Source organism: Brienomyrus brachyistius, chromosome 15, assembly GCF_023856365.1.
Source record: "Brienomyrus brachyistius isolate T26 chromosome 15, BBRACH_0.4, whole genome shotgun sequence".
NCBI classification, from domain to species: domain Eukaryota; kingdom Metazoa; phylum Chordata; class Actinopteri; order Osteoglossiformes; family Mormyridae; genus Brienomyrus; species Brienomyrus brachyistius.
The window spans coordinates 1,437,269-1,564,826 of record NC_064547.1 but is presented as its reverse complement, the minus strand read 5'-3'; the positions used below and the strand labels follow the sequence as shown (position 1 = coordinate 1,564,826).

General features: G+C 44.4%; 7 protein-coding genes and 2 long non-coding RNA genes across 14 annotated transcripts; 3 read left to right on the top strand and 6 right to left on the bottom strand.

Annotated features, from left to right (window-relative positions):
• Positions 1–8,288: 8,288 nt before the first annotated feature.
• LOC125709186 (uncharacterized) lies at positions 8,289–9,666 on the bottom strand. Its single transcript, XR_007382646.1, has 2 exons — positions 8,424–9,666; positions 8,289–8,373 (listed from the first exon to the last, which is right to left on the bottom strand). It is a non-coding gene; the product is annotated as an uncharacterized LOC125709186 (long non-coding RNA).
• A 1,213-nt stretch (positions 9,667–10,879) lies between these two features.
• ano8b (anoctamin 8b) lies at positions 10,880–49,682 on the bottom strand. Its single transcript, XM_048977309.1, is given in 18 exon segments — positions 10,880–14,333; positions 14,335–14,997; positions 15,566–15,676; positions 16,123–16,254; positions 16,691–16,882; positions 17,100–17,843; positions 19,169–19,243; positions 19,373–19,428; positions 19,978–20,104; positions 21,435–21,587; positions 21,813–21,974; positions 22,063–22,190; positions 22,552–22,668; positions 24,397–24,493; positions 25,568–25,706; positions 34,015–34,147; positions 34,672–34,782; positions 49,289–49,682. Coding segments are annotated over 18 exon segments (3,348 nt in total). The 5' UTR covers positions 49,443–49,682; the 3' UTR covers positions 10,880–14,279.
• A 2,745-nt stretch (positions 49,683–52,427) lies between these two features.
• On the top strand, positions 52,428–60,218 carry gtpbp3 (GTP binding protein 3, mitochondrial). Of its 3 annotated transcripts, none has more exons than XM_048977381.1 (10): positions 52,428–52,654; positions 52,819–52,973; positions 53,172–53,258; positions 53,794–53,996; positions 54,172–54,258; positions 56,701–56,773; positions 58,033–58,176; positions 58,791–58,956; positions 59,517–59,828; positions 59,912–60,218. In XM_048977381.1, the coding sequence occupies exons 1-10, from the start codon at positions 52,596–52,598 to the stop codon at positions 60,141–60,143; spliced, it is 1,518 nt and encodes a 505-aa protein (XP_048833338.1). In that variant the 5' UTR covers positions 52,428–52,595; the 3' UTR covers positions 60,144–60,218. The 3 variants fall into 3 exon arrangements, with proteins under 3 accessions (XP_048833338.1, XP_048833336.1, XP_048833337.1); XM_048977379.1 differs by having other exon boundaries at positions 52,819–53,066; XM_048977380.1 differs by lacking the exon at positions 54,172–54,258 and having other exon boundaries at positions 52,819–53,066.
• A 4,397-nt stretch (positions 60,219–64,615) lies between these two features.
• Positions 64,616–69,339, bottom strand: plvapb (plasmalemma vesicle associated protein b). The gene is made up of 3 exons (XM_048977513.1): positions 68,292–69,339; positions 68,026–68,104; positions 64,616–67,871 (listed from the first exon to the last, which is right to left on the bottom strand). The coding sequence occupies exons 1-3, from the start codon at positions 68,592–68,594 to the stop codon at positions 67,225–67,227; spliced, it is 1,029 nt and encodes a 342-aa protein (XP_048833470.1). The 5' UTR covers positions 68,595–69,339; the 3' UTR covers positions 64,616–67,224.
• A 3,002-nt stretch (positions 69,340–72,341) lies between these two features.
• On the bottom strand, positions 72,342–77,656 carry babam1 (BRISC and BRCA1 A complex member 1). Its single transcript, XM_048976446.1, has 8 exons — positions 76,842–77,656; positions 76,411–76,469; positions 76,179–76,299; positions 74,489–74,567; positions 74,330–74,354; positions 74,064–74,193; positions 73,390–73,476; positions 72,342–72,944 (listed from the first exon to the last, which is right to left on the bottom strand). Exons 1-8 carry the CDS (start codon positions 77,205–77,207, stop codon positions 72,744–72,746), a joined length of 1,068 nt encoding a protein of 355 aa, XP_048832403.1. The 5' UTR covers positions 77,208–77,656; the 3' UTR covers positions 72,342–72,743.
• A 430-nt stretch (positions 77,657–78,086) lies between these two features.
• On the top strand, positions 78,087–88,340 carry ushbp1 (Usher syndrome 1C binding protein 1). Its single transcript, XM_048976443.1, has 14 exons — positions 78,087–78,336; positions 79,043–79,218; positions 79,517–79,641; positions 79,895–80,052; positions 80,130–80,339; positions 80,784–81,022; positions 81,108–81,248; positions 81,401–81,489; positions 82,580–82,682; positions 85,125–85,353; positions 85,476–85,634; positions 85,775–85,863; positions 86,206–86,328; positions 87,758–88,340. The coding sequence occupies exons 1-14, from the start codon at positions 78,193–78,195 to the stop codon at positions 87,921–87,923; spliced, it is 2,151 nt and encodes a 716-aa protein (XP_048832400.1). The 5' UTR covers positions 78,087–78,192; the 3' UTR covers positions 87,924–88,340.
• On the bottom strand, positions 80,085–83,271 carry LOC125708702 (uncharacterized). The gene is made up of 3 exons (XR_007382526.1): positions 83,049–83,271; positions 82,522–82,697; positions 80,085–80,132 (listed from the first exon to the last, which is right to left on the bottom strand). It is a non-coding gene; the product is annotated as an uncharacterized LOC125708702 (long non-coding RNA).
• A 4,109-nt stretch (positions 88,341–92,449) lies between the features above and the next one.
• Positions 92,450–100,671, top strand: LOC125708699 (nuclear receptor subfamily 2 group F member 6-like). Of its 2 annotated transcripts, none has more exons than XM_048976445.1 (4): positions 92,450–94,419; positions 95,178–95,272; positions 97,715–98,290; positions 98,803–100,671. In XM_048976445.1, exons 1-4 carry the CDS (start codon positions 94,151–94,153, stop codon positions 99,075–99,077), a joined length of 1,215 nt encoding a protein of 404 aa, XP_048832402.1. In that variant the 5' UTR covers positions 92,450–94,150; the 3' UTR covers positions 99,078–100,671. The 2 variants fall into 2 exon arrangements, with proteins under 2 accessions (XP_048832402.1, XP_048832401.1); XM_048976444.1 differs by having other exon boundaries at positions 92,603–94,419; positions 97,712–98,290.
• Positions 100,672–104,189: 3,518 nt separating this feature from the next.
• Positions 104,190–120,868, bottom strand: si:ch73-61d6.3 (occludin). 3 transcript variants are annotated; one of them, XM_048977321.1, is made up of 9 exons: positions 120,725–120,867; positions 120,596–120,649; positions 117,448–118,204; positions 117,128–117,289; positions 113,042–113,196; positions 106,423–106,629; positions 105,564–105,735; positions 105,066–105,107; positions 104,190–104,860 (listed from the first exon to the last, which is right to left on the bottom strand). In XM_048977321.1, the coding sequence occupies exons 3-9, from the start codon at positions 118,189–118,191 to the stop codon at positions 104,759–104,761; spliced, it is 1,584 nt and encodes a 527-aa protein (XP_048833278.1). In that variant the 5' UTR covers positions 118,192–118,204; positions 120,596–120,649; positions 120,725–120,867; the 3' UTR covers positions 104,190–104,758. The 3 variants fall into 3 exon arrangements, with proteins under 3 accessions (XP_048833278.1, XP_048833277.1, XP_048833279.1); XM_048977320.1 differs by having other exon boundaries at positions 120,596–120,868; XM_048977322.1 differs by lacking the exon at positions 120,596–120,649 and having other exon boundaries at positions 120,725–120,861.
• Between the last annotated feature and the right edge of the window lie 6,690 nt (positions 120,869–127,558).

The window sequence follows — 127,558 nt, the reverse complement described above, 5'->3', positions numbered from 1 at the left end:
AATGGTAATATAACTTGACCATAGTTTTTAGTTACACAAATGTTTTAAAATGTGACATGAAAGTTTTTCAAAGTAAGATGTACAAGTATTTTAAAATGTAACACGAAAGTTTTTCAAAGTAAGATGTAGAAATGTTTTAAAATGTAACATTAAAGTTTTTCAAAGTAAGATGTAGAAATGTTTTAAAATGTAACATTAAAGTTTTTCAAAGTAAGATGTACAACTGTTTTAAGACATTACATAAAAGTTTTTCAAAGTAAGATGTACAGATGTTTTAAGATGTAAGATGTTTGGGTGTTTTACAAAAACATTTTGTTATGTGTTTGCAGCCCAAACGTATTTTTAAAATGTACAAAGTTTTATGCATTCATTTTGTGAATTAGTTTTGAAATCTAATATGAACATGGCTTTTATTTTACAAAAGCAAAGTTGTAAAAATTTTGTAGGGTTTTTATCAAAGGAGATTTTGTTAATGTAACATAAAGTTTTTTTATTTTCAAAGTTGCACAAGTGTTTCAAAATGTATCATGTATACGTGTGTTGTATTTTTCAAGCTTGTACAAAAATGTTTATGCACATTTATCAAATGAGTTTTTAAAATGTACCATGACCGGGTGTTTTATTATTCAAAATAAAAGTTGTACATATGTTTTGTTATATGTATGCACCACGGTTGTGTTTTTAAAATGTACTAATTTTGTGAGGTGGTGGGAATAAAGCATATTTAAAGGGGTACCTCTCATGGAATCTACCAATCTTTACCAGCTGATGAACCCTGAGCCACACGGGGACTGGGGGTTTTAACCGTGAGACTCGACACCTAGGCATTAGATCCTTATGTCAACAATGGTCCCCATGCATGTACCCAGTGTAGGGTCAGGTCCAGAGAAAGCTGTAACTACGAGTGCACCTGGTTAACAGCATTTAATTTATAACAGTACGAGCTAGAAAAATGCATTTAGCAGTCGCATTAAAACACGTTAAAGACTTTAAAGAATAAAGCCTTAGTTATTTTTTAATAAAGATGGCTTTTCAGTAAATGTTGACTTTCCTACAAGGTGACCCCCGAGGCCTATGCTTATAGCATCCGGGTGCCTGATTTGAGATGCTTACTGAGGATGCCATGTTAACACCGGTAACTGAGCTGCACCATGTGTCACACTTAATGAAACTTAGTCCTAATTCAACAGAACCAGTCGTCATCCACTTTGCAGTGAGATTTCTGAGCGAAAAGTGAGCAAAGTTTCATTTTCTTACTTTACCACCTATCGGTTAGTAAGGGAAATGGAGACGGTAATATGTCGGACACGTCAATGGCACTGAGCACGAGGGAGTGTGCGGTGTGGCGCGAGCTGCTAGCTGATGTAACGCTGCGAACAGTGGGGCTCTTACGTTTTTAAGATGCGGCTAACTATCCCCGAGACACTTTAGCCAGGTTCGTGTATATTTGCTCTTAATGCTGCTGTCAATGCCAGGAGGGAGCTGGCTAGCAATAACATCTTTAGCTGGTCTTAAAGCTTGCTGTATTTTTCATTCAGTACATACACGGTTTAGAAGAAAACCTAATCGACATTTAAATAAATAAAAAATAAACGTACAAAACTATTGAAATCCACCAGAAGCATGTGCATATTTTTCTGGTTTGCATGTTATGTGTGGTTGTCTAAGCACCGTCGGGCCTAGTGTTTGATAGGTGATGGAGAAGCATACGGTCGTAAACTGCATGCGCTTATGCCAACAGGTGTTTAACATACAAACATAGACGCTTTCTTTAACGTGAAACATTTAAAGGCTCATTCTGTTTTGTCGACATTCTTAATTTTATTCAAGTAGCCTCTAATCACCTTACACTTGTTCTATTTTACTGTAGAGTATTTTAAAACAATGTCACTGTAATGTCACCACATGTCAAAGCTAACAAGGTAACATGATTGTATCAGCGGAACAAAAAGCCGTCGCCTGGATATGTATAGACAGATCATGTATTGCTCAGCAAATCGACCGCATTATGAAATCTATTTGTATTTAGACAAATATATTGGGAATGAAGTGTCGCGTTTTAAGAGGCAGACATTGAGGCCGAATTTAAGTTGGTCACAAATGTATTTTTCTTCTGCAGCTAGAAGCGTCGTCTGAGCCTGATTTTAACTGGCATGTCGGTGTGGGATTCTTATAGTAGAAGTTATGTGAATTGCGGTACTCTGAAATTAAGTGATATGTGTATTAGAATCGTGAAGTGTCATCTTCCTTTTGTTTTAGCTTCCCCCTAGGCATTTTTATGAACTGTATTGCAATATCAGACAGTGTGTCATGAATTTCTGAAGGCATGTTATATATGACCGTTCCTTGGATACGTCTCTTGTACAGTAGTTACAGTTTGTCAGGACAAGACTGTTTGCCTAATGTGACATGGTGAACAAGTCCTGTGATTAAAGCATGTCTGCTGCTTAAAACATTGTGTTGTATGATGAAGGTTTCTTGCCGGTACATGTTGAATTACATTAGAATATTCAAGTATTATTTTTTAAATCATTTAATGAAATAGGTATTTATCTCATTATTGATGATGCCTGTGGTCCACCTGTATGACAAGTAACCTGTCCCGGACAGAGGTTTCTTCAAGGCCTGTTGTAGGAACCCCATGGTGTAGCATTATGAGAAAGTATACAGGGAGTAGTACAAATGAGCAGTCGCCCTGCCCCTCTTTTACTCATTTTGGCTGCTTAAATTACTAAATTGTGTCTTTAATGCTATTCTGTATGATTCTATGGTCTGAGTGAGTCTCCAGTACTACATGAATGGTAAACTTAAAAACTCTACTTCTCTTAGCTTAATAATATTTTCTTTCTTGAGTTGAATTAGTTTGTGTCTAATTTTCATTTTATTGATTTTCTGCACACTTGGATTATTTATTTGCCCCCCTTGTCTTAAAGGCTAGAGGGGGTCTGTGCTTGTGACCTGGCAATTATTTTCGGTGTTTGTCACTAAACTTGCAATATAAAATTTGAAGACAGGTCTGTGACCTGTGCTTGCAACAAAAAACGTCTAAGTGGTAGTAGGCAAAGCACAGCACTGCCTATACTTTCTGAAAAGGCTAATCTTTTATGACACAGACAGGAAAAGGTGATGATCCACTAGCAGCTCCAAGACGAAAATGGGGTTTATTAAAGAAAAACAGAGCACCCTGGGGTAAAATACTAAACAAAAAGGCCGTGAGGGGTCCGAAACTAGCTGGGAGAAATAAGATTGAACTAAAGAAATCATTAAGTAACACAACTAAGGAACTAGGCTAAACAGAGAGCAGGACTAAAAAACCAAGCACACAGTTCACAACTAACACTGACCACAGACAGACGGACGGACAAACGAATGCATGTGCCACACACACACACACACACACACACACACACACACACACACACACACACACACACACACACACACACACACACACACACACACACACACACACACACACACACTGTGAAATGACTGGTTGGTTTTTTAGTCCTGCTCTCTGTTTAGCCTAGTTCCTTAGTTGTGTTACTTAATGATTTCTTTAGTTCAATCTTATTTCTCCCAGCTAGTTTCGGACCCCTCACGGCCTTTTTGTTTAGTATTTTACCCCAGGGTGCTCTGTTTTTCTTTAATAAACCCCATTTTCGTCTTGGAGCTGCTAGTGGATCATCACCTTTTCCTGTCTGTGTCATAAAAGATTAGCCTTTTCAGAAAGTATAGGCAGTGCTGTGCTTTGCCTACTACCACTTAGACGTTTTTTGTTGCAAGCACAGGTCACAGACCTGTCTTCAAATTTTATATTGCAAGTTTAGTGACAAACACCGAAAATAATTGCCAGGTCACAAGCACAGACCCCCTCTAGCCTTTAAGACAAGGGGGGCAAATAAATAATCCAAGTGTGCAGAAAATCAATAAAATGAAAATTAGACACAAACTAATTCAACTCAAGAAAGAAAATATTATTAAGCTAAGAGAAGTAGAGTTTTTAAGTTTAGCATTCATGTAGTACTGGAGACTCACTCAGACCATAGAATCATACAGAATAGCATTAAAGACACAATTTAGTAATTTAAGCAGCCAAAATGAGTAAAAGAGGGGCAGGGCGACTGCTCATTTGTACTACTCCCTGTATACTTTCTCATAATGCTACACCATGGGGTTCCTACAACAGGCCTTGAAGAAACCTCTGTCCGGGACAGGTTACTTGTCATACAGGTGGACCACAGGCATCATCAATAATGAGATAAATACCTATTTCATTAAATGATTTAAAAAATAATACTTGAATATTCTAATGTAATTCAACATGTACCGGCAAGAAACCTTCATCATACAACACAATGTTTTAAGCAGCAGACATGCTTTAATCACAGGACTTGTTCACCATGTCACATTAGGCAAACAGTCTTGTCCTGACAAACTGTAACTACTGTACAAGAGACGTATCCAAGGAACGGTCATATATAACATGCCTTCAGAAATTCATGACACACTGTCTGATATTGCAATACAGTTCATAAAAATGCCTAGGGGGAAGCTAAAACAAAAGGAAGATGACACTTCACGATTCTAATACACATATCACTTAATTTCAGAGTACCGCAATTCACATAACTTCTACTATAAGAATCCCACACCGACATGCCAGTTAAAATCAGGCTCAGACGACGCTTCTAGCTGCAGAAGAAAAATACATTTGTGACCAACTTAAATTCGGCCTCAATGTCTGCCTCTTAAAACGCGACACTTCATTCCCAATATATTTGTCTAAATACAAATAGATTTCATAATGCGGTCGATTTGCTGAGCAATACATGATCTGTCTATACATATCCAGGCGACGGCTTTTTGTTCCGCTGATACAATCATGTTACCTTGTTAGCTTTGACATGTGGTGACATTACAGTGACATTGTTTTAAAATACTCTACAGTAAAATAGAACAAGTGTAAGGTGATTAGAGGCTACTTGAATAAAATTAAGAATGTCGACAAAACAGAATGAGCCTTTAAATGTTTCACGTTAAAGAAAGCGTCTATGTTTGTATGTTAAACACCTGTTGGCATAAGCGCATGCAGTTTACGACCGTATGCTTCTCCATCACCTATCAAACACTAGGCCCGACGGTGCTTAGACAACCACACATAACATGCAAACCAGAAAAATATGCACATGCTTCTGGTGGATTTCAATAGTTTTGTACGTTTATTTTTTATTTATTTAAATGTCGATTAGGTTTTCTTCTAAACCGTGTATGTACTGAATGAAAAATACAGCAAGCTTTAAGACCAGCTAAAGATGTTATTGCTAGCCAGCTCCCTCCTGGCATTGACAGCAGCATTAAGAGCAAATATACACGAACCTGGCTAAAGTGTCTCGGGGATAGTTAGCCGCATCTTAAAAACGTAAGAGCCCCACTGTTCGCAGCGTTACATCAGCTAGCAGCTCGCGCCACACCGCACACTCCCTCGTGCTCAGTGCCATTGACGTGTCCGACATATTACCGTCTCCATTTCCCTTACTAACCGATAGGTGGTAAAGTAAGAAAATGAAACTTTGCTCACTTTTCGCTCAGAAATCTCACTGCAAAGTGGATGACGACTGGTTCTGTTGAATTAGGACTAAGTTTCATTAAGTGTGACACATGGTGCAGCTCAGTTACCGGTGTTAACATGGCATCCTCAGTAAGCATCTCAAATCAGGCACCCGGATGCTATAAGCATAGGCCTCGGGGGTCACCTTGTAGGAAAGTCAACATTTACTGAAAAGCCATCTTTATTAAAAAATAACTAAGGCTTTATTCTTTAAAGTCTTTAACGTGTTTTAATGCGACTGCTAAATGCATTTTTCTAGCTCGTACTGTTATAAATTAAATGCTGTTAACCAGGTGCACTCGTAGTTACAGCTTTCTCTGGACCTGACCCTACACTGGGTACATGCATGGGGACCATTGTTGACATAAGGATCTAATGCCTAGGTGTCGAGTCTCACGGTTAAAACCCCCAGTCCCCGTGTGGCTCAGGGTTCATCAGCTGGTAAAGATTGGTAGATTCCATGAGAGGTACCCCTTTAAATATGCTTTATTCCCACCACCTCACAAAATTAGTACATTTTAAAAACACAACCGTGGTGCATACATATAACAAAACATATGTACAACTTTTATTTTGAATAATAAAACACCCGGTCATGGTACATTTTAAAAACTCATTTGATAAATGTGCATAAACATTTTTGTACAAGCTTGAAAAATACAACACACGTATACATGATACATTTTGAAACACTTGTGCAACTTTGAAAATAAAAAAACTTTATGTTACATTAACAAAATCTCCTTTGATAAAAACCCTACAAAATTTTTACAACTTTGCTTTTGTAAAATAAAAGCCATGTTCATATTAGATTTCAAAACTAATTCACAAAATGAATGCATAAAACTTTGTACATTTTAAAAATACGTTTGGGCTGCAAACACATAACAAAATGTTTTTGTAAAACACCCAAACATCTTACATCTTAAAACATCTGTACATCTTACTTTGAAAAACTTTTATGTAATGTCTTAAAACAGTTGTACATCTTACTTTGAAAAACTTTAATGTTACATTTTAAAACATTTCTACATCTTACTTTGAAAAACTTTAATGTTACATTTTAAAACATTTCTACATCTTACTTTGAAAAACTTTCGTGTTACATTTTAAAATACTTGTACATCTTACTTTGAAAAACTTTCATGTCACATTTTAAAACATTTGTGTAACTAAAAACTATGGTCAAGTTATATTACCATTCTTTAAAGTTTTTAAGTGTTTTTGCATTTAATGTGTAAATGCAGCTTACTAGTTGCTATTAAATATAATTAAATAATCATGTACACCTTCTTTAAAATAACAAGACTATATCCTAAATTCTTACACCCTTGCCTGATTCCACAGTTCCTACCCCCCACTTATGTGTCCCCCATCCCCCCTTCCATGACTTGTGAGATAAGGAAAAGCACATTTCCCAACCTTTGGTTGTGCGCTTGTGCGCATGCTTGGGGTTTTGCTGTGTGTGTGTGTGTGTGTGTGTGTGTGTGTGTGTGTGTGTGTGTGTGTGTGTGTGTGTGTGTCTATGTGTGTGTGTGTAGGTTGTTCATCTTGCGTCCAAAGTTAAGGTTATATTTTATACTACTTTAAAATAACACATTTTTGTTTGACTGTTTTACAAACACATCTAAAGTTTTTATACATGTAAACATTAACAAAAGCTGTTAATGTCTTTTCTTTAAAATTTACAAGTCTATTTTGTGTGGTTTTTCACAATAAGACTCATGAACGACTAAGTTAGCGGTCCTATACTTTCACAGACCTAAAGTTAAACTCTAAAGCCCCTGACCACCAGTGTGTGTGTGTGTGTGTGTGTGTGTGTGTGTGTGTGTTTGTGCACATGAGCATGAATATACATTTACTGAAAAAACATATTTATTAAAATAACTAAGGCTTTATTATGTCAATTTTTTTTTTAAAATAATTCCAGCAGATAAATGGGGTCGTTATAGTCAATCTGTAGTCTCCCTGCATAGTGGATGACTGCTGACACTGTTGAATTTGAACTATGTTTCATAACTATCAAACAATATGCAGCTCCGTTACCGTTGTCAACTTAGCATTGTACTCCAGCAAGCATCTCAGATCAAGCTTGTAGATTATATAAGCTGGGGCCGTGGGTACCTTGTAGGATGTCTTTATTAAAATAACTAAGACCTTATTCTTTAAAGTTTTTTTTTATGTGTATTTGCAGCATGGTGCTAAATGCAGCTTACTGGTTCCTATTAAATGTAATTAAATAATCATGTACACCTTCTTTAAAATAACAAGACTATATCCTAAATTCTTGCACCCCTGCCTGATTCCACAGTTCCTACCCCACACTTATGTGGCCCCCCTCCCACCCTTCCATGACTTGTGAGATAAGAAAAGCAGACTTCTGCCTGCCTGGTCGGTCATTTCTAGCTGCTATTTAGGTTCTTCCTCAAATCCTGTTGCCTAAATGACTTATATCCCACTCATATTAATTTAAAATTTCGCTATAAGAAAACAATCCTTATACATTTTAATAAAAAACGTGAACTATATATGTTTGGTGTTTTTTGATTGAGCAAACTCTCGTGTTTTTGTGTGCGTGTCCGATACAACTGTAGTTTGTATCAACTTTTTTTTAGTTTGACCTCCGGGGTGTGTGTTTGTCCGCATGCGCGTGAATAAACATTTACTGAAAAACATATTTATTAAAATAACTAAGACTTTATTCTGTCAAAGTTTTAAAAAATGTGTTTTGATGCATGTCACTAAATGCTGCTTAATAGTACCTAACCGGGGCTGCTCCCCCAGAGACAGTTGCTATGCTGCTTAATAGTACCTAACCGGGGCTGCTCCCCCAGAGACAGTTGCTAGTCCATTTATTCTTTTAAAGACTACTGATTCCAATTTGGTGCCATATGCTTTTATCTTGTAGGCCGTAGGATAGCTCCGTTTCTACCAGCTATAGGCCATGGGCGTCTGGGCTATTATGCTTAAATTCTTTATTAATTAGCGTTGGCTATGTGCTTTATAACACTGCTGATTCAGGTCTCTTGTAGATTTTCTCTTGACCGGTCAGCGCAGTCTCTCTCTCTTGTACATAGAAAAAACAGAGAATACCTATTATTAGAATGTTATTTTTAATTGAATAGCATTTTTATAACAGGAATAAAAGAAATAATATACTTACCGGGTAAGGTCTCGATGAAACTTGTGGTTCTTTGGCTGGTACAAACTTTGGTAAGGCGTTGTGCCTCTAGGAGGAGGAAAAGGCCCCCCGCTCGACGTAATACAATTTAATTGTCTCTGTCACCCCATATCTGCACGGTCATGTATGACAAACAAAACTATAAACAGAATTTACTGGCGGGGAAATTGTCAGACTTGATGTATGACCAGGTGGTACGGCCTTGACGATGCTACTCGTGCCTGTGTAAGAAAATTATCTGTAATTTGGGACGTATGTGAAAACAAAACTTTAAACAGAATTTACTGGAGGGCAAAAGTGTCAGACTCGATGTATGCCCCGCGTGGCCGGGTAGGGGGGCGCCTCGATGGCCAGGTGGCACGGCCCTGCAGAATTTACTGGCGGACAAATTGACAGACTCGATGTATGTCTCGACTTATGACCTTTACAAATTGGCGCCATACGCCGATGTGATACAAACGCTTGCGTGAGGAAAAAACACACGGTCAAAACTAGCGCCGAGCGTTTTTATTGGACGATAGACCCTGCACCTCCTCCTCTCATTCTTTGCTCCAACTTTACCATTTTATCCCACAGTCTCTCACAGTTTCTCTCAGACTCGCGCAGCAGCACGCCTCTCAGCTCTCCCGCATCGCTCTCTCCGAGGATTATCCAAAGCCGTGCGGACCTTTCCGCGCTACCGCACCAGTATGTGAATAAGTCCTTTGCTGATTCTCCGAAGCCCGGGGACCTTACCACGCTACCGCACACCGTACGCTCGCGCTCCATCAGGTAACCCAGCCACGCTCACTCCCGCCCGCGCACCACAAAATAATAATAATAATAACTTATTCAAATAACACACGCTCATAAGCACTCTCATCAATATCATTTTTAAAATAATACACACTCATAAGCACTCTCCTCAATATCATTTTAAAATAATAAACATTTAAAATAAGCATTTAAAATAATAAATAATTAAATCCAAATACCATTGCAGCACTAACACAACCAACCCAGGCCCCCTAAGCCACAATCATTTAAAATAATAAATAAATAATTAAATACAAATACCATTGCAGCAGTTACACAACCAACCCCCCCGGGGAAGAAGACAAAAAAAATATTTAAATAAATAATTAAATCCATATGCTATTGCGTCAGTTACACAACCAAGCTCAACCCACTACAACATAAGCTCCGCCCACTGAACTTTTGAACGTGACCTTTGACCCGACCTGTCAATTTGACAAAAGCGGTATCCTTCCTCTCTCTCCTGTGGTTCTGCCCAACCCTAAGCCTCACATAGCTCGGTTGCATTTTCTGTTGTAAACCATAATGCATGCTTTGCATGTATTTGTTTGTAATAACTTTTTTTTATTATTTCTGGTCTTTTTATAAACAATTCTTTTTGTACTTCTTTGGGTTTAAATATTTCAGCAATAGCTTTGAATAAAATCTAACACTGGTTCTTGTGTATAAAACTTGCACAGTTGTAAACTTTTGGAAGCATGTGTTTGTATATAAAAATGGTAGAAGACGTGCATCTTCTGAGGTGTTTCGTAAGTCATTATTAATGCCATTATCTTTCATTTGTTTAACACTGACGTAACCTGCCAAACAGTCCCTGTTTTCAGTACTTTGACTGTAGAATGTTCTAAGGCTGTGTCTCTCAACCTGATCGTTAAACCCCGGTCAGACCACGTATGTCATTCTTTGTGTGGCGTTCCCCAAGGATCAGGTTGAGAATTACTATTCTAAGGTATAAAATTATACTTTGTGTTAAAATATTTTGTTCAATAAAGAAATATTTTCAGTATTTATGCTTTCTACTTGACATTTCTTAACTGGGTAGATTGGTGGCATAATTATCAGTTCATTAGCCGTGTGGCATTTGGTTGTGGGTTTGGTGAAGTAGCTTTTCATTGGAAGGTTTTTTTTTACTTATATTGTATTTCCCCCACCAAAATGGAAAATAACCAATAACCCATTAGGCAGTCAGTTAATAAAACATTGCCCTTCTGCTCTCTTTCTTCCTGAAATAGCTATGCATCTTAAGATGGTAAGGTGGATCTTATTGGGCAATGAAACATACTCTCTTTTTTTTTAATAGTTTTATTATCTATTTGCAGGTCTTACAAAAATATGACAAAATAAAAGAAATAAATTAATCCCATTTTCAGTATATTTTTCATTAAAAACAAACAAAACAAGTTGTACATTGGAAGAGTACATGATGTCCATTCAAGTGGTGTTTCATGAAGACATTTTTAAATTGAACAGGAAGTTCGTCTCAACGCTGACTTTCCCCCTACATGCCCGATGCCTCAACAGTATTTTCAGTAAATCCGTCATCTATCCCCCAGTCAAGCTAATCTTACGAATAAGATTTATGCAAGTTAAACGTAAACCAAGCGAATCCTACAATGTTTATGTGTTAAGGCTCACACTCACCTGAAACAGACCCCATACCTCAATCAACACTTTCCTTGTTTACGCACAACTTGACAAACATTTGACTACATCACATATGATTTCCATCTTTCTGACCCTAAGAATTCATAATGATATGCTAACAAAATTAAGCTAACTAGTGACGCCAGTTCTGAGACTTGGGTAATGCAGAATGTCAGAGTGCACAAATGAATAGCCAGTTGTTGCTAAACTGAAAATCCGATGCAATAAAATCCTTGTCGCAATAATTGTTGCCGGACAATAACAAATAACTGGTGGATTTTTTGTTCCAATTAACGCTGCACATTCACCGATTATTGCATTGGCACATCTTCATACAGCTAGATGTAAAATTCACAGAATTCACCAATTATTGACACGAAGCTGAATATTATTTAATACTTTCAGTATCGTAGGTACTTCTGCTTTCCCTGTTGGGTTAATTTGAATGCCAGCATTATAACACATTCAGTAGTGGCCAAAATTCTTTTAAAAATACTAGAAGGTAAGACTTCTACGAAGTATCATCAGGTTGTTAACAATTTCAAAATTCCGACAAATGCGGCAATCATTCATTAAGAATACATTGTGTCTAGGGACTTAAAATTAGATCTTCTATTTAAAACTTTACAGGTGTGTTGTTCAGCCTGTATTGGAAGAGCTGCAGGAAGCTAGATCGAGACTCAGAGGGTCCGTATGACCAAGACTGGAACTGGAAACAAACCTTGGTTAGACCATAGCCGAACAGAATATCTAACCTGTAGGCACAGCATTCCACCAATTATTAATTCAGCAGTTTATTGCTCGTCATTAATTTTTTTCAAAAGACTGTGGTCATCAAGAGATCAGGAAGTGCATAGGTAAGCCTTCTGTCTCCCCACATTATCGTAGAGACGACAAAGTGACATTCTGTGTATCTGAAATATTGTGCACATCATTTTGAGGCCCAAATCAAACTAGGCTTGGACAAAACTACGGAAGTGTTTCCTTTAAGGGCTGTCAGAATATCCTGTGGAGGTTTCCTGTAGGGTGATACGGTACAGAATTATTATTTTGGGGCTCCTTCTCTTGGTCAGTTTTATGGAAATGACACACAAGTATGGCTCTGTACTTTAAAAGCCCTGTTTTGGTGCTGCTTTGGCAAATCATTGACTGAAAACAAAAACACAACACAATAAATAAATAAATAAATATAACCCGACATCTATGTATAACTTACACAAATACTAACCGCATTAAGACGCCTTAACTGAAAATCCAATGGATGGATAAAAGTCACAAATTTAGAGAAGTCATGTAGCAATAAAACGGAAATGTCTAGCTTTTGCATATGTCATGAGGCAGGCTGGTGTTTTTCCCCATCACCCCGCATACCGAGAAGCAGGGTCTCAGGGTCTAGTGCAAATGTTTCTCTTTTATTGTTATCTGTTTTCAGCTGTGCGTGGTAATGAAATGTCTCTGCTCTCTGGCCTTCTTCATAAGTCATAGATTAACAATACAACTGAAAAATAATAATAATAATAATAATGAGAAATGACCCAGGTATGTATAGAGACCTTCCTATTCTGCATGTCTAACGCTTGCTCTCTATGAGGCAGGCTGGATGTTTGCTTTGAGTGACCATACAAGAGGGGAATATGAAGACAGAAATAAAATTGTGTTCGGAGATCGGAGAGGGCGGCATGGATGTATCCAGTCACTGACAGTCATTGGGACTTTATTTGGTTAGTGGGGAACTATTACAAAGACGATCAGTAATTGTGGCACTGAGATTAGTTCATTAATGACCAGGCTATCCAGAGAAACAGGAGAAGGTCCTCAGCACGGCGCCTCAGGGTCTTAGTGCCTCTCCGGTTTGTCACAGTAATTATCTTGTCTGAATTGAATATCGATGTGCTACTGGGATGTATCGCATCAGTCAGACTGACATGTAGAGAAAAATCCTTCTCCTCACATGCAAAACAAGCTTTCTCATGCTTGTGGAAGTCAAATTAAATTTTGGAACCAACAGAAAACTGAAATTTGTGGTCAACTAGTGTCATAATTAGGCTTCAGTCCAGCTTTGTATGAAATGACGACTTTGACATCAGTTACACCACAGCTAGTCATTACTAGCCGATTCCGTAGGCTAGCCTGCTAGCCACAATACAAAACAATTCCAAGGCTATGTCCAAATCACTGCCAGTTTCCATGACAACTGTATCAATAACCATTTCTAATTAAGTAAATATTTGTAGTTTAACCCAAACTATCTTCTCTATGCACAGTCCAGCTAGTAAAGAGTTACGGCTGGAGAGAATGGTACCCTGTACAGCACAAGCGGGATATCGGAGAAAACAGACCATACTTTTAATATTGCTGTTGGATATGAGGAGATATATAAAACAATGTGAGTAGTTCAGTGAGGAAATAAATATTTAGTAAAAAATAACCAAAAGAAAAGTGGACGAGTTATAAATTTGTCTGCAAAACTAAAACAAAAAAAAGAAACTGAACCACTGAATAACAACCTATGAGCAAATTTAACAGCTTGGCGGAATAAAAATAGTATCGAGGCCTTGGACTAGTCACAGTTAGTATTTATGCTGATTCATCTCAATGGTAGAAGTTTCTGATGTCCATCTGAGCAGGTTCAGGAAGTTCTCTGTATGGTTTGGGAGATGCCAGATCTGTAGCTCAAACCAGATTTCTGTCCAATCAGACTGTGAATCTCAGTGGCAATCCACTGATAGGTGCTTACAATTTTTAGACTACAGAATAAATAAAGGACAGTGCAGTTCTCTTTTTGGAAAAAAAAAGGCTAAAAAAGGATAAGAAACGCAGGTCATGCATTCCTGTATGTATTGCAGAAGGGGGGGGGGGCTGGCGTGTGGCGGAGCGGGAAATGAGTCTCTTTTCATCCTCTCTGATATCCAAATCTGTGTTCAAGCACAAACGGACCCACGAGTCTGTTAGAAAGTGAGCCATCTTCCAGACGTCATGGTGCACAGGAACGAGGCTTGGCATTCTTCCTTGGTCATAGCCTTTGATTTGATTGTTTGCTTTTGAGGGTCAGATCTTGGGCCCCGGAAGCTCGGGGTCCGGCGTGTGTCCGTTCTCCCCCCCCCTCGCTGCCGGGTGAGGGTATTTCCTCAGGCACTCCGTTCAGGTCTGACCTGGTAGGCTGCTTGTCCTGGGACTGGGGGGCATCTCCAGGCTTGGCCTGCTGAGTTCCGTTTACACAGCCGCCCCCTTCAGACTTACCAAAGTTAAACAGTTTCCCAGGGTTGAAGGACTTACTGGGGGACTGAGATTTCTCCAGATTCGCGGCGGCACCGGAGGAAGCCGCTGAGGCCGCCGCCGCCGCCGCTGCCGCTGCTGCCGCTGCTTCCTTCTTGTTCTCGGGCGACTTCAGGAACTTGAAACTGAGGAACCCTGGGAGTTTGGGTTCACTGCCGGTCGGGGACTGCGGGGACCGGGCCGTTCCAGAGGAAAACTTGCTCTGCAGTGGGATGATCTGCTTGAGCTTCATGACATTATTGTTGGCCAGCAGTGAGCTCGGCCTCTTGGGCTTGTCACCCGTGCTGCCGCCGCCCCCCCCACCGGAACGCAGCTTGCCCCCATGGCTCTTGTCATGGTGATGGTCGCCCCCGCCGGCAGAGTCGCCCTTGCCCTCCTCACGTTCCCGCTCCCTCCGGGCCTGATACTCCGCCTGCCTCTGCCGCTCCTCCTCCTCGCGCTTCCGCCGCTGCTGCTGTTGGTAGTGCTGTTGGGCCTGTCGTTCATGTTTCTGCGGACAGAATGCAAACAGCATCTCGCTGGACACTCTGAAGGTCACACAGCAGAGTCAGCAGAGAGTCACAGCCTCTGCCTCGCAGATACCTAACAGAGATGGAGCCTCAGAGGCCAGCTGGGAGCCCTCTCAACATCAGCCTTCTTCACAATAATAGAACAAACCAAGCTGTGTTATCGTGGAACTCTTAGGCATAGCTGGTGGACGATAAAGCCAAGGAAAATTATGATCATTCCACTGGGAGAGCAGACATGGCTGATTAAACATTCAATAGTTGAACTCTCTTCGATGTTGTCTGCCCTGTTAAATATACTGCATTAAAACTTGGAACTTCCTGTACCTATAATACCATCTACATCACAAGCAACTCTCCAAAACACACACTTCAGGATTCCCTGCATTTCATAGATTTCATTGCGCTTTATCAATAACCTAGAAGTTTTGGGTTACAGTCAACCTAGAAAAAAATGTAAACAAACAAAAGAACTGTGTTATATACATCATACACCAATAATGACGGAAGGGGTAAGCGGTCTATTATCCTACAGACAAAAGTCACAGTTACCTTGAAGGCTTCCCTGCGTTGGTACTCGAGTTTGGCCATCTCATCTGCCACCCAGCTGGGGATATCGGGGATGGCCACGTGGATTACGTACTTCAGGAGAATGGCGAAGTGCTGAGGACAGGCAGGGAGAAGGCGGACAGAAATAAGCAATGATTATGTGAGTCTGAGAGAAATTTATAAACAGGATACACATGCCAGTACTTCGATTTTTGTAGCGAAGTTTGTATATTTAAGTGACCATTCATGTATATGTTCTAATACAAATAATCTTAAGTACAAATGACAAGAGAGTGAAGCTTGTTTATTTATTTACAAGATGCTTTTATCCAAAGTGATGCACAGGATCAGCCTGTTCCTGGAGCCATTGAGGTTAATGACCCAACTCAGGAGCCCAATGGAGAAATGACTTCAAACCGGTAACCTTCCGCTTATTGTAAGAAACATCTTAGAATATGCTCTGGAATACTTCCACCATTGTCCAGGAATTTGAACAGTCATGATGAGAAAGTCTAGCCAACAATGCAGGATGAGTGGAACCTGTGGCGAAATGCTCGAACCTCCAAGATGACGACGGATATGATGGCCGTCTCAGGACTGAGCCAGGGGAAGAGGCGCTGCAGCTGGCCGCACTGGCCAATCAGGTAGCAGTTAACGATGATGGCAATCAAGCCCATAACCTCCATAACCGTCTGGAAAGAAAAGCCAATGCGAGAAGCTCAACGGGCGCAGCAAAAACCGAAAGCAAAATTAATTAAAGCTATCAGTCCCTGCTATGTACGTCCTTCTAAACACCTTCTCCAGTGCAGTGCTGCAGGCCTGCATGCCAGTCTGTCACAAACACACCCACATTAAGTGAAATTCAAAGAGCCCAGTTCTCCTGACTGTGTATTTGGACTGTGGGTAGAAGTGAAGTAAACACATTCATTTACTGAAGCATGTAGCTAAGAATATGGCACATGCATAGATTGCATTTATGGATTGCATTTTATATAGCGCATTTTCTACTGCTACGAGCACTCAAAGCGCTTTACAATTTTTGCCTCCCATTCACCCATCCACGCACCGTTGGCGGAGGCTGCCGTGCAAGGCTTGAATATCCAGGCTGCAATATGAATTCAGACTAACCTGCCACTGGCCGATAGCCTCCACTCTCAGGCCAAACGGCCTCTGCAGGCTGGTGCAGAGCTTGAAGGCGTCACTGCGGATCTCGATGATGTTGTTGATGAGGGCACACATGGCCGCTAACGGGAAGGCGGAGGAAAAGAGCACCACGTAGCCAAACTGGATGAACATCTCTTGGTAGTCCTGGAAGGTGTCCTAAATGAGGGAAACACGGCGGAAGAAGCAGCAGATTAAACCGCGCATTCAACTGCAGCACTGCAATGCAACAGATTTAACAACAGAATCAAAAGCTCTTGCATCGTTACCATAACTACGTTGCCCACTGAGTAGAAATAAATGTGTCTGATAATGCAGACACAATTAAATGTATGCGTGTAACAGGTTTCAGAGAAAATAGCTGAACGACAATCACCTCGTACGTCTGCATGCAGCTTTCTATTTCAGCCTGAGTGAGTGTCGTGGGTTCGTTCTCTTCTGGGGGGTCGATCCAGGAGTCCCTCTTGGTCTTGCTATCCTCCCGCTCTAGACTTCGGCCCCTCCGCCGGTGCCGGACAGAGACGGGGCACTCTGGGCCAGCAGCAAGCGGGCCGGTTAAGGCCTCTCCGGAAATGTCTTTCACCTCAGGGATTCCGTTGTCATCGTCATCGTCACACATCTCAAAGATGGAGGCAGGATCCATGCCTTTCTCCACCATGGTGGGGCTTCCTTCCTCCAGGAAGGTATCCTCCACTGGAGCAACTACAGAGCCAGGCTTGCGCTCGACCTTCTCGATGAAGCTGACCTTTCGCAGCTTTAGTCCACAATCAATCAGGCTCTCCTCCTCATTATCCTCCTCATTGTGTCTTAAGCTCTCCTCATCTTCCTCTTCCTCTGGTACCCCACAGCCCCCGTTAAGACACTTCTTCTCTCTCCGCTCTGTCTGGCCGATCCCAGGCCTTGTGCCTCTCAGCCCCGGGCCCTGCACGGCTTGTTCGGTGGGAGAGACTTGTGCTTTTCCTGCAGCCAGGCGTCCGTATTTCAGCAGCGCAGACAGCAGAAGGTTCCACACAGTCCTAAATGTCAGCTCGCCTAACTTGTGGCGTTCATATAGATAAGGCTGAAGGACTTCCTTCGCGTTCTGCAGGAACTGACGGATGATGAGCAGGGTAGCGAGCATCTGGAAGGGAAATCACACAATAAATCACTCAGGGTTTCTTGACACCTGCAACAGCTTCTCAGCTCAATATACAGTAATGACAGTAAAGAAACTTACTTCCATGACAACAACTGCAGCAAACATTCACAACCTATTATCCATTCAGAAAAAATCAAAGGATGCATCACCGCTCGCTCGGAGTTATAGAGCTGACACTGCCCATTAATTTTTCAGTCTGCTGTATATCAGAGTGCACAGTCGTTGGAAATACTGAAGTGTTATTTTCAAAGAATAGAATGTTTTGAAGTCACAATACAAAAAGCCCTGTTCACTGTTAATGAACTGAAGACATCCATAGGAGAATCTATGGAAAATTACTTCAGATGATGGCAGAAGACCACTACATATTCAAGAAGGTAAATCATAGTTCTGAAATTCACTATAGCAAAGAAAAAAGTTGAATATACCTACCGCTACCCCTAATATACCTACACCTACCCCTAATATACCTACCCCTATCCCTAATATACCTACACCTACCCCTAATATACCTACCGCTACCCCTAATATACCTACACCTACCCCTAATATACCTACCCCTATCCCTAATATACCTACACCTACCCCTAATATACCTACCGCTACCCCTAATATACCTACACCTACCCCTAATATACCTACCCCTATCCCTAATATACCTACACCTACCCCTAATATACCTACCCCTATCCCTAATATACCTACCCCTACCCCTAATATACCTACCCCTTCTCTCTGTCTCTGAATGTTTGTAACTGCTTTCATTATAGTAGCCTAAGAGTCAGGGAACATGAGCAATAGAGCAGATGGACAGACATGTGGAGAGCAGGAATTTGATGACTGATGACATTATGCATGGGTGTGCATAGGGGCCCGGTCTGGCCCGGCCTAATGGGTGTACTTTGGATTTGTAAGTATTCTGGACCATTTGAGGGATCAGCAGCAGCTTTGGCCGCCAGAGAGGTGGATGGATGGACAGAGAGGAGGGGGAGAAAATGACAACAAGTGAAGGCAAATGAAGCAGCGAAACTGCAGAGGTCAGAGGGGTTCAGGGCAGCGAGAGCTGTGGCGCTAAGAGGCTCCCGACCCCCCGATCCCCGGCCTCCCGACCCCCCGATCCCCGGCCTCCCGACCCCCCGATCCCCGGCCTCCCGACCCCCCGATCCCCGGCCTCCCGACCCCCCGATCCCCGGCCTCCCGACCCCCCGATCCCCGGCCTCCCGACCCCCCGATCCCCGGCCTCCCGACCCCCCGGCCTCCCGACCCCCCAACCTTGGCCCAGCAGGACGAGCCGCAGGTCTGCTCACCTCTTTCAGACGCTCCATGTCTTTGAGGTAGAATCCGATGTAGAAAAGGCTGAGATAAGAATTTACAAACTGAAACTGCATAAGAACGAGCACAATGTCAGACATTCTCACTCTGGAGTTTGGAGTGACGTGAATTATGTGCCTACATCACATCTATCAGGATGCATTTCTATTCATAACATATTTTATTATTTTGCAACTTACAAGAACCATTTTAATGATGAGATGTTTCTCGTAGGCACTCTGGAGTCTGTAGTTTTCTGGCGGAAAAAAAATATACAAGAGTCAAAATATAATACATCTTCCATCCATCCATCCATCCATCCGTCCGTCCATCCATCCTGAATAACCGATCCTCTGCTGGTGAACCTGAGCCCTATCCAGGAGGCACTGGGCGGGGGGACTGTCCCTCGTAGGGCTTGCACACAGTTTACACAGAGAGGAACACGCCACACACACAGATGCAGAGGGGGGAGCTGAATATGGGGGGCTACGGGCCAAACCATTAACCACCACGGTTATACGGCAGGCACTGTACAAGCTGCAGCTCAGCGAGTAGAGCACTGTACTAACAATACAAAGGCAGTGGGTTAAAAAAGATTAACCTTTTCTGTAAATTATTTTGGACAAAAGCACAAGTTAATTTTAACGCAAATGAAGAACAGATTCACTTTTGTTCACTGCTTCAATGCATGAAATAGATAACCGTCCCAAAGAGCCCAATAGTATGGCAGCGAATACTAAGCCTGCCCAGCAGTGCAGAAGCCAAGGCCTGACATCTAACTCTGACGCCAGTCCACATCACTCACCCATGTCATTCAGCCAGCAGGCGATCTTCCTGTACACCTCGTCACATGCTGTCACAGTGATGGCCAGCATGATCTTGGGCACAAACCTGACCACACGGGGCAATTCTTTGATCCCCATGACAAACTCCTATAAACCAAGAAGCATCAGTAAAACCTACTTTGGCTGCACACAGACACCGCATACATCTTATATCTTAAGGTTTCCTTTTATTATAATCCTTGCTTACAGACGATAGCTTCATATGGAGGCCCTTACGCGTCATGGTAGAAAAAAATATTATCTGTTAGTAATTCATGCTCTTGAATGCGTGGTTATAATTCGTGCACCCCAGTGAGTAATTTGTTTTCCTTCAAGAGTAACTGAATTGGTAACTCACAAATTAGTAAATCAAGATAATAAGAATTATTAACTCGAAAAGCACAAATTACTACAAGATAATATTTGTTCTACTATGACACCCAAGGGGCTCTGTAGTTTTATATATGGGTAGAGACAGAAACAAAACACACGTATCGTGATTTGCACTTTGCATACTGTGCTGTTGTACATTTTTATAGTATTATTAGAGTAATACCATTACTATATCACTTTAGCAAAGACATTTCCTTTCTGGTCCTTCACACCTCTTCGTGGCTGCATCCCTCTCACAAGCACCGTGATATTACACCACCCGCCCTTACTGCATCGAGCCTCCCGCCCTCCATCGACTTAAACCAGCTGCAGTCAGAGCAGCACGCATTCCGGAACATTGCTGCATTCTATTTGAACTGGGAAGTCGGAATTTCCAAATTCCTAGTCAGAAATTTCAACTGGGATGCCCTCTGAAGTCATAATTCCGACTCGGAGCGCCAGAGGAACCTCTGCAGGCCCAACCTCAGAATCCAAGATGGCTGCCCGCTTCATTAGCAGAAGTGAGCGCTGTTTATTAGCACTTATGTCTTACTGATTTGTGTCTAAATAAATTTGTTTACACACGGTACTGTCTACCTGCTATCTGTGGAGATGTTGCTACGGGGTTTGTATGTGCAAAATACCGCATAATGTATTGTTAACAACTGATATTGCTAACAATGGCTATCAGTGAACCTGAACAGGATTGGGGCCTGTTTCAGAAAGCAGGATTTCTTGCTTAGGGTTAGGGTTTGGGTTAAGGTTAAGATTAGGGTTAGGGTTGCTGAGCCGGATAACTTGTCGGACGTAAGGTCGTCTGGGCTAAGGGGTACCTTCAACCTGACAAGTTATCTGGCTCAGCAAGAAATCCTGCCTTTCCAGATCAGTCCCTGGTATTGCTAAGTGGCTTTTCGACTTGCTGTCCTGGAACACAGTTAATTTGGGTGTGATGTCATTCCCAGCTGTGACTCCAGAGGTAAATGGAATGCAGCTTATGAAGACGCTTTATACGCCCCAGTGTGGGGAGGGGGGAGAGACAGAGCTAGATGAGGGGCTGTCAGCAGACCTGCAGCTCGAAGCAGATGAGCATAGCCAGGAAGACGAAACAAAGGCAGAGGATGCAGATGGGCAGGCTGACCAGACAGCGGAAGGCCCTCCGCTTCCAGGGCGGGTAGTACGTCTCTTCACAGCCCGTCACTGGACTGCACCGCTTCACACCCTGAGATACACACACAACACCACAGTGAAGGACCTTCCTAAGGTGCTCTGCACCCCACGACAGGCAGAAATATTAAATTTTAACTATTTGTCTGAATATGTACAAGAACTATTTAACACCAAACTCACTCAACCACGTACGCTGACTTTCGACCACTTTCCTGACGTACACTTTCGGTTCCATTTTAGTCCTCTAGGGGGCGTTTGTTCAGCTGGGCGCACTCACCCTAAACTGAGGCCGGGGCTCCTCTATTGACTCAGAAGGCGTGTCCAGCGTCCCCCACTTGTACGCTAGCTCCGCCCCCCGGCGCTTCCACCTTTCCAGGAAGAGGGTGGCCCACACCACGTTGAAAAGAGCAAACACCACGCAGCAGATGTCCCGGCTCGTCTGGAAAACGCACAGCGTGGCCTGTTTCGCCGCCAGTTCCCAAAATGCAACAGTAAAACAGAAGATGCATCACAGCAGCTCCCCCCACCTGGTCCGACTCGGTGAGCATCCATAAGACAAAGCCAATGACTGCGGGATACAGCATGGAGGTGGTGTAGAATCCCAGCCAGGCGAAGTACATGGCGATCTTGACACCGAAGTAATCACAGATATCATCTGGCAGAGGCCGAGAGGAAAACGCAATTGAACATGCGAATAAAATACTGATTAGTGATGCATCATTCTATGCATTAGAGCATATAGTACTATAAAGCAATAAAAACTGTTAACTTTTTCACCAATTACATTCCTTTGGGTTGATACTGTCTTTTTTTTTGTTATGAATACATGTTCAGTACAGTGATTAGCTCCATAAGCGGCTGTTTGTTTTGCTGAGAGGCAGGAGGTGATACACGCATATCTGGTGTGGAGTCAAACACAGCAGTTTGTGCTGGTAGCAGCGGCTGTAAATGATACGGGAAATAAGTAGAATTTGCATCTGCCGGGTAGTACTGGTGACAGCCTGAGGATGACTGACCCAAGGGCTGTTTCTCACAAACAGCCTGGACCCAGGACTTCATCAGCTGACTGAGGATCCTTTGTTCATGAAGAGGGAAGACCTGCTGGACTACTCCTCTGGCACTCAGCTCCGGGACTGGAAGACACGCGCACACACACACGCAGACATGCGCACACGCACACGCAGACACACGCGCACGCAGACACACACATACAGCCACAGGTCAGAGAGTTCTGTGAGGTTGTCACTGAAATCAGTAGCAGCACTTGCTATTACTTGATAACACATTATTGTACTTGATTGGCTCACGTCTCAGAGACGCATACATGAAAGTGAGCAGCCTCACAACATTTCACATCTCTCCTACTGTGCAGTGCATTTCAGAACCCTATCCCCAATGAATGAATCTTACTGGTGTACTATACTAGTAAAATGTTAAATTTATGATATGATGATGAAAATTATTTCAGTCTTCTTTAATCCTAAATTTCCCTAACCCTAACCCTGCAATGCCGACACCTACTAGGCCTAGTCCTACAGCACGATATTCACAATTAATCACAACATTTTCAAGATGTTTTTTTTTTTCATTTCAGGTTTAGATGTTTCAAGTGAAATATTTCAATCTTAAGATTGTTGCTTTAGTAGGATTTAAGGATTTAGGAATTAATAGATTTAGAGCTTCCTGTAACCTCAGCGTCAGTTTGGTGAAATGTCCCCACAGTGTAACAGTAGGGTTAGTCTGTCTATGACATTATGCCCCAGGAAGTGACATCATACACTGTGGGAAAACGACAGCACAGAGATCAGTAAGTATTAGTGATGGGTTTCATCAGCTTTGCTCTGTTCCATGGATTAGTCTGTCTCACTCCACCATATTCCACCCTGATAGGGGGAATTAACTTCGTTATATAATACCAACATTTCAAGAGATTCTTGAAAAATCTCAGATATCAAAATGAGCTTTTCACACTTAGAGCAATTTGTGACTCCTGGTGGAGGAATCGCTACCCTGAGCTCTTCATTCCACCCTGATAACAACATTCCATTTGTTTTTTTCTTTAAAAATGTAACCAACCTTTTACCAGCGTGTTATGACATATTCAACAGGGGCAGGAAAACTACACGGCATAATCGGAAAGACCCACACACCTTACGATCATTAAGGAAATCAAGTTCAGAGCTAACATCATAACACTGGATCTCCTGCATTACATTCATGGTCTCATGGCCCCAGCTTCTGTTCTCCTATGATCACGTCCTCCTCATGTACCGTTTACAGCTACATCTGCAGTGTTTCTCAGTCGCCTAACTCGAAGGGATCAGGAAATCATGCACATTTCCCCCCCTGGGAAGATGTTTTGGGATTTGTTTGTTTTCCGATTCTCCCGGAAAAAATCCACGAATCACCTAAGGACACTTTGTAAAATACGCACTTATAGAAGTGCGCTGTACTTAATTAAGTTTGACTGCTGATGCCGTTCCAAACCCCTGCTGATAATCGATCAGTGGGCAGGTGGGTGGTTCTACACGGACCATCGATTCATTCTATTTCAAAACGTCATGCAGGTGTGGGTTTTGGAAGCTACGTTAATGTACTAATACAGTTTGTTGTAGAGGTTCAACTTGTATCACGTGATATTAACTATCTCATAATTTATTATTAATGTTATACATTGCTACATTATCTTATACACATCTTAGCGTGTTACATTTGCTTGTTTGGTATCACCTATGCACATTCACAAACAAAATGATGAGCCATCAACACCCAGCTTTGGACCTGAAGTTAAACATGAGACATCTCAGTCTAAGGTGTCTACCAAACGGGCATTTCTGTTGTAATGCAAGGGAAGGGCTTACTGATTGGCTGTCCTTCAAGAAAATGGATGTTATGAAGAACCTCTCCTTGTTTTGCTCTCAAGTTGTCCAGCCAGTATTTAATGATGCTTTGACGCTCCTACAGAAAGACAAGGTGACCAACATGGACAGACACGTTATAGTCATATCCCTGGCTTGCACTGAGATCCGGACATTGAAGAGTGTGCAGCCAGGACGACGCAAATGTGATGTAGCACAGACTGAACAAAGCCCTACAACTGTTCCTTTGGAATTTGGCACCATTCTTACATGCAGGATCCATCTCATCAGACTTCATTACGCCGGCCTGGCACGGCTGCACCAAATGTGCCGCAGATCATTACAACACCGACGGAACATTTTAACCGGGAAACCTGGAATCGAGGCCATCAATGTGCCTCCATCAGCAGGGACTGAGGAAAAACTCATTCACGTTCCTCCATATTCACAGGCCTACTTCCTATTGATCACTCAACAATGGCCTTACTGAGGTAATGTCCATGTGATACTGGTGAGCTCCGGTATCATAATTGTGAAGATTTTTTTGTTTCAATATTACAGAAAAAAACTTTTTGGAGAAATATTTCTATATATGACACTGATAACTGGAAACACACTGAGTGGCCAGTTCATTATGTACCGCAGCACAGCAGGTAGAAGGACAGAAGCGTTACACGGTTGGAGAAGCTGTGTATTTTCAGCTCCCGTTCTGCACAGCCCTGTTGTGCTGACCTGTTATTTCTAGACTTGTGGCCTTCCTGTTACCTGTAACGAGTGTGGCCATTCTGCCCTGACCTCTCTCCTTAATGAGGTGTCTTCAGCCACACACCTACTGCTGACTCCTGCTCTCTATTGTTTATTGCACTGTCGCCTGTAAACTGCAGACAGCGTGGTGCAGGAAAATCCCAAGAGGACGGCTGCTTCTACGACTCTGACCCCTCCATGTCTCAAACCAATTAATCATGCCACGTTTAAAATAATTTAGATAATGCGTTCTAGCTGTTGTAATGCTGTTCTAATGCAGGAAATTAATCTGTTGACCTTGTCTGCGGGTGCTTGCGTTAATGGACCGGGGTACCTAATCTAGTCAGGATATATCCGCGATCGTGTCGGTGCCTGTTGGCTGTGTGACACTGTGGGTGAAATGCTGTGGATTTCATTCCGAAAAGCTGACCTGTGATGTGAAGAAGCACAGCTCGCTCTCGACGTTCTCATAGATGTAGTCTTCCTCGCAGGAGAAGGTGCGAGTGCCACCGCCGAACTCGGGCTTCACTGCTTTGCGCAAACCCATTTCCTCTGCCCCGCGCAACAGGCTGCAAGGAGGAGCATTAGCAGGTGAAGGGAGCAAATACGAGCAGCTTCAGGTGGCCACGCTTACTGCTGCGGGCCGACAGAGGCTCCCGATATGCTTTGGTGTTCGGCAAGCAGGACAGAGAACAGCGGCTTGTCATTCCGCTGAGGCATTTGTCAGCTTCAACATTTTTGTTAAAACTGACCCGATTTTTATTGTCATTATTATTATTAGTACTAATATTAATACTAATACATTTAAAAAGATATTCATTTACGTGTCGCTGTTGAGAGACACATCTAGCCAGAATGTTTAGATGGTAAGTGTTCCTGAGGCTCCCAGCACTGGGGAAACATTAGCGAGCAGAGTTTCACTCTGCCGTATGATTTGTTAAAACTAATTAAAAGAAATGTCAAATGACTAAGTAAGCCAGTAAAACACGTTTATAGAACTACAGATGTAGGTTACAATTCAGCTACGGAAGGACTGACCTCTGACCTTTTCCCTCCCCTTTCCAACAGCCTGTTGTGACTGATGTGTCTGTAACACTCTCTGCCATCCTGGCTTTTCAGCAATAATAATTAATTACACAGAGAGTGATTAATTATATTCAGGGGAATGTTGTTCACACTGAAGGGGCCGGGCCATCCACGTTCTTGGGCACATTACGGATTATCTGAGTATAAAAGATAACTAATCTGAACTGAATGATTATTAAAAACATATCCACTTATTCAACTTCAAAGCACTTATGCAGGTCATTTTTGCGTATCCCAAAAAAGTACCGATTAAGGGACACCCCCCCCCCCCCCCCCCCCCCCGAACGGGATGCCAATCCGTCGCAGGGGACACACTCACACACGAACTGCAGGCAGTTCAGAGACGACAGGCAGCTCATCCGCATATTTTTGGACCTCAGGAGGATTCCCAGAATACCCCAGAGGAGACCCGTGCAACACGATCAGGAAATGCAAGACCCTGTCACCATGCCAACAAGAACCAAATACGTCCATGAATATAAGTCGCGTAAAAAATTCAGGCTGGGCTGTTTGTTTAAGAAAGAAAAACATCTCATTTCTTTTTAATTTTTTGTAATTAGATGAGAAACAGCCGAGATTGCTGAGGGTCCCTTATTATGAACACCCAAAATGTTGTTTTATCATGAAACTGGAACAGTTTTTTAATTTTTTAATATATTACATCTGTCCGTCCATCCATCAGTTCTGGGTCATGGAGGTTCCTGGAACTTATCCCGGAGAGCTCAAGGCCAGGCCACACACTGCATGGTCTGGTACAATGCATGTACACATTCTCTAGGGGCAATTTCCAAACATCAATGAGCCTAAGGGTGTGTCTTCGCACGGAAACCAGATTACGTAGAGGAAACCATGAGCCGAGCACTGGGGAAAACATACAGATAAAGAGCAGAGGGCGATTCGGACCCCCAGCTGGGCACTGAGAGCCAATAACGGTACCCAATGAGCCCCAGTGTTTCCATTTATAACTGCATAGATTATTTCATTATTCTGAGAGTAATTAAGGCAAAAAGCACATATCTTACTGACTGGGATATATAATATATGTTTGTGCACCACGTTTAAGACTCCAGCATTTGTTTTAAACGGCTGGTTGGGGGACCAGCTGTACCTTCCCAGCAATAGGGGACGACCCCCCCACATCCATAATCTTCATCCCTGATGGCAGCTGTGCAAACGTCCACTCCCTGCTGGCCCTCCTGGGGGGACACGGAAGGGGAGATGCCTCCCCAACCCATCCGGTGGGAGTGCACAGCAGGACACACTTTAGAGGCACAAGTCTGATAAGTCTGACCTCTGCCTGCAAGCCCACTGAAATATGACCTCCTCCTCAGCCCCCCCCCGGCTAACATACTGCAGTGCGTCCAGGCTTCTCGCCTCAGACAGCTCCGCTTCTCCACCCGGTTACCGGCTCGCCTCAAACAGCCCCGCTTCTCCGCCCGGTTACTGGCTCGCCTCAAACGGCCCGGCTGCTCCACCCGGTTACCGGCTCGCCTCAGACAGCCCCGCTTCTCGGCCCGGGTGCCGACGCGCCTCAGACACCCCGGCTTCAGAGCGCAGAGCACTTTTCATCAGGGACACCCATCACCCAGCCTCAGGCATCCCAGCTGTCTGACTCATGAGTGACTCAGACGCCAGCTCCGTTAGCTACGGCAGCAGTGACACGAACGAGCATTAAAATCACGCAAAATATTCGCATAAAAGTCCCAAAAAGAAGAGATCAATGTGATGAGAAAAAAAGCAGATGGACAACAAAACACAGCGTGCAGCTGAACACTAATGAACAGCCTCCATATTTTTTTTAGCATCTGCTTTTATCCAAAGCTCACATCTTTATGAAGCCAGGGTCAGACACTCCTAGCGGCAGCTGGGGGTTAAGGGCCTTGCTCAAGGACCCAAAGGTGAGATTACTCTGCCGACCCTGCGATTCAAACCAGCGACCTCCGAGTTGCAGGCACAGCCTGCCAGCCCACAGTCACCCAGCACGTCCACAGCACACCACCACAGGTCAGTCTGCGAGCTCTGAAGTCAGCAACACTACACAGCAATCACGATTTGTCGCGTTATCCCAACGTTAAGATGATGGCACACATGGGGAAGGGCTGGGATGAATGAGTGCCAAGACGGGGATTATGGGACATACTGTCTGGCATTAGGCTTTACGGTCAGGCAGAGCATCCAGCCTCCTCTCTCTGGCTCATTCATGGCAATGAGAAATGGGGCCTGTTACACAAAGCCGGGTTTCTTGATCAGCTGGATAACTTGTTGGATTTAAGGAAGTCTGGGCTAAATAGTCTTTATCTTTGTTCACTTACATTTAGCCCAGACTACCTTAAATCTGACAATTAATCTGGCTAAGCAAGAAATACTGCTTCGTGAAACAGACCACTGTTCCATGCATGTCATTTGGAAAAGTACTTCACACGTCACATGCTGTATTATAAATTATAATGAGCCTCCCCTGGCCAGTCTGATGAGTAATACAGTCCCACTTTAAAGTGTTCTTTAATGCATTCTGTGTGAGGGACATTTCCATCTGTCTGACACCAGCTCAATCTATCTATTACGGAACAGAAAAAGCCCCTCTGTCCCTGTAGAGGATGATTCTCTTACATGTGCATTTGCTGAAACATTCCATAACATTTCATACACTTTTCTGCAATATTGATGTTGCACACAGTACAATCCGGTAATGCGTATGTATTTATTTGTGTGTGTTACAAATATTCTTTCTCCAGCTACATAGTTATGGAGAGAAGTACATTATAGAATTTGTCAACATTTCAAAGACCAAGAAAACAGTTCAGTCAGCAGGAACCTGCCGTCTAAATGTGAAGGGATCCTTCCCTGTTATAGCACTGATTCATCATGCTCAGTGAGCTTTTAAGAACATTCTGCCATTACAGTACAATGCAGTACACATTTCTGCACATTTTTAATCTTCTGCAGTTAAAAAAAGGAAAACACATCACATTATTTCAGTCAATAACAGCTATTAAAGGCAGGAATCCGTCCATCCATGCATTTTCTGTACCTGCGTGTCCTATGCCGGGTCCTGGGGGTTCAGAGCCGATCCCAGAAGCCAAAGGCGCAAGGCAGGGAACAACCCAAGACAGGGTGCCAACCCATCGCAGGGCAGGGAACAACCCAGGACGGGGTGCCAACCCATAGCAGGGCAGGGAACAACCCAGGACGGGGTGCCAATCCATCGCAGAGCAGGGAACAACCCAGGACGGGGTGCCAATCCATCGCAGGGCAGGGAACAACCCAGGACGGGGTGCCAATCCATCGCAGGGCAGGGAACAACCCAGGACGGGGTGCCAATCCATCACAGGGCAGGGAACAACCCAGGACGGGGGGGCAACCCATCGCAGGGCAGGGAATAACCCAGGACGGGGTGCCAACCCATAGCAGGGCAGGGAACAACCCAGGACGGGGTGCCAATCCATCGCAGGGCAGGGAACAACCCAGGACGGGGTGCCAATCCATCGCAGGGCAGGGAACAACCCAGGACGGGGTGCCAATCCATCGCAGGGCAGGGAACAACCCAGGACGGGGTGCCAATCCATCGCAGGGCAGGGAACAACCCAGGACGGGGGGGCAACCCATCGCAGGGCAGGGAATAACCCAGGACGGGGTGCCAACCCATCGCAGAGCAGGGAATAGCCCAGGACGGGGTGCCAACCCATCGCAGGGCAGGGAATAACCCAGGACGGGGTGCCAACCCATCGCAGAGCAGGGAATAACTCAGGACGGGGTGCCAATCCATTGCAGGGCAGGGAACAACCCAGGACGGGGTGCCAATCCATCGCAGGGCAGGGAACAACCCAGGACGGGGGGGCAACCCATCGCAGGGCAGGGAATAACCCAGGACGGGGTGCCAACCCATCGCAGAGCAGGGAATAGCCCAGGACGGGGTGCCAACCCATCGCAGGGCAGGGAATAACCCAGGACGGGGTGCCAACCCATCGCAGGGCAGGGAATAACTCAGGACGGGGGGCCACCCATTGCAGGGCAGGGAATAACCCAGGACGGGATGCCAACCCATCATAGGACAGGGAATAACCCAGGACGGGGTGCCAACCCATCGCAGGGCAGGGAATAACCCAGGACGGGGTGCAAATCCATCGCAGGGCAGGGAATAACCCAGGACGGGGTGCCAACTCATCATAGGTCAGGGAATAACCCAGAACGGGGTGCCAACCCATCGCAGAGCAGGGAATAGCCCAGGACGGGGTGCCAACCCATCATAGGTCAGGGAATAACCCAGGACGGGGTGCCAACCCATCATAGGAAAGGGAATAACCCAGGACAGGGTGCCAACCCATCGCAGGGCAGGGAATAACCCAGGACGGAGTGCTAACGTATCACAGGGCACACTCCTACACACCATTCACTTCTACGAATGATTTGGAAACTCTGATTCACCTCAGTTTTGGGACTGTGGGGCGACACCAGAATACCTGCAGGTACCTGAACCCCACAACAATACGAGGAAAACATTGCCAGTGCCAGCAACATCTCAGTACATTTTCTACACACAAACCAGAACACTATAAACAAACCAGAACACTATAAACAAACGTAACACAATAATCGAACCAGAACACTATAAACAAACCATAACACAATAAACAAACATAACACTATAAACAAACATAACACAATTAACAAACCAGAACACTATAAACAAACCATAACACAATAAACAAACAAGAACACTATAAACAAACATAACAGTATAAACAAGCATAACACAATAAACAAACCAGAATCCTATAAACAATCCATAACACAATAAACAAACCAGAACACTATAAACAAACCATAACACAATAAACAAACCAGAACACTATAAACAAACATAACAGTATAAACAAACATAACACAATAAACAAACCAGAACACTATAAACAATCCATAACACAATAAACAAACCAGAACACTATAAACATTTAAATTGGCCAGAATGACCCAAAAAGATTGAGCTGTAGATTCTGCATCATAATAGGTCCATAACAGACTGTAACACTGTAGCTTCAGTGTCTTGTTGTGAACATGGACAAATTTCTGAAGCTGAATGTTTTTGCCTGACCATTTCTAACCCCCATAAATAAAAAAAAATGGTTAACTAACCGAGAATGACACAACCATATAAAATTACCGTCTGCAGCTGCAATGCAGTGCCTGTGCACTGAGCCATTTGTCCAGTCTTGTCTTTCTCTCTTTTCAGCAAATTAATTTCACTATAAAGCAACAATCACGCCCATTGGACACATTGATTTAAGCCTGAAAATGCAGTTGCATCACCTACTTCGGCACACGTGGTTAAAATGCAGTACAAATAATAACTTCTCTGTAGTTGTTATTCATTTACATTTACTTAACAGATGCTTATATCCAAAGCGATTGAGGACACAGGGTCAGCCGTTCCCTGAAGTGACTGGGCTTTATACCAACTGCCCAGTGGTGAGGTGACACTGCTGACCATGGGATCTGAAGCAGCGACCTTCTGGTTACAGGCAAAGTCAATCATTCCCAGCAAAGACATTCAGTGAGGATGCACTGAAACTGAAAGCATATACACTATCACAAAAAAAACAAAACTAAACAAATACTGTCCAATCAGCAGCCTCCAACACGATTCATCTTCCAGATCACCCCACACTCACGACTTCTCAGCTAGGTGCTAAAGCAAACAAAAACCTTTTTCATTTTATTTCCCTTATGCTGCATTGCCTCTGGTTTGCTAATTGCTCTTTCCCCTTTTCCCGTTGGCTGTTCAATGACTGTTTGTCCCACGGTCAGTAAAACCGGGTTTTGTTCTCTCTCTCTCGCCTCTTTCAATGAGCAAGGCCCCATCCAGAGCACGAGAAAGGCTATGTGGGGACAAGGCTTCATACCAAAGGCCTTTTGCTTTCTTTGGATTAACCTACTATTTCACCTTGAACAGAAGCCCACCAGGGGGAGATGGTGAGCAGCAGGCGGGGGTGGGGGGGGGGGGGGGGGGGGTGCAGGACTTCGGTAAGCAGAAGCATGCTTCAGTAAAGGTCACAGATTCCCCCCCACATCATCGCTACGAACACAACCACCCAATAGGGTGCCAGGGCCGTATTCAACAAAAGCATTGGCCAATAAAAAACATGCCCATACATTCAGTGGTGCACAGACAATTACTATGAGACATAATGAAAAAGTGAAGCCTCTTTTTTTTATATATATTAGCCTTAATGGAAAATGCATTTTCGACAGTTTCTTGCGTGCACGGCACTGTATGGGGGAGGTATTATTGCGATTATTGAATTTAAAAAGTTGAGTGTAATTTATCAGAGGTCATGGCCACTGTTTAGCGTGTGTAATAGCTTTAGACTGCAGGCGTTTTGCTTGCAAACTGTATTATGATACGTAATCCCATATTTTGAGGGACATTGCTGAATAAAACAAATCTTCTCTTTGGGTAAAGAGTTACATCCCTTTCCGAACTCTAATGACAAAAGAAAGTTGCAGCGGCATCTTTCTATAACACAATTTCAGCCCCCTTCGGCACTTAACATTGCATTTTCACATTTAGTTATTTTTCAGTTATAATTGGAAATTATTCTTGCATATTGATTCAAATTGAGTAAAAATGTTTCAGGCGTCACAAATAAAAAACCTATAGCTACGTTGTAGCTGCGCTTTTCGACTAGCCAATCAGAAAAGGGCCCTTTTTCATTTGATTTCCTTTTCCACGAGCCAGCGGGCACCGTGCCGCCTGGAGGGACACTGGCGTGAGTCATATTTCACCTCAGCACACAGAGAAGGACTTCCTACTGTACGACACTTCATAGTTCAGCCTGCTGATTGCGGAATAACATGCTAAGTCAGATAATTTCTGACTATGCCCTGTCGCAGGTGCAGCTGAACTAACCTTAGCAAATAGCTCAAGCAGCAGTGGTGAAATCCAGATTAACAAATTGTGCCTGTTCATTTATATAATCATTCTTAATTCAGGAAATTATCAGACGATTCATTTCCTCCTCAGAGATTTTTTAAAACCTGCGCTAAAATAACTATACTTGCATATTCTGTTCACCCTATGACACACCGAACAATTTAAGTGACATTAATGACATTGTTGTATGCGGTTTTATATTCTGAATGAGGTTTGACCTTTTATGAGGATTATAATTTGTCATAATGCAAGTCAATCTTTGATATTACAGGAGTTTTTAATGCCACATCTTAATCATAGATATAAATATTTTGACACGTCACTTCCCTGTTTATAGAGCAACACTCCTAGCGCACACCTGGTGTCTAAGACTAAACCTCACGGATTAACAGAAACTTTAGTACAACTTGCACAGCAAGGCCGAAATAAGACACGTCACTACACCCTAACCCAACACCTTTTTTCACAGTCTATAATTAAGTGCGGCTTTTTGTCTGTGATTCGCTGCATGTTGCTCATATGAATAACAGGCACTTTACAAAGCATTTTCTTTATCTTACCTATCTATCATTTGCAGGTCAGTATTAAAATGACTTAATATTAATAAAACAGTTATAAACCACAAAAGCAGTTGTCATGTTGTATTTAAATCGCTGCCTGTTGGACATTTACATCTAGCCTCTAACTGCAGCATCTCTTGCACCATCGCATTTACATCAAGCCTGTAACTGCAGCATCTCTTGCACCGTCGCATTTACATCAAGCCTGTAACTGCAGCATCTCTTGCACCGTCGCATTTACATCTAGCCTGTAACTGCAGCATCTCTTGCACCATCACAGGTCCGAACAATGTGACTCACTTTTCGTAGGTTGCAGTCACGAAAAAAGCGTAGACTCGCGTTTGTTTGTGATGTCGGATCTGGATGATGAGCTCTGGAATACCCAACCGGATGTGATTCAGTAACCATAGTAACGTATGGTCATCTATGGCATCTAAGGGATGAACATATAAAAGTAGCATTTAGTTAATATTGCATGAAAACAGTGTTTCTGGCTGTGAAAATATTTTAAGAATTCAGCTCTACCACAACAGAAAAGTCTTCTGATGTTTATGTACCAATAACTACAGAACTTGCACTATAATAATCATAAATTTGTCTGAAAATATGAAAATGAAATATAACAAGCAGCCTGTGTATATTTTTAAACAGTAGGCAGATTGCAGTGAGTCTTTTTCCAACAAATAGGACAATGATTCAAGTAGCATTTAGCTGAAACTAGTGATATTTCAAGCATAAATGAACAAATATCAAAAGCGTCACAGCTGGTGTCGGCCGGCACAGGCCAGAGGCCAATGAAGGTAAAACAGATCAATGAAAACAGTGTGACACAAATGAGTACTACAGAGGATTCAGCCTGGGCCGGGATGGTAGGAGTGGATGAAGATACAGAGCAGCAGAATGTAGTAAGAAGTCAGAGTCTGTTAGAGTCACAAAGGCGCCTCCCATTTGACACACCTGAAAAAGTCATGAGGACGTCACAGTTTTCTGTGGGCACTGTCTTCATCCAAGACTTGTGAGACATGATGTAGCGTCCCGCCTGTAGGAGCCGCTTTCCAAACAGCTTGTCTGAGAGACAGAAGCAGAGGAAAAAAAGAGAGAGAGTGTGAAATGGAGGCCCCCATTCCAGCCTGTTGCAGTGCAGTGGCTTGGCCGGTGTCTCTCTCCGCGTGGCTGGCCCTCCGTGTTGGAAGCAGAGGCTATAGGCTCTTCGTTTACAGGCATCATGCTCCAAGTTTCCTGTGCATATTATCCTGATTAACTTACAAACCAAAAACATCCCCCTAATCTCATTATCCTGAGCAATGAACAAAGCCAATATGGCACAGACATAAGACTTTGAGTTGGACATTAGCTGACGTCAGTAAAATGAGACGTAAACCAAGCAAGTAAAATAATGTTTCTCTGACCTGTGGCTGTATGTGTGTGTGTATAAGACTCTCTGACCTATAGCTGTGTGTATGTATAAGACTCTCTGACCTGTGGCTGTATGTGTGTATAAGACTCTCTGACCTATAGCTGTGTGTGTGTATAAGACTCTCTGACCTGTGGCTGTATGTGTGTATAAGACTCTCTGACCTATAGCTGTGTGTATGTATAAGACTCTCTGACCTGTGGCTGTATGTGTGTATAAGACTCTCTGACCTATAGCTGTGTGTGTGTATAAGACTCTCTGACCTGTAGCTGTGTGTGTATATAAGACTCTCTGACCTGTGGCTGTATGTGTGTATAAGACTCTCTGACCTGTGGCTGTATGTGTGTGTGTATAAGACTCTCTGACCTATAGCTGTGTGTGTGTATAAGACTCTCTGACCTGTAGCTGTGTGTGTATATAAGACTCTCTGACCTGTGGCTGTATGTGTGTATAAGACTCTGACCTGTGGCTGTATGTGTGTATAAGACTCTCTGACCTGTGGCTGTATGTGTGTATAAGACTCTCTGACCTATAGCTGTGTGTGTATAAGACTCTCTGACCTGTAGCTGTGTGTGTGTATAAGACTCTCTGACCTGTAGCTGTGTGTGTATAAGACTCTCTGACCTATAGCTGTGTGTGTGTATAAGACTCTCTGACTTGTAGCTGTGTGTGTGTATAAGACTCTCTGACCTGTGGCTGTATGTGTCTGTGTGTAAGACTCTCTGACCTGTAGCTGTGTGTGTGTATAAGACTCTCTGACCTGTGGCTGTATGTGTGTATAAGACTCTCTGACCTGTGGCTGTATGTGTGTGTGTATAAGACTCTCTGGCCTATAGCTGTGTGTGTGTATAAGACTCTCTGACCTGTAGCTGTGTGTGTGTATAAGACTCTCTGACCTATAGCTGTGTGTGTGTATAAGACTCTCTGACCTGTGGCTGTATGTGTCTGTGTGTTAGACTCTCTGACCTGTAGCTGTGTGTGTGTATAAGACTCTCTGACCTGTGGCTGTAAGTGTCTGTGTGTAAGACTCTCTGACCTGTAGCTGTGTGTGTGTATAAGACTCTCTGACCTGTAGCTGTGTGTGTGTATAAGACTCTGACCTGTGGCTGTGTGTGTGTATAAGACTCTCTGACCTGTGGCTGTGTATGTATGTGGATATAAAACTCTGACCTGTAGCTATGGCTATGTGTGTGTGTGTGTGTGTGTGTGTGGAATGGCACGTTCTTTCCGGTCTTTCATAGCACAGCAAGTGCTTATTATAACATCCCACTGTGTGGATCTTCATTAATAACATTAACACTGATCGCTTACTAAGTAGTTTGTGTACAACTATTCATTAGGCTACTGCATCATTGTCTTAAAGGGTAAAATTACAATCTGATTTTTTATACCAACACAACAAAGTAAATAATGCCTCATTATGAAGAGCATTTCAACTGCAAAATCAGCGTTGTCATTTTCAATGACTACCTTTTCCCTTCAAGCTCTCCTTTAATAATTATTACATACTAACTTAATATATTGGGGATTTTACCAGACCTAAGTCAGAATTTCTGAAATCATAAAAGTCACCATTATTTTGGGAAATAACTTTTTGACTTCAGTAATCCTACACACCCCAAAAAGCCCACGACAGCATTAGTGCAAGTACTGCAGCCATGCAGAAGCAGAAAATGGATCTTCTACCTGGGGCTGTAAAAGGCATCCCCCCCCGCCCCCCCACCTCCATTAATCCACATCGGCTCTTCTGAGAGGAGATTATCCACAGCATTTCTGTGAACTATTTAACCCATTTATAGAGGCTGTGTTGACATTTGTGTATTGAAGACCTAACAGCGGTTGGCATGACTAAACAAGCAACAGCGCCAATTCGACAGGTGGGCACCGTGAGACAGTCACTTATCTCCAGTCGAGGTGACAGCTTCCTCAAAGGGGACACCTGAGGACCGGCTCTGTGTCCTGCTCAAAGACCCTATTGTCCCACACATGCAAACATGACAAAGGACTGCAGGAAAGGTTTGTATTACCCTAAGCGCATGGTTTGAGCTCACATTTCGGGAACGCCTCTCACTCCAGCCAACACGAATGGTACCTTAAACCGCCATGAGGTTTGCACAGAAAGGCATTTGCCAGATCTACCATAGCCACCTCATGTAAGGACCCTAACCCACACATGTCCTGCATACTTAGTATGTTCTTCATGGCGACAACATTCATATGAAGTTTCATGGGCGTCAACCAACATACATGCCTGAGACCGAGTTCCGTGATGCCTGGAGGTCTTACACCCACCACGGATTTCAAGCTCGAGCCTGACATTCATAAACGGTGTCCCTTTGGGATAATTATAGCATCTACATATCTACCATAACAGGTCGCGTTAGGAAACTGCACATCAACATATACATCTCACTTCTGCCTGCAATTCCCAATGCATTTTATTTCCAGAAGGTAACTGCATGCACGGGAGCACTGCATAATGCAGTGGGGCCTACTCCGCATGGCGTCGTGCAGCATGCTCGGCGCACAAACATTTCTTCCCACCCAGAATTCGTCGCGCATGCCTGCTAAGGATGCAGGGCCTCCCGCATCCTGTTTGCATCCACTCCCATGTACACAGGGAAAAAATGCAGAAAAGATGCATTCATTATTCTCAACCCCCATGCATGAAAAGCACATTCCCAAAGCTAGGCTCGCCCTCCCCATCTCTCTCCGGCGTCTGCCCGCCCAACACAGACCCTCATTATCATTTCCTGCCAATAGCCTCTTCTCCCCCCCCCCCACCCTTCCCAGCAGGCCAAACACAGACACCCGCACGCCCCCCTCATCCCATATCCGCTCTTCTTCCTCGGCAGCTGGGCCACGGACCTGTTCGTGGATAAAGAATCCTTTCTTGCAGGCTCGCCTGGCACTGCTGCCTCTCTCTCTCTCCCTCTATCTCTCCCTCTCACTCTCTCTCCCTCTATTTCTCGCTCTCGCTCACTGTGCGCTTCTGCTGAACCCCTTTGGGTGCCGCCTGTGCCAATGTCTAGTGGGCAGGGAAGCCTACAGTTATGCGGTGGCACTGAGCTTCCTGCCGTAGGGTCCCAGGAAAGCACCACGCCAACCCAGCTGCTGCCGATCTTCTGCATCCACAAGACAGCACCACCAAGTTAATAACCAGCTCTAATATGAATAAACATCTCATTAAAATCACCGCCAGTACTAATACCACTATCTTACTTTAAGTAACACGCTTTACACTGAAGTGGAAAAGAGGAAAACAACTAAGCTCATTTAATTGTAGGTTATTAGACATAAATGGCATAATTTTATAATTAATAATTACACTATTTGCATAATTACATAAAATTCTGTCCAAGCTGTTTATCTTTTTTATAGAACAGGGAACCAAATTTTGCCTAAGCCACTTCAACATATTTGATGGCTGACCAAAATGAAACCTGAAAAATAACTGCTATTCATTTGTGCGAAAATTCATGTTGTCACACTGAATGATGAATCATCAGAAACTATCCACAAGATTAAAAAAGGGGGACAATAGCTGACCCACAGTGACAGCAAAGCCACCAGAGGGATGGGTGTGTGGAGAGAAAGAAGCTGTTAGCATGAACGCTGAGCTCCTGTGGTGCTGCACACTGGACAGACCAGGGCGGGAAATGCAGCAAACTTGCATGTCACATCACAGCCTGGTCAAACTGGCATGTCACATCACAGCCTGGTCAAACTGGTATCTCACATCACAGCCTGGTCAAACTGGCATGTCACATCACAGCCTGGTCAAACTGGCATCTCACATCACAGCCTGGTCAAACTGGCATCCACATCACAGCCTGGTCAAATGGCATGTCAACATCACAGCCTGGTCAAACTGGCATGTCACATCACAGCCTGGTCAAACGGCATCTCACATCACAGCCTGGTCAAACTGGCATCTCACATCACAGCGTACTCAAACTGGTATCTTACATCACAGCCTGGTCAAACTGGCATGTCACATCACAGCCTCGTCAAACTGGCATGTCACATCACAGCCTGGTCAAACTGGCATGTCACATCACAGCCTGGTCAAACTGGCATGTCACATCACAGCCTGGTCAAACTGGCATGTCACATCACAGCCTGGTCAAATTGCATGTCACATCACAGCCTGGTCAAACTGGCATGTCACATCACAGCGTACTCAAACTGGTATCTTACATCACAGCCTGGTCAAACTGGCATGTCACATCACAGCCTGGTCAAACTGGCATCTCACATCACAGCCTGGTCAAATGGCATGTTACATCACAGCCTGGTCAAACTGGCATGTCACATCACAGCGTACTCAAACTGGTATCTTACATCACAGCCTGGTCAAACTGGCATCTCACATCACAGCCTGGTCAAATGGAATGTCACATCACAGCCTGGTCAAACTGGCATGTCACATCACAGCGTACTCAAACTGGTATCTTACATCACAGCCTGGTCAAACTGGCATCTCACAGCACAGCCTAGTCAAACTGGCATCTCACATCACAGCCTCGTCAAACTAGCATGTCACATCACAGCCTGGTCAAACTGGCATGCCACATCACAGCCTGGTCAAATGGCATGTCACATCACAGCCTGGTCAAACTGGCATCTCACATCACAGCCTGGTCAAACTGGCATCTCACATCACAGCCTGGTCAAACTGGCATGTCACATCACATCTCACACAGGATACATTCAAGAGATCGAGACTTTTATGCTCAGTTGATGATTTCAACCACAGACAGGGTAAACGGAGCTACTCAAACTTTACAATCACATAATGTGACACAAATAATTGCATTAAAATTTTTGAATGTGGACATCTAACATTGCTTAAATAAAGAGGCTCTCAATAATGATGAAAATTACAGAAACGGGATAGTTAATTTTACGGTAAACAAACATCCCAACTGCCATGTGTCTGACTGTAACGCACTAAACTGTAGCAGCACATGCACATATCTAGGTCATCCCTTTGTGGGACGGAAGAAAGGAGGAGTAGAGATGTGGAAAATGGTACATTCACAACACACAGTAGGCCAGGCGGCAAATTGCCGGCAGGCCTGTTTACCAGTGTGGAGAAAAAAACAGCAGCCCAGTCCTGAGTACGATGGTTCCGAAGCTGCTCCATCTGAGGATATGCACGAAATTACTGAAACTTCAGACTGCGTGCAAAGTCATTGCAGTTCATATCCGCCATCATAAAGCTACGAGAAGAGGCATGAGAGTGGAAAGAAAGTTCCAGCAGACAGACACCAATGCGGTGCCACGCCCATCCGGCAAGGCGGCCCCCACATGGACGGGGCAGACCCCCCCCCCCCCCTTAGCGGCTCAAACGGACGGGGACAGGAGGACATGTCTGACTCATTTATGCTGCTTGATGTACGTGGAAACAACATGATTAATTTTCTGCTATATAGCAGCTACTGATGCCATATGAATCTAAAACAGAAATATTTAAAGTTTTTTTCATTGATATACATTATGTCCTAATGCAATATTTTTCATTTTTCCAGGCATCTGAACTGATACTGAGATGTGGGAGTTTAGCTATTCACACTAATCTATTTTATTGCTGTGTACTAATCTAATATGTTGTATGGCTTCCACCTTGACCTTTACTTGTACGTAATCAAGCGCTTAGCACATGTTGTGTATCTGGCCTGTCGATCCACATTTACAGTAAGTGCTTTAACGGAATCACAGCACAGGTCAGGAATATTCGATGACAGCAGTGTGGCTTCAAGCCACCATAACATGTGACCAGAGCTGGTGCTGGCTGTCCTGGCGCCCTAGATGAGATCCATTTCAGTTAAAACCTTTCAGTAGCACAGGGTGTCTGGCTGCTAACTAGCTAACTGGTGTCTGTTTCACAAGAAAAGAACTGCAGTATTAAAACTAGTGTAAACCAAAGGTATTTCTCCTGATATTTTTCACTGACTCTCTGGTAGTCCCTAGTGAAATGGCGCCCCTATAGGCCGGGCCCACACGGCGTATGACGCAGCCACACATCTGGCCACTGTGAAGTGAAACGTTTGCCTGTATTTAGCAGACACTTTCATCCAAGGCTTGGTCAGCCTATCCCTGAAGCAGTTGGGGTTGAGGGTCTTGCTCAAAGACCGAACTGTAATCTCACTCCGCCAACTGCAAGATTGACACTGGTGGTGCCCTTGTAACACAGCTGGCTACCTCCTGACACTGGTGGCGCCCTCCTGACACTGGTGGTGCCCTTGTAACACAGCTGGCGCCCTCCTGACACTGGTGGTGCCCTTGTAACACAGCTGGCTACCTCCTGACACTGGTGGCGCCCTCCTGACACTGGTGGTGCCCTTGTAACACAGCTGGCTACCTCCTGACACTGGTGGTGCCCTTGTAACACAGCTGGCGCCCTCCTGACACTGGTGGCGCCCTCCTGACACTGGTGGTGCCCTCCTGACACTGGTGGCGCCCTCCTGACACTGGTGGTGCCCTTGTAACACAGCTGGCTACCTCCTGACACTGGTGGTGCCCTTGTAACACAGCTGGCGCCCTCCTGACACTGGTGGCGCCCTCCTGACACTGGTGGCGCCCTCCTGACACTGGTGGCGCCCTCCTGACACTGGTGGTGCCCTTGTAACACAGCTGGCTACCTCCTGACACTGGTGGCGCCCTTGTAACACAGCTGGCGCCCTCCTGACACTGGTGGCGCCCTCTTGACACTGGTGGTGCCCTTGTAACACAGCTGGCTACCTCCTGACACTGGTGGGGCCCTCCTGACACTGGTGGTGCCCTTGTAACACAGCTGGCGCCCTCCTGACACTGGTGGCGCCCTTGTAACACAGCTGGCGCCCTCCTGACACTGGTGGCGCCCTCCTGACACTGTTGGCGCCCTTGTAACACAGCTGGCCCCCTCCTGACACTGATGGCGCCCTTGTAACACAGCTGGCCCCCTCCTGACACTGTTGGCGCCCTTGGAACACAGCTGGCCCCCTCCTGACACTGTTGGCGCCCTTGTAACACAGCTGGCACCCTCCTGACACTGGTGGCGCCCTTGTAACACAGCTGGTGCCCTCCTGACACTGGTGGCGCCCTTGTAACACAGCTGATGTCCTCATGACACTGGTGACACCCTCCTGACACTGGTGGCGCCTTCCTGACACTGGTGGCGCCCTCCTGACACTGGTGACGCCCTTGTAACACAGCTGGCGCCCTCCTGACACTGGTGGTGCCCTTGTAACACAGCTGGCGCCCTCCTGACACCAGTGGTGCCCTTGTAACACAGCTGGCGCCCTCCTGACACTGGTGACGCCCTTGTAACACAGCTGGCGCCCTCCTGACACTGGTGGTGCCCTTGTAACACAGCTGGCGCCCTCCTGACACCAGTGGTGCCCTTGTAACACAGCTGGCGCCCTCCTGACACTGGTGGTGCCCTTGTAACACAGCTGGCGCCCTCCTGACACTGGTGGTGCCCTTGTAACACAGCTGGCGCCCTCCTGACACTGGTGGTGCCCTTGTAACACAGCTGGCGCCCTCCTGACACCAGTGGTGCCCTTGTAACACAGCTGGCGCCCTCCTGACACTGGTGGCGCCCTTGTAACACAGCTGGCGCCCTCCTGACACCGGTGGTGCCCTTGTAACACAGCTGGCGCCCTCCTGACACTGGTGGCACCCTCTTGACACTGGTGGCGCCCTAGTGACACTGGCGCCCTCCTGACACTGGTGCCACCCTCCTGACACTGGTGGCGCCCTCTTGACACTGGTGGCGCCCTAGTGACACTGGCGCCCTCCTGACACTGGTGTCCTCCTGATCATGGACACGGCATCCTAATCCAACGAGCCACGCCCCGCCCCTGATCTGCATGCCGTTCTGAAGTCCACCCTGAAAGTACACACACAGTGGGTGGATTTGTTTTCGTTCCTCCCGAGGCGGGTTATGTTTACTCACCAAGCACATCTTTATCACGCAAACACAGAGGAAGAGGGGAGAGGCCTCCCTCCTACACCACTGTGGAGACGGGAGCTTCGCAAAGTACAATTTCACCCCCATAACTGGACAGATCCTTGACTACAGGAAGCATGCACCATGAAAGCCCCCCCACCTCTGACTCCCTTTGACGGTTACTGGCTGCAGGAGGACTGCAGGCCAGATCAATGCTGCTTGCAGTAAGAGATTATTGGACATAAAGTGCCCCATCTTTGTGCTTCCTGACGATCAGGGGAAGTGGTTGATGATGGAGCTGATTACAGACCAGAGCTGAAGGGAATGTCAGCGAGCACTTGGGTCCTGATGGCTTCTCTGAAGCGACTTTAATCCAGTGGTTAAGTGACTGCAGAAGCAGACTAACATCATGAAGTATTACTAAAACGCCGCAATATTAAAGATTAAAATAGCCAAGCTTACCCTGTTTATTTGCTCCTGTGCATCACTGAGGAATCGTGGAAAAAGCTTGAACACCAGGGTTTATAGCAGGAGAGGTTGTGAGACATTGGTCACAAAAGGAAACCTTACACTCACTTTCTTAGAGCAAACCAAACTACACACCATGATTCATCAATATATCCTACCACTATACTTAAGATGCTTAGCCTGGGATTTTACAAAACTAGTGTCAGAAAGATCAACATGGCAGCTTACAGTATTTAAATGAGGAGTATTCACCAAAGGCTATTCTGTGTGGGAAGGTCATTCCGGATAAAAAACACCTGCTTCCTAAAAGGGAAGCTTGCAATCTTGGCGACAGAAATTTTTTAAAAGTCCTGTGTGAAGTTCAGTTCCTGAGGAGATTCAGTCATTACTGGTCTATTCTGGCAAATAACAAACCTAATTACATCAGTCACACAAAACCAAACCCCACCCTGACCAGGACAAACAGTTTGAAGGGTTCTGGGGTGGATGGATGGATGGATGGATGAATTGCTTAATAGATTGATTGATTGATAGCTTGATCAATTCATGGATGGATGGATTGATTGCTTGATAGATTGCTCGATGGATGGATGGATGGATGGATGGACGGACACCAAACAAGGTCAGATTAACCAACTTATCTTTTTACATGACGATGCATGCAAAACCTAATGCCAAACTGGCTCTCTTTTATTAGAGTTAGGGCAGGATGAAAACTTACCAGTGTGCCTTACAAGAAAACAAAAAAAAAGAACAAAAATCATTCTGCATTGGTGCAATCTGAGAAACATGAAAGCCAGCTTTAACTGCTGTGAACCAGCTGTGCTAAGAGTATTTTCTGCTATCTTGCTTCAGAGCTGAAAAATTCTTTAATGGGATTTGATCCAAGCAATGAAAAATACGCAAGTAGCAAAGACACTCATTGACTCTGTAGGTTTTAAATTTCCTTTGAGGGAATGAACTTGAATACAGACTCATGTAGTTCAAATGGAACATTTATCAATATTAAGGCTGACATCGATCATTTCAAGTCATGCAAAATATCTAATATCACTAATAAATGGTAAATGTAACTGGTTTCAGAACTAGAATCTAACAAAGACTAAGAAAACATTACAAATACAAATCCACAGAAGGGAACTGCTATTGTACCTGCATGTACTTTCCATTTATGTCACATTTTTAATGAAGTTTTGTTACCTGTAGCAAGAATGTAATAGAAATTATGCCGGACAAATGAAATACCTTTCAAATCAACAATAACAAGCTGTATTAAATAAATTGGCTTTCTAGAGCAATCTCATTTTAGACATTCATGACAATCTTAAATAAGTACACAGACCATACTTGTGGAAACATTAAGAAGGTTGTTATACAAGCAGTTTTTTGACTTACAGCAATTCACACTTGTGACATAGCACAGATTACTCCCATTTTCACACTTACATGACTGACTTTTCACACTTCATATCATCAAGGATTTCCATCAGAGTATCACCCACCAAACCAATGTCTGGACAGCTTTGCTGATCTGCTGTTATCTTCAGACAGGACCTGTCCTGCTTTACCAAAAAGCAAGTCTCGATAACAATATACATTCTTCTCATCTGAATATAGAAATATAAAAAATAACAACAATATTTTAAAACTAAGATTGTTAGCATCCCCAGCCTCACCTGAATATGTTAGCTCCTAATTAGTACTTTTGCTGAATAGTTTGAGAAAATAAAATTCAAGTTAAAATTCGTTATAATATTACATTTTTATTGCATCGATTTATCTTAATTTCAGTTAAGAAAACCTACCATGTAATGGAACAACCGGAATAACTAAATAACCTTCCAATCAAACAATTACAATTTCTATCAAGCAACAACATCTAAATATCAGTTTACACATTCATTGTCCCATCTCTGCAGGGTTGTGTATAGCTCAATATTATTTGAAGGGCATTCTTGAGGAATACAAACTGTTTCATGTATGGAAGCCCCACTAATTGCCTTGCTGGATGGCCGCCATACACTGCTTTGCACCCTCTGTCTATGCATGCAGCACACATGCAGCACACATCCATCCAGATTCCATCTGCTTAACCAGTACAGGGGTGCTGTAAACCGGGAACCTGCAATACATCTTCCGGCTTATTGGTGCACACAGACTTTCTAAGCAGAACAATGAAGCTCATACAATACATCACATGTGCTGTGCTTGACAGCCCCGGGTTCACTGATGTGACTAATATACTGATGATGGATCCATTACCCCTGGCTATATTCCAGCCATCCATCTGCCATATCCGCTTATCTAAAGAGACATACACACGCACAGCACGCAGACTCTTGCACGTACATACACTTGTGTGACAGTCCGAGCATAGTTCCACATCGGCAGTTTACTTGAACTGTATTCTTAAGCAATTTTCAACTTGAAACGCTGCCATGAGACACAGGCTTCATATATGTGCTTTAGTGTAGACAACAGTTCTGATTTTCAGGCGATAAAAACCGTTGCAAAGTGATCGTACTTACATTTTCTTAGTTTCCAAAAATAAATTAAATTAGCTTAAAGACTTAAAAACTACTTCATACTGCGTAAAACTCTGTGTTGTATGTCATAAACAGACCGGAAACACGTACATAGTCCGTGAAAGGATCTCTCACTGCATAGCTACTGAATACGACATGCTTCACTCAGGCCAAAAACCTGTGAATAATCATCCCAAAACATAACACTGTATATTATACAATAGCAAAGTTTTTATGCTGTTGAATAGAAGAGAATTTGTTGACTTTGGTTTATTTTGTGCAGTTGTTTAGAAGTTTAACAGATGTAAAAACTGCCGGAAAACACGTTATAGCCGAAGCACTGTTTCACCATTTCAACAACACAGGAAGCAGTGCACCGTGTAACAGTAATGCTCTGCTAAGCCACCATTTATCCTCTGAACTCCTGAATCTATCTGTCTATTTTATTCCAAAGATTCAACATATCCACACAGCTCTGGCCATTAGGTTTTACTTGGGTAAAATGACACAGACAGACACAGTGAAAGATTTCTTAGAGGCTTAAGCCCCCCCACAATACACATAGGTACTCAGAGCATGCTAAGCATTTTTTAATGGTGCATCCAATCCTTTAAATGGAACTAACGGAGCTGCAGGTATTTCCGCTGTACAATAAACAACATCCGCCCATGCATCTGATGGAGAAGTTAAACAGCAATTTTAACAGATGCCAAGAAAACCTGTGCAACTCGGATGAAGGTCACCCTGCCGTGAGTAATATCTGAGATCACTGCAGAAATTAGCAGCTCAGCTTCATGCTGAAAGTAGATCCAGGAGAGAGTACAGACAGTGATACGATGATGTCACTCCTTTGAGGATTGTCTCTCTAGTGTTATAGCAAACTAATCATCCCCATTCATTGTTAGACACACGCAATATGACATCCAAATATCTCTGTACCCTAATCCTTCTCCGCATGGATGTCTGCATTTCAAAATACATTGAGTGTTTCAGTCATTGCCAGTCAGCTCTGCAGAAAATGAAGATTGTATCTAATATTAGATACCAAATCAAACCAAACATGCATAATAAATTTAAGGTGTTTTGCCAAATATAGCATTAATATTACACAAACTGATAACCCGACAAATATCTCCCAGTGGTTTTTTTTTTTTTTTTTGAGGGGGGGGGGGGGAGTAGTTACACTGGATCTCTCTTAAGTTTTAAAGTACCATGCAAATAGACAAACAGGGTTTGGATAAGGTCAAAAACACGGAACAACGGCCAAAGTTATGAGTTTCAGCTACTTTTAAATATGTGTCATCCTATAAAGAAACATTCATATCTTTAAGAAAGGGAGAGCATTGCTAGCTATAAAACACTCACCTGATTTTATCGGATTCGCTGCACTGAAAAAAATACTATAAAAACAATGCTTGGTATACTTACACTGAAATCCACTCATTGTCCAACTATGATATTTAATTTTCATGACCACCACCTAACTATGTGAATACGCGATCAAATTCTGACATGCAAATTCCACAACAGCAGCCATGCAAAGGGCAAGTTAATGTGTAAACACGGCCGGTTTCTGCACTGGACCTCAGGAAGAAGGAGCAAACGTAACGCCCAGTTCGGATATAATCCTGTACCCGCTACTGTAAACACAAAGCAAATTAAACACAAGACAGGAAATACAGGCAAAACATTTTCAAGGAAGTTCCTCAGAAAGCTTCGCCTCCCACATTGTAATAACTCCTGCATCCACCCAATATATACGAATTATAAAATTGCTGCAGTGGCTACGGATGCAGCAACGATTAAGCACGTGTGTTAAAAGCAGCAATTTTCATATACGAATTTCCCTGTTTCCAGCAGACACGCACCAATTCCTTTTGCTAGAAAAATATGTCAGCAAAGCATTTCTTTGCAACCAATAGATACCCATTCACTATGGTCAATGACACTGCGAGACCAGTGCATCAAAGAAAGGGAAACAGGCCCGCTCTCAAAATGTGTCGTAAAGGGTTACGAGGTGGACCCGCTTGTAACATTCGCCCATAAAATGCGCTCATATCCGTACATGTAATTGTTTGGTTAGGCGCCAGCTTTTACAACCAACACCACTGCCACAAACAACCATGAAAGCGGTCAATCAAAGAGCTATAAGTTCAAAGAACTTTTCTAAAAACAAATATACATATATAATATATTTATAATCCGTTACAGTGAGATCACACTAATAATTTTAATGAGCATCATCTAAACCTGCAGACACGGAATAACAGAAGCAAGTGCATATAATATCTGACATTGCATTTACATTGTCATGATCTTTATATGACCGATCTGACGTAAGATCGCCAGTGATCGCGGTGCCGTGTGTGTGCGCCGTGAATCAGACGGCTTTGCTCATGCACAGCTACATAAGGTCTCTCAGACGTAGCATGGCCGTGCTGCACCGCATCATGCTGCAGCACAACTGGAGCGCGAGCAGCGGCCGCGGACTCACGCGCGACGCCGCAGTGTGTGCGCCGCTTCTCCACCGCTGTTACCCCCGATCAGGCAGCCAGGCGACATGGCCGTTTAACCCTAAGCAACCGCATCCCGCCTCTACTAACGTGACAAACTGCACCAGACGTGTGAAAGGCCAAATGCAGGAGAATAAGGTGACAGAACACTATTAATATTTAATTTAAACGGGAACTATATGAAACATTTACAAAATCGCGGATTTGCAGACATTGTTATTTTCGTCATTTCAGTCTGATCAAAAACTAGCAAAGCTATAAAACCTCAAGGTGAGGAGTTACGGCCAAAACAAAGCCTATTTAACCTTTCTTCCTACAGAATTACTTCAGAAAGTTAATGTTGTTAGAAAGTACAAGAATAACGGGATGTTTCAGTCCGGCATAGGATGTAACCCCGGGGGCGAACGAAGTCTGAGCGCATCTTACCAGCAAAAATGAGGAAAACGGGAAATGTGCCGTGACAGCGAGGATGATGCGTTTGACCTTCGGAGACAAAGGCGTCGGTGCACTTTTGAGCGTCATACCAATGATAAGAAATGTCATTTTCAAGGGATTTTCTTTAATGTGGAGGATCCACAGACAAAAGGACGGGGCACGTCTGCGGCGGCTCCATTGTATCTAATAAGCAGCCCCGGCTTCCCTTTCGCATCCACCTGCGTCTGCTGCTCAGATTTTGCATTTCGTGCACGAACTCGCCCTAAACATAAGCGAGACTCACCCAAGACCCCGGAGGAGGTTTGCTGGGAAGCAGCGGGAGGATCAGCCTTCTCTGCTTCTCCTTGCGATCGGTGTCTGTGCCGTGAGCCCTCGCTGTCGGTGGTTCCGTTTGCGGCTGCAGCGGTCGCTGCTGCTGCCGCTCCCGTCTCGGGCATGCTGCTTCCAGGGGGGGAGCGAGTGTCGGTGATGCCGGGGGAGAAGGGAGCGCGGTATGGTGTGTCAGGGTAGCATAGATCGAGGCCGGTCGGACGCGGGGGGATGAGAGTTTAAATGGACGTGAAAGTGAGATGAAGGTTGTTGTGGTTCATCTTGGTTTGCAGCGGGATAGGCTACATGCGGATAGATAGCGCACCGGAGCGAGTCTTGGTAGGAGGGACAAAGAGAAGAGGGTAAAGACCGTCTCACACACACACACACAGACACACGCACGCAGGCGCGCGCGCACACACACACACGCTCTCATCGCCTTCATGTTGTTGGTTAAGTGATTCCTTCATAGGATCTCAATGACAGTAACCAACCAAAAATAGTCATATCGCTGTGCATTTATAAACAAGATAACTTGGTGATAACTTATTAATATTTTATACTATTTAATGTTTATGTAGAGTTGACGTAAAACCTGCCTTGGCTTATATGCCTTACATTAGCAAGGCAGGCGGAATACTTACTGAGCAAACCTGACTGAAAAGTTAGTTGCAGTTAAGTGGCTCTTTCACTGCAGTGGCTGCAGAGGGAGACACTGCCCTGTGTCCATGGCTAGCCCCTCCCCCAAGTGGGCTATTTGAGGTGTTTTTTTACAGCCCAAAGAGGAACCAGGAGGAATTAAAAACAACGGAACATCAGTAATATTCAAATCAAAGCGCGGGGTGCCAGTGCTAAAACTTACTGGTCAAGGTGGGGGTGAGAATGCTGTCAATAAAATTCACCTTTTGCTATGGCTAGCCTTGAATTTTTTCCTACATTAGTTTAATTTTCATGTTTTCTATGCACATCTGCCCCTCTAGGATCCTATAAAAGACACCGTATGTGTGCTGAATGCTTTAGTAAGTCATGCGGCTCCGAGCCGTTTGCTTCTTCTGTTAGGTTATTTTACGTCGGTTCTCTTCACTGTAAAACACCAATAGCCTCCAGTGTTAAAGGAGAGCTGGGCAGCGCAAAGAAGAATAGTCCATTACAGTGGGGATGGGGCAACGGCGGTCAGGGCAGGGGACGCCCCGGGTGGGACGGGGCCCGCCTCAGAAGACATGGAACGTAGGATGGGGGACGCCCCAGGAGGTGTGGCACGTAGGGCGGGGGATGCCCCGGATGGGATGGGGCCTGCCCCAGGAGGTGTGGCACGTAGGATGGGGGATGCCCCAGGAGGTGTGGCACGTAGGACGGGGGATGCCTCAGAAGGCGTGGAACGTAGGACGGGGGATGCCCCGGATGGGACGGGGCCTGCCCCAGGAGGTGTGGCACGTAGGATGGGGGATGCCCCAGGAGGTGTGGCACGTAGGACGGGGGACGCCCCAGGAGGTGTGGCACGTAGGGTGGGGGATGTCCCGGATAGGACGGGGGACGCCCCAGGAGGTGTGGCACGTAGGGCGGGGGATTCCCCGGATGGGACGGGGGATGCCCCGGATGGGACGGGGCCTGCCCCAGGAGGTGTGGAACGTAGGATGGGGGATGCCCCAGGAGGTGTGGCACGTAGGACAGGGGACGCCCCAGGAGGTGTGGCACGTAGGGTGGGGGATGCCCCGGATAGGACGGGGCCCGCCCCAGGAGGTGTGGCACGTACGTTTTAATACTATTGATGCACAAAAATGAAACCCAACTTTATTTTACTAACCATTCGGACCTTGACATAATAAGAATTAATTAGCAAAGCTAAACACATCCACAAGAGAAGGAATGTTCTGTCAAGTCTAGACAAACGTATCCCAAGCTTGTGCGGTACCTCTCAAAAGCCCTATAATTGTTAATGTGCGTGTGTCCTGCTGGAGCAGATTTACTGCAGTGCTGATATATATGTGTATGTACAGGTCACACTCACTGTTCCATTAAGAACATGAATATTTACTGACTTAAGAGAGCAACGATTGCAAGAAAAGTGCTAATGGTTTAGAGGAGTGTTTCCCAATCCGGTCCCTGGGGATCCGCAGACAGTCCTAGTTTCTGCTCCCTTCCAGCTCCTGTGGTTTGTCTGGCAGGAAGCTTGGAGGTAATAAAACCATGGACTGACTGGGGGGTCTCCATCGACCTGACTGGGAATCACTGGTTTATAAACGTGATTGTCAGTGGGGGCGGGGGCAGCATCAGTCGTTTATCATGTAGGCTACAGTTTCTCTTGCAGGTGTTGCAGCTTCCTTGATGTTTTCGCTCTCTCCTGCCCATTGTTTGCCATATAGATCTGTGTTTCTGTTACTCTAATATAGGTTCTTTCAATTTCATTCATGTATCTGATAGAGATTAAGCAAAACACCCCAAATGACGTGATAGCCATAAAACAAAAACCCACTCAAGGAACATGCCCTTGAATATTATATGTTCCGGCCCCGTTAAGTTTTACTAATGATTAATTCTAAAATTTCATGACTCAATTAGACTTGTTACATTATCCCACTGGGTAGCATGGTGGTGCAGTGGTTAGCACTGTTGCCTGGGACCTGGGTTCAAGTCTCACATGTGTGCGGTCACATGTCGCCGTAATGAATTATGCTGAAGTTAATTTACATTACATTTACATTTACAGGATTTGGCAGACGCCCTTAGCCAGAGCGACTTACATAAGTAAATAAGTTAATTGAAGTTGCTAAATTGCCCGTAGGTGTGCATGTGTTGTTCCCTACTCGGTTGTTCTCTGCCTCGTGCCCATTGCTTTGGGGATATTAACTTTATATTCTGAAAATTTGTACTATATCTCTGGTACAGGAAAACATACTCCAAACTTCAACTTTTTTAATTCTGTCATTGAATTTAGACCATCGATAAGTAAATAATACGTAAATGTTTACGGAATGATTCTGGGTATAAACTGATTTGTCACACGGAACCATTACGATAGCCCACAAAACGGAGGGTTTTGATATTGATTGAAGGAAGACAGACCAATAAGATCTACGAATATTGCATGACACAAATGAACTTAACCAATCAGAAAATTCTTTGCTAGGAGGCGTGAGAGTACGCCATTTATTTTGAGTGGTTAAGCATGCAAAGAAAAGCGAATATTATTTGTTTTATTTAACTGTTTTGTAGGTAGTATGGATATCGTGTTTTGAAACACCCATGGCTTTTAAAGATAGATAGCGGTTTTGTGTAATGAAATGTTTTTAAATTCTATAGCGGTTTGGAGAATGTCTTCATTCATTAGAAAGGGATTCAGGTTAGTTAATACAAATAATTACTAACGTATCTTTATTGTTGCTTTTGGCTAGTCATTCCTGAATTAACAATGAGTACATGTCCATTTAATATTTTCCCTGTAATGCATTTTATGGAACTTTATGATCTTGAAGCAATCCACTTTTTCTCTTTTTTTCTGAACAGATTTAATTTAACGAATAATTTGTGCTGCAAAGCGGTACATGATGCTGACACCATTTTTGCCCTGTCGTCTGGACACGGAAGGTGCGGCGTGGCAGTGGTGCGGGTCAGTGGCCCTGCTTCTGCTTTGCTTCTCCGAAGCATGGCTGGTCCACGAGGTTTGCCTCCCTCAAGGACTGCGGTCCTCCGAAACATCACCGACCCCCGTTCCCAGGAGCTACTCGACCGGGGACTCGTACTGTGGTTCCCAGGTCCGATGTCGTGGGAGGGGCACTTATAAGGTCTTCGTGGATGTAAAGTAACACACACGTTCAGAAAACCGTGCTGTAGCAACATTTCAATGTACCCGGTTTCAGGACCTCGCAGTTTCACTGGAGAAGACAGCGCAGAGTTCCACTTACATGGGGGTCCTGCTGTCATCACTGGGGTTTTACAAGCCCTCGGTAAGAGATGAACATCTAAAATGTAATATAATATAAATTAGTAGAAAAGCTTCGCCCTTTAAAAAGCACACAATTTCTTTACTTGCCATTGGGGCTCCTCTTTAAATAGCATCGGTTGCCAAGTGAACATAATTTTTCCGTTAGTTGCCATGCTGTTCATACATTTGACTGCTAGAGGGCACTAGAGTACAAGTCAATTTGAAACGTCCCTTATACTGAGATTTAAAAGGCATTAATGGAGTTATTAAAGCACGAAATATACTATTAATAATTAAGTTATCTAAATTTATACTGCAGTTATTACTCATAATTCCTGCTCATAGACAGATTATTAGTGTTTTTTAGTAAAATGTCATATATTAGTGTGTGATTGTTCAAAAGCTAAAGTATGTAGTGGAATTTAAACTCGGTAAGTTCACCGGCCCATTGTATCGCTCCTGTCTCTCTCCCATCAGTGCGGTAGAAAGGTCGCCTGATAAGATGGCTTCCTACCCCCGGGGTGAGTCTTATTCTAAACACAGGGCCTCCATCTTAGGTAATGTTCCAGGTGTACGTCCGGCAGAGGCCGGGGAGTTCACCAGACGGGCCTTCCACGCTGGCAAGCTGGATCTGACAGAGGTCGAGGGCTTGGGGGACCTGATCCATGCAGAGACGGAGGCTCAGCGCAGGCAGGCCCTGCGGCAGATGGAGGGAGACCTGAGTCGGCTCTATCAGGGCTGGAGCCAGCGCCTGGCCAGGGTACCTTTCGCTTATTCTTTATTTAAATTAGCCTGTCGCAAGGATTTGGGCTGCTAATCCCCTCTGGCAATCTTAACTTTAATGAAATATGGCACATGAATTACACATACTGTACGTTCTATGGCCCAGAAATGTTTTTTGTTTATTCTTAACAGAAACTCTCTTTGAGATACAGGGCCTTTTCTACGCAGCGGCTGGAAAAAACACAATTCAGGATGTTTTCTTATGGGCTGTGACTCACTGTTTCAGCCGTATGGCTCAGGTACGGCTCGTCGGAAAGCTCACGGATTTTTGCACGTGCACAAGTGCTGCTTGAGTATAAAGAGTTGGCTTGTTATTCGGTTTCCTTCACAGGATGAAAACCTTCCTTTTTTTAAATTCTGTTTTTAACCTGTGGGTGATTTTTTTTCTTCCCACTTAATAGGAATAGTATATGATACTTGATAGCAAGGGTGCTAATTTGTATATTTACTATGTTACCTTGTTATTTTAGAGTGTTTTCTTTCTCAGTGTAAAAAAGTACAATGTAGCCTCTGTGTAAAAGACTATACCATCTTGGTTAGTGTAAGTACAGTCACTGTATTATGTTCGTACTGTGCCGAAATCGCTGCATTTCTCAGAATGTATCTCTGAAATGCATGACTGAAATTCACTATAAAAACTCCAAGACATTTTTTTTTACCTTGAAGGGCATTTTTTTGAAGAAGACTTTCTGACCATTTCCTCAAGCCATATCTGATCCATGTAGCTGTAATATTTAAAAAGTTGCAGCTCGTAAGAAAACATCTTTTGTTTTTGCTCCCCCTGTGTAACAGAGGCGCTATATCTCAATGGGAGTGAAAAAAAGAAACATTTCTGCTCTCCGGAAGGCATCTGTGATTCACTCACCAGGTTTAATCAAGATCAAAAATGAAAGAAACTTTTTCGGAAATTAATTAAAATGGAATCACCCTGATGTAATATTTTATGTAAAATTTCTTTTATACCATAGCTTATATACAGAATTGTTTTGATTTAAATATACAGTCACAACATGCTGTACATTTCATCACTGCACGGTTAATGATCAGTGTGTTGTAATTGGGATCAGTGTGACCCCGTTTGTGAACAGTGATGCAGTGATGCTTAAACTGTGCACCAGTGAGCTTCTCCTGGCCAACAAGTCCTGATTCTCATCTTATCATTTTGAAAAGGGGTTAAGGTATGGTATAGAGCATCATGACATGATCTGCTTCAGGCAAAGAAGCATTCTGTATCCATATATCAGTATAACACTTTTTATAGCTGAAGGTTTTTTTCCCAAACTTATAAATTTTCTGTGCTGTTAAAATTAAGTCAAGGCTACAATGAATGTTGACTATCTATTATTAAAGCTGTGTGATATTTTTTTCCATAAAACACCAGAAATCCACTATAAAGACCTTTAAATTGTGTTAAAGCAGTCTTGGTATTAAAAACGCAGTTGCTTATTTTATGCTTAATACTTTATATCTTTATACTTGTGATATTCTGGAACATTGCAGTTTGTTCTGCTCTGCTCTGTGTGTTTGCCTTTACACAGCATAACCTCTGTCTTTGGCTGCTGTTGGATTTGTTGTTATGGTGGTGATGGAGAAGCTGTGTCTGGATCCCTCAGAAGTCTGGGAATGTTTACCAAGTCTGCAGTTTCTTAGAGATTCTTTTCTTAATAATTTGAGGCTGCGCTAATGGACGAAAGTCTGAAATTGTTGTTAGCCACATGGTTTAGGAGTACGTTTCACTTCAAGAAGGCCGTTTCATTTCAAAACCTGCTTTGAGTCACTAATTATAGCAAAACCGAATGGTAGACCATTGGTGTATCTTGGTGCTGGTTCCTCTGTAATTCCTGGTCTTTTAAACTTCCATTTCATCGTTCTGAGCATTGTTTATGTCTGGTACGGTTCCTGAACTGGGTGTAAACGACAACTATTCATCATAATTGGGAGACAGGTCAAGCCTGTCATTCTTTGTGCTGCGATTCCGATTTACGTAAATGCCCGTTTGACATCACCTTTTACCGGAGACTCGCGAAGAAAGTACCTAAGCTCAGCTTTCCTGAGGAAATCTTTCCTGGAGAAACTGTCGGTTTCACTTGTCTCTCTTTCCATCTCATGAAACTTAGGTGGAACACTGGCCTGGCTGAAAACAGAGACTAACCCTTATCTGTAAATCACTCACGTTGTTTGTAATTGTGCCCAAAGAAATAGCCTCTTTACCTTGTGTTTTTGAACACAATGCAAAATCCATTCACTTTTTACTTGTGTAACCTTAGATACTGCATTTCCGCTTGGTTGTTGTAAGAAATTAATTTCATGCTAATAAGTTAGCATTGTCTGTCTTTCATATTTTTACATTAACTAAACTAATTGACACTTTATTGATCCCCTGTAGGGAAATTATCTTTACGCCTCCCTCAACTTGCTCTTTGTGGAGTAAGTTGACCGCGAAGGGCTGCCACCCGTAGCGGCGCCCAGGGAGCTGGGGGTTAAGGGTCTTGCTCAAGGACCCGCAGACGTGCTGAGGCTGGGTTCGAACCTGCGACCTTCTGATTACTAGGCTTAGCCCAGTGAGCCACACGCTGCCCCGCATGATGTGGTAGATAGACATTTAATAGGCAACAGTGTCCGATTCCCCCCAATTTGTGCTCTTGATTGTAAACTGCCTTTGTATTTTTCTTTTTCCATAGTCTTTGGCTCACATGGAAGCCTTCATTGACTTCAGTGAGGATGAACTTATTGAAGAAGGTGTCTTAAATGAAGGTCAGTTCATGTCAGCCGGGGAAAAATACAATGCAGTAAAAATAGCATTGAGGGAGAGCTGTGCAGCTTTTTGTATTTTTTCCTGTTCGCATGGTCATGAATAAGTGACGGGGTCTTTAAGCGAGAAACAGGGACCAAACTGCTGAAAAGATGGTTTCCTTGAGGATGTGATGAGAAAAGTCCACGCTGACCCAGAAGGCCTTGGTCACCTCTGAAGCGAGCAGTACGGCCTGGACGCAGATTTCATTGTTTTCAGCATCCTTACTGGGGGCTGAACCTTACACTCCTTTTTCCACATTCTTTGCAGTTCACTAATACATTGTGAAGAGAACAATATCCCACAAACGAGGCTATTTTTGCAGAATGAATGAGCTGACAGAAAATACTGTTTGTCTGGGCTGGTCCATCTCTAGACAATCCTGAGCAAATTGTTTAATCATTTGTTCTGCTTCTGCATTTGTTACACATTTGTAACTTTACAAAAGTACCTTTTTTTGCCATAAAAACGTTTTTTTCTTTTTTCCTGTGCTGTTGTCTAAGTGTAGCATTATATTCGAGGCAAAAGCAGCTGCAGTTCTTCAAGAAAAGACGGTCTTTAGCAAAAGCTATTATGTTGATCAGTACATAATCGCATTGAGAAAATGCACATCATACATGATCAGATTATTCTGGTTGGATCTAGATTGCCTGTAATATTTGGATACTGATGATAATCTGTCTGTATATAACAGTGAATAAAGAGTCTGTACTGAATGTCCATGTCGACATTGTTGCAGTTGTTGTCAATAGCTCAGCTAGTCATGGTGCAGACCGTGGTTCTGTAGGTCGGATTCCCACCGTGTTCGAAGCCCCTAACTTTGGTTTAGCATGGCTTCAGTCTATCAGCAGAGCACAGGAAACCAGCTGGGATTCATTCCCTTGCAGCACACTGTACACCAGCATTGTTAAGTCTGGAAATCACATGCTGTGGCTCTCTGCCTCCTGGTAGGCAAACCCGTGTGTGCTGACTGTGCCAGTTTCCGGAAGGTTGTGGGATTAAATCCCATTAATGCTAACCATATCACTGGGGCCCTTCAGCAAGGTGGTTGAACCTGCTCTCTGTCCCCAAGGGGTCTTCACTGGTACACAGCAAAAGCGAGTAAATATGTAGATGTAAATGATATTGAGTTGGAGTGGATTAAGAAAACTTTGAATGAGGAAGTGAATAATGGACGGTTTGGTTACAATAATGTGTAACTCAAGCCCATCCACCCTGCCAGTGGACCTCTCTGTCCTGCAGCTCCAAAGCGAAATCGAGGGGCACCTGCAGGACGGACGGCGGGCAGAGCGGCTCCGCAGCGGCGTCCAGGCGGTGATCGCCGGAGTCACCAACGCGGGCAAGAGCAGCTTCCTGAACCTGCTCTGTAAGACTCAGACACAGTGATATAGATCTGCCTGGGGAATGAGTTCCAGATTTCAGATTTGGTGACAGTTTGATCAGTAGTGTCCACTTAAAACCATAAAATCTTCGTTTAAAAAATCACCCATTAAGGCCTAGCTTCTGTCCTGTAACTTCTTGGCTACCTGCTTTACTATTGTGTAACATAAGAAGGACTTCTTATAAAAATGATGGATGTGTGTCTGGCTTTTAGTCATTTTAGTCACGAGATATACAGTGACTTCTTCATGTTCGTGGTTTCGGTTATTTGCAAGTTCGCTTTGAACTCTTCAACAGGAACCTGCATGACCGAGCGAGAACATGCAGAACCCACACATGCAGAGCAGAGGGGGATGTTCCTTCATGCAGACCCCGCTTAGGCAACTGGGTGGGGCAGTGCCCCCCCTGCCGCCCCCTCACAAACTCTGCCCATACTGGCATAGGCTCCAGGATCACTGAAATCCTCTGTTCATGGAACATGGGAAGATGAATGATATCCAGTTATATTTAACATGGATAGGTTACTGAACCAACATTGCCCAGAGTTTGAAAAGGTGATATAAGGTTGCTATAACAGTATGACTCGTCCTCCGTATTCAGGTCAGCGCCCAGCCGCCATCGTGTCCCCCACAGCCGGTACCACCAGGGATGTAGTGGAAACCTCACTGAACATCGGGGGGTTTCCTGTGGTACTCAGTGACACCGCTGGACTCAGAGACACAGTGGACAGTGTGGAGATGGAAGGGGTCCGTAGGGCTAAGGAGAGGTATGACAGAACCGTGTCAGTGTATGTGGTTTCACTCAGCTCAGTGTGGTCATGTAGGCACAGATGTTACTCTGATGGTAAATGACCTGTAGGTGAAATGATTCCATTGCTCTTGAAAACGAATAACGTGGGGAGTTCAAGGAGCCTGGTGTGATGGTAGGAGGTTTAATTATTTCCGAGAGACAATTGGTCTCTAGCTTAAACATTGTATTCTATTTGAACTGGGAAGTCGGGATTTCCACATTCCTAGTAAGACTTTTCAACTGGAACGCCCTCTGAAGTCAGAATTCAGATTAGAAAAGTTGGAGGAACCTCCGCAAATGTAAGTGAAAGAAGGTAAAAGCCATTTAAACTGGGGTACCTTAAATTCAACGAATTATCCGGCTAAGCAAGAAATCCTCTGTTTTGAAACAGGACATTGCTAAATGGCTTTCTCGTTTGTTGGTTAACTCGGGTATGATGGCATTCCCAACTCCAACTGCTGACCTCCGGGCTAAATGGAACACTGCGTTATATGCTTCAGCAAGATGGAGATGATGCTGTCCTCCTGTGTTCCTCAGGGTGCAGCTGGCTGATGTGACGCTAGTGGTTGTGGATTCGACCCAGCTTCCCCAGAACTACGAGGGCGTACAAATCTTCCTCACTAACCACCTCAGGTCCATACTTCCTAATGGGGATGACTGGATTGCTTCTCTGCAGAGATGCCTCCTGGTCCTCAACAAAAAAGATCTACTCAGCAAGGAAGCCGTGGACAGTTTGCAGAAATCCATCAGTCAGGCAGAGGACTTGCCTCCAGCCAGTCTCTTATCATGCCTGACCGGAGATGGTCTAGATCATCTTTTGGACCTTTTGCAGGATCGAATGAGAACTTTGTAAGTATCGCCCTTCATGATTGTATTTGATATGTCTGTGCGTGTGTTTGTGGTTTTGACTGCTGTACTTTTGTTAAACGCAGGTGTGGAGATCCCCTTGTCGGTTCTGTAAGTTTAACCCAAGCTCGACACCGCTGTCACTTGCAGCAGTGTGTGAGGGCTCTGTCTCTGTACCACACCTATCGCAACATGGACTTGGCTTTAGCGGCTGAAAGTCTCCGCTTGGCCCTCACCAGTGTGGGCAGGATCACAGGGAAGGTGGGAGTTGAGCAAATTCTCGACATGATCTTCAGAGATTTCTGCATAGGGAAGTAGCCATGAACACAGTCCATGTAGATGTATGGGGCGAAATATATAATGGTGTTTGACCAATAAAATTAATTTAATGAATCCTTCTGTGCACTCCCATGTCGTTCTTGTGGCTTGAATTAGTGGTTATATTCACCTCCATGTTGACTGTTGAACTGCATGTTCGTAAAGGGTTAGAGACCCACGTTGGCATTAAGTAATTGCTCATTATTAGGTGACATCTAGTCATTATTAACGTCTAGTACATTTAAAAATACATTTCTTGGGCCATCATCCAGAAAAATGAAACGGAAAATGTAATTTTCTTCCACCTTTATTTACATATTGTAAGCACTCTAGAAATAAATCAAAGTTGATGCATGCACAGCCCCTAAGGTAGCACTTTATAGAAGCACATTTTGTTTGAATTGCTGCCCTAAGTCATTCTGGGTAAGTATCGAGCAGCACAGACCCAGACATAAGAATATTCTCCGTTCCTCTAACGCCGTCTGCTTTGACAGATTTCCAGAGTCACCACAGGATGCTGACCTTCCCATTCTTTCATTCTGCAGCACTGTTGCTTCAGTAGTGTGTGATGGGTCATCGGCCCACCGGAAGGTGAAGTCCTGCCGCTGATCAGCCAGTGGACGGCTTGTTTTTCTTAGAACAGCTGTGTCTCATACCATCCAGCTTTCCTCCCATCTTCGTGCAGTGATCCACTGCCCTGTGAAGGAAGTTCCCTGTTTGTGAAGGAAGTTCCCTGTATCAGTGGTGGTTTCTGCTTGAGGTGCCATGCTCAGTTTTCACCAGATACAACTGGGGGCCCGAAATGGCCATTTAGTTTGATTGGACCCAAACCCTTTTCCTGCGTGGCCCCAGAAAGCCACGTCCTGCCCTTGTTCCGCGTGGCCCCAGCAAGACATGGCTTTCTGGGGCCACGTCTTGCTTTACTTGCACTGGATAAGCCTCAGCATGAGCTACGTTGACTGGTTTTTATACCATATCTCTGTCTTTTCAGAACCAGAGGCATGGGAACTCTTAAAAATGTTCCTGTGTTTTGTAATTTCATGTGATAAAATTTAAGAAAACGGGGAACGAATCTTCAGAAAATTTGATTTGTCTGGCTGAAGCATCAAAGGTAGAGTTATTATGGGCTGTTTTCTTTGATAGCAACCTTGCCACCAGTCCTGTTTTGACAATAAAACATACAACTTGTCTCAATGCCAATGAGAAAAAATAAACACAAACTGCATTTGATCAAATAATCAATGAAGCATATTACAGTTCAACCTGGCAGTAGAAATGGCCATAAAATGGTACAATCGGGTAATAACAGGAGGAATGGGAATGATACAAACAAATATAAGATCTCATCAGGACCACGTGGCCAGGAAACTTATTCTAGGACAGGAATGAGGGCCAGCATGTCCTCACAAGGGCACCTGTGGGTGTCCTACCTCAAAGGCTGGGAAGATGATTTTTTTCTCCAGTCTGTGCATGTCCTTGCCTTACCAGCAGATCTGCTTTACCTCCCTGATTATTTCTGCTCACTGACCAGTGCACACCGCTGCCCCACAACTGCTGCACTTTTGGTCTGGTGTGTATAATCTGGAAAATACTGTAATAGTTAAAACACACTGAATTCCACATGTGTAATTTTGCTATAGATAATTTAGATGGTCCCTTCTAAGAGAGCTGAGCATGGTGCAATATCAAATTATAGTTACCGGGTTGCATGACCATGCAAAATTAGCATTTTCTAAGGAATAGAAGCTAGCTGTGAAATGTATTGTTCAAAAGGTCAAGAACAAACATAAATAAAGAAAAATTTGATACTACTTATATTTCTTATGGGGTTGCATTGGTTAGAGGGACACAGTCAGTCAAGGCAGAAAAGATTGAAAAATATGAAAAATACAAGAGAGGATCTTTGGTCTGTGAGCGACGTTCTCAATGATGTCACTTCCTGTGTGTCATGTGTTTTCCTCTTCCTTTGCCAGGATAAATAGGTTTCAGTAACCAGCTCCTCCTTCGACAACATCAGTGCATAATTACAACAGACCAAGAGCTTGTGAGCAGTGAGGGGGGGCATCTGGTCCATCATTTCTAAGTGCCTCTCTTTTGAGCTCCTCTCTGCCCCTTTCCCGTCACCCATGATGACCGACTTAGCAAACCACAACAATCACCTTTATTTAACGATTTAATAAGGTAATGATGAAAAGAATGTTGACAATTACAAGAAACCCACATCAATCCATCCATATATGCAAAACTATACAATACAGAACCATACGAGAAATAGATTCTACACATTTTAACTATTATATTTGACATACAAGTCTGTTATCAGAAAGGTGGGCATTTTGGGAGGTACATGGACAAATTTTGAAATTGCATTTTTGTAGATGTATTTCTATTTTTTAAGACATAAAGCCGTGGAAAAAATGAAGACACCGCCTATATTTTTAAACATTTGCATCTTTAAATCTTGGTTTAGTCATAGTTCTACTGGCAGAAGACAGCAGTACACAAGAACAAGGTGAAGCAGGAGACACTGGGAGTGACCAGAAACCAGCCTGGTAAAGGGTGGAAGCAACTTTCTAATACCAGAGATGACCGTTAACTTACCCGACATTTTCTCATTAATCGTACGATGACGACAAGTAACCTTCCAAAGGAATGGGAAACGGTGCCTGTATCACTGGTGTAACAAGCAAGCAAGTGAAAAGTCACTAAAGAACTGCAGCTTCTTCAAGGTAGCCTGTGGATTTTTCCCTGGTTAGTCGTCATCTGGCTTTCACATACATTTTTTAGGGCAACCTGATATAAGGCAAGGCATTGATAGAAGCACAGTCTGCAATTATTGGAGTTGTTTCGATATTAAACAGTGTTGCAGTAATAATAATAATAATACTACTTTAAAATTTATTCCATTTCTATTCACAGGTGTCAGCTGTCAAAGTTTGCTAGGATGCCACTCCACAAAGCATCTTAGAATTGTATTGTCTTGTTTCACTAGTTCCCTATAATGCATAGATTTTCCAGTATAGAAAATAGTGTGTAAAACATTTCTAATATGGCCAATAATTATTATTCAGGGAGAGTATGATTTTCCAACCAACACCCCTTGGGTTATTATTTTTATGAATAATATGAATGTGTTGACATTTAGCCTGCATATAAATGTTGTTTATTATGTGTAAATAAAGGCAAAAAGTAGGTGGTACATTGGATTGTCGGACTCAGTACAACAAATTTTGCTGAAGGGTGTGTAGACTATATGCCTTGTAACATATCTTAATATCATCAGATTGAGCCAATTTTTAATTCTGTTATTGGACAATAGAATAAGGATTAATCATGTGGAATCACATGGGTCTGCTGTTCCCTGTCTGGGATTTTTGGCTCTGATTGTGACCGGGGTAATATACTGCAGGGACGTGGGTGTGGTGTTACATGCGTTTAAGGGTTATTTAAAAAACATCTGTGGGTGAAGCGGCTTCGCTGCCTTATAGGTTAGCGGGGTGAAGCCTGAGGTGTGGTGACGCACAGTGGAAACACGGTCAGTGTGAGAGTATTTCCCGAAGAGGGGCCCGTTAGTCTGATTGTTGCTTGCTGAGAGAATGACGCTCGGTCCCTGAGCGCTGCTTCTTATCCCGGAATGTTTCCTCACGCTTTCTTCCAAGCAGGAAGATGATGTTAAACAAATGATGAGCAGCACACTGGTCTGGCGGCCATCAAGGTTCGGCACTGCCTCCCCTACTCTGATTAAACATCGTGAGCCCAGCTCAGGGCTGAAGGCTGTCTATCTGCCACATACTGCTCCCATAGGGCAAATAAATGATACATTCTTTATTTGCCATTTGCACCAGTACCGGTACATTGGAGCTCTTCTCTTTGCCTCTCCCATCTTGCTCTCCATAGCTTGGGGGTCACAACACAGTTAAGCCAACGTGTGGCTCCCCTGGAGCCGGGATTAGGGGCCTCGTTCTGGGTGCCACGGACATGTGCCTGTTCTGCTGAGACTGGGGCTCAAACCAGCAATCTTCTGATCGCTGGCTTTAATCCGCTTTTATCCAAAGCAATATTCATTTATGAGCGAGGTGGATCATGCAGTTGCTGGAGCAGTTGAGGGTTAAAGGCCTCTGCTCAGCCTGGGATTTGAACTGATAACCATCCCATCGCAAGCTAGACACAGCCCCAAAAACAGACAAGTCACGACGATTTAACAAAGATTGGTTTCGGTCCATTGACCTCTGCTACTCTGCTACACAGTTTTCAAACAAATCAATAGCAAGCAAAATATATCGAAAATGGTAAAAAGGAAAAAAAGCATTAATGTAGAGGGGGAATTTCTAATTCAGTCAGTGTATATTTAAGTCATTCTAAAGAGGGGTGAGTATGTGAGGGGTGATAATAAATCCTTTGGCGTGTGGGAGCAAGAAATCACCTGCGTCTGATCACTAGGCTTGTGCGAGGAAATCACAGGAACCAAGTGCTTTTATTTCTTTATTTTTATTAAACATGAGACATGGATTCTATTTATTAATACAACTTCATTTATTTCACATATGACTGTAATTCAGTAAAGAGAAAAATAAAGAGCTTGTACATGATGTAATGAAGCACGAAGCGAAGCTCTGCAGATATTCATATTGCCATTCTGCTACATACCGTATTGCTGATTTAGTAATGAGGGTAAATGAGATTAACAATTAATGAAAAGCAATTAAAGTAAATTAGTAAAGAATTAGTCTGCAAATACAACAGAAAAGATTGACAGTACATTCAACAAATCTAAGAATAACATATAAAGACTCCATCTTCCATGCATAAATGGCCGATTCGTAATAGTAAAATCAAAGGACTGTTACATGCGCAGTACGGTTTTCAGAACTGTACTGCCGTGAATAAACCCAAAATTCATATTTCTGCAGTTCATATTTCAGCACAGAATAAATCAATGTTCAAACTGTTCTGAGCATTAAAACTAGGTCACTAAGCCATTAGTAAAAATGAAATAATGAGTGAATAGAAATAGGAAGGAGTGAATAAAGTACAGCATGTGTAATGTTTATAAGTTAGATGAGATCAGAAATAAAACAATTCTTACTTCATAAAAAAGTATGTGAGTAGATGTTGTTCCAGATATGCATGACAATAAAAACTGCATCATTTTTATGTCATAAAACTCAAAGATATCCAGCGAGAGCCTCTTAAACTTGCCTGCCATTAGACTTCTGACTTCTGAAATACACTGAGTTTTGCAGTGGAGAATCTTTCATTCCAGAGAATGTGTAATGTGGCTGCTACACATTTTCAAGATAAGCTTGATTTCCACAAAGTTGAAATGAGAAAATTACAGAGCAGATCATGAATTTTTACATGTATTTTTATCAGATTTGGCGACTTTTTTTTCCTCAAAAAAGCAACCAGCGACAAATGTGGTGACTGGACGAATATAACTAACTTTCTGAGTGATCATTTGCATGTCAATATAGGCAAAATCACAGTACAGCTGTCTCTTTTTATTTATGTGTATCGTGATTTTTGTCAGATAGCATCTCAGTTTTATAAAATCAGAATTTCTAGCAGCAGCTTGAAAATGGGGTGGAAGGTCTTTGCTGGTTAACGTCGTCTTAATCAGCTGCGTTTCAGTCACTATTTCATATTTGTTCCATTATCTGACAACAGAAACAGAAAAACTTTAAATGATTTGTCTCTATTAAAGCACAGTATATGTGAGCAGAGAGAGTAGCCAAAAAGCAAACAGATTTGAATGGCTGACTGACACTAGGCAGAATACAAATACTATGTGACAACAAGATGTCACCAATTTGCTAATTGGCGTATGACGTCATTTCATGACTTTCCGAGCAGACTTTAGCTACTTTTCATTCAAAGTAGTTGGCAACACTGGATATGGACCAAAAACCAAACATCCACAGGTGACACATTCCAAGACCTACCACAGATTACCGGTGTTTATATCCATCCATCCATCCATCCATCCATTTTCTGCAGCTTACCCGTGGTCGGGCCGTGCGCAGCAGTCTAAGCAGGGATACCCAGACCTTCCTCTTACCCACAAATCTATCTGTCGATGTCCCGCTCCCTACTTCATCCCCCAACAGGAGAGGGCAAATCACCCTTTTCTAGGCTAGAACCATGGCCTCAGATTGGAGGTGCTGATCTACATGCCGGCCGCCTCACTCAGCTGAAAACTGCCTCAGCGCGTGCTGCAAGTCACAATGCGAAGGCGCAAACCGGGCCACATCATCTGCAAAGAGCGAAGACACAATCCCCAGATCCCCTGACCAGAACCTCTCAAGCCCTAGGCTATGGCTAGAAATTCTGTCCATAAATGTTATGAACAAAATCGGTGACAAAGAGCAGCCTTGGTGGAGTCCAGCACCCATCAAAAACGAGTCAGACTTACTACCGGCAATCTGAACCAAACTCTCGCTGTTTATACAGGGAGCTGATGGCCCACAACAATGGACCCCGTACCCCCCACAGGACCCCCCAAGGGACATGGTCACATGCCTTTTCCAAGAACACAAAACACATGTAGACTGGCTGGGCAAATTCCATCAAACCCTCCAGTATCCTTGTGAGCTGGTCCAGTGGTCTGCGAACAGGATGGACCCCACATTGTCCCTCCTGGTTCTGAGGTTCATTGGATGGACCCTCCTCTCCAGTACCCTGTCCTAGACCTTCTCAACCTCAACTGTATAAAAATCTATGATGATCTATGACATACTGAAGGTATAAGACACCATGCGAAGGTACTGATCTGTCGTGAATGATTACAGTTTTTCACTCTTTTACACAAAAAAAAACTAAATGGATTCAAACTGTTACAAGTAAAAAAAATCGATTGAAGAACATTAAAAGCTTCAAATAATATTTCAAGGCAGCAAAATTTACTCTGTAATAACTAGCTATTCGATTTACAGAAAATTATTCATTTTAATTGTGTTATGCATCCACAGAAATGTTTTTGTATGCATGTAATGTGATGCCTCTTTTACCTTTAACAGTAATCTTACCTTGGTGAGATATATATACAGAACTTATATACACACACAGACACGTATACAAGCAACTAGACATTGTCTGGGGGAATATTAATCATGTCCGTTAACTTGAGCTTGGAATCCAGTAAGTGCATTGCTCTTTCTGGCCTGCCCTGCTCCGGAGTCTCCATCTTCTGTAACTGCCTCTTTACTCTAGAACCATGGTTCTGCGGCACTGGGCTGCGCTCCTCTGTGTCGCTGGAGCGTTTGCGGCTACACTGTTCCATCAGGTGCTTGTTTTCCATCATCAGCTTGCTGCGGTGCTCCTGGATCTCAGATACCTTCCCCCCAACACTATCGAGATAATTCTGGAACTTGTCCTCCATGTCTTTGGAGAAGTTGGTGCAGGTGGAGCGAATCTGGTCAATTTTTGCCTGCTGTTTGTCGAAAGTGAGATAGAAAGTGTTGTGTCGGAACAAGTTTTCGATCCTTAATAAGAATGTTTTGGTAACATCCTGGATGCCCTTCAAGGGTGTTGCAAAGTCCTCCTTGCAGATTTTACTGTATAATTGTAATGTTTCCTCCATATTTGTCTTATCCACCTGCAATTTGTCTCGAACCCTGGCAATCACATCCATCTTACTTTTGAGATCTTGCACTGTTTGGGTGAAGTTGATTTTTACTTGTTTCATCATAATTTCAAGCTGTTGGTTCTTGCTCCTCAGACCAATATCAGCTGAGAGAAGGGAAAAATTATTTCTTGCAACACTGTTTTCATAAAAAAATATTTTTATTAAATTTAAAAAGTAGCTTTTGAAAAATTCTTTAAAATTAGAAAGACTATATATATTTTTTTAATTCCGGTCTGTTTGCTATAGTATAATACTTACGATTAGGGATGTTGATCGGTGGAGACAGGATCGGACATTTGGGTGCGGGACATCGCTCGCATTTTCTTTCACACTGATGCTTTTAATATAAACACACAAAGAAGATGGATATGTGGGGTCATTTGATCGTTGGTTAAAAAAACACGTAAGCTATTCATTTTTAATTGTTAGGTCAAATTATTAGTGGTGTTCCGTATTAATTATAGTATTTGCATGATGAAATTGTTTAAGCCAGTACTTCTTTGCATTGCAGAACATATACTTGCCTTCTCCGTGATTGCCTTTTGGAGGGTCTCGTTCAGGGTTTTTGCTTGTTGCTTGAGTACATAGTTCTGTGCGCTGACATACCGAAAACTCTCCTCTAGGTCTTGAGCTCTTTTCTCCTCCGCTGACTGCTTTGGTTGCCCGTATATCAAGAACAGCACCAGGCTGGCGATGATGAGCGATTGAATCAGTGAAGAGAATAAAAAGATTATCCTGACGTAGTAACCGCAGCTCTTGCCTTTAGATTTGGGATTGTCCTTGATCTCTAACCCAAATGCTGATCGCGAAAAGCTACTGTTGTACATCTTCACCTCCAGTTCAGAGCTGAGTACCGTCGCATAAACTTCACTGAATGAATAAGTGTTTAACTCTATCTCAACTTTACAATGAGCACCGGACAGGAGTAGCCAACTAAATCAGCTTCTCTCTGCAAAAAAGGGGATTCTTTCAGTGTTCTTTATAAGTGCGGCTGACCATCCATTGCTGGTCCTTGCAGAACTTAGCCGTCTCTGCAGCAGTCCTTATCTGACAGACTGCAGCCTTGTGTTCTTGTTTTGGTAGCCAGACACCAAGAGGCTCAAATAGTGAGTAGGTACTTCGACCGCTGTGGCCATCTGCTGGCGGCACGTGAATCCTTCCACGTTAGTGTGAAGTTAAATTACACGGGAGCCACCCCAAGTGGCGCAATCAGACTGCAAACTATTTCCCCCAAATAACTCATCATCTCATCATTAGTCTTGGGTCAGCGGCATTCTAGGTGTCACATCTGGTTTTGTCCTGCCTTAACAGACGTGTTTTCGACTGAGATTGAGAGTGCAATGCTCATAGCCATCGCACAGCGCTTTATAGTCTAGGGATATAATTAAACGTTTTATTTCTTTGCAGTTGAAAACTGCATTTCTGCCGTGAGCACCCGTCTTCTGCCAGGATTATCATGCAGCCCTATAACAAACAAGAAAGCCTTACTATCCGAAGCCCAGGAACTGCTTGAGTTTGTGTATATATCAAAGAAATGTGATTCCGCTTCTACAGTGAGGAGCACCTGCATTGTATCTTTCAAATTATGAGCAAACATCAATTCATTATGTGACTGTGGTAATTGATTCATACACAGGCTCAGCGGCCAGCGCCCCCACCCATACACAGCATCAGATGTGATTTCCTTTTGTTGGGAAGCCTTTCTGCACCCCCCCCCCCCCCCCCCACCGTGGTACTGAGCTGTCATTTTTTCACTCGTTGCCTTCCTGTTAGCACTAACAAATATGGTAATTCTCTTCGTACCTCTACCATTACCAGCCTGTTTTTAGCAACAAAATGGTTGCTGACTGCATGTTTTTTCCATGTAAACATCAGTGACTGCAGTGGCTGTTTCTGATATACTGGCACCAAAAAATATGCAATGTTTAAAATCACTTCGATCACGTCTTAGTCAATAAAACACATTGCCGCATAGTAACTGGATGTCTTGATCCTGTCTGTGTGCTGTATGTCTGTTAATATACCTAATAGAGAAAATTCCTCAGGAATATCAAATGAATTGGTAAGCAGTTTATGTTTCCATTTTCAAACATGTGAATTTATAAGACCGGTTGCTTTGACAATTCTTTTTTTTTATTTTGTTTGGAGAGTTTTTAAATTCTGTGAAATGTTTTGAAAGAGTCTTGTGTAAATGGTAACTCACATAGCAACCGATTCTGGGCCAGATCCACCTGCATCTCCTTAAATCTGGGTGCCAGGACATTTAGGCAGGAGAGACTGCACCAAAATCTGTCCAGAGTTCTGAATGATTACATTTGGTCTGTATGCACTCTGAAGATCCGGCATCCACCTGACCATACACATACCATCAGTCACTTACCAGATCTGGAACGCATCCACCTGACCATACACATACCATCAGTCACTTACCAGATCTGGAACGCATCCACCTGACCATACACATACCATCGGTCACTTACCAGATCCGGAACACATTCGCCTGACCATATACGAACAATCAGTCACTTACCAGATCCGGAACGCATTCGCCTGACCATACGCATACCATCAGTCACTTACCAGATCCGGAACGCATTCGCCTGACCATATACGAACAATCAGTCACCAGATCCGGAACGCATTCGCCTGACCATATACGTACCATCAGTCACTTTCCAGATCTGGAACGCATTCACCTGACCATATACGAACAATCAGTCACTTACCAGATCCGGAACGCATTCACCTGACCATATACGTACCATCAGTCACTTTCCAGATCTGGAACGCATTCACCTGACCATATACGTACCATCAGTCACTTTCCAGATCTGGAATGCATTCACCTGACCATATACGAACAATCAGTCACTTACCAGATCCGGAACGCATTCGCCTGACTATATACGTACCATCAGTCACTTTCCAGATCTGGAATGCATTCACCTGACCATATACGAACAATCAGTCACTTACCAGATCCGGAACGCATTCGCCTGACTATATACGTACCATCAGTCACTTTCCAGATCTAGAACGCATTCACCTGACCATATACGAACAATCAGTCACTTTCCAGATCTGGAACGCATTCACCTGACCATATACGAACAATCAGTCACTTACCAGATCCGGAACGCATTCACCTGACCATATACGTACCATCAGTCACTTTCCAGATCTGGAACGCATTCACCTGACCATATACGAACAATCAGTCACTTACCAGATCCGGAACGCATTCGCCTGACTATATACGTACCATCAGTCACTTTCCAGATCTAGAACGCATTCACCTGACCATATACGAACAATCAGTCACTTACCAGATCCGGAACGCATTCGCCTGACTATATACGTACCATCAGTCACTTACCAGATCTGGAACGCATTCGCCTGACCATATAAGTACAATCAGTCAGTTACCAGATCCGGAACGCATTCGCCTGACTATATATGTACCATCAGTCAGTTACCAGATCCGGCACGCATTCACCTGACTATATACGTACCATCAGTCACTTAAAAGATCTGGAACGCATTCGCCTGACTATATATATGTACCTTTTTGCTTTTGCTGTCACTTCGACCGGCAGAGCTTTATAATGAGGCCTTAAGGGACAGTGGATGGATGGGTGGCGTGACACCCAGAGTGTCCGTTCCTAGCATCATTCTTGCAATCGGCAGATCGCAGCTTCGAACCTCACTCAGTGCAGTTTCTGTCATTACTGTCGCTTCGACAGTCTGAGTCAAATGCAGTGCCCTCTGGCAGTAGTGGGGCTTGAACCAGCGACCAATTAAACAACTTCACTATAAACACAAGCACAGAAAGTCATTTGGCCCTTTTCACCAAAATATTACATACCTTTTAACTTGAACACAAGAATACTTAAAAGAGTAAAAAGGCATGACGTCTGCTGGCGTGTTATAAAGACCAGGGAAGAGGTCGGGACAACTTATAGATGTTTATGACAGAGCTTCTGCAAATGAAGCTATGGCAGGCGAGATGCCACTCAGACACTACAAAATCCGGCAGGTTTTATCCCAAAGCCTCCAGCATTCATCAGCCTGCCACAGGGACATTAACAACTTGTTATTCAGCTGAATGCGAACATACAGCCATAATCCCTGCAGCATGACCCGTTTTACACGCATCACTCTGCAAACGTGGCACTATTGCCAGCAATAAGACGGCTGTCAGCGTATGAAACGCATGGCGGCGCAGTGTGTTGTGGTGAGAACACAGCTGTAAGCAGTGGCTGAAACACTCACTGTTTACTGCCAAGACATTCATAAATGTGCAGTGCGCATGAGAACTATTAAACCAGGAATCACTACTTTGTGAAAATCAACAATAAAACTACCATTATAAATTTACATCCCCATCAAAAGAAAACCTCCATTTCATATTTGTGCACTTACTGGTTACTTTACAAAAAAACCAAACAGTAGGTGCACAAATCCAAAATCCAAATTTTTTTGCGCCAGAAACTTTGACGTAATTTTCTTGTAACTGCAAGATGGTTCTTTTTTAACTTCAAAACATATTTTCAAAAGAAGAGCCACAGACACCATCCATTCAAATCTTTACTATACAAGATGTACGATGGGTTGACTTTAATGAATTCTTGCGCACTAAGAACTACGTGCAATTCATAAGGGAAAGATTGTATCCCTGTTTTGTCAAAGACATTTACAGGTAGTTTAAACCTGTAGAATTCATTTCTTGAACAATAAAAAAGTTCAAATGTGACATTAAAAAAGAAAAATCAACGTACATTTCAGAGACTAAGATATATAAACACATATTACAAATCAACTCGGGGCCAAATGAGAATCATCTCCACTGACCGTCTTCGGGGAATTAGAGGTTAGATAACCTCAAAGGATTCTTTAAATGCTTTCGATGTAATGTAAATCGTTGTCACGGCAATTAGCTGATGCAGAGGGAAACCTAAAAAGGCTGGACATGCAGCTCAGACAGTGGCCTCCATTTCCTGAGGGTCCCCTCCCTCCAGCAGACTGTAGGAGGCGTGGCTTTGAAAAGGCCTCTGCAGGGGGTGGGCCAGAAGCTTGGCCATGCAGTTGTGCAGCTCGATGGCGGGGGCGCTCAGAGACACCTCAAAACGGTAGCACATGCCTTTGGAGTCCAGGTTCCCAAATGAAGCATAAATGTCCTGAAAGAAATGATAGGAGAATTAGCCTGTCCAGAGAGCACCATTCTGACGATGTGTTCTGCAGGGAATCCAGACAGTAAGGAATAGCAGACTATTTACAAGCATAACAATTCTGAAACGCAACATTAAGGGGGGGGATAATTGTAATATTTTCAAATAAAATCATTTAGTCTTTATTCCCTGTCATAATAGCATCAACTGGCACGACGCTGAAGAGTGTCCTACAGCTCCGGGCTTCTCCGCATCAGCCTTTACAGTCTCAGCTGAGCTGAAATCTCCCTTTCCACCCTACACGTCACTCGGTAATATAAAGGGATGAAGAAAGGAAGGACAGCAGACACAGCGACATAAACGTCTGCCCTCGGCTGCGAGTGCCTCTTCCGCATCTCGTGGACTTGGGCAGACTCACTTCCGAAGGTCCATCCGCGGCGGCTCGACCACCTACCTTCCAGCTGCTTTCATCTCCATGCTCCTCAGCTCCATTGTGCAGATAAATCACATCAAAAAAGAAGTAAGGCGACTGCAGCATCTTCTGTGGGCAGTGAGGACACACAGTATCAGCATGTGGAACCTTAACTAAGACATACCTACATGCTACATTTATTTACTCATACTCGTATTTACTCATTTTGTTCAAAGTGATATGCAAGTGAGGCAAACAGCACATCTAGCAGCTGCATGGTGCTGGAGTCGACTAAGCCCAAGTGCGGCTAGGCTGATCTGATGAATGTTACAAATGTAAGCAATATTGGAGCAAGAGTAATGCAGCATCATACAAAGCAAGAACCTAATAAGACAACTACCCAATTCAGCAGACAAAAGTGTAACACTAAGGGAACAAAGTGATGTCGGCTAGTAGAGGGGGTCCTGTAACTGATGGGTTTTGAGGCGTTTCTTGAAGGTAGAGTAGAAATATGACAAGGTGCGATTCAGCATTTCACCATTGGTTGGAATGAGCTTTGGCACCAAGGAGAATATTCAGTGGAAACATGACAGACCACATAAAGGATATCACTGCTCATTACAGTGGGTTAACAAGCACCGAAACATCAATGAACGCAGATCTTGCTGGCAACAGCGAAGAGCGGACGAGCAGCGGACGAGCAGCGGACCACTCACCCTGACAGCCTCGGAGGGATTGAAATGTAGCTGTCCTGCATGGCGGCTGTAAATAAGGAGCGTCCGCACCACGAAGGGAGGGGGGATGGTCTGGACATTCTCCATCAACGGCAGCTCCATCTTATGCAGGCTGTGGATACAGACCGAGACGGAGGTGGGGGGGGGGAGGGGTGGCAGAACAGATCAGACAGGAGAGTGATGGAGGGGAAAAATGCAATATTCAGATATAAACTGTTATTCTTGAGTGAGAAATACAGACGACTTACATAACATTCAGGAGATCCTCAAGATCTGGCAAATTATATCAAGGAGTGAACTATAACTGCAGCGAGGGTGTCCATTGTCACAGTTCCTCCCTCCCCAGAAAGCAGCAAAAGTGGGGGGGGGGTGGGGGAGGAATTTGCAGACAAGTTACCAAAGGATACTGAAGGAATCACAGGCGTTCGTCTCCAGGTCATAGAGGCAGCTGCATAGCTCTCGGGGGTCCGAGGTGAAGCCGGACAGCTGAAACACACCAGTGAATAAACACGGCTAAAGGGAACGCTCGTAAAGACTAATCATCAATTAGCACACAAACACTGACACATTATTTCCTCACTACAGGGTTCTAGTGTGTCTGGACCCCCCCAGGATGCTTAAGGCAGGAGGCACAGTGGGCAGGAGGTCAATCCACCACAGGACAGGGGTGCTCATGCATGCACATGAAATCAGAGCTGAGTCACTGATTCACCAAGCTACACTTACATTTATTCATCCAGTTGATCCTTTTTCCCAAAGCTTGGGTTACACAGCAGGGTCAGTCAGCATCCCTGGGGGGTTATGAGCCTGCTGTGTCAGCCAGCATCCCGGGGGGGGTGTTATAAGCCTGCTGTGTCAGCCAGCATCCCCTGGGGGGGTTATGAGCCTGCTGTGTCAGCCAGCATCCCTGGGGGGGGGGGGTTTATGAGCCTGCTGTGTCAGCCAGCATCCCTGGGGGGGGGGGGGGTTTATGAGCCTGCTGTGTCAGCCAGCATCCCCTGGGGGGGGGGGTTATGAGCCTGCTGTGTCAGCCAGCATCCCTGGGGGGGGGGGGGGTTATGAGCCTGCTGTGTCAGCCAGCATCCCCGGGGGTTATGAGCCTGCTGTGTCAGCCAGCATCCCCGGGGGTTATGAGCCTGCCGTGTCAGCCAGCATCCCCGGGGGTTATGAGCCTGCTGTGTCAGCCAGGGCTATGAGCCTGCTGTCAGCCAGCATCCCCTGGGGGGGGGGGGGGGGTTATGAGCCTGCTGTGTCAGCCAGCATCCCTGGGGGGGGGGGGTTTATGAGCCTGCTGTGTCAGCCAGCATCCCTGGTGGGGGGGGGGGTTATGAGCCTGCTGTCAGCCAGCATCCCCTGGGGGGGGGGTTATGAGCCTGCTGTGTCAGCCAGCATCCCTGGTGGGGGGGGGTGTTATAAGCCTGCTGTGTCAGCCAGCATCCCCTGGGGGGGTTATGAGCCTGCTGTGTCAGCCAGCATCCCCTGGGGGGTTATGAGCCTGCTGTGTCAGCCAGCATCCCCTGGGGGGGGGGTTATGAGCCTGCTGTGTCAGCCAGCATCCCCTGGGGGGGGGGTTATGAGCCTGCTGTGTCAGCCAGCATCCCCGGGGGGGGGGGGGGGGGGGTTATGAGCCTGCTGTGTCAGCCAGCATCCCCTGGGGGGGGTTATGAGCCTGCTGTGTCAGCCAGCATCCCCTGGGGGGGGGGGGGGGGTTATGAGCCTGCTGTGTCAGCCAGCATCCCCGGGGGTTATGAGCCTGCGGTGTCAGCCAGCATCCCCGGGGGTTATGAGCCTGCTGTGTCAGCCAGCATCCCCGGGGGTTATGAGCCTGCCGTGTCAGCCAACATCCCCGGGGGTTAAGAGCCTGCTGTGTCAGCCAGGGCTATGAGCTTGCTGTGTCAGTCAGCATTCCTGGGGGCTATGAGCCTTACTCACGGGGACCAGTAACTTCCACACGTTGACACACTAACCGACATGCTTCCCAATTTAACTGCACATCTTTGAGGGGACCTGAAGGAAACCTGCACAACAGTGTGGAACCCTAATCTGGAGGTGTGCCGTGACAGTGCAGCCCCCAGAACTGCCAGAGCTCCAACTCACCCACAAGGCATCATCGTTGACAACAACAAGGGCGAACTCATGGCGCTTGTCGATCCGGTGCTTTGTCCTAACAAACATCTCAATCATCTTCTGTGACACGTTGAGAGCATTCGTCTTCGATCTGTTTTGGATGCACAGCAGAAAAAAAATATGAAGATCCAACAGCTGAACAATAAACTGCATCTTAAATACTAATGTCAAATATGCTGAAGGCTGAGGTCTTGGACGTTACCCATTGAACGACTCCAGCTTCTGCAAGGACATCTCCTCTGACAGATCCAGGCATATTATCTGGACAGGACAACCAGGAAAAGACCAAAATGCATATTAAGCTGAAGCAATTCAGTTACCTAACAGGGCTGCCAGCTCTCACGCATCTGTGCAACAGTCACACTTGCACTGTCATGCTCATGCAAGAAATCTTACAGCAAACCTATATTATTACATTATAAGCCTAAAAATTAGCTACATCAAAAATACCGGGGTAGCTTGCAAACCATACTGACTATTTACAAGGTAATAAATCTGTTACATACGTGTAAATGTTTGCAGATTTGTCTCAAATTGAAAATCTCATTCCAGCCAGCTAGCCAAAGTTGGCCACTTTTACCTAAATGTTATTTATAAGCCTCGGCTGCCCCTTAATCGCGGCGCACACTGTACCACTTTCTCCGGGCAGTTGACTCGCGGCGCCCTCAGCTGCACGTCCGCGGCCGGGGGCAGGGGGGGCGCCGGGGACGCCTGTGCCGGCTTCGGCCTGTCCTTCACAGCGGAGGCAGCGGTGCAGATGGCAGGGGCGACGGCCGCGGGGGCTGCGGTGTTGGTGGTGGAGCTGGGAGGGCTGTCGCTGCTGGAGGCCTCCCCTTCGCCCTCACTGCGGCTGCCCACGGCAGGCTGCGGGGCGCTGCTGCTGCTGCTGGTGGTGCTGATGCTGCGATCCTCGGCCCCCTCCGGATTGGAGCGCGTCCGCGGCCTTGGCTCCGCCGGCCGCTCCTCTCCGTCAGCCTGGCCTGGCTCCGACGTCTCCATGTCACCCGAAATAGTTGCAATACAGGCAGTTCTGAGCTCTGACTCGAGGCTGCTCCTAAAGACGCTATGACACTTCGCCTCCGTTCCTTGTCCGTTAGTAATGAAAGCTCCGATTAGCAGTTATATTACATAATATTGTCATTAATGTTTAAACGTGAGCTAACCTGGGGTTTAAACCAGCAATCTAACGACTGACATTAATACGGAAGCAAAACCGCGCTGGGAATGCAAAGAGCTGTTTAACCAGCGACACGCGAAATACTGAACAATACAAATGAGAACCGCGCCGCTTCGAAAATATTTCCTACATGACTAGTCAATATTAAAGAACCGCATTAAACGCTGTCGCTGGCGATGCAGACGCTTTGATAAAACCAAAACACCCAGCTAGCTAACTGCTTTATGTATGAAGCCATCTTCTTACCCGGAAAGCCGGCTACGAGCCGGAAGTGGCGTCACTCTGGTAGTTGTAGTTCTTTACGAAAACCGCTCCAGGTATTTGTACGTTCACGTGTATTATGTAATTCCATATGTGATGTTGTGCACTGTGAATGTCGAAAAATATTATACAGTAATTCCACATGAAATTCCACATAAAATACAAAAGTAAATTAAACTGGATGTACCTTACTAAACACTTTATACAACACACAGTATTAAGGTATTCAGTTATTATTATTAATTTTACATTCATCATACTTCTACAAACAAAGCTTTTTAAACACAGGTGAGTATGTGTCTTATTTTTCATGGAAATTTCAATGCATGTACTTTTACACCAGAATGCAGCCAACACATAGTTGGCCAGTGTTGAGCAAGGAAACTGCACATGGACGGTGGGTGTGGCTATCATCACGAATGTTTTCAAATCCCAAAATGCTTTCCTGTGCCAGCGACGAGCAGACAAAACTGAGGGTTCACTAACAACGCAGACAGGAAGGTGGAAGCGCAAGCACTCTGAGTGGAGGGCGATGGGAGCAGAGCTATGAACATTACTCAGCCTCAAGCGACCACAGTAAGGAACACAACAGTCAAGCAAGAGCTGTTAAGGGGCTCAAGGAAAGTCTTCAAGGACAGAGACAGCCAAGGTACAGGGGGAAACATGACTGACAGAGCTGAAGATGCAGAGGTGAGATAGACAGACTTTCTATCTTAAGGGACATGCCAAATGTCAACAAATTGTAGCACATCATATGTTCAAATGATAAAATAATATTACGGTACAGTAAACTCTCTGTCTTTGAACAGAAAACGATGTTCATTATATTGAAATAAAATATAATTCGTTGGAATGTCAATTTGACTATCATCTTGAAGGCACTACGCAAGAAGGATTCTTTAGTATTTACAAATTCACAAAGCTTTAAATATATCGATCTAATGGACATTTTCAACATATGAAGATTATTTTACCACAACTATTGACAAGTAACTGAGGTAACGGGTTAAAATCCTGCGCGTGTGGGGTAGCTGACTGTGAGATGGTATCAGGTATTATCTTCACTCAGTGACCTTTAGTAACCCCACCTCCCATCCTCCACTGCTTCCAACATTGTTGTCCTAAGAGGAAGTGGGATTGCAGGATGTTACAGTTTCCTCCCTTTCCTCTTCTCAAAACAAAGACTATTTCAAAAAATGCCAATCAGACCACGCAATCCAAGCAGCCTGTTAAAATGTTTTTGGCCAACTGCTAGATGATGACTTCCTGGTAAACATGCTAGCCGACATACATTGTAATAACAATGCTGTTTTAAAGCAGTCTTCCAAACTCATTTATAAATACATAGCAGAAGTCAATAACAGCTTGTGCTCCTTGCACATTACATTTTTCTCAGGATTCTGGGACCCAGCTATTTGATCAGTTGGCGGAAGCCTTAAAATGTGAGGAGGACCCCAAAGCCCCGGGACATCCTTCCCAGTTAGAACTGGCCCAGTGTGAAGCAGACATGGGAACTTTGCTGAGAATCATAGCAGAGTTGAATGAGAAAATGACTGGGCTACAACCACCTAGGTATGGTGCATTATAAAAAGAATGGACTTTCACATTGTGCCTATTCTACATCACACCTGTATGAAGGTAAAGCTGAAAAGTATCCCTGGAACTGGACTTGAAAGCATTCCTAATGCAGGGCTGCCAACTCTCACGCTCATGCAAGGAATCTTACGGCAAATCTATGTTATTCCTTTATAAACCTAAAATTAGCTTCATCAAAAGTTTTGGGGTAGTTTGCAACCCCTACAGACTGTTTACAAGGTAAATGTGTGTGCAAAGCTAGCAACCTGGATAATATCAGAATCTTGTGCTATAGGTGTCTAGACAAGAGTAACCTACAAGAGCGAGTAATGAGCACTGATCCCGAAGCAGTGCCTGCCTCTATCCCAATGGACGAGCAAATATTTACCACATCACCTAATGGTTCAGTGACTCAAAAAGGTGGGCATGTATCCGCATTGTTCATAGTTTATGCATATCTGTATTTACACATCATATTGAATAATTTCAGTGTTACAGTTGCCTATGAAGCAAGCAAAGAGATTGGTCATCAAAATAAAGAAAAGTGTGATTCATCATATTCTTTTAGCACTTTAATTCTCTTGCTTTATCACAGTGAGTCAATAAAATGTTCTGCTGGGAAACTGTTCTGCGCACATTTCATAATTTTCTCTGTTCAAATGATGTTCTTTAGAAGAAAGTGTTGAACTGCAGCTGCAGGAAGCCTTAGATGCTCTAGAAACTTCCGTCAGACAAGGGAGAGCCTGGGTCACTCCTCATATTTCTTGCAATAAGGAGAAACCCGCAGAACACTTGACTGCAGCTACCGAGAGCTGGGCCAAGGTCACACAGGTATGGCTGCAGGAGACACTCAACTGCCATTGCTGGGATTTTGCTCAAAATGATGAGGTCTTATCAATCTGGCTCAGGTCCTAGATGAGATGGAGAGAGAATTCGGATTCTCGTCCTCTTCGGAATTGCCAGCTGAAGAGCATCAGAAATACCAGAAAAATGTCCTTGCTTTACACAAGCGAAACTGCACCCTACGCGCTACTCTGCACAGCCGGGAGGAGGAGCTAGACAGGTCAAAGGTCACACTGAGTGGGCTGGAGGAGGAGAGGAACAGGCTGCAGATGAAGGTTTGTAGCGGTGGTGTGTGCCGCTGTCGTAATGCTGCATAGATACTGACACGCGTCTCATCAACTGCCTCAGTCCATGACGCAGGTGTAATATAGACACAGCTAATATCATCTCGCAGCTTTGCATTCATGCATCTGCATTCCTTTAGCGGTGACTAACAGGTCAGCATTTAAAATCACCGTGTTTAGTGTCTTCGAACTGTACTTAAGGAAATGGTAACAGCACTCTGTATCCAATACATTTTTCAATAAAGTTGTTCACCATTATTATGCTGAGTGGGAATTTTAGCCATTGTCCCCGGCATGTAACTGATATGAGCAATAAGCCTGTACTGTCACTTCCTATTAATTTTAGGAACTAAACTAAACTAGTGAGTATTTCTGCCAGATTCACTGAAACCCAGCCTACTGTCACTGTTGTTACCTCCTGTCAATGTCTTGCAGATCCTGTCCCTCCAAATAACACTTCCAGCTGGGGTCAGTATGTCCCCTCCCACAAGTCCTTCCAGTTCATCAAGTGAAGCCTGGAGTCCCTACTGGGCAACTCCTCCGTACCCTGGGTCGCCTCAGATGTCGAAGAGGTCTCCCAGCGCTTTCCCTGCCCTGTCAGCAGGGGGCAGCGCTCCTTCTGCTAGTGCACACTGCAGCCCCAGTGGTGGTACTGACATGGACCACCTTCAGAGGTCAGACCGTGGAGTATGTAATTCTCCCTCCAGTTCCACTGAAAGTGATTTAACATCAGCAATGCTTTAATGCCCCTTCCTGTAGGTGTGTAGAAAGGCTCAAGGCGCGGAATAAACGCCTGTCCGCTGCTCTGGAGAGGAGGAAGGGCGAGTCCGAGCAGATGAGCATGATACTCAGTAAACACGAAGCTGACCACACTGCCTTGCAAATGGCCCTGAAGTATAGGTGTGTAACTGGGAAAGCCTTTGTCCCTGTGGCTTAGTGCTGGGTTACACTATGAACTGATATCCAGTCCCTTGAGGGTGACTGGTTCACTTTCATTCCATGTGTGATGCATGCGTATCGAGTACATCGATTATTCTCCCTGTGACTGACAGTGAGGACTGTGAGGAAGCCTACTGCCAGCTGATGGCACTATATGAAGCCAAGAGACAAGGCATGATGGGAGAGTCGAGAGAAACTGCAGGTGCTTTGCTGTGTGAGGTATACCGCCGCTTTCCCTGTGCTTTTGCTGTATGAGGTATACCGCCGCTTCCCCTGTGCCTTTGCTGTGCGAGGTATACCGCCGCTTCCCCTGTGCATTTGCTGTGCGAGGTATACCGCCGCTTACCCTGTGCCTTTGCTGTGTGAGGTATACCGCCGCTTTCCCTGTGCCTTTGCTGTGCGAGGTATACCGCCGCTTCCTCTGTGCCTTTGCTATGTGAGGTATACCGCTGCTTTCCCTGTGCCTTTGCTGTGCTAGGTATACCGCCGCTTCCCCTGTGCCTTTACTGTGCGAGGTATACCGCCGCTTCCCCTGTGCCTTGGCTGTGTGAGGTATACTGCCGCTTCCCCTGTGCCTTTGCTGTGCGAGGTATACCGCCACTTCCCCTGTGCCTTTACTGTGTGAGGTATACCGCTGCTTACCCTGTGCCTTTGCTGTGTGAGGTATACCGCCGCTTTCCCTGTGCCTTTGCTATGTGAGGTATACCGTTGCTTTCCCTGTGCCTTTGCTGTGCTAGGTATACCGCCGCTTCCCCTGTGCCTTTGCTGTGTGAGGTATACCGCCGCTTCCCCTGTGCCTTTACTGTGCGAGGTATACCGCCGCTTCCCCTGTGCCTTAGCTGTGTGAGGTATACTGCCGCTTCCCCTGTGCCTTTGCTGTGCGAGGTATACCGCCACTTCCCCTGTGCCTTTAGTGTGTGAGGTATACCGCTGCTTACCCTGTGCCTTTGCTGTGTGAGGTATACCGCTGCTTCCCCTGTGCCTTTGCTGTGCGAGGTATACCGCCGCTTCCCCTGTGCCTTTGCTGTGCGAGGTATACCGGCACTTACCCTGTGTCTTTGCTGTGTGAGGTATACCGCCGCTTCCCCTGTGCCTTTACTGTGCGAGGTATACCGCCGCTTCCCCTGTGCCTTTACTGTGTGAGGTATACCGCTGCTTACCCTGTGCCTTTGCTGTGTGAGGTATACCGCCGCTTCCCCTGTGCCTTTGCTGTGCGAGGTATACCAGCACTTACCCTGTGTCTTTGCTGAGCACGCTGACTCATGCAGAAACCCCGTGATTCTGTTCCGCAGAATCAGGAGCAGATCCGCTGCCCAGCAACCCAAAGCAGCAAACGTTGTGCCCAGAGACCAAGGAGGCCTCAACTTGGCCACCGAAAGGAGCTGGAGTGGCTAGGTTGGTGATCTGTTACTGTGAAAAAGAATGAAACAATTTAAATATGAATCATTTAAATTACTCAATTAAAATAGCAGTCAGTGGTATATGGTTAACAAACTGTTATACATTTCATCACAACAGAGAATTAGTCAAACCTTTTTATTCATAAAAATGCATTCATTCATGCATTTTCACTCCCATAAAACAGCCTATTTGTAACATCCATCTATCCATCCATCCAACCTCCATGCATCCATCTTTAATACAACTGCATATCCAATAAGGGCTTGTTTGTGACATACAGTATCTGCAATGGGTGTTACCTATATGGATGACTTGTTATATTAATGGTGAAACACACAATGGCCAGACGCTGAGTATCACCTGCAATATGACCAAAGGTGTCCACTGCATTGCAGTTCATCTGGTAATAATCCTGGTCGCTCAGCCCTCACAGGCCTGCACATGCATCCGTATGGGGACCTTCCCCATTAACCATCTCTGCACACAAAGCAGCCCATCAGGTGAACACTGATGACTGACAAAAATTTCATGTGCTTAAAAGAACAAATTAACAAAACACAGTGATTTGTCTTGTAGCATCTGAATTTTCAGGTTCTTCTCTGATGCTTCGTAAGCTCTAACATATGCAGTTTAAAATTACAGTAATAACATATAAAAACAATATGTACATGTAGTAGGTAAGAATATATAGCAAAAATGTCATTCAGCATTTTCAGACATTGTATGTAACTAAGCGATCCAATTAGCACCTAGAAACTATCTATTTTTTGCAAGAATTTCAGGCCTGCATAATCACCAGTGCAATGTACTGTATATTTTCAGAGACTGAAATGAGCTTGTTAAAAACAATGCAAAAACTCACATAAGCGCTCAGTCTTACAATATTTCAGTAGATGTTCATGTAAAACTGCTCTACAACATTGCAGGGTGAAGAAATGTCATGAGCTGCTGTCAGCAAAGATGTATGACTGTGGGAAATAAACGCAGTGTTTTGTAGCTGGCTTTCGTAATTTTGCCTTTTTCATGAAGAGACAGCTGCACTTAACCTGGAAATTGCAGTTTCTGAGACAAATGTAGGGCCATTATTGAAATTACCTTCAAGCAGATACCAGCGCTTGTCATCATTAATTCATGGGCATTGGCTATAGTGTATCTAATAGTGTATCACTTAAACCAGTTGGCATCCCATCCAAGGTATAGCCCTGCCTGCTTCCCACTGCTGGATGGGACGGACTTTGTATCAGGGAGATGGGATAAGATACGTATTTCACTAAATATAGCTGGTCAAACACAGGGATAAGTTGCATACTAAGGCAAAGTTTCCCAACCGGGTCCCTGGGGATCCACAGACAGTCCATGTTTTTCTCCCTCCCAGCTCACTGCCAGACAGTCCACATTTCTGCTCCCTGCCAGACAGTCCACATTTTTGCTCCCTGCCAGACAGTCCACATTTTTGCTCTCAGCCAGACACGTCACGATTTTGCTCCCTGTCAGCTCCTGCTAGGGACTGTCTGCAGGTTCCCAAGGACCAGACTGGGAAACTCTGCCCTACGGTACGCCGGCTGCCACTGGCTCAGCATTAACATTTGTCCTCCATTTATTAAAAATAAGTATGGAAATTCACTTTTATACGTCAGTATTTGCATTAATAAATGCTGCAATTAAATACATATTTATATTCTCTGCTATTTTTACCCACTATTTGGCCATCCACACTTCTTCAAGTTAAATCACATTATATAGGACATTATATAACATCTCTACCATTTTATGGGTCAACATTTATTAAACAATTCAGCTTAATCCTAGTAGGATTAGTACAGATGGTGGGACAGTCCACTAGCCTATTTGACAGCTTCTGTCCACAACACTTTGCTGGGTGCGTCTATGTATTCTGTGTGGCGGAATGCAGTCATTTAGGATTTTCCCTTTCATACATGGGTGGTAGGAAATATTTCAACAACACTAGCAGTAAGTATTCATCCATCTATCCATCCATCCAACCACTTATCCAGAAGGGTCTGGAGCATATCCAAAAAACTCAGGACGTAAAGCAGGGGAACACCGCGGATGGAATACTGTCAGTCCTTCAGTGGTTCATGACATGACAGAGTAGGAGCTGTTGTGGTGTATTGCTCTGAGAGAACAAGCAGCACAGCAGCATATGTAGTGAATTCTGGCTGCAGCACTGCCATGATGCACTGAGGTCACCAGCTACAGAGATGCTGGTAATTGACTGTTCTGGGCCACTGGGGGGTGGGCGGCTTACTTAACTCCAGCTGGAGGCTTGAAGCTTGCAACCCCTAACCTACACTGAGCCACCAGCCCCCCCCCCCCCTTGCAGGCTCACAACAACCCAAAATATTTATGAAAGCATTGCTGTAAAAAACCAATAACTTTGGCCACAGATCAATTCACTGTCCTGTGTTTCATCAGGGTGATGTCATCCGTGTTATTGGAGCAGGAGAGGGGAATTCGGGAGAGGATCTCGATGCTGAAGCGAGACAGGGCTGCGGTGTGCATCCCTGAGCTGAAAGCGGAGGGAGAGGGCCAGCTCAGCCCAGACACAGGCACCCTGGCTCGATGCAGCGATCTGGAGCAGGCCAGGCCTCACCAAACCAGCAGAGAAAAGGCAGCCCTCTTGTACGACTTGGTGACCGTCAGGGTTGGTGTCGACTCACTTCCGTAACTTATGATGATGCATATGGGCTTCGTTTCTGCACTGGAAGTGCCGTTACGTGGGCAGACAGTAAGTGCAGATTCGGTGTATGCCTGAATGCACCCTAGGAGAAGATGTCAGAACTGCGTGGGACGATTCGACTGATGGAACGAGAGAAGCGTTACCTCGAGTGGACGCTGACGGCGCAGAAGGAGCAGGACGTGGCTGGAGCACTTATAGCCGACTGCCTGAGGGACGAATTGGAGGACAGACAAGCAGAGGAGAGGGTAAGTCCTTCATCCCGGACCACATCCTCCCACAAGCAGCTGCTTGCTTAGATCAACATCTTACCACCAGTGTTTTGGAATTAATAACCCAGAGTTATTATAGTTTGCATTAATTTTCTAAGCTGTTGCCTTCTTCGCAGTTTAAGGGCACACTGGTGCATTGTGGGAGAGCAGTGCCTGGTCCCCGAAATCGCACGATCCTACGTGAGACCCAGGCAGCACAGCAACGGTGAGAATGCTCAGAGCACTTCAAAGTGTTGAAATCCTGGTGCAGGACAGCAAATAGTTTGGGTTAGTAGTGACCGACAGTATGACCTAATCTGAGGGACAATGCAAGACATGAAGACGTCTAGCTGATCAAAGCCACTTCAGCCAATGCCAGCGACTACTGCTGAAATCGTTCGCCAAGCTTTACACGGTTGCTTAGAAACATGCCTCTGTTGACCATAATCATATGATTTTTCCAAAGTCAGAAACCAATAGGAACAGAAGATGTAAAAGTAATGGGAAAGTGATTAAAATTTTGCAAATGCTTAGAACACAAATACAATGAGGTGCCGTGTCCCTGCAGCGAGCAGCTCTTAAAGAGACGAGTGACAGCACTTCGCGAGTCACTGGACGCTGCACTTGCAGACAGCGCCACCCGCAGGAGATACTGTGAAGAGGAAATGGCACAGCTGGCACTCACCCACAGGTATAACTCACAGCTTGCCCGATGACGTGGTGATCCGCTCGATATTAGTGATTTGCTACATCTCTTCTGGCTTCAGTACAGAGATGCCCAAAAATGTATCGGCCTTCAGTTCAGCTATAGCATTGCATCCATCCATCCATTTCTCCACCACGTGTGTAACACAGAGTCATGCTGAGCCCAGACCACCCCCTCCCATGAATCACAGGTCAGGGGTTACCCTGGGTGGGGAGGGGGGGGGCAAATAAACACTACGGATAATGTACAGACCAGTTCTAACTTCCTGTTTTCGAGTAGCTGGAGGAAATACATGTAAAACATGAGGAGAAAGTGCAGATTCAGAGCCACTGAGCAGGACTGGAGGTCTGAGCCTCCATGCCAGTGTCACTCATTTAACGTTAAGGCCGTCTGGCTTGAGCCTCCATGCCAGTGTCACTCATTTAACGTTAAGGCCGTCTGGCTTGAGCCTCCATGCCAGTGTCACTCATTTAACGTTCAGGCTGTCTTCCGTGAGCCTCCATGCCAGTGCTGCTCATTTAACGTTAAGGCCGTCTGGCTTGAGCCTCCATGCCAGCGTCACTCATTTAACGTTAAGGCCGTCTGGCTTGAGCCTCCATGCCAGTGTCACTCATTTAACGTTAAGGCCGTCTGGCTTGAGCCTCCATGCCAGTGTCACTCATTTAACGTTAAGGCCATCTGACGTGAGCCTGCATGCCAGTGTCACTCATTTAACGTTAAGGCCGTCTTCCGTGAGCCTCCATGCCAGTTCTCCTCATTTAACGTTAAGGCTGTCTTCCGTGAGCCTCCATGCCAGTGCTGCTCATTTAACGTGAAGGCCGTCTGGCTTGAGCCTCCATGCCAGTGTCACTCATTTAACGTTAAGGCCGTCTGGCTTGAGCCTCCATGCCAGTGTCACTCATTTAACGTTAAGGCCATCTGACGTGAGCCTGCATGCCAGTGTCACTCATTTAACGTTAAGGCCGTCTTCCGTGAGCCCCCATGCCAGTTCTCCTCATTTAACGTTAAGGCCGTCTGGCTTGAGCCTCCATGCCAGTGTCACTCATTTAACGTTAAGGCCATCTGACGTGAGCCTGCATGCCAGTGTCACTCATTTAACGTTAAGGCCGTCTTCTGTGAGCCTCCATGCCAGTTCTCCTCATTTAACGTTAAGGCCGTCTTCCGTGAGTCTCCACGCCAGTGTCACTCATTTAACGTTAAGGCCGTCTGCCTTGAGCCTCCATGCCAGTTCTCCTCATTTAATGTTAAGGCCGTCTTCCGTGAGTCTCCATGCCAGTTCTCCTCATTTAATGTTAAGGCTGTCTTCCGTGAGTCTCCATGCCAGTTCTCCTCATTTAATGTTAAGGCTGTCTTCCGTGAGCCCCCATGCCAGTGCTGCTCATTTAACGTTAAGTCTGTCTACCGTGCCTCACAGCAAAACCACTGGGACATACCGCAGTATGCGGCACAAGTTCCACGAGCAGCTATGGCAGCTGGAGAAGCAGGCAATGGCCACGTCAGAGCGGCACGCCACCCAGATCGCTGGGCTAAAGGCTACACTGGAGGCATTGGAGACGAAGAGAGAGGAGACGGTGCTGTGAGCTCCACCTCGACCTGACCGTCCATCTGGGTCTGATCGGGAGGCCGGGAAGAACAGCTAAGCTGCAGCATGTACCTATCAGCCGTGCCCTCAGGAGACCCAAGTGCCTGCACTGCCCCCTGCAGCTGCTCTGGGTGCCGTTTGCCTGGGTAGAGTTTCAGAAAACACAGGGTCTTGTACACATGATCTGTTTTTTAAGAGCTATATGATGACTGTGTTTATGGGAACTGGACCCCAGGAAACATGCCTGCTGTCCCACAAAGCACCGTGACCTTTGGATTATACTTGGCATTGGTGAGAGAGTAACCTTGGATGTATGTGAAATGTTACATGCAGAAGTGTTTGTGTACCGTTTTAAGATGCATGTTAGCTGCCTTTCAGTTCTTCATAAACATAATAAACTACTTATTTCACCACGTCTGGCTTGTAAAAAGCTCATATTTAAGAAACAAATTCATTCATCATCTATTAAAATCCTCTTCAGTGTACAAAAAGCCATAGGGCAGTGCGATATCTTTTTTGAGAATTTTTTGCATCTCTGTGTTTGTACACAAAACAGCATGAATTCATTCATTAAAGAAGCCTGTTCAGCATTCCGACAACGACAACAGACGATCACAGGCATGAGCGATAGGCAGAGAAGCACGGCTGACGATACGTCTTTCTGTTTCAGGTCTTTTGGGTTCTGCCTTCCATTGGGGGGGGGGGGGGGGGGGCTATCAGCAGCTGCTGATCTCTTGCTGTGGGCTATCGGGAAGGGTCAGGTGTCACGCCCATGAGGGTCAGAAGATGTCCCAGCATTCATTTAAAAGTTTGAAAAGAAGTTCAGAAGGTCAGCGTACCCTTTGAGGATTTAAATGCCACGGTCCTGGCATGCAGTCTGCAGTTTGTGGAACAGTGCAAATCACATTGACTCAGGTTTCCTAAGCCACGTCGAGCATATATTACGAAGGAAATACCATCCACTTAAAAGTAATGTTTAGTTTCTCGTGGTGTAAAACAATGGAAAAATGGTTACCTTAGTATAATAATTTTCTAAATGATATCCAACAGCAGTTAGGACTGGTAAAATGTGTCTGGGAGAAGGTGCCAGAAGGGCAACTTATAACACCCGGATACTTGGGAAAGCTGGGGGGCCGAGTAAGTGCTGCAGCCTTCATCAGATTATCACAGCAGCTGGTAAATAAGCGCAGGCCCCCCAGCGGAGGAGCCCTATACCACCCCCCCCCAATCCCACACACACACAGACCTGTGACCCATGGGGTTACACACTGACTTTGCTCCTACTTCTATTCTCATTCAAATGAGTTTCTGCGGTGACCTGTGTGTGAGATCATGGCCCACCCCTCACCCCGCTCTCTAACTTCTAGCTCACACACCTCTTCCCGGATCTCCCCGCCTCTCTGTCAGTCTTTGACTTGACACTGTACTTGCAGTGTCCTTATGTTGTTAATAGTAAATGCAATTGGGCTGCAAACTAGCCACTATTATTTTTCACCTTAGCCACTCGTCGGTGATGTGTGAATGCGCCCTCTCCTGTGTTATTCTCTGCCCTGTGATGGGTTGGCACCCCGCAACCCTGCACAGGACAAGAAGGTATGGAAAATGCATGAACGAATGACTGAAAGTTCATTTCCAGCAATAGACCTCAGGCAAACTCTCTCTGATGCAGCGACTGTGACATACAGAGTCATTCCAATAATGGATGTTATCAGTTACTTTTCAGACACACAGAGTGTTACAAACGGTGTAGGTCCATGCAGCTCAGTCCCACTCCTGACCCAGTTCATGCTCGTGTTTCCATCTTCAAGTCACTTCGTTATGTACAGGGCTAAAATGCTGAAGTCCTTAACAGCAAGTGCCACAAGGAAATGGACGGAGACTGAAGATCATAGGGATCCAGTCCAATTATCTTTTATTCTCTATTTCTGCCTGTTTAAGGATCACCTTCTTGTCACATCAACTTATGTAAATACTATACAGGCTTAAAATGCTAGCTTTGTTTGTGAAGCGATTTGTACATGGCCGTTCACTGGGAGCTCAGCCTAGCTGCACTGATGCTTCTTAGACTCCTTGACAGCACTTATCTTTGTAATGTGCCTCACTTGTACGTAAATGTAATGTTTTTATGGGTAGATGACTATTGAATACTTGTTGTAAATACACAACTAGTTACACTGTGTGAAGCTGAACCAGAAGTGCGTACATTGCTGGTGTCGTGTTACTCCTGGCCAGTAAACGAGAGCAATCCATAGACATAACTTCCTGTCACATGAAAGCATGTATAGATGTGTAAGTGTTTGTATGTGTTTTTTTAATATATGTAAGTTATATGTATATGTTTGGCAGTGCCTAGGGAGACTTTTGCTCTGCTGTCACCACAGCAGATGTTTGTCTTCAGCAGACCCAAGCAGCCTGTTTGTTTTATGCCGCATGGTCATCCTTGTGGGGTCAAAGGTCCCTGCGCTCTGTGAGAACGGCTGATTCAGGGGCCAAAGGGCAACGTGGAAAAAGGTTAGGGGCGCGGGGTGGGGCGCTGCTGGGAGTCATGTGTTCACATAAAAAAAAAGGTTTAAGCTCTAGTGCTGGTTAAAATTTAACCCCCCTGCTCCAAATTCCTATACACTGTCTGAACTCCTAGGGTTTCCCCCCACAAACTTCTCGAAAGTATGACACAGTGAAGGGTATTTGGGTTAACTGCGAGCATCAAACATGAGTTTGACACAACAGGGGAAACATTAAGCTGCAACTGTTGTGTTTTTTAATTCTTATTAATATTATTATCATTGTTAGGTGTCTTGAAGTCAACATGATCTCATGGTGAAGATAAGGGTGAGATGCTTCCAGAAAGTCCCGTTTTCTGTCTCCTGGCTTTGTGAAGCTGTTACTGTTGTTTTGCTGAGTCCATCCACCTTGTTGCCAGTCATCCTATTCCTGTTTTATCATCAAATATTCAAAGCATTATATAGATTTTTTCAGTACACACCGAGTCTTCTCATAATAAGCCCAAAATAAGATATATAATTACGGGAAGCGTTATATTTTTCCTTTTTTTATTTCCAGAGAAATATGCTAAAGGATGTCAGCTGAGAAAGACATTCCATTTTAATTTCACCCTTAAGTAAGTGATGCAGAGGGCAAGCAGTAGGTCGTGGCCCCTGCTCTGCGAGGCCAGCTGGGGGCCGTCCGGCCCCGTGTCAGCGGAGGCTCAGCCTGCAGCACTGCCCCCCCCAGGAATTTATGGGCTGAGACTTTCCGAGCAGCTGCATTCCTGACCACCGGTTCAAAGGCCACCCCTACCCCACACCCCCATCCAGCAGCACACATAAGTATGCAACCACGCACACACACACACATACACACACACACACACACACACACACACACACACACACACACACACACACACACACACACACACAAACACACCTCTGCCAAGTTCCCCAACAACTCAGCATGAGGCAGAGAAAACAAACAGTAAAAATAGATTGTGGCTCCAATTTCTCTGGAGCAACTTCAGAGAAGATATAGTGCAGATGTAGTAAAGGATGAACCTCGAACCTTAGAAACAATCGAGCTTTTGTTTGTTTATTTTTCAATAAAAGACAAATGAACAGATACACCGTCTCCATCACTTCGTCTTTGTAAAATAATAAAATTAGTTCTTTATTTTATTTTTCTTCCATTCTGCTAAAGCGGTGTTTGATATTGCCATGGGACCCACTTAAAAACAGATTTTTGCCCTTTCAGTCAGAACCATGGGGAAATTCCTTCTGAAACAGCCAAGGAATGATGCAAAATGCACTATTTAATTCAAAGGTTGAGCTTTGAATTACGTGATATTTATGGCAAAAATTCATCACTTTATTTTTACCAAACAACTTACAGTCCATTTATGATCCTGAGACAGCTGGTCTGAGGTCAGAGTAGCGTCTAAGGCTTTTGGAGGACAGTGCTGAAGCAGTCATGTAATCTGACAGATTTACTGGATCTCATGTGTAAATTTGCTGTTTAGTAAATCACCAGCATAGTTTTCACTTAGTTTAATGACATTTTAGAGCTTTATTTTACATATTCACTTTATCCCCTTCACACATACAACTGAAAGGCTTCTCACCAAATTGTTATAATGAAAGTAAATGAATGTTAAATGGATCTTTAGCTTTCTGCGTATTTTGTGTGTTTTACCCCTCCTTGTTCAGAATCATTACCTGCAGCTGCTGTTGCGGTGCCCCCCAACCCCCCCAGTAAGTTAGCCTTTGTTATGGTGGGGGGGGGTCCTAAAATATTACAGCACTTTGCTAACCTGTGTTTCATGGATCGCTTGTGAATACTTCTGGAATGCAGAAAATGACCCACTACAGAAAGTCTCATATCAAAGCACTTTTGATGCTGGATGGAAAGAGGGCTGAGATGCGTACGTGCTGGTGAGCTTCGGCAGAGTCGGGGTTAACAGGCACTGGGGCATTCGACAGCAGCGCATTCTTTCTGAACATGTGCAGCCCTCTGGGGCAGCCTAGCAGCACACTCTGCTCTTTGACTCCAATGTCCATATAAGGCGGGCGGCACCATGGCAACTGAAGGGCTTGAATAGTAGTGTCAAATCCCCTAGCAGATAGACACATGCTCGCTCGCTCGCTCTCCCCCTCCCTTACCACGTGTATTAGAAAGGAGGAGAGAGAGAAAGAGAGAGAGAGAGTGAGAGAGGGAGGGAAAGAGACAGAGAGAGAAAGTGAGAGAGAGACAGAGAGGGAACAGAGAGGCAGCAAAGAGGAAGCTAGCCAGCTGCCTGAAGGAGTGCGCAGCCTGATGACTGCCTTGCCTTGTTTCAAGGTGGTAAATTAAATGAATGTTTGCTGGAGCTAAAAAGCGAGGGGACCTGAAAAAGCTGCGATTCTTCCCACAGTCTGAGCACAGAGAAGGGAGGAAGGTTTAGGCCGCAAGCCGTTACTGCCGGCAGGCAGGCGCTGAACAAATAAGAAGCAGGGCCATGCAGGGACATCGGTGAAACAGGACCCCAGCAACGGTGCAGAGTATTTTTTGTTTTTTTTAATTCACTCTCCCAAAGCACAAAGCCAAAGGCGCAGGAAGGAAAGACATCTGGGCCGTTTTTTCATAACAGGCAGCAAAGCTGGTACTTCCGTGAACTTGGGTCCTGTTTTATGGCGAGAGAGCAGAGGCGGCGGCCGAGGGAGGGCTGCCTGTTTTCTCATCAGTCGCTTCTCCGTGTTGTGCCGCCTGCAGCCCGGACATCAGAGCACCGGCGCTTATTTCCAGTCTGCTGACCTGGAAGACTATTTCGCAAAGGAAACTGAACAGGAACTGCTGCCGAGAGGAAGTCCGGGAAACACACGTGTTAATCCGGCGCCTTGAACACGCTGTGTCTTAGTCTGCTATTGGTGGAAGTTTTGCTACTTACTATGCACCATCAGCAAGATTCATTCATTGCACCGTGACGTTCCCCTGACTTGCTGCTGTACTTCTACTGATATTCATGTTTCAAGATTCTTTTGCTCCTCCGTTACTTGTGTGTCTGACTTTTGGGCAGATACCAAAAACAGAGCTCAGTAGTAACTGGTTGAACTGGTTTAGGAAAGGGGTGCTTTTCTTGCTTGATTTATGAGTGCACGGCCAGCGTCCGTCTGGTTCCCCAGCACCTCAGCGCAGACACACAGTCACTTCTCCACAACCGAGAGGGTCTCTGCTCCCGTTCCTGGGCTCATGTGATGATTAAGGAGACTCTTTTAGAAATGCTTGACTTTAATTTATTTTTTCCTTTGGAAAGAGCAGATTGAAAATTGTAGTCCCTTGCACGCTGGTCTGCAGTCGTTGGAAAGACTGTGGTAAAAGCGCAAGAGGTAACTGATTTTATAGAGAGGAAGTAGGGGAACTAAAGGAGTGCATGGGGAGGGAGGCTGAATGATCCGCTGGCAGTGAAAATGCCACAAATCAGCAGGAACATTAGCTTGATGTAGTACTTTGTTGTTGTTTTTCGTTTTACTGCTGAAGTGGTAGAATCCCCCCCAAAAATCGTTTTCATCATTTCAGTTTTTTTTTTTGTAATTTTCTTGGCATTTGTAAAATCTGACTAATGCATTAAGTAACATTTAATAACAGGCTTAGTTTTGGATACATTTCTCAGCAGTGCCCCGTTATATCAGTGTTCCGGGTGGTCTGGAGCAGGGGGTGTTGGTTCCCTGGTTCCCGGATCGGACTGGAACCTCAGCAATGGCCATGGTGAGCGGGGGGTGGGGCGATCCCAACGGGGACACCAATGGACTGGGGGAGAAAGGGTACCTAAGGGCCGATGAGGATGACGGCTCGCCCCAGGCGGGCAGCAGCGACGTGGAGGTGGGGGAGGACGACAAGGCCTGCTCAGTGGACTGCGCGGTCTGCGGCGACAAGTCGAGTGGCAAGCACTATGGCGTGTTCACCTGTGAGGGCTGCAAGAGCTTCTTCAAGAGGAGCATCAGGCGTAATCTCAGCTACAGCTGCAGGTGAGCCACATGCTCCGCACCGATCCCAAAACCTGCCCCCCATCTGCAGTGCGAAACTACATCGGTGCACTTATACATGCCGTGTGAGGCTGAGTCTAACTTTAAACTTGGCAAAAAGATCATTACAAGCATAAACAACGTACCATTGCATCAAAGTCTGTTTACAATAGCACAGATCAGTTTTATATAAATTCCTTATTCTGTTAATACATAGTTTATTATAATTACTTTTATAATTTCTATTTAATTAATTGGGGTGCTAGTTTGCTTATCAGGGTAAGAAGGGGAATTTCTGAAAGATTCAAGAATTTTTATAAAAATAACAATTTGATAAAAATGTTATAAATAAGGGACAGAAAGTTTTACTGAAAAAGAAAGACAAAAAAACCAGAGACATGCAAAGAGCTAAGAGCTTTCATATTGCCTTTCATTTCATTAGGTGACATTTCATTCAGTGAAATGAGACACAGGTCCCTATGGATAGATATGGAACCATTCAAGATATCTACTGCATATGTTGTATAACTATATGAAATATTTATGCCGACCATTGCGGTCCATTTTGTGCGTAAATTAAAGGTAAGCTTTTCTAAGGAAAGTTTTACTGATCAGACACCAGCACGCTCATAAAAACAGAAACTCGAATACAGTGTTGGATTTAGTAGTTGGTGAAGCCTGGTTCATTAGTGGGGGGGAGGGGGGGCTTTGATCTAAGAGATTAATCTGTAATTCTGATAGCCTGTTCAACTGTAACGCAGGTCGAATCGAGAATGCCAGATTGACCAGCATCACCGTAACCAGTGCCAATATTGCCGGTTGAAGAAGTGCTTCCGTGTCGGAATGCGCAAAGAAGGTAACTATCCCAGGCAAACAGACGTCCCATCTGCTATGGTGCAGGAAAAGGACAATGTTTTAAAATATAATTTTGGGATGATATGATCACCGACATGCAGCACCCATTTACATTTGGATGTTTGTATGTTATATGCTTATTGCCATAATTACATTCATGTTGTTTGTATAATGTTGTCCATATGCTCAGAAATGTTAAAAGTTATATTATCTTGTAACATCATAGTCTTAATGTCCACAACTTTGATGACGTGAAATGGTTATATTCAGAAGGACAGCTGGGTTAGCTTGATACAACTAGTTAAGTACCACTTGACAAAGCTGGCAGCCCAGCTTAGCACTAGACCAGGGTATGTTACATAGGAGTATTCCCCGCTTTATGAAAGTACAGCGTTCATGTCAAACCTTTCGTAAGCCGAACTGGCGTAAAGCGAAGAAGCAATTAGCATCAATTTATATGCGACACTTGGAGCGTTAGCAGACCAAAAAAGCAGTAATATTATACGATAAATACACAGTCTATATAAAGTAGAATTAATATACATATAATATACAGTTAAGTTTCACTTACCAGAATCAATACTTCATGCCTCGTTTAACAATAGGGATGCGTTCTGAGAAATGCGTCCTTAAGCCGATATGAGAACGAGAGTGTTATTGCACAAATTTAGATGGTATAGCCTACTACACACCTAGGCTACGTGGTATAGCCTAAATAACGATAAAAAGTACATTATAATAAATACAAAACCCGATAACATAGTTGTTTTTTACGCTATCAAGCATTGCATGTGTTATACTTTCCGTTTACATGAGTATCACAAAAAAACACCGACGTCAGTGAACGAAATACGAGTAACTGCGTTACGTAATCTGGATACATGAATAAGTAACTGTATTCTGTTGCAGTTACTGCGAAAAAGAACCGCAATCAGTTACATATACAGATATATTTGTAATAAATCAGGATTATTATTAGATTATATTATAATAAATTAAGAACGGTTTTCTGATACGTTTATAAGGACCCGCAAAGCTAACGTCACGCCGTTTTCTGCGTGAACGGCACCTCTCGCGAGATCGCTCTGCCCCCCCCCCCCCATTATTATTATTATTATTATTATTATTATTATTATTTACCACACACCATTTGACAAAAGCTTGGCAAAAATGCAGAATGGATGACCGCCAAAAATCTGTTTTGTTTGTGGAATTTTTTAAGCAAGAGAGGGGAAATAACATCACATTACAATGCATATTATATCTTCCAGCCGTGAAAATACTGGCAACATCGAAAAGCTCAACGTCAAATTTAAAGAAACACTTAGAAGTAAGACTGTAAGACCAACTGCTAACATTAGCTACAAAGATCTAGGTATTATACCCAGAACTGGTTAACAAAGTGTTGTGCAATTTACACAAAGATTTATTTTTATAGCCTAAATCACATGGACAACACATACGACACCGTCTGCCCTATAACCCTCATAAAGGATAAGATCATTTTATTTTATTATTTTGGTTTATTATTATTATTCGACCAAAAGACATTAGTTTAATTGGTTCTTTAAGGTGTCCAGGCGAATTCTGTCTCATGGTTTTCACCCTGACAGCGTTAATGGATATGGCCATTTTAACAACACGATTATATTTCTGTTGCCTAACAAAAAGTAATCTTTTTGACATTTGTTTGACATTTTATTTTGAGATGCTTATCTTACATTACTGATTACATTTTTCAATCAGTAACTAGTCACTGTACCTTTTTTAAGTAACTTACCCATCCCTGTACATGAATATGAATTGATAAATAGGCTGCTGATACACAAAAGCTAAAAGCTATTTTTGCTTTTGGCCTTAAAGAAGTGCGACAAACAGGGCTGGCTCTAGCTAGCCGGTAGAACGGGCAGCTACCCAGAGTCCCCAGATTACCTGCACTGTGGAGGAAGTGACATGATCATCATATTTCTTGGTAGGGGGGCATCCCACGGAAAGCTTTGCCTAGGGCCCCTAAATAGGTAGATCCAGCCCTGGGCAGAACCATCCACGCTACATCAGGTCGAATTCAAAGAAGATTTATATTTATTGTTGTAAAATGCATCAGTACTTTGAAGTGAAGTTTCAAATTTAGTCTAGTTTCAATTAGTCAAGACTAGTGAAAAGCATAGAAAACCCCGGCCAGTATGGAAAGAGGACGCATTCCTGAGAGTTGGGTGCCGTGGGGGAACTGGTTTGCTATATTTCTGTCAAAGACTGGACTGTGAGTCTGTTAACAGATAAATAATTCAGCACCCTGATCTCTGCCCTCGCCTGATATAGGACATTTCATACACTGATTGTCTCTTTTTCCTTAAGCTGCAGTTACTCTTAAAGTGAAGCGATGAATCGTTAATTTAGAATAAGTGTGCCTCTCCGCTTGTCCCGTTCCTTTCCCCTCTAGCAGTCCAGCGTGGACGCATCCCTCCTTCGCACTCAGGAATCAGTCCTACATCCCTGCCCGGGGGCGGTGGTGGAGGCAGTGGAGTAGGAGGCACTGGAGAGCTCTTTAACGGGCAGCCGGTCTCAGAACTCATCTCCCAGCTGCTGCGGGCCGAACCCTATCCCAGCAACCGCTATGGGCCCCAGTACGGCCAGCAGCAGGGGCAGGTGCAGGCCGGCGGACCCGTCATGGGCATTGACAACATCTGTGAGCTGGCGGCGCGGCTGCTGTTCAGCACCGTCGAGTGGGCACGCAACATCCCCTACTTTCCCGAGCTGCCCGTGTCGGAGCAGGTGGCTCTATTGAGGCTCAGCTGGAGCGAGCTCTTCATCCTGAACGCGGCACAGTCCGCCCTGCCGCTGCACACGGCCCCACTGCTGGCCGCCGCTGGCTTCCACTCGTCGCCCATGTCGGCCGAGCGCGTTGTGTCCTTCATGGACCAGGTGCGCCTCTTCCAGGACCAGGTGGACAAGCTCACGCGCCTGCAGGTGGACTCTGCAGAATACAGTTGCCTCAAAGCCATCGCCCTCTTCTCCCCTGGTGAGCGTCCTAAGATCTTCTGACCATAAAATATATTTCGTTTTTGAAACACTAGGGTGGGGACCGGGGGGGGGGGGGGGTGGTGGCGGTAAAGTTGCTTCAGTGGAGATGCAGAAACAACAGACCCCCAAAAAAATAACAGATATTGCAGATTGCAATTGAAATTTAGAAGCAGGTGACTTGCACCCCCGCCTGGTGAATACTTGGAACTGCGCGCTATATTTCCGACTGACGTGTATTGTATGATTTGTTTAGTTTTTAAAATGTTTTACAAGGAGTACGTGTGAGTGTTTTACTCACATGATATTTTAGTGTAGTAATTTTGATTTATTAATTTATTATAAGGTCTTGTTAATAACTAAATTAATAAATTTGATTAAAGAAACCGTAACGGAAAGATCAAATGCCAAGACAAAAAATGAGCAAACCAGCTACGATCTCCTGATTTGTGTACCATAAGCTGGCAGGCCTCTTTTGCGCTGAAACTCTCAGGCTTTGCCATGTCTCCTCAGACGCCTGCGGCCTGACGGACCCCGTTCACGTGGAGAGCCTGCAGGAGAAGGCCCAGGTGGCGCTGACAGAGTACGAGCGGCTGCAGTACCCCAGCCAGCCGCAACGGTTCGGCCGCCTGCTGCTGCGCCTGCCTGCCCTGCGCGCTGTGCCCGCCTCGCTTATCTCCCAGCTTTTCTTCATGCGACTGGTGGGCAAGACGCCCATTGAGACGCTGATCCGTGACATGCAGCTGTCCGGTAGCTCCATCAGCTGGCCCTACGTTCCCGGGCAGTGATGGCGCTGCCTGCCCTGGCCTCTCCCTCCAAGCGACCCAGTATTACACCCTGCAGCCGCCCCCTCCCTCACTGGATCTCCTCTGTTTAGCAGGCTCTCGGCATACTGTACGTAACGTCAGCGTAGGATCTGGCAAAATGCCTGAAATGACATGCGGTCACACCGTGACGACAGTCACATGTGCGTATCACACTGGAGCCCAGACGGTGTCGGTAACGGTGATGAGTGTGAGCACGTGCCACGCATCAGTTACGTGACTCCAGCCGCGTGGGGTCGGTCACTATGTCGAGAGGGACCACGAGCCCCGCGTCGGTTACGTGACTTCAGCTACCAGCCGCGCGGGGTCGGTCACTATGGCGAGAGGGACCACGAGCCCCGCGTCGGTTACGTGACTTCAGCTACCAGCCGCGTGGTCAGATTCAAGGAAGTCGGTTTCGCAGGCAAAACAAAAACATTTATAATACAAACTTTCATATAGTGAATGATAACCTCCCACAGTTTATAAATAGATTTGGTAAAAGTATGTTTGTTATGCTTTAAAATGTTCCATCTAGATGTTCTAGATTTACGTTTAAATGCCAAAGATCTGATTACTCTATTGTTAATAACTTTATTACTAAATATAAAAAAAACTCTAAACTGAAGACAACCATTTCGTTCGAATCATTAATGAAAGTCATTATTGCATTACTTGAAATATTTGTGCACATTTATAATGCCTTTGTTTGTGGCATAATTATCATACTTACTGTATGATCTTATGCAATGAACAAATAAGTATTTTAGTGTCCACTTCATAAATAATATGGATTATACATAACTGGTATTCACCTGAATTAACGTTAAACAATGCATACTCAGTTTCATGTCTTGGTTGAAATTACAAACCAAAATTACTCAGCTGAGATCAGTAAAAAGTTTGTCAACTAGAATGTCTGCTTCAACTTATTTTATCAGTTAATAGTATTGGAAGTATTATCTGACCTTGTAGTACAAAAGGCATAAATTTGACATGCAGTATTCTTTCCTGTGCTGTAGGGGGAGCCAAAAATATTTCTGAAACTAGACAAGGGTAAAAGATTACACAGCATAATGGTGCATTGATAAAGTTTTACTGTCCCATGCATATGAGTGTATAAAAAAATCAACAAATTTCAGTGTAAAAATGCATTTCTGTTTGTGCCCAGTTTACCAAAGGCTCATTCCTTCAAATATGCCATAAATTAGTTGTGATTTCATGCACTTGCATCGATTCATGTATTTCAGTGTATTTAATGAATTAACACTTGCATCTTGGTGATTCTTTCACTGTAATAAATGATCGGTTTTAGGGGCCAGTGTGGTCCCTCCAACAGCATTTTTTAACATATTTATTTCAGGGATCCCGGTTGTTGCCTCATTTATCAAGAGTTTTTATGGTTTGTTTTTATTCTTATTTATTCAAATTAAAACGCACAGTTAATATGACCATTTCCCGGGGTAAAATGAAATAAGCATTAGCTGTCACTGCCGATGGCCTTTTCTACTGCTGATACTGGCATTACGTGTGGCACAGAAACCAGTGACACATTCTGTAGAATAAAGAATGGATATTATCTGGTTTGTGGGTCTCATTTTTTTCAAATGAAGGAATGGATTATACTTCATAATGAAAGTTTACAATGCATAACGAGAATATGGGGGCTTGTGTGTCACTGACATAACTGCCTGTATTCTTTTCTTGTCTCCATAGGGGTCGCTGTTTCCCATTGGTGTAACTGGAGGATTCTTATTACTGCTAGACAAATATATTTACGTTTTTGATGTCATTCCACAGGATTTTATGCATTGATGTGATTTTAAATAAATGATTGACAGAGATGCCCTATATGTACAAACAATTCACAGACAATGTACATTTATCTCCCCCGTAACCATTAGCGTTGAAGAGCAATGTCATGGATGACATCCATCCATCCATCCAGTACAGGATCATGGGGAGCCTCAGATTCATCCGACGGTTCACAGGATCACCCACAATGATGCAAGTCAGAGATAGAAATTTGTCTAGTTTTGAGCACAATTTTGAAGTGTGTAAGGAAACTGATGTAGCAGGAGGTAATCAGCACAAACACAGAGCTCTGTTTACTGGTCAGACATAAACACTGGGATGGAGCTTTGTGTTGGCTGCAGAAAGGAGCAAGCAAAATGCTGCATCACAGGAAAAGGCCTCTGAGTGAAGTCAAGACCTTGAAAACAAAGTCTTATTTTCTGAGAAAAAGTCAACATAACATAAATGGCGCGACAAAAGAAAGAAACCCAGCATTGTGCGCACTTCCCGTGCTAACTTCCTAGGAGGTCTTCCATTTCCTGTCATATGACACTTAAAAGTCAAAGAATCTACATCTTTTCTCCAGCACCTTTCTTACACGCTCCTATTGAAAGTAGTTTACAGAAGAATACATTTATTCCACTGTAACAAACCAAAGACCAACACGAAAGGTCAACTTTCCATCAACTTATCAATGTCCTTACTAGGGTGCCCAGCTAATTCACGTCGGGGGGGGGCACTATGAGTGAAGTCAGGGTTTGCAAATTACCAATTCATTTAAAAAGACCTGGATTTCACTTTAGCGCTGAATTCTTGCTGTGTGCTGATTGGTCAGTCTCCTATAATCATGCTTGTGTCACTAATGTTAATCGGAAAGATCAAGGAAACAATCCAGTCAAAGCACAAGAAGAACTGGACTAATTTGCCAAGTGCAGGAGTCATTTAGGTTTAAAGGAGTTTGTAAAACCTGAAGTAGATCATAGTGTCCCCCCTGACATGGATTAGGTCATCACCCTTTTTCTTTCCCATCATGCAATGTGGAATGAGACTTACTTGTCTCAGAAATGTTAGAACTTTGCTGGAGTCTGCCTTCGTCTCTACATGTATTAGTCGATCAGCACATTACTACACATTCGATTCGGCCCAGGAACGGCCATGGCGGCCTGCCAGATAGGTTGGCTCAACTGGAGAAGACTTCTTCTTGTCCAATAAAAACCTCCAAGGTGTTGGATTATCAGCATGGAAGCACCAGTCTACACAAACCCAAAGCCAACCCTTCCAGTCACCCAACCTTCTGGTTCATGTCTTTGCTAGTGCCTGACATGTTCAATAGTCATATTGTTTTGTTCTAGTCAATCTGGTCTTTCAAGGTTGGTATAATGGCTCCGGTACCTAAACCCTATTGTCTCATCAAATTGCTTTCGCAAGGACAAGTAGAACCAAAAGCATCACATATGCCCCATGGTCAATAAGGCATATAGTTTGATTGCCAAAGGGAAAGTTTAAGTCATCCAGGGCGTCACAGAGTTCATGAGCCCCTTGTGTAAACCAGCTGTGCACTGGGACACTGAGTGTTCCAATCCCATTGTCTCCATTGTCCAGTGGAATCATGAGGAATAGCAGCACAATCAACACATGAAAGATAAAAAAATGTTTACTATTTAACCACAGTATGACGTAAGCTTTTTAGTTAGATTAACTGAGTAATACTAACCTGAAAGTGATCTACAAACTGCACTCGTCCTCAAATCTCATCAGTGGTTCCTTTGTAAAAGTTCGGCCTATCAAAATGTATGTATCTTAAGATAATCCAAATACAGACCTTATTTCCATTTTTATTCTTCTAGACAATGTAGACATTAGACAACCTGTTCATAAAAATTTAAAACATGAGTCTATATTGTAGCTGGTTGAACTTACCTTTGATTTGATGTGGGATCGTTGCATCATTCAAGTTTTATAAGGGTTAATGATAAAAGTGCTGCTGAACAATGAAATCTGAGCCCCCTTTTACAATTTTTAATGCATGCAAAAGTTCAGCTCCTCTTCTAAACAGGTTCAACACATGCTCCTCTAATAGGCGTTCAATGTGAAGCACTTCACGCAATATTTAATTGTTGAAAATGGATATTTTACTAATGCAATTTGAGACCTTGCTCAAGGGTACAGCAGCCGAGCTGGGAAACAGCCGTCACTAATCTCACAGTTTGCCATCCCCTCCCCACTCCAGTATTTTCAGTGTTTTGACAACGACGACAAAACGAAGACATTTTAAATCATTTTCTGCATGTTATTATTACAATTAATAACCAACATATCCCTCCCTATATGAAATGCTTAATTTAAGCTTAATAAATCCATCCCTGGGAGTCTATCCCAAGGCAGAAGAAAACCGTTGGTAGGACCCCAGTCCATAACATCACAATGTTTGAAAAAAAAAATATTCCTTTGGATCACTGCATTAAAGAGCGAGCGGGATATCAAAAACAAACATGCGCTGGTGGAGTCAGATGCAATCACAATCTCTAAAGCAGTGGGGGGGAATTTTTTTTTGGGAGTTTTGTATTCAGAAAACATCTGGGCAGGTGTAGGCTTATGTAACAGGGCCAAATCCAATATGGCACCTGCAGTGAAGAGGACGGGGACACTGCAAAGCATATGGGTCTAAGGAATTTATTACGAAAATAAACAAGTAACAGAGCAAAACGAGGAACGTGCACATGGACACTGCACCACACACTCTGCATCCCATGCTCTGCAACCTACGCTCTGTACATGGCCACTGCACCCCGCCCTCTGCACACTGCACTGCACACTCTGCACCACACGCTCTGCACACCCTGCTCTGTACCCCATGCTCTGCACACCGTACTCTGCACCCCACCACTGCACCACACACTCTACACCCCTCCACTGCACCCCAGACTCTATAACCCACACTGTACACCCCACCACTGCACCCCACACTCTATACCCCATGCTCTGCACCCCACCACTGCACCCCACACTCTACACCTCGCCATGGTACCCCATACTCTGCACATCGCCACTGCACACCACACTTTGCCTCTAGCTGCAAAAGGCTCTGGCATTTGGCATTTTAGTCACAGGGCTCTCATTTGGACGAACTGTCCCATCTGTTAGTCACTGAGGCTAAGTGCTTCAGACTGCAGGTCATAGCTAAGCATAATCCTGGCATTAAATCTTGGTTCCTAGCATGCAAATGCTAGAGAGAATGTGAAGGTAGAAATGTGTTTGTTTTCATGTTTGCAATAACCTTAAATATGACCATTACCACATATGTAGAAAATGGATTAATTTTTAATAGTATAAAAATCATAAAAGAGCATGCGTTCCTCTGAAATGCCCGTAAACACTATGGCATTACTGCAGAATGTTAGAGGTGAACACTCACAATTCGGTTTAGCCATAACAGGATCATATTAACAAATAAAATCATGTTAAAAAAAATGAAAAACAAAATGCAAGATACTGATCTGAGTCAGATAGAGGGAGAGAGCATCAAATTACATACATTTCCGGGTTTCATTTTCTTTTCCTTTTAACAGTGATACGTATCAAACATATAAAACAGTATTTGTTTACCCAAAAAGTTTCAACATGACATAGCAGTGAATAAGGCCCCAGATGCACTTCTGGCCTCAGACGGCACTGATAGAACTCTCTACTGCCGGACCGATAAGGTGGAATGGACTGGGAACAACAAGCATCATGCATGAACTTATGAAAGCTGGAGTGTAAGGGATTCTGTTTCAGACAGCATCGGCCTGCAGGAGCTCTGGGTTCCCCACAGGCCGCTGATAGCTGCTCCTCAGGGCTTACTGTCCATATCTGGGGCAGATCTCTGAACACTAAGAGTACCTTTTGTCATACATCTTTACCATGTTCTTAATGTGGAAAAGTTTATGTCGGAGTTCTCGACATTGAAGCTTCTTGGATTGATAATCCGGCATCTAACAATTGAAAAAAAAAACAACAATCATAAATGTAACAACATTGGTACCCAGAGTAGCAGTGCTTATTTGTAAGATTTTGTTAGCGTAGATGTAGTTGGGGGAGAGGAATACTGCATTCCTGTTAGGGAAACTGAGCTGCAAGGTGGGAATCTCTATGGCAGGGTGTGTTAGCACAGCGCTAAGCAGGCGAGGAGCCGCTCACCCGCTTCAGGTCCTTCAGTCGGTTATACTCCTCTGCCACAGCCTGGGGAGACATGGAGGGAGAGGGAAACACCATGTGTACGTGACTAGCAGTAATCACGCTAACAGGAAATACAGGCCTTCCTCACAAGCATAACCCTTTGAGCAGGAATCACTAAGTGTCCTGTTAGCTGTTTCAGTCCTCGCTATTCAAAAACCACAAACCAAGTACAATCACATCAAAAAGAACAGATTTTTTAAAATCACCAAAGAATAGTGCAAGTCACTATACTTTATTGTCAGTTGCTAACTCACTGCCAGTATCAACTACTCTGCTTTTATTTAAAATTAAACATTTTTGATTATGTTTTTTTTTTTGTTAGATCAATTCAAAATGTATTTGTCCAGTTAGTAGAGTGACTGATCACTGCATTAAACATGGATAAAAGACGATGGGAGTCTGCAGTCTGGGTGTCTCCTTCTCTCTCTCACTCCCTTTCTCTCTCTCACTTCCACTCACCTGGTACTTAGTGGTTCCCTCATCCAGAGTGTCCAGTTCCCTGCTTAATTTGTTCATCTGGTCATTGATGTCATCAATTTCTGCACACAGATGCTTGTAGGTCTTCAGATCAGAATCAAATTCCTTCTTATACTCCTGTCGCTGAGCGTCTGATGTGATTTCTGGGTAGATGCTGCATGACAGAGAAGATGGTATTGGGCTCAGGATCTTTCATGCTACTTCATACTGTGCGGTTGCTCAAGAAAGAAACTCAAGAATTTTTCAAAGATACAAACTGTTGTTTGGAACCATGAGCTTTACAATCACAGCCTCAGTGTGGCCTCATGGGTAGAGAGCAGAGGGTATAGACCATGGGCAGAGGGTATAGAGCATGTGTAGAAGGCATAGAGTATGTGTAGAGGGTATAGAGCATGTGTAGAAGGCACAGAGCATGTGTAGAGGGTATAGAGCATGTGTAGAAGATATAGAGCATGTGTAGAGGGTATAGATGCCCTAATGACTGCCTTCCATTCCATGGACATTCAGGCCAACTTTAATCATGAGCTGAAGACGGATAATAATAAAATAAAACTAGAGGAGACCAGCTGTTACCGGAGTTGCCAACTCTCACACATCTGGCCTGACACTTCAGATTCTCACACTCACGCAGGAAATCTTATGGCAAATCTATATTATTCCATACCTAAAGTTAGCTACGTCAAAAGCATTGGGGTGGTTTGCTCTACAGACTATTTGCAAGGTAATAAAACTGTTGCATACATGTGAATGCGTGTGCATGTGTGTGCAGGCTTGAATCGGAAATCTCACTCCCACCAGCCAGCTGAGCAAAGCCATGGACCCATGTTGCTGTAGGGCTCACCTCAGCCAGTGGTCCTGGTCGAGCTCGGTGCCGGTTTCCCCACCTGTCGTATATTCCGTCTCGTACTGCGACTCATCCAGTTCGGGGTTTCGGCGACAGCGCTTCCCTCTCCTGGCTGCGGGTCGCCGGACCCGGACGGCCTCCTCAGAGAGGCTCGAGCTGAGAGCCGAACCCTGAAGTGGCTGATCAGACGGACGCTTGGGGTAGCTTAAAACAAAGAGAAACGTTACTGAGTATTTTATTCTTCGGAAAATAAGACTAAAAAAGCATAAAAAGTAAAAAGCAAAGGCGTCTGTAAGCTGGCGTAAATGACATCACATATAGACCTGAACGGAAGATCAGTTTGCATATACAATATGTCTAAGCACTGATACAGCAAGTCTAAAGTGCTTACACTGCTTTTGAGAATTTTATATGGACTCAGATGACTGAATGAGAAGATATAATAAAAATATAACAATAATAGAATAATTTTCAACTTTCACGCTATGGAAGGAAACCGGAAATCCTCAAAGGAAATGGGCACGAATGCAGATTGCCGTTTTTACTGTGTTTTTTCATTAATCTGAGGCTTATAGACAATAGCTGATGTCATGTAACCCTGAACTGATCTGCTTCTCCAGAGCATATTAATACAAACATATAAATCATTAACAGCATGGTAGACATATCAGAGTGTTAGTGAATAGATTTACTTTAACATTTGTAGGTGGATAACTACCTCACAACATTCTTCGCGTGTCAGATTTACAAATGTGCCTCTTGGCGCACACACCCTTCTTTGACTCTGTAACTGGTTTCACTCTGCAGTGGACAGCTGACACCGGAACAGCCCAGTGACGCCACTGGGAGGAGAACTAAGGCATTAAGCAGACTTTTAGCATCCAGCCGTCTCTGCATGACGCCTGTGCTTCTGCCAAAAGCCAAAGGCCTTTCTTTCTGTGCCGACTTCCCATCACAGGACACACAACAAACTCCGGACTCTTTCAAAATCTCCATTTTACCTGCCGCTGTTTACAGTTTGCTGGAAATCTCTCCCGATATACAGTACTAGAAACAATTTCTTACTTTATCCAGTTTATTTTGAAATACAATTTTTTTCCCTAACGGACACTTCAATAACATATTAAAAACATATTTAACAGTATTTTGACAAAACACAACAATATTCTTCCATAGTTTTACATGCAATACATTATGTGCCCAGCCGTAGTATTGGCATGGAAAGAAAGAGAAGGTAAAACACAATGAACGTCTGAGGTACATGTGTGACTGTTGGAGCAGGTAGCGGTAATGAACGTCTGAGGTAGATGTGAGACTGCTGGAGCAGGTAGCGGTAATGAACGTCTGTGGTAGATGTGTGACTGCTGGAGCAGGTAGCGGTAATGAACGTCTGTGGTAAATGTGAGACTGCTGGAGCAGGTAGCGGTAATGAACGTATGAGGTAAATGTGAGACTGCTGGAGCAAGTTGAGGTAAATTCCTTCGCTTAAAAAAAAGAAACAAAAACATATGAAGTAAAAGAGACCCCTGAGGAAATGGCGGGGGATTATTTCAGGGCGAGTGCTTAGCTGTGGAACAGGCTCTCTGCGCGCAAAGCCATGACTGCAGCTCACTGCTGTGCAAGCTGGCTCATACAAACAGAGCCCTAATGGTAAACAGTTACAGATCTATAGGGGCGTGGGGAGTACGCTGTGTGCGCAGGGGCGTGGAGGAGTACGCTGTGTGCGCAGGGGCGTGGAGGAGTACGCTGTGTGTATAGGGGCGTGGAGGAGTACGCAGTGTGTATAGGGCTGTGGAGGAGTACGCTGCGCGTGTAGGGGCGTGGGGGAGTATGCAGTGTGTATAGGGCTGTGGAGGAGTACGCTGTGTGTGCAGGGGCGTGGAGGAGTACGCTGTGTGTGCAGGGGCGTGGAGGAGTACGCTGTGTGTGCAGGGGCGTGGAGGAGTACGCTGTGTGTGCAGGGCCGTGGAGGAGTACGCTGTGTGCGCAGGGGCGTGGAGGAGTACGCTGTGTGCGCAGAGGCGTGGGGGAGTACGCAGTGTGTATAGGACTGTGGAGGAGTACGCTGCGCGTGTAGGGGCGTGGGGGAGTACACAGTGTGTATAGGGCTGTGGAGGAGTACGTTGCGCGTGTAGGGGCGTGGGGGAGTACACAGTGTGTATAGGGCTGTGGAGGAGTACGCTGCGCGTGTAGGGGCGTGGGGGAGTATGCAGTGTGTATAGGGGCGTGGGGGAGTATGCAGTATGTATAGGGCTGTGGAGGAGTACGCCGCGTGTGTAGGGGCGTGGGGGAGAATGCAGTGTGTATAGGGGTGTGGGGGAGTATGCAGTGTGTATAGGGCTGTGGGGGAGTATGCAGTGTGTATAGGGCTGTGGAGGAGTACGTCGCGCGTGTAGGGGCGTGGGGGAGAATGCAGTGTGTATGGGGGCGTGGGGGAGTATGCAGTGTGTATAGGGCTGTGGGGGAGTATGCAGTGTGTATAGGGCTGTGGAGGAGTACGCCGCGTGTGTAGGGGCGTGGGGGAGAATGCAGTGTGTATAGGGGCGTGGGGGAGTATGCAGTGTGTATAGGGCTGTGGGGGAGAATGCAGTGTGTATAGGGGCGTGGGGGAGAATGCAGTGTGTATAGGGCTGTGGGGGAGTATGCAGTGTGTATAGGGCTGTGGGGGAGTACGCCGCGTGTGTAGGGGCGTGGGGGAGAATGAAGTGTGTGTAGGGGCGTGGGGGAGTAAGCCGCGTGTGTAGGGGCGTGGGGGAGTAAGCCGCGTGTGTAGGGGCGTGGGGGAGAATGCTGTGTGTATAGGGGCGTGGGGGAGTATGCAGTGTGTATAGGGCTGTGGGGGAGTATGCAGTGTGTATAGGGCTGTGGGGGAGTATGCAGTGTGTATAGGGCTGTGGGGGAGTATGCAGTGTGTATAGGGGCGTGGGGGAGTATGCAGTGTGTATAGGGCTGTGGGGGAGTATGCAGTGTGTATAGGGGCGTGGGGGAGTATGCAGTGTGTATAGGGGCGTGGGGGAGTATGCAGTGTGTATAGGGCTGTGGGGGAGTATGCAGTGTGTATAGGGGCGTGGGGGAGTATGCAGTGTGTATAGGGCTGTGGGGGAGTATGCAGTGTGTATAGGGGCGTGGGGGAGTATGCAGTGTGTATAGGGGCGTGGGGGAGTATGCAGTGTGTATAGGGGCGTGGGGGAGTATGCAGTGTGTATAGGGGCGTGGGGGAGTATGCAGTGTGTATAGGACTGTGGAGGAGTACGCTGCGCGTGTAGGGGCGTGGGGGAGTACACAGTGTGTATAGGGCTGTGGAGGAGTACGTTGCGCGTGTAGGGGCGTGGGGGAGTACACAGTGTGTATAGGGCTGTGGAGGAGTACGCTGCGCGTGTAGGGGCGTGGGGGAGTATGCAGTGTGTATAGGGGCGTGGGGGAGTATGCAGTATGTATAGGGCTGTGGAGGAGTACGCCGCGTGTGTAGGGGCGTGGGGGAGAATGCAGTGTGTATAGGGGTGTGGGGGAGTATGCAGTGTGTATAGGGCTGTGGGGGAGTATGCAGTGTGTATAGGGCTGTGGAGGAGTACGTCGCGCGTGTAGGGGCGTGGGGGAGAATGCAGTGTGTATGGGGGCGTGGGGGAGTATGCAGTGTGTATAGGGCTGTGGGGGAGTATGCAGTGTGTATAGGGCTGTGGAGGAGTACGCCGCGTGTGTAGGGGCGTGGGGGAGAATGCAGTGTGTATAGGGGCGTGGGGGAGTATGCAGTGTGTATAGGGCTGTGGGGGAGAATGCAGTGTGTATAGGGGCGTGGGGGAGAATGCAGTGTGTATAGGGCTGTGGGGGAGTATGCAGTGTGTATAGGGCTGTGGGGGAGTACGCCGCGTGTGTAGGGGCGTGGGGGAGAATGAAGTGTGTGTAGGGGCGTGGGGGAGTAAGCCGCGTGTGTAGGGGCGTGGGGGAGTAAGCCGCGTGTGTAGGGGCGTGGGGGAGAATGCTGTGTGTATAGGGGCGTGGGGGAGTATGCAGTGTGTATAGGGCTGTGGGGGAGTATGCAGTGTGTATAGGGCTGTGGGGGAGTATGCAGTGTGTATAGGGCTGTGGGGGAGTATGCAGTGTGTATAGGGGCGTGGGGGAGTATGCAGTGTGTATAGGGCTGTGGGGGAGTATGCAGTGTGTATAGGGGCGTGGGGGAGTATGCAGTGTGTATAGGGGCGTGGGGGAGTATGCAGTGTGTATAGGGCTGTGGGGGAGTATGCAGTGTGTATAGGGGCGTGGGGGAGTATGCAGTGTGTATAGGGCTGTGGGGGAGTATGCAGTGTGTATAGGGGCGTGGGGGAGTATGCAGTGTGTATAGGGGCGTGGGGGAGTATGCAGTGTGTATAGGGGCGTGGGGGAGTATGCAGTGTGTATAGGGGCGTGGGGGAGTATGCAGTGTGTATAGGGCTGTGGAGGAGTACGCCGCGCGTGTAGGGGCGTGGGGGAGTATGCAGTGTGTATAGGGCTGTGGGGGAGTATGCAGTGTGTGTAGGGGCGTGGGGGAGTACACTGTGTATATAGAGGGGGTGTAGGCTTCCAGGCTGATATGGTCCTGACAGATACTGAAACCAATCCTATGCCCTTGTGGCCTTCAGACTCTTTGGAGAGGTTTGGTTTGTTTCCCTAAATGAACCAGAGGCAACAGCCATCATTCATTCATTTATTAAAATTACATTTACGGCATTTGGCAGACGCCCTTCGAGCGAGTGCTTCTAAGTGCTTAGACGTCTCATCAGAGAATACATTCTGAATTACTGTCAATTACCGAAATTACTGAATTACTGTCAATGTCATATAACATTTCATGGATAATAAAGCACATAGGTAAATATTATGTTTAAAAACTACTCCAGAATTTGAAGAATCACAAAATGTCTTCACAACAGTCACTATTGTCAGAGCAATCGTTTTATGGCGCTATGAAAAATAGATTTTGTCAACTATCGATTGTTAAATTCAAATTTTTGTTTTCTGACTAGTGTCATAAAAATATACAGTATATAATAAAAAGCACTGCTGCAGTGACATCCATAAATTATATATGAATCATGCTGCATATTGGTGTCAACAGATATTACTTCCTAGTTCTTCAGATATAGCACAATCTTAGAAAGGGAAAGAGATTTCGTTCGGATTTAAAATAATGGAAATAATCTTTCAGATTTATTACAAAGCTGCTGAAATGTATCTACTCGTTTCAGATATCTTTGTTCTCATCGAAGTGCACACCCACAAAGCTCGATGCTTATCTTTTATCTCCCAAATAAAACCTTCCACCCTCTCGGCCTTCATCCAGCCCATCGTATAAACATTCATGCTGCTTTCAGGGAATAGAGAATGACTGACAGGAGAAGAAAGAAGGTCAGAGTTAAACCACGTTATTAGTATTTAAATATGCTCGCTGAAAAACAGTTAATCCTTTCTGCCCCCATCTCCACCCCCCTTGTCTGGACAGAAATATGTCAATTATGTGCTGCTGGTGGGGGTTCTTAGGGTTTAAGGAGCAGTAGCACGACTTTCCAAGATTTGCCCGTGCGAGTGTTTTGGCAAACTGCTGTGGTGAGTTTCACATCTTAGATGGTTGATATGAGATTTGTTGCTTTGGTTTTTGAATACCTATGTTTTCAAACATAATTTTACATAAAATTAGTCCTACTTATTGGTGATTAGATTACACTATAAGGCCATGGGGTGTCAGCGTCTCAATCTGGGCTACACTGAAGAGTTGCTACTGAAAGCAAGGGCCCCCCACCTCATTCCTTCGCAAAGTGCCACAAATTCAACACAAAAAACAAAAGAGATCCAGCAGCTACCCTGGAGGCCATAACCTCAAGGCGCCCCCAGCAAAAGCGAGGAGGCATGAAAACTGCAAGAAAGACCACAAAGGGAGGGACCAGATTTGAGTATGGAGCTGCTAGGCAACAGCGGTGCTGTCCACATCGCCACGCCATTCTTGGCAGTGCCGCGTGTAGACATCCATCTCGCCACTCTGTCCACATCACCATGCCACTCCTGGCAGGGCCATGTGCACACATCCATCTCGCCACTCTCGATACTGCTCTCCCAGTCACAGCTCATTCCAGCAAGCATAGGACATGAATCTGAAGACATCCTGCATGGGACGTCGTGCTGTATACGTACATCCCTCACAGACACACACACACACAAACAACAGCACATGCACACACCCACAGAACCTCACACACACCCACACATGGAGATCCCCATACACACGCATGCAGACCCTCACACACACACACACACACACACACACACACACACACACACACACACACACACACACACACACACACACACACACACACACACACGTCGGGCAAACATATCATTCATTTCTATGGGAAAAATGCTAAAAATACAAGAGTTTTTCCATTTTTAATTTTTTCATTGCAGTCACGGATTTGTCATGGAAACTGGTCCCCATAAGGTAAAAAAAAATAAAAAACGGGTATTTATCATGTTGTGGGGACACTTGGTCCCCACAAGGTAAGGTACTGACCCAGAGACCACTCCCCTCCCCACACCCACACACCCACCCACACACGCAGACCAGAAATGCCGACCAATTACTCACTCGTTGTACTTGTACATTTCCTCACTGAACACGCTGTCTGTTTTGACAGGGTAGGAGGCGACGCTATTGGCCGCGTTCAGCGGAGGGGCAGCCTTCTCTGACAGAACCACTGTGGGGGCTTCCTGGACGCTGTGCTGACTCTCCACATGGTTCACCTGGAACAAACGGGTCCACAACAAGCACAGAGTCATTTCTCAACGAGCACAGATAAATCCCAGTGACAGCACTGCTGTTTGACCCAACACGCCAAGCAGCCAGGAAGGCCAGTGCAGTTTTACCTCCAATCCCGTCTCATTTCCTCATTCCCATTACGCCTCTAAGCGTAATAATTCTTCCCTGTTCATTTTACGTATTTTGCTGAAATACATTTTTTTAAATATCTCATATTAATGGAATTCCATTTCTAATCAGTGGCATATATTATGCAGAAATATTTCAATAAAAACAGGGCTTTGCGATTGGGTTTTAGTGACAATCAATCTCGGAAGACTGCGGATCTCTGATGAACTGAGCTCCTTAACTGTTCTCAGCGAGTGAACAAGCATGAAAAATCTGATTTCACAATGTTGCAAAATATGTTTTAAGAGAGAAGCAGAGTGGAACTAGACTGTCGCACTAAAAACAGACTGGAAAGTAATTATCCTAAATTTGCAATAGAGCATCTAGGCAATTTTTGGTAAGACACTGGCCCAGTTCTCCTTCAGAGCTACAGGAAGGTCACCTCCACCACATTATGTGCAGCAGCCCAGATCCTGATTTAAGTCTCGGAAGCAGCCGACTGTAAAATTGGACGACAAGGCGGTGAATGTGACTCGGATTACGCTCGCGGTTAACATACTCGCCAGTGCACTGCACTGACATACCTCACCAGAAGGCAATCCCTCAGCAGCCTAACCAATCCCGCCATTGCCTCTCTGGGATGTTCAGTCCACAATAATCCTCTCTAAACACTTATTCTCTGCTCTGAATGCCTTACTTTCTGTTATTCTGTTATTAAAGGCATTGTTTCATCACTATATACACATTGCTACTGTTCCGGTAGGCAGTTAAGAAAATGGTTATAGGACATCATATCATGGACATTTTAGAATATAATCATTTGCAGATATTACCATACTCACGGCTCTCGTCTGCTATGATTACTACGCCGGCAAGTACAGGCTGTGCAAATAAATATACAGATTTAGATGTTTACATCATGTCTGCACAACGTAATCCATTCAACAACAGGATGTACTGGACATAACAGACCAGAGAAGAAACAGCAGCAACAGGGCTGCCTGTATTTTCTCTAGCTACAACAAAATTTCCTTTGAAGAATACAAGTCGTCCAGGAATTCCAACAATGTCCTCTCTGCAGGGGCTTTTGGGGGGGGGGGGGGGGGGGACCACAGCCCGGTGCAGGAATATCGGAATGAGCGATACAGGAGAGAAACACCGTAAGTGGCAGATGTCTCAGGTTTAAAATATCTTATTCCATGCCGCAGAATCTTAATTAACCTCTAATCAAGAAAGGCTGATCAAAAGCTAGCTGAACATATGCACCTGGATTATGCTGCCATTCTGGAAAACATAAACGTATTTATAAGCAATGCGGACAAACATGCCTTTGCGCTGCCTCACGATCGTATATTTTTATCACATCTTTTCCAAGGCACACAGGGCACAGGCCCTTGCGTAAGATTCTACGACACTGCCACCTTATTGAAATTACTGTATTATCCTAACACTATTCTAACTGCCTCCCCATTTGTCATAGTAAGCTATGATGTTAGTAATGGCATTTCCAGTTTTCATTCCATCATCTATGATGTGCTGACTAGATTAACGTAAATATGCCTCTAGAAAAATTCCCTGATGCAGTGTGACAATTTTCAGTCCTTTAAAAACACGCACTAACAAGTAATAATTTGCTTTCTCTTACATTTTATTTACCTCTGTTAGATTTGTCTTATTTCCTCCAAGAATCTGCATCGGATAAGCAGCTAGAAGATAGATAGGTGTGTCTTATGTGAAGATTTTCTATATGGGGCATTAATAATATTGTCACAAACACAAAAATCAGGGAAGTAAAACAGCTCATGTTCTCAGAAGCTGTAGGTGGAAATATTGGTCTCAGTTTCAATGGTTTTCTCTCAAAAGACAAAGATCTGTTCTTCAAAGAACAGTGGCCAGGACACACCCTGCTCTATCGTATTCCTGCTGCTGCTGCAGATTGGATGTTAATGTACCGGACAAGTGGCTACTAACTAAGTGGTACATTCTGCCAGGTGTCGTATCATTTTAGGGTTTTATTACCAGTGCTGGGCATTTCATGTCCAGAAGCTACAAATCTAGACCAAGATTTTGTTTCTACCACCCAGTTGAACATAAAGAGTCACAGTCACAGAGTGTTTATTACGAGCCAGCAAATAGTACGGTGTCTCATAACTCAGAGATTGGCAGAGCACATCCCAGTAGGAAGCCTGGCTTTAACACCATATCAAGCTGCAATAACGTAACATAATTGTTTCCGAATATAAAGACATTAAGTAAGGATACGGGGAAGGGAGGTGACATTGTGTCATGTTGGGGACATAACCTAACCTGAGGATTCCGCTGCTGCATTTAAAGGGACATTTTCTAACGGAACGCTCTCTCTTAAGGGTGAAAGCTCAGGGCTGACGTGACGTTCAGCTGAACGTGGGTCTGTGAGGATCGATCTGGTGGGTTTGCCGTTTCATCACCTGCTTCCCACCTGCTTTCAGATTATTCAAGCTCACACGCTAGAAAACAGCAGGTCCAGGAGTATGTGGCACCTGCGACAGCAGCCTTGAAACGTGAGTATCTGGGAGTGCAAAGTCTAAAGGCTGGAGCGACCGGCCCGCCAGGCCGAGAAGAGGGTCACTCTGCAGCTGCTCGGCAAACAGCAGAAGCAGCTTCTCAGAGCAAACAGCTCTATGAGAAAAGAGGAGCCTGCTGCTTCCATGCAATAAGGAATTCAACTTTTTACGTTAAAGACTTTTTAAAGGGTTTAACATCATTTGGCAAACTGAATATAATACATTTTATATTCCTAATAATAATAAACACACATTGACCTATTTTAGGACTGTAAAGTAAAAATAAAAGTATTTTATATTTTACTATAAATTATAAATCTTAAAATGTTAAGGTTTGGTCGTCTTGATTAAAAGATGGTGTAGTGAAGCGATGGGATATACAGACTTGTAAAACAGCAGAAAGAAAGGTGAATCCACTGAAAATGCATGATATTCGAGTTGAGAGGTCAGGCAGAGTGACGGGCAAGCAGGAAATGTGCAATCAACAGGTGGGTTAATAATCAAGCTGAAGCGAAACCTGTGATATCAAAAAACAAATAGGAGGTATCAGCTGTGTCACATGACTGGGCTCACGCTCACTGACCCCTGGTCAGACATGAGAATGAGGCGTGTTCTTAAAGGCGTATTCTCAGACAACTTACGGCCACCATTGAATTAGTACAGTAGTTTATACCTCTGTCACCAAAAGGACGGAGAGTGTCTCTCTTTACCATAAGCCTCACTGAAGGTAGTGAGAATGCCGGCAATATGGCCGACCTTGTGGTCTATTTTTAGACGTAGAAAGAGGCAGCCTCTTGACGATGTTTGGTCTGTCTAAAATTTTTCATGTTATGTTCAATCATTGTTCATTGTCACACAAATTTAAGCCTGATAAAGAATATAATTGTGCTGCCTGTCATTCTGGATAGTAACTGTCCTACATATAAATACAATATTTCTGCCGGAGATTTCTCCTGAATCTTAAAAAAAAAAAAAAATCATTAAAAAAAAACTAAATATGAAACAATGGCAAACTAAATGGGCTTAGACTGCCACAACACAGCGATATATTCCTCCGCAATAAAATTTGTATTGTTTAGTTGAGTCATCCAAAAAACATCCACAAGAAATTTTACAAAGAAGAACATTCGTTTTTTTGTTTTTGTCTCGAATCTCCACCATACTAAACGCTTCGGCATGATTCCTACAGGCGCCTCAGCCGATCCTCATGCAGACACTCGGCAAACTGCGGCCAGTGCTCTTCGCTTTCCCACAGCTCACTTACCCAGTCCTCCACGTCTCTGCCTTCTGGGGCTCCAAGCAGAGGTTTATCCCAGTAGATGTTGGGTTTTCCATGGCGCCAGATCTTGCTGCGTGTTTTGTAGGAGAAGAATGCAGCCACGACTAGAGCGATGACAATTAGGAAGCCGCACACCATGGCTACGGCCTGCAAAAGTGCACGAGCAAGTGGTGAGACTCCCGCGAAGCAACATATTCTTACTGAAAGAAAATTATTCCGGTTTCATATGTATGAGAAAGGGCATTTCAGAGAAAGTTACTCAAATGGTTGAAAAGAAAGCCTGCGATTTCCCACCAAAATCCTACCTCCTGTGGGTCCACAAAGCAGTAGTGGTAGAGGTACTGGTTGTACATTGGTAGACCAGCGCCTGTCATGCCTCCCCCATAACCAGACCCGTACATGCTCTGGCACATCATCAGCATGGAGTTGTACATCATGCTGTGCGAGCTCTGCGCCATCGGGTTGATGCCGACGATGTAGACGATGTTAATGACACCCTGCAGGAAGGCCATGATCACACTGACTATAAGCACCACGAGGTAGAACTTGCGGCTGCGCAGGCTGCTGGTCTTGGAGAAGCTGGCCACGAAGATGCCCAAGGAAATGAGGAAGTTGATAGCTGCAATAGCAATCATGCTTGTTTTGGCAGAATATGGAGATGGATAGGAGCTGTAATAGCCCCCTCCATAATACCCAGAGCCATAACCATAGCCAGAGCCAACACCGTAGCCCCCCATGCCCATCCCCATGCCCATCCCACCATAGCCATACTGCATGTCCCAGACCAGGGTGGAGGCCACGCAGGCAAAGATGGCCACGCACAGGACCACAACGATGCCCTCCATTATTTTCACAATACCAGGTGGAGAAGACCACTTATGGAAGTTCTGGGGTTTCTCCTCGATATAGTAAGAGCCAGGAGATCCGGGATACGGGTCCAGTTCGCTTCTTGGGTCCTGGAAACTTCCAGAAGGGCCGAAGCCATTGGTGGGAGGGCTGTAGGGTGGGCTGTACATGGGAGGGCTGTCGTAGGGCTGTTTCTCAAGCATGACTCAAGGAGACCTGAAGATGAGAAATACATGTAATACATGTGGTACCTGGGTGCTAGGAACCAAAATGGAACAAGAGCTAAACATTGAATAGAGCTCCGTAACCACTGGAAAGTAAAACCACCTTAATACCAGCATGGTAGAAGTAACATTGACTTTGACAACTATGACCTTTGCACAGTACAGTATGTTTAAATGATATTATGTCTGTCAAAGTGGCAGCTCAGCCACTTGTAAACCTCTCCCCAGTATTTTCAGCACCTGTCCAATACAGCCATGTATTCTGTGACTCAACAACCACCAAACCTTGTTTGACTAATCAATACATCATTGAGTTATTTAACTAATTGAGTTAATTAATTAATTGGCTTGATGGTGAAACTGAATGAATACATGTAATGGCTGGGGTTCATCTAGCCCTCCAAGATATCAGCAACTACTGGGTAAGTAATTCTTGTTTATTTATTTTATTGTATTACTAATAATTTACATACACTGTATGGAAAATATACATTTACAGCCCAGATAAATTAAACATTGACACGATACAGTGTTTATAAATCCATCCATCCATCCATCCCTTTTCTTACCCACTTGTCCTAATCTAGTTCAGCAAATTATGAATTAAACATGTTCCAGGATATATATTAATTGCATACAAAATATAACTATATTGAACTACATATATTGTGCGAACAATAGGCAAAACTTGGCATCACACAATGTGTCGCTGCACTGTGTCCTTGGCAAATTCTGCGATAACCTCAGAAACAAACAGCATGAAAAAACTGAAAAACAGCAGAGAGGCACAGAGGCACCCGTACCAGGAGCCACCCAACACCCCGCTGCTGGTCGAGGCTCAGTCAGCCTGTGGGAGTCACCCTCCATATCTAATACTGTACAAACATGCATAGAAATATTAACTGTCGTGATAAGCATGCAAGAGAACAATGCTGTCCACATCAAATAAAAAAGGCATTTTCTCAGTTTATATCCATCAATCTAATACAAAAATAGATTAATGGAGACAATGTGCATTCATATTCACCATTATAAGGACTATATTTTAGATTTCCTTGCTTTTCTTGACTCCTTGGTATTTTTTATTGCATCACAAGTTCAATGTATTTGTTATTTAAGAAGTCTAAAAAGATTCATTTCCTCGTATTGTTCCTTGTAAACCAAAACAAAGCTTTACAGATTATGGTGAAATAAGTCCTGGCACTAAAAACATCTTTCCATAGTTTTTCACTTCAGTGAAACTGCTGCAAAGTTCAATGCACCAACACCCCCACTACCCAATAAAGACCCAACCGACCCCCCCCCCAACAAACACGCACAAAAGCACATGCGCTTATTGCCTTTGTTTGCAAATCTTAAAGGTGAAAAAAAATTAAGGCTGTTAGTAGGGCAAACTGTGTTGCCATGGTAGCCACAAAAATTGTTAAAAAAAAAAAAAAAAAAAAAAAAACACACACACACACAAGGGCTCCACTGTGTGCTCGCCCTTCAGAAGGAAGGTACTGTTCCACGTCTGCCGGAGGGATCAGGTGTCTGCTAGGGATTCCGCTATTGTTTATCAACATATAGAGAACAGGCGGGGGCCGCGCCGCAGCACGCTGGGGAAATGTCTCCCCAGCTCCGTCTCTAGCCTTTCAGCGGCGACTAATGTCCTTCATCAACCTGCTTCACCTCACCACAGACCAGCTACGGCAAATGGGCACAATGCGGCAGCAGGAACAAGTGGACGTGTTCGTAAGACACTCAACGGCGAATGCAGCCCCTGCTCCGTGTGCCAGGCAGCGGCAAGGAATCGCAGCGCTATTTCCATTTCCTTAGCAGGCATTAAAAAGACTGCATTTTTGCCCATCGCTGCAGTTGGGTGTTTTAACTGGAGCCGTGTGGAAACACTTCTGTGCTTCTTTTAAACGGGAAAGTTTAGAAACTTTAGAACCGTATTAACTCATAACAATTAAAATGTAGATAAATGTTGTACTTTTACTCACTGGACAATTTAGCTACTGACATCAATCAAATAGATATGTTAACCTTAAAGATAAGAACAAACTATACCAATTATTTAAAATTCTGTAATATTCCAAAATGTGCGCACAATGTAAAAGGGGCACAGCTGTAAGTCCGCGTATGAAAAATGCTGCTCTTGTTCTCGTTTGTTCGCTACTTTGTTTCACCACTTTGAATCCAATGACCGAGCGAGAACAAAAGCGCATTCTTTAAAGCGCATCGTTCTTTGCATCATTTGTGAACAACTGAATAAATTATCTTGTTTACATGCTGTTTAAAGCCTTTTCTGTACCAACTTAATACAATCCGACTGTACATTAAGGTATTGGGAATGACCCCGAACCGCGTCCAAGCCTGGCGCACGATTCACTCCACTTACCTGTTACTAGCAGACGCAAAAAACCTAAGGGAGACCTCCGCTGTATTCTTTCACCTACATCCAATCCGGAGTTAAGGATTAGTTTGCAGAAATATTATGCTTTCAGTCTTCACTGGTTTAGATGATCACCTGGCTTTCTGTTCTGCCCCCTCTTCTCTTCTGAATTATTTGCCTTTCGGTAAAGACTTTGGGCGGTGGGCAGCTGAGAGTCACTTGTTGCGCCTTCCTGTAGGAGCGGCCGCCGAATTCTGCCCAGTGGCGAAGTGGGTGTGATTTCATGAGGTATAAAACGCTCTTGAGTTATTTATTTACAAGTCCTCTTTTTTTCACGTAGTGAATCACATAATATATTTTCCGCCCTACGCAACAGCATTTATGGCGGAAAAACAGAACGGGGCAAAGTGCTTTTACTTGTGTATCGTAAATAATAATAAAAAAAACTTCCGTAAGTGAAAAATAGGAAGAAAACAAAAAAAAAGGTTGGTTGAATATTTAAAAAAGAACCGTTTACGGGACAATAAAACTTAATGTCAGAAGTCAGAAAAAGCGCATTAATTTCCCCGCTATAACAATATTAGATCTAATAGATGGGCCATATTTTAATAAAAACATGCATTCTTCCGTTTAGATATAACGGCAGCTCCCATACGAGTAATCCGTTTTTTTTTTTTTTTTTTTTTTTATTAAATCAGTTTTTTGTCACAGTGATTAAAAGTAATATGTTTAAACATGAATGTAAACACCTTAACATAAATTAGCGTGAGGATTACTCGACCGTCCGTCAAAGCAGTAATGTCTTTTGGAGGTTAAACTTGTTATGCGTGTCCTTTTTTATATCATGCATATAAGTACATTTCTCATTTTCATTTCTGCAATTTCAGCATCAGCTTCTGCAAACTTGTATTAGTAATTACGCATTGTGAAAAGTCACTTGTGTTTATAATTACTCTCAGGAAAGGGTAGTAATTGAAGCATGACCGCACCCATGCACTGGAATAATTGCATCCCAAAAATAACTGCGCAATATTACCGTAATCCATTCTCCTGCCGCTTAATAATATATCGTTAGAGTAAACAGGGAGTTAAACTAATGACAGAAGTGCTTTAGAATGTTTAATGGGGAATGTCCATTGTCCACTGTAATTCAGACGTCTCTTAGTCATTTTTGCCTCCTTCAGTTTTTATTCTCTCCTGTTTCTTCTTTGTGGATCTTCATAAACATCAATTTCACCACACTGACGCTGGTAGTATATCCTCTGTCAGGCTGACTCCACTGTTTATTTGGGACCCTCTATACCTGTATTTCTGTAAACCTACAGAGCCCTTGGGCAAAATATTAGCTAAATGTTAAATAATTAATTTACATTTTAAAATGTAAATTAATTAATAAGTAGTATAGCATTGTAAGGCTGCTGCCCCACCCCCTGCAGACTCACCGAGCAGAAGCACATCATGCCCTCTCCCCCCTCCCTTTCTGCTCCGCTGTCCCAGGTCCCAGATGGTCACACAGAAACCAAAATGGGGAAAACATTGTCTGCTGTTAATGTAAATATTCATGTTTAGGTCCATTTGACTGGGTCTTAGTCCATCCATCTTCTACACCCGCTTGTCCTGTGCAGGGTCATAGGCATCCAGAGCCAATCGCAGAAGCTACAGGCACAAGACAGGGAACAACTTTGGATGGGGCACCAACACCTTCGGGCAACTTAGTAACTCCAAACACCTTGGCATGTTTTTGGGCTATGGAAGGACATGCAAACTCCACTCACATGGAGCCATGGCAGAGACTCGAACCCGGGTCCCAGAGGTGCAAGAAAACAATGGTAGCCATTGCACCACCATACAGTCTTAAACTAACACACCATAATATTATGACGATCTAGAGAATTAGAGAAATCTTGCCTTGTTGGATGGCTCTGCCCCCACAGGGCGCAAAGGGCCCTAATGACCCCAGCATGAATGTTTACGCTACAGTAGATCTACACATTTAGCAGATGCTTTTGCCCAAAGTGAGGCACATGGCACATAGCAGGCAAAGTGTGGCTTGGCTGAATGAATACTCAGCTACGAGTGTAAACATTTCTGGAGTTTGAGCTACACAACTACACATATAACTATTAAAATAAGATCCTAATAAGAGCACTCAAGTCTTCTGATGGGTCATTAGCTTGGGCACGTGATTGTTTGCCATTATAAGCAGCCATGCAGCTTCAGATTCGAGCCAATCGGGAGGCGTGGGGTCCACAACCTTGAGCGATCAAACATGCCGAGTTTACGGAGAGCATTTCCCAAGAGCGTAGCCAGAACCATGCACCTGAATGGGTCCAGCTAAACCTGACTGGTCAAACATGATGACACAGACTTAGTTTGCAGTCAACTTTCACCCTCTGTGCCAAGACCAAACGAGTCCAATGTCGTGTTCATAGATTCGGATTGTTGGCCAAAGCAAATTCTGTGTAGCACCGTAATCGGAACAAAGAAACTTAGTCACAAGTAAGGAAAGCCCAAAAGTAATCCAGACAACCTGAATCAGAAGTAAAAGATTCTTAACTAGGTTTTGCCTAAAGGGGTAAGTAATCTTGCATGAGGGCTCAAAAGGAACCACACGTATTCAGAGTCCTCAGCTACCCAACAGAGAGTAGACCAGTGTATTTTTTTTTTTTGCTAAGGTGCTTCTTCAATCCATAATTTCTACTTCCATTTAACAGACACCGCAACCCTATCATTACATTGAAACACATGTTCACAATGCCTTCAGGTGTAGTTAGAGATGTCTAGGAGCTGTGTAAGGTATACAGTCTCGTAGTTATACTGCTACTGTGTCCTAATGCCAGAAAGGGCATTGGTACAGCTTGTTATGGCTGTATGCTTAACTCCTATAGCATAACAAGTAGAGCATTGCCCTACAATACAGTCGTAGGTTCAAGACTCACTGAGTACATGACCTGTAAACCTTTCCTCTACATTTTGTGTCAAATGAATAAAAAAAAAAGGTAAATCGATGTTTAATTAACTCCAGTCTCCATCTGAATTGAAGCACAATTGAATTAGGTCTGCATGACGAACCCCCGAATTTGCTGGTTGCAGTTTTCCTTTGGATACAGTGGACCTTGCCGTTATGCTGTTGATGGAATTTGGTCCTCAGGGGAGAATAGTTCCCAGACGGCAGCAGTATTTGCCATCACTCTATCCAGGCATTTGCACGAGGGCCCTTTAGGGTTAGGGGTCACTTTCTGAATGATGCCCCAAAACGACAAACCCAGACTGTATGACACATATTGCAGATCACTGTCATTTTCGTCATCCGCTGCTCTTTCAGAGGCTGTGTAGCAGTTGCAGGTAGGAAGCTGTTAATCTGGCCTCAGCCCTTTGTGTGCCTGCATTTGCTATGTTTGCACCAGCTTGTACTGGTTACCCCAGCACTTGCAGTTCATTCTAATTGGCCACTCTAAGTTGTCCTTATTCTGTCCTCTGATGACTTGCTGTCCTCTTCAGAATTTGCTCTGCATTCTGCCTATATGCTGTGTAGAATTGCCCCAGTTTCCTGTGACCATAACGTAAGTGGTTATTTGAAATAGATTGATGGTATGCCATCCAAGGTGTCTCCTGTCTTGTTCCCTCTCTTCAGAGTTTTCTATGTTGCATCAGTTTTAAACTCAGTGTTTTCTCAAAGTCTGGCCTGCATAGCACTGGTGTCTACTACAGTGCCCCCTTCAGGTTCACAAGTGTGCTGCCACACTGCAGTCCAGTGCACCTTAAGATGGGCCATCTTTACGTTTCAGGTCAGTCACGACTTCAGCTCTGGGAAAAAGTTTGTCTGAAAAGCCTATAGAATCCTGCCAGTCCAAGGAAAGAGCAGACCTGCTTCTGCATGGTAGGTCTGTCTGCTGCGTTCCTCGTCCCCACTTGAGTTCTGCCCAGTTCCTTCCTTGTTATATAACCTTGGCAGCCTCATCCCTCACCAGCAGATAGTTCCAAGGGTAGAGGGACCCATTGTCAGTGCAATACCACTGACCTTTTGTAGCTGAACTTCTAGCTACATGTGCTTAACAGTCACAGGACACAGCATTTCAGTTGGGCTGTTAAAATGTAAATAGCTCCCAGACCAACCACCCTGAAACCAAGATAGCTAAAAAACATCAGCCTTGAAATGTCAGAAAATACTAATCACAGAAACTTTTTATGTACTAATTTCAAGGGTAAGACAACCAGTATGTCCATCCATCCATCCATCCATCCATCCATCCATCTGCCTTGCACCCTCTTACCTAGTACAGGATGACAGTGAGCTTGGCTGCTATCCCATGCACAGGGCACCAGTTAGATGACCCTCTGGAAAGGCTGGCAGTCCACTGCAGGGCACACTGCAACTGATTGCAGCCAGTTCTGCCCACTGAGCCTCACCATCCTGGAACCAACCAAAATTTCAAAGCAATGTGGGTAAAATGAAACGCGCAGACCAAGGCAGTAAATAAACAAACTCTTCAGTACTGGAAAAGTGAATTCTGCCATTAAGAAAAAAAAACTGTATGTTAATGAAACCACTGTCAAAGTATTCAAAGCCAAAGTCTTGGGACAGATTAGGATTTATTTGTGGTTTTAGTAGAAAGTGTTCATCTTCAACACAGTTTCTCAATATGATAAATGCAATATTCAGTTGATTAAATATTACTAATCAGAGCATGTTTTAATATTATTCTAGCTCAAACCGTGACACTTGGCATCAAAATTAAAGATAAATAAATCAGTATTACACAATGTTGTGCCACCCAGGAGCAGCTTTCCTGCCTTTTTTTGGGTCACCTTTCTGTTGGGATTGAATTTACACCTGCAGCATTGTGGGACCTTATACCGTAACCTAATAACAGTTTCATTAAAGCAATTGACAGCTGAGGTAGACCTAACACACCCTGAGGCGCCTGACAGACCAAGGATCCATACTGCCTATTTTAAAGTACCTTCCATTTTTGCTTGTTCCTGTGTAAGAAAAATCACAGCGATTGGCAGTAACTTCATGGGGTTTTAACACCTTGCATGAAGTACTGAAAACTAAGCAGCAGCTTTTACAGGCTGATCATTAAATTGGTTAATCAGATGGAACCAGGCATGGAAAGGTGATTTAACATTTAGATACTTCTCTGGATCATTTACCAAAAGAATCCTTAAATGTGCTATTTATGCGCACCTAATCTGAAATTGCCGGTATCTTACCGTGATTTACAGATACCTTCAAATGCCTCATGATATCTTGAAATGGACTGGGAACCATATCCCGATGCCTCCAAATAAACCAGAGGCCTCTAAAAATCAATTCCTGTCCATTTGGAGATAACTGTATCCCAAATGGATGATAAGTAGCATCTCAGCTTAGTCTTTCTTGGGACAAACTTAATGCACATCATGGTAACATTAGTATACGTAATGTCAATTAAAAAATTTGACAGAATGAAACTTTTCTAAAAGTAATCATTTCAGGTTATTAAAAAATTCTATTTGCTTCCGGGATAGGCTCCGGACCTCCCGCGACCAAGTAGGATAAGCGGTTTGGAAAATGGATGGATGGATGGAAAAAATTCTAGTGTTCACCCAGTATTATGTTATGTATTATGTCATCTTCAACTCCACCAGAACTTAGTAACAAAACCCCTGTTATTTTTATTTTCTGTATAAATATCCACTGTTGATATCAATTTTATTATGTCAAAATAATGCTTGAAAAATATTGAAATTCCATATTTATGCCCCACATTGTACAGTACTGGTTACAGTGACTAACAGCTAACAAAAATGCATGAGTAAAGAACTCCATGGTTTTACTTGCTCTACATTTCCGATTCTTCCTTTGACAGTTCTTATTTATTGGCATTGAGCAGATGTAAGGTGGGAGAATGGCTTCCCAAACGCGATGGCAGTGAACTTAGCCGTGGGAGAACGGCTTCCCAAACGCGATGGCAGTGAACTTAGCCGTGGGAGAACGGCTTCCCAAACGCGATGCCAGTGAACTTAGCCGTGGGAGAATGGCTTCCCAAACGCGCAGACGCAGTGCAGGGGCTTCAGACCCTAAACAGTGCTGCCCACTGGGCCATAATGCCACTGAAGTTAAGTGACACAGTGCTCAGTGAGTTGCAGGACTGAAAGTTACTGCTGCATCCAGTCTGTATGTATAAATCAGGGGCCACCAACCTACCACCAGAGCTACTTCATGGGCACTGAGCCATACGAAGGGCTACCAGTCTGAAACGCCCTCCTAAACGTATCGAAACTTCATGTATAATAAACATGTTTTAAATGCTTTTTTTTAGATATTGTCATTTTCAAATCTATATAAATGCAAATGTGATTAACTTGAATGACATACATAAAAAAAGAATAACAACAGGATAAAATAAAATTTTAGATGCTGCTCACTGGTGAGTTGTGCTATTTTGAGAACGGGTCCATGGGCGACTCATGTGGTCCTTGGGGGCATCCTGGTGCCCGTGGGCACCATGTTGGTGACCCCTGGTATAGATGATGATTAGTACTTAAATGTTTGAAGTTGAAAGATGTCATTAAATTTAGACGTTAAATTAGACATCGGTAACAGACATTCTCTAAATGGTATTATAGATGCACTGAAACATTTTAGAATCCCCCAGTGATTTATAGAAAGGATGAAAGGAAATTAACTCTACCTGTAAATCATTCTGAACTGTCTTTGCACAAAGCTTTTGTGTTTTTTGTATATTATATCCACTCAGATAAAACATTCATATCTGACGAATACTTGAATTACCAATGTAATTAAAATAATAGCACCCCCTAGTGGTCAAACATTAATTTCTACTCTTTGAAATGAGTTGTTGAATGCTAGTCCACAGGTTTATTGGTAACGGACTCCTGGATCTGTAGGCAGTGGAACAATTTGCTGTCTCTCTTCAGAACATACTTATGACAAACAGCAATTTGACCAGTCCTGTATGC

Bases quoted from the DNA above. Each gene is read 5' to 3' on its own strand.
- gtpbp3 (XM_048977379.1), top strand. From the start codon at position 52,596: ATGTTTTTAAATTCTATAGCGGTTTGGAGAATGTCTTCATTCATTAGA. The intron at 53,259-53,793 runs GTAAGAGATGAA...CCTCCATCTTAG, and splicing joins TGGGGTTTTACAAGCCCTCG to GTAATGTTCCAGGTGTACGT. The intron at 54,259-56,700 runs GTACGGCTCGTC...CTTTTTCCATAG, and splicing joins GTTTCAGCCGTATGGCTCAG to TCTTTGGCTCACATGGAAGC.
- plvapb (XM_048977513.1), bottom strand. From the start codon at position 68,594: ATGTACAACAGTAGCTTTTCGCGATCAGCATTTGGGTTAGAGATCAAG. The intron at 68,105-68,291 runs GCAAGTATATGT...TTATATTAAAAG, and splicing joins AAAAGGCAATCACGGAGAAG to CATCAGTGTGAAAGAAAATG. The intron at 67,872-68,025 runs GTAAGTATTATA...CCCTTCTCTCAG, and splicing joins ACCGATCAACATCCCTAATC to CTGATATTGGTCTGAGGAGC.
- babam1 (XM_048976446.1), bottom strand. From the start codon at position 77,207: ATGGAGACGTCGGAGCCAGGCCAGGCTGACGGAGAGGAGCGGCCGGCG. The intron at 76,470-76,841 runs GTACAGTGTGCG...TGTCCTGTCCAG, and splicing joins TCAACTGCCCGGAGAAAGTG to ATAATATGCCTGGATCTGTC. The intron at 76,300-76,410 runs GTAACGTCCAAG...CATCCAAAACAG, and splicing joins AAGCTGGAGTCGTTCAATGG to ATCGAAGACGAATGCTCTCA.
- ushbp1 (XM_048976443.1), top strand. From the start codon at position 78,193: ATGAACATTACTCAGCCTCAAGCGACCACAGTAAGGAACACAACAGTC. The intron at 79,642-79,894 runs GTGGGCATGTAT...GATGTTCTTTAG, and splicing joins TGGTTCAGTGACTCAAAAAG to AAGAAAGTGTTGAACTGCAG. The intron at 81,490-82,579 runs GTGCTTTGCTGT...TCTGTTCCGCAG, and splicing joins AGAGTCGAGAGAAACTGCAG to AATCAGGAGCAGATCCGCTG.
- LOC125708699 (XM_048976444.1), top strand. From the start codon at position 94,151: ATGGCCATGGTGAGCGGGGGGTGGGGCGATCCCAACGGGGACACCAAT. The intron at 94,420-95,177 runs GTGAGCCACATG...ACTGTAACGCAG, and splicing joins AATCTCAGCTACAGCTGCAG to GTCGAATCGAGAATGCCAGA. The intron at 95,273-97,711 runs GTAACTATCCCA...TTTCCCCTCTAG, and splicing joins TGTCGGAATGCGCAAAGAAG to CAGTCCAGCGTGGACGCATC.
- si:ch73-61d6.3 (XM_048977320.1), bottom strand. From the start codon at position 118,191: ATGCTTGAGAAACAGCCCTACGACAGCCCTCCCATGTACAGCCCACCC. The intron at 106,630-113,041 runs GTGAGTAATTGG...CTTTGTTTTAAG, and splicing joins GAAATGTACAAGTACAACGA to CTACCCCAAGCGTCCGTCTG. The intron at 105,108-105,563 runs GTGAGTGGAAGT...ATGTCTCCCCAG, and splicing joins AGGGAACCACTAAGTACCAG to GCTGTGGCAGAGGAGTATAA.